The sequence below is a fragment of the Crinia signifera genome, chromosome 4, assembly GCF_055691185.1.
Source record: "Crinia signifera chromosome 4, ASM5569118v1, whole genome shotgun sequence".
Classification (NCBI taxonomy): Eukaryota; Metazoa; Chordata; class Amphibia; order Anura; family Myobatrachidae; genus Crinia; species Crinia signifera.
Genome location: NC_139220.1, coordinates 114,148,844 through 114,278,971, shown reverse-complemented (window position 1 = coordinate 114,278,971; position 130,128 = coordinate 114,148,844). Strand labels below are relative to the sequence as shown.

The 130,128-nt window shown below is 44.3% G+C and overlaps 2 protein-coding genes across 2 annotated transcripts in view; one reads left to right on the top strand and one right to left on the bottom strand.

The window, feature by feature from the left end:
- Positions 1 to 30,358: 30,358 nt before the first annotated feature.
- On the bottom strand, positions 30,359 to 95,265 carry TXNRD1 (thioredoxin reductase 1). The gene is made up of 17 exons (XM_083182282.1): positions 94,373 to 95,265; positions 88,425 to 88,597; positions 81,011 to 81,071; positions 64,429 to 64,538; positions 59,608 to 59,730; positions 58,442 to 58,514; positions 56,766 to 56,885; positions 55,773 to 55,915; positions 55,040 to 55,155; positions 54,624 to 54,849; positions 51,886 to 51,975; positions 51,411 to 51,487; positions 50,294 to 50,450; positions 49,691 to 49,798; positions 48,920 to 49,015; positions 38,129 to 38,263; positions 30,359 to 31,160 (listed from the first exon to the last, which is right to left on the bottom strand). Exons 1-17 carry the CDS (start codon positions 94,449 to 94,451, stop codon positions 31,098 to 31,100), a joined length of 1,950 nt encoding a protein of 649 aa, XP_083038408.1. The 5' UTR covers positions 94,452 to 95,265; the 3' UTR covers positions 30,359 to 31,097.
- Positions 95,266 to 124,930: 29,665 nt separating this feature from the next.
- The window catches only part of NFYB (nuclear transcription factor Y subunit beta), an 18,445-nt gene continuing 13,247 nt past the window's right edge, over positions 124,931 to 130,128 (top strand). Inside the window, exon 1 of the mRNA XM_083182281.1 lies at positions 124,931 to 125,192. The gene's annotated coding sequence lies outside the window, so the exon portion shown is untranslated. The remainder of the gene's footprint in view (positions 125,193 to 130,128) is intronic.

The following is a 130,128-nucleotide window of genomic DNA, read 5'->3' as shown; positions in this document are numbered from 1 at the left end:
TTTTAATCAGATCTTGTCCCCTGTTTCCCCCTCTAGGGTTAAGAGGGATCTTTTCCAAGATGGTGAAGGAAAAATTCTGTTTTGTAACAGTTGAATTATGCTTCTCTAGGTAATGTCTCGGCAGACTGTGAATTTTTACTTTGTTTTTAATGTTCCGCATATGCTCCTGGATCCGGATTTTTGCTTGTCTAATGGTCTTTCCGATATATCTTAGACCACAGTTGCAGGTGATCATATAAATAATATGATCGGAATTGCAGGTGACTGCATCTTTGATGGTGTAGATTCTGCCATCTTCAAAAGTATGGTTAAAAGGTGTCTTGTCCAGAAACTTACAGCAGATACATTTATTAAATGATGTTACTCCTGCTTTTTTGATTAAGAAATGGGGTTTATTTGTCTTTTCCTCGGTGGTGGGTTTTAGCCTACTGGGCGCCAAAATGGATTTTAAATTAGAGGCTCTTCGATAGACCACATTTGGTTTAGGGGGAAGATGTTGCCCCAAGACTGGGTCTCTCAATAGTATGTTCCAATGCTTTTCAAGAGTTCTTTTGATGGTTTTATTATCACAATTATATTGAGTTACAAAGGGTCTGGTGCTCATGGTTTTCTTTATTCTAGAATTAGGTTCAAGCAGGGTATTTCTTTCTTTTGCAGCTGCGCTGGCTCTGGCTACATCTACGAATTCTTTCTTATAACCTCTTTCTAGAAATCTTCCGTGTAGGAGTTCTGATTGGGACCAGTAATCCTCAATAGTGCTGCAATTGCGCCTGATGCGTAAAAACTGGGCATAAGGGATGCTGTTTTTCCAAGTGGGAAGGTGGCAGCTCTCCGCTGGAATGAAGCTGTTGGCGTCTACAGATTTAAAGTGTGTTCTTGTTACTACTTCTTTATCTGGAGTGCCCTCAAGTTCCAAGTCTAGGAATTCAATTGTGCTTAGGTGCATTTTATACGTAAATTTTAAATTGAAATCATTCACTTGGATGTATGAGGTGAAATTGATGACACTTTCCTCGTCCCCCCGCCAGATGAGCAGAAGATCGTCAATATATCTTCCGTAAAAAATGATGTTGTCATTGAAACTCGAATTGAACACATATTTTTCTTCCCAGGCCCTCATGTGCAAGTTGGCATAGGCTGGGGCAAACTTAGTGCCCATAGCCGTGCCCTGTTGTTGAAGGAAAAACTCCCCGTTAAACTCAAAAAAATTGTGACTGAGTATGAAGTTGATACTACTTATCTAAAAAGTGATATCAGCACCATTCATATTGGGGTCTGCTTTCAAGATGTTACCTATCGACTCCAGGCCTTTAGTGTGAGGAATTGAGGAATAGAGCCCCTGTACATCTATGGTCAGCCAGCAATACTCCGAGGACCAGATTTTTCCTTTGAGGAGTTGAAGTACTGAGGTGCTATCCTTCAGATGCGAACGGTTTTGTAAGACATATGGTTGGAGACGCAAATCCAAATAATGGGAGAGGTTGGCTGTCAGAGAATTAACACCTGCGATTATAGGTCGCCCGGGAGGGTGCTCCTGATTTTTATGCACCTTCGGAATATGGTAAAAGATGGGGACGGTTGGAAATTTAACCATCATGTATTCATATTCTTCTTGGCAGATCACCCCCTTTTGTAAACCCGTCCGAAGGTGAGTGTCAAGTTCCGCTTGAAAATCCATTGTAGGATTACTTGCCAGTCTCATGTATGCTGACTCGTCATTTCGAATTTTATTGGCCTCAGCAAGGTACTTTGTTCTGTCCTGTAACACGACTGCACCACCCTTGTCTGCACTCTTAATTATGATGGTTTCATCTTTTTTTAAGGTTTTTATAGCTTTGTTCTCTGATGGATTTAGATTTTTTAAAGAGAATTTTGTGGGTTTAATTTTTCGAAAATCCTCTCTCACAGCTTCTTAAAAAATGTCTAGATGACTCCCCCTTGATTCCACGGGGTAAAAATGGGATGGTGGTGCCACCAGGGGTTTGTCTTCTGACTCCTGTTTGGAGTTGGTCTGATTTTTCAGAAAGTGTCGTTGTACAGTTAGGTTCCTTATATATTTATTTAAATCTACAAACAGGTCAAAAGCGTTGCGATGGTTATCTGGTGCGAATTTCAACCCTCTGTTTAGTACCGCGATCTCGGTTGCAGATAGTTTTTTCTCAGAAATGTTGATGATGCCTGATCCATGGGTGGTTGAGGGAGTTTTATCTTTTTTGGGGATTTGTTTACCACCTCTTGTTCCTCTAGTTCGCCGTTGTATCTGCGTTTTTGTCCGTGAGGAGAATCTAGGCGGGTATGTAATTCCTCGCTTGTGGAGCGATGTGGAGGGTCTACATGTCGTTTCTCGTCTAAAAAATGATGCTGTTGTGCTCTATGTGGGGATGGGGAACGATAAGAATCATATCTGTTCCCACGATTGAAGTCTTGATATGATGGAATTCTGTTTCTCTGGGATCTCCAATCTTGGCGATGGTAACTGTCCTTGCGTCCTCTTTGTTCATATCTTCTGTTATTATCTCGATGCCAATGATGTTGTTCCATGCCGTAGTTGGGACGGCGATTATACGTCCGTGTGTTCTCATAGGGTCTTAAATTATCTTTATGATGAAAAGAGTCCATACGTGAAGAATTGTAGGGTGGAGCTCGATTTCTAGGTTCATTAGACCAGACATGTATTTGGCCGCTGACATAGTCTTTTTTGTCACGAAAGAATTTCTTCTGTTTTCTCTGTATAATGTCTTTCTCAAGAAGATCTATTTTAGACTGAAGGTCCGAAATGTCTTTTTTGAACTCTTCACTCCCATCGAATTTAGTGAGGGACGATTCTATTTTTCCCATCTCATTTTCCAGATGGATCAAATCTTTTTTCCTTTCATTGATGATTAAGCCCATTAGCTTATTAGAACACCCATCTAGGGTCGCGTTCCATGTTTTTAAGAAATTGGCATTATCATTTCCATATGTTGGAATTTTCTGAAGTCGAAGGCCTCGGGGGATTCTGCCCACCTCGAGGTATTTTTCGAGCGTGATTATATCATACCACCCTTTAAGTTCTTTGGTGGCTAGTTTCTCCAAGGAAATAAGATGTCCATAATAGTCATTCTCGTCATCCTCCATCTCAAACACTTGCTCTTCATCCGAGAAAATGTTCTTAGCATTTTGAGACCTTTTGGTCCGATCTTTAAATAAAGGCATAGGGACTCAGCAGCGGAAAGGGAAACTAACAGAAATAGATAGATACAGCAAAATGGGGGTACCCTTTCTGCGCTCGAGAGAGTGGGAGCAGCACCTCTGGGGGGTCCTCTGTTAGACAAGACCCAGAATAGAGATGAGGAAAAGAGGTAGATGTAGTGGCGTTTATTTAAATCCATCGGATCCAACATACATCAAACATTGAGATCTCTTGAGATTGTTCCCTTCCTCTCTTCCTCCCCTATGGTTCATCCCATAACTTCTCATCCTGTATAAACTAATATTTGTCCTGCTAGAGACAGAGACTTTTCTATATTTTTTATCCCTCTCTTTATGTCACACTAGGATTATTGCGGGTCTATGATATGTATATATTGATTTTGTATGCAGTAAGCATTTATGTAAATGCCAGTTCAATAGAATCAAGTTTATAACTTTTCTATATTTACGATTATTCACTTAGGCTAATAGTAATTACCCCACTTAATTAATGGTATATGAGATTTAATGGTCTCATATTGAGACCATTATTCATCTTCTGTCCTATTTACAGGTTTACACCCCCTTTCTTTTGGTAAATGGAATTATATTAATGTTCCCCTTTTATTTGACACTTATCAATAGCCCATTAGTGTCATTTTTTCCCCTCTCCCCTCCCCCCCCCCCCTATTTTTGATTAAGGGTCATATTTAATTAGCACCTTTCTAAATAATCATTATATAGAGACCGTCACCACCATCCCCCTTTTTTTCCCTATCAAAGGGTAATATAATCTGCCTTTCTATAGTATATTTGTGCCTCATTATATTTGTATTTAGATATCTAAATTAAATATCCATAGTAGCTCTTACATCTTAATGTATTAATAGGGTCTTTACACTGTTCGTAATTAGTTAAATATTCCCCACACTGTAACTAAGTTTCTATCACCTCCCTTTTATTAAAACGCGGCTTGCGTTTCACTGATAGGAAAGTTCACGGCATATTATCTGTAATATCCAAGATGGCCGCCAAATGGAACGCATAACGTTCCGTTTGCGTACCACCCATATTGTTCACGATAATACTGATTATATAAGACACGGTTATCTTCCCATTGCGGTAAACTTCATATTTCCGCAGTCACGCCACCTTCCTTTATCCCCATTCGGTTTATTACATATCTCTCATATCCAGCAAATCTAGTGACGTTACATCCGCCCTTTGGAACGCAGTATGCGTCCCACGGACGGGACGTCACTCTCAAGCCCAAATTATGAATTAAAGATGGCCGCCAAATGGAACGCATAGCGCTCCGTTTGCGTTCCATCCGTATGAGAATACCACTCATAGATCAGACTCTGATCCCGGAAAACTCACCACGCGCACTAAGCGCCTTTTAACCCCTTCCCGACATATGACGTACATTTACGCCATATGTCGGTTGGGGGTGAATCAAGCCAGCTCACGGAGTGAGCTGGCTTGATAGAGAGCAGGTAATGGCTGTATATTACAGCCATGTCCCTGCTCTCACGGCCACGAGCGGCGAGTTCGCCGATCGCGGCCGTTTAACCCTTTAAGCACCGCGGGCAAAGCGCCCGCAGTGCTTAAATAGCTGATCGGAGGGGGGGGCGCCCCCCTCCGGCGCCGATCGGGGCCCCCCGCAGCGCGATCGGAGGGTGCCGATCGGTTGCCATGGTAGCCAGGGGTCTAATGTAGACCCCTGTGCTGTCCGTGTATTCATACCTATTACATCCTGCCTCAGGCAGGATGTAATAGGAAGTGCAAAAAATCACTACGTTCAGCCATAGAGCTCTATGGCTGAACCTAGTACAGGCGATCGCGCCCCCTAGTGGTCAAGTACACTAGGGGGCCTTGTAGTAAAAGTAAAAAAAAAAAAAAAATAAAGTTTAAAAATAAAAAAAAAATAATAAAATATTAAAAGTTCAAATCACCCCCCTTTCCCCATTTCCCAAATAAAAATAAATAAATAATAAAAAAAATAAACATATTTGGTATCGCCGCGTTCCTAAAAGTCCGATCTATTAAAATATAACATTAGTTATCCCGCACGGTTAAAGGCGTAAACGGAAAATAATCCCCAACGCCAAAACTACGCTTTTTGGTCGCATCGCGTACCCAAAAAAAAATAACTAAAAGAGATCAGAAAGTCGCCCATATCCCATAATGGTATTAATTAAAAAGTACACTTCAGCCCGCAAAAAATGAGCCCTCACCCAGGTCCGTAGGTGGAAAAATAAAAAAGTTATAAGCCGCAGAACATGGCGACGCGACGCAAATTCGAAAAACCGTAACATTTTCTATTTTTTTTTTTAGTGGTAAAATGTAACGAAAACTATATAAGTTTGGTATTACCGGAATCGTAACGACCCATAGAATAAAGATAACCCATCATTTTAAACGAACTATGAACTCCAAAAAAACCGTAACCAGCGCAAAATTGTGGAATTGCGTTTTTTTTTTTACCCCACATTGAATTATTTCCTGATTCCCCAGAATATTATACGGTATAGTAAATGGTACCATTAGAAAGTACAACTTGTCCCGCAAAAAAAAAGCCCTCATGTGTCTATATAGCCGGAAAATTAAAAAAGTTACGCTTATTTGAACACAAGGAGGAAAAAAAAAAAAAAAATTACCTTAAAAGGCAATGTCGGGAAGGGGTTAACACCTTATAATACCTTTAATGCACTCTATTTGTGAATATATATTAAGTTATCAGTCCTTGTTGGATTGACCCACTCCCGGAAGTGATGTCATCACCAGGGAGCTATATATACACGCAGGCCACACAGGGCTGTCATTCACTTTGGTGATACCCTGCTGCAGGCTGCTTCTCTAGGATCCCAGTGTAAGTAAAACTTCCAGCATTTTGCTACTATGTTGTAGACTTGTAAATTGAATTGGCATATATCTCTGGAATGTAATAGGGTAATAATACCAAGCCTGTTTCATCATTAGATACTGATGAGACTATACATCAGGACTACCTGTTGTGATATCAATTCAAATTGCCTGCTGTGAATTTTATCTTTGAACTACCTGCTGTGATACTTAAGAGACACCTCTGTTTGATTCCGGTATGTTAGACTTTCTCTATTTAAAATCATCATTTCCCTTTTTTATGGGGTTGATTATTGAAGATTACATATATATATGTATTTCTAAATTGTTTCCTTGTAGAATATTGAAAAATCATCGGACTATACTATGAAATCTATGTCTTCAGATTCTGTTTGATATAGGACACGTATAGGTATGTGCCATATAACAAATTACCACGTGGTGTTTCCGGAGTGGCTACTACTAATCTTGCCCTTAGGGGGTCACACCCTCATGATATATATTCTTCCTCCATTTTTTGTCAGTCGCTTCCGCTTCCATTTTTTGTCATTTCTTCCTCCTCCATCTCTCTCATTTGTCATTGATCTTTTTCTTAAGTGACAAAAAGTTGTGTATTGTTCTAAATGATATATTTTTCTGCATTGTTATAACTTACAGTGTCTACTGGCTATGCTTTCTGCCCCTGATGAAGTCAGGAACTGACGAAACGCGTTGGGCTATTTCTCACTGAATCGAACAATATTCATGCGAACCTGTACAAGCATATGTGCCTTATTCTGTATTAAGCAGTTTTTATGTATATGTGTATATCTGATATATTTGTGATACCACAATAAGGTTTTTTTTACCACTTTTATATTAAATGGTATAAACCGATCTGCACCTGATTGTTATTGATTAGCGCCCTCTGGAAAACCCCCTCTTTTCCTCATCTCTATTCTGGGTCTTGTCTAACAGAGGACCCCCCAGAGGTGCTGCTCCCACTCTCTCGAGCGCAGAAAGGGTACCCCCATTTTGCTATATATATATATACACACACACACACACACACACACACACACACACACACACACACACACACACACACACACACACACACACACACACACACACACACACACACACACACACACACACACACATATATATATATATATATATATATATATATATATATATATATATATACACACACAGGCGAGGTCCGGCACTCGTACTTTAAAGAAATCTCACAGCATCACAATTGCAGTTTGCAACGTTTCGAGCCTTTTATTGGCCCGTCGTCAGGCAGTACAGTATCAAAGAATACAAGTTACAACACATACCTTTATACCCCAAGTGTTCTCAAACTTCGCGCTGTCCCGGGCTGTGGTTTCCGCCCATCAACCGGAAGTTCAGAGCGCATCACACTCCTGTCCCCCTCGGGAGCTTGGCGTGTCACCATAGTAACCCGGCGCGCTCAGTATGAGTGCATATGTACAATGTTACCTTCACCTATAATAGACAAAATACATTACAAACATATAACATATATTTACAAATTTACAAGCAATGTATAAAGAAATACTGGTGCATTACCTACACATCAACGAAATTTCTTTATACATTGCTTGTAAATTTGTAAATATATGTTATATGTTTGTAATGTATTTTGTCTATTATAGGTGAAGGTAACATTGTACATATGCACTCATACTGAGCGCGCCGGGTTACTATGGTGACACGCCAAGCTCCCGAGGGGGACAGGAGTGTGATGCGCTCTGAACTTCCGGTTGATGGGCGGAAACCACAGCCCGGGACAGCGCGAAGTTTGAGAACACTTGGGGTATAAAGGTATGTGTTGTAACTTGTATTCTTTGATACTGTACTGCCTGACGACGGGCCAATAAAAGGCTCGAAACGTTGCAAACTGCAATTGTGATGCTGTGAGATTTCTTTAAAGTACGAGTGCCGGACCTCGCCTGTATATACATTGTTTCTCTTTTCCGTGGCACCGACAGCAACTAATTGAAAGCAAGTGCCGACTGCTCGTAATATATATATATATATATATATATATATATATATATATATATATTATATTATATTATATTATATTATATTATATATAGAGCCCCCCCCACCGCCGCCCCGCCAAGCACCCCCAATCCCCCGCCGCCCATGCAAACACCCCCCCCATACACCCCAATCCCCTGCAGCCTTACCTATCGCGGCGGCTCCGTTCTTCTTCTGCTGAGGACCACCACAAAATGTCCGCCCCCATACAGCAGACAGTTTCAGAGAACTGTGTGCTATATGGGGGCAGCCATTTTGTGGTGGTCCTCAGCAGAAGAACGGAGCCGCCGGGACCAGCGAGATAGGTAAGTCTGCGGGGGATTGGGAGGGGGGGGGGTGTAACTATAGCACTGCAGCCCCCGGCGCTCCCACATGCACAGCGCCCCCCGCGGTGGCGGGGGCTGCGGTGCTATAGTTACGCCGCTGCCTGCAAGCCACACACAGCCCACAAACACATTGGAAGCATATCTTTCTACACTTCTCAACATGTAAAGGTTGGTTTAATTTTAGGTAATATTCATTCAAGACCTGGTTATATATGTCAAGGTAGTTATTTTATAACCATCAACACCCATTCAGAAAGTGTTTTTTTTATACTTTAAAAAGCAGGACACTCAATTCACAGAAGTCAACATGTGTCAACTTTTTCGCTAACACAAACATACCAGTTTTTTATTATGAAAAAGACACATAAACCACGTCTAAGAGCAACAATTTCTACTTGCAATGTGGTGTACGCTCAGATATACGGAAGGTGTTGGTGGGAAAACAGACGAGATCCGTCTGTGCACTTTGGCATATACGCGCTGATGTACGCCAGGTATCGGTGGCTAAGATGGAGATCTGTCCGTACACGGTGGCGTACGCTCAAGTGTACGCCACTCCCCATTGTCCGTGTTTGTGACCGTCCGTGTGCGGCTGTTCTGTGGGCAGACTTACGCTCACTGTGAGCATACGGAAAACGCACGGTGTGACGGACCATACGTATGTTTCACCGTACCAAACAGAATAACCCCCAGTATCCCTTGTATCCTCCACCCCTTTAATCAGGCTAGGTATTACACGTGATCTCTGAGCAATACCAAAAAATTATATTGTATGTAGTTCATTTTGAACTATTTCTTCTACTCTTCAATGATATTTATACCTTAATGCAAACTTGAATTACACTTGTTTCATACCTTTGTATTAAGACCTCTTACACACAGTAATATAATGCAGTCATTGGTGGATACATACTGTATATTTAGTTTCAGGTCATTCTAAAATAGACTGTACATACGCAGTTCATATATTGCAGTGAAAATGGGCAATTTTGCACCTTGGCTAAACCATTTAGTGCTCCAGGAGTTAGAGGTGTCAAATTTAGAATGGGCAGAAATATCAAGCAATGGTAGAGGGAACTGCTGTGGATTACAGTGCCTACATGGTATTTGTGTCCTACAGGCAAAAGGTGGCATTGTTTCCAAAGCATTTAAGAAATACAAAATAGCATGTGCACCCCTTTCATAAAAATGGTTTTTTTTCCAGGCCCACCCCTTCCAGCACAATATGGTTTGTCCAGGCCCACCCCTTCCAGCACAATATGGTTTGTCCAGGCGCACCCCTTCCAGCACAATATGGTTTGTCCAGGCGCACCCCTTCCAGCACAATATGGTTTGTCCAGGCGCACCCTTTCAGCACAATATGGTTTGTCCTGGCAACTAAATAACTAAATGTTTCTCCAATACTGCTTTCACATTGCAGAAATGGGTAATGATACGGTATTCTTAAATGGGACTTTAAAACGGGTCTGAGCCTTGAGACCTTTCACATTGCAGGTGAAAACCGTTTTAAAAATCATTTAATACCATTCAAACATTCAACCCGTTTAACCCCCAAGGGACACGTTTCAAGCCATTGAAATAGAGCTGTTCAAAAAAACGGCTTTAAAACGTGTAGGACTCTGCTTTTTAACCGTGTTGAAATACCGGTTAACTTTAACCGGTAAATCAACTCTGGCACTTTCACATTGCAGCCTTAAACGTTTTAAAATGGAAAAAAAACGGCAATATACTATTTTAAAAGTGCGATGTGAAAGGGGTATAAGTGTGGTTTAGTGTAGCAACATTTATAATGCAATGTCTGTTATTTACCAACTTTCATTATAATGTGATACTCCAATAAAAAAGACCAGTTATATATTAATATGTAGTAAAAGGTGTATCTAAAATACAAACTAAAATGAATTATACCATGTTGTTGGTCCCTACTGCAAATAGGGCATTTTATAGACCACGACTTACAAGGCCAATTCTTTCAAACCTGAGGCTCTCTTTAGATATTAGGGACTGATTTGAATTTGGCTACAAATTGATGTTTTGATACACAATATTTAAAGATATATTTAACACGGTTCTATTTTTTATTGTGAATTTAGCATCCTGAATGCTATTAAACTGAAAATCAATACGTCAGGGGTTAACGCAAACTGGATGTTTAATGGAATGAAAATATTGTAAAGGATTAGGGTTTTTGCCGATATAAGCCGAGCTTGGTAATTAGCTACTTTATCTTCAATAAGCATGCTCTATAAAATTATTTTGCACATAAATATATTTGAGGGGCCTGGAATTTATTCCCCGGATAAAAGTTAATGCTGCTGAAGAGACAACCAACATAATGTCTGCCTACCATGAAAACATTTTTATTGGCTTTTTTGCAAATTGCCCTGATAGCCTTCAGTCTGTTTTATAACTCAGAACACTCACAGAAAGAAAATGATGTTCTTTTTGTGTTTGTGCCAAGCTGATTTTAAGAATTAATTTGTTTTTAGAGTAATAATTTCATGTTGCTGGGTAAATGCTGTAAACCAAATATATTACAACATTGCTGCAAAAATTAAGCAAAATCTGCTACGTTTTGCATTAAAGCTGAAACCAGCCATTGGTGTGCGCAGTACATTCATTAGGCTGTGCAACATAGTAAATATACTGTATAGTGTTCATTCTAGCTCCCTGCACCTTTTAAAATCCTTGCAGTTCCTCTTTTCTCCCTGGGGTGTCGCTTTCTGCTGTGGTGTTTCTACCACAGGCTGGTTTGTAGCTGTGCTAAAATACATATCCATATATACACATATATATATATATATATATATATATATATATATATATATATATATATATCCCTGTTACACATCATTACCTGCTGCTGTTGCTGACATTTGTTGCCTCTGCCTTGATAATGGTCTTTAGGGACCGAAACGTCGGCAGACCTTGTGTGTGAATAAACCAGTGGGACTGTGACCCTGAGTATTATACTGCAAAAGTCTGGTGAGTGCTGTCCTCATTTGGGGAGTTTCTGTATGTTCATAGCACTGTTCTCTCATACTCTGCTATATACGGCACCCCAATGGTTACCTCTATGCGAGGGTGAGAGTGCAGGTCTTGTGTAATTATATATATATATATATATATATTCCATTGACAAAAAACCTCACGGTTTCACATGTCCCATTAAGGCTTCTTACACATGATCTGGCATTTCAGAAACCTGTTGTAACTCTTCCACTCAAACGCCAAAAAGCAATGAAATTACGATCATTAAGGCTGACGCCTTAATGGACGTGTTCCTTGCGCAATACAGATATGGTACGCCATCACAGCCTGTGGGTAAGTGCAGATTCAGCACTCTCACAGAGTGAGATTGCTGTCACTCACACAATGGTGGAGCTGCTAATTCACAGATTTGTGTGCTCATTGGAATACACACATGCAGTCTATGCAACTGAAGGTCTGAGCAGTAAACAGAGCCGAGAGGATGGGGTAAAAGTGGTGTTGATTGGGGTAGGAGGCAGTGTGGTGTGGATGGGGAATAGAAATGTGTAGATGGTGGGAAGGCTAAGCAGCACTGATGGGGGACTAACGAAGCAGATGAGTGGAAAACAGTGGCACAGATTGGGGAAGGTAAGACAGAGTGATGCGATTGGGTGGGAAACAGGAGCAGTTAGAGGAAAGACAGCACTGATGGGGGAGGGGGTTCGGAGCAAAGGGGATAAAGGGAAAACAGCAGTACAGATGGAGAGGGGAGACAGCAGTACAGATGGAAGGAAGCTGTGTCATGGATGAGGTGGGTAGAGCAGCATGGATGGAGGGGGAGACAGAGTATCACTAATAGAGGGGAAGCCAGTCGCACAGATAGAAGGAAACAGTGGCATCTGTGTGGAAAGACAGGGCAGTGCAGATAGGGAAAGACACATTGGTGCACATGAGGGAATACACACAGCAGTAGGTATCAGGGAAGACAGAGCAGCATGAAGGCGTATAGGAGAAGAAAGTGTAGATGCATAGTAGTTGGGAGTATTATAGTTTTTGCAATTATGAAAGATGTTTCTGGTAACTGTATGTGAATACTAAATGAAATGGATATAGGTAGTGAGTGTGAAATATGTTGGACCCTTAGTGGGATATTCTAGTATATAGTGTTCATTCTAGCACCTGCTATCTTTGAAAACCCATGCAGTTCCTCTACCCTGTCTGGGGTGTTACTGTGTGCTGTAGTGTTTCTAGCACAGGTCTGGTTTGCAGTGCTGATATACAGACCACACTGTGCTAGAAGCACTATAGCAGACAGGGACACCCCAGGCAGGGAAGAGGAACTGCATGGGTTTTCAAAGATGGCGGGTGCTAGAATGAACACTATAGTAATTCAGTGGGCTAGACAGTGTTAGATGATTGCAGGTACTTATTAGGATGAGTGCGCCTCATAACTGCTCAGACCTTCAGTTGCATAGACTGCATGTGTGTATTCCAATGAGCACACAAATCTGTGAATTAGCAGCTCCACCATTGTGTGAGTGACAGCAATCTCACTCTGTGAGAGTGCTGAATCTGCACTTACCCACAGGCTGTGATGGCGTACCATATCTGTATTGCGCAAGGAACACGTCCATTAAGGCGTCAGCCTTAATGATCGTAATTTCATTGCTTTTTGGCGTTTGAGTGGAAGAGTTACAACAGGTTTCTGAAATGCCAGATCGTGTGTAAGAAGCCTTAATGGGACATGTGAAACCGTGAGGTTTTTTGTCAATGGAATTTCATCGCTTTTTTAAAATTTATTTTTACTTTTTTTTCATTATCGACATGCGGGAGTGCGCACCGTTAACAGGGAGCGTACACACTAGGTAATATTGCCAACAATATCGATCAAGAATGCCCTATTATATTTTTCTGTGGGAATATGTAACCTTGTGTTACAGAAACCAGTTCCATTGTCTATGGTAATCAGAGTACATCAATAGTACAGTATGAGTTACTTGAAAGCAACAGTCAAATGTTTGTTAATTTAAATAGATTTTTATTCATATTTTTTTCAAAAGGAACATACATTTTTAAAGGGCGATATACAGAAAAGACAGGATTGTATGGGGGATAAATATTTAGACCAATAACAGAGGAAGTGTGTGTGTATATATATATATATATATATATATATATATATATATATAGTCTTGATGCAAAACAAGGTACGAATCAAATGATACAGATTTTCATTGAGGGCACAAGATTCCTTGGTTATAGTTTCAAGCTGGGTACAGGAGATATGCGTTTTATCATTACGGTGCTGATCAGAATGATATAACCTATTCATTGTGGCGTGAATATCCGCAATCCATTGTTTTAACCTAAGATTCATTAAATTATCATTAAATTGTTCCATCAGCAGTGCGCTGTAAATACTATATATTGTTACAGCAGTGCACTGTAAACAGTTGCTGGGACAAACAATGTTCTAGTGCAGGGGTGGCCAAACCGGTCCTTGAGATCTACCAATGATCCATGATTTCCAAATCACTTAGCTGATGCACTGCTGTAGTCATTACTAACTGTCACATTTTCAAACATGCTGCATTCATTCCTACTATAGATCCACAGGTTGCCTGATATACATGAACTGTTGGTAGATCTTGAGAAAAGGTTTGGCTACCCCTACTGTAGTGTGTACCGAGCTTAAGATAAACCTGCAGGAATCCTACCTGTTGCCAACTTCATTGCAAAGGACTTGTGTTGTATATGCATGATATTCAGCTAGTGGTGGTTTCATCAGACCCTCTTGCGCAAATGTCGCATGTTTTATCTAGCAGGAATATCTTGCACATAGAGGGACTATGAGCAGGAACTAGTGTGGTTCTCCTGTATGCACAGACACACAGCATTCATAATATACTATGTGTTATGTAGGCCAGGAATTGTTATTTGCCTTCACAGCATGAGAAAGTTTCAGAAATAATTGCACCTTTCATATAATGACTAGCAATACTCCCACACATTGTAATTTTTATAGCTCATATTATTATTGGGCTGGTCATGATTGCAGTCACAATGGAACAAGAAGTGTAGTCCCAAATGTGAACCGAAACTTCATGGGTTTACGGGGGGAAGATCATGTCAAACAAATCTTATTGACTTTTTTTGACTGGGTGACTCAAGTAATAGATCAAGGTGTGGCTGTAGATGTAGTTTATCTAGACTTTAGTAAGGCTATTGACACTATCCCCCATCGCAGACCATTAAATAATCTTGAAGTTTGGGATTAGATTCTAAAATGGTTGAATGGATATGATCTTGGTTGCAGGACAGAAAACAGAGAGTTGTAGTAAACGGAGTACAGTCAGTGTGGTAGACACACCAGGAGGGGTAAAACAAATGATTGATGATCTAGGTAGATTAGAGGAATGGTCAAGAGCATGGCAACTACAGTTTAATGCCAAAAAAATGCAAAATCATGCACTTGAGTCTCAAAAAATCGAAAGACTAAATATAGTATAAATGGCACTATAATGGTAACTACTGAGGAAGAGAGGGATCTAGGTGTCACTATTTCAGGGGACTTAAAGGCAGGTAGGCAATGTAACAAAGCAATGAAGAAGACAAGTCAGATGCTTGGTTGCATAGGGGGAGGTATCAGCAGTAGGAAGAAAGAAGTAATAATGCCACTGTATAGGTCATTGGTACGACCATATCTCCAGAAGGATATAAATACATTAAAGACTGTACAAAGAAGGGTAACTAAAATGGTGCATGGCCTATATCACAAAATATATCAGGACAGACTAAAAGATATGTATACTTTAGAGCAGAGAAGGAAAAGGGGGGACATGATAGAAACTTTCAAATATATCAAGGGTTTTACCAAGGTACAGGTGGGAGACATTCTTCACAGGAAGAGGAGCAACAGAACACGAGGACATGCACTGACCTAGAGGAGGCAGATTCAGGGGAAATTTGAGGAAAAATTACTTCACAGAAAGGGTAGTGGATAAGTGGAATAGCCTCCCATCAGAGGTGGTATAGGCAAATACAGTAGAACAATTTAAACATGCTTGGGATAGGCATATTGATATCCTTATAAAGAAATAAGGATCAAATATGGTTTGAGGTAACATGTTTAAAAAATGGGCAGACTAGATGGGCCAAGTGGTTCTTATCTGCCGTCACATTCTATGTTCCTATGTAACCATTTGTATGCTTTAAACTCCACATTGGTAAAGGTGACCATACACGCAGCGATAATTGTATCAGTTTTGGACTAGATCGCATTGCATGTAATTTGCATGCGATGCAATGCAGTCCAAAAATCACAGGCAACACATACTTTTTGAAAAAAGAGAGGAAAAAAGTAGTGCTATACCAATGAGGGGTTAAAGAATAAAAAAAAGTAACATTTACCAGTGCACATGCAATTGCAATAAAAATATATAGATGCCTTCCAAAGCTACTGATGATGATGATAGTTTGATTAGGATCCGCTCCTATATTTACCACCCAGATTATGTAGACATGGATGAAAAGGACCAGTTCAGACACAAGATTTGTGTGTTTTCCACAGAATTCATGCAAGTTTGAGGTAAGTATATTTACCGATGTGGTTCACCAGAAGAGTATTGTATCCAATTTGGATTGCATTTGCAGCATTGTCCTTCTTTTGGTGGCGAGGATGTAACTTGGTCCACTGAGAATCAAGATGGTATAGAAAGAGTCCTCCAAAAGCAAAATGGGGGGAAGGGTGGCTGGTTGCTTTTGGAGAACTATTTCTATACCATCTTATATATAGGCAGAGATGCGGCTGCATGTGATATGTGTATATGCAGAGGAGTGGGGTGCATATGATATGTATGTGTTATGTGTATATATAGGGTGATGGGGTACAGCATGTGTACAGTATATGCAGAAGTGCAACTGCATGTGATATATGTATATGCAAAGGAGTGAGATGCATGCGATATGTGTATATGCAAAGGAGTGAGATGCATGCGATATGTGTATATGCAAAGGAGTGGGGTGCATGCGATATGTGTATATGCAAAGGAGTGGGGTGCATGCGATATGTGTATATGCAAAGGAGTGAGGTGCATGTGATATGTGTATATGCAAAGGAGTGAGATGCATGTGATATGTGTATATGCAAAGGAGTGAGGTGCATGTGATATGTGTATATGCAGAGGAGTGAGATGCATGTGATATGTGTATATGCAAAGGAGTGAGATGCATATGATATGTGTATATGCAAAGGAGTGAGGTGCATGTGATATGTGTATATGCAAAGGAGTGAGGTGCATGTGATATGTGTATATGCAAAGGAGTGAGATGCATGTGATATGTGTATATGCAAAGGAGTGAGATGCATGTGATATGTGTATATGCAAAGGAGTGAGATGCATGTGATATGTGTATATGCAAAGGAGTGAGATGCATATGATATGTGTATATGCAAAGGAGTGAGATGCATATGATATGTGTATATGCAAAGGAGTGAGATGCATATGATATGTGTATATGCAAAGGAGTGAGATGCATATGATATGTGTATATGCAAAGGAGTGAGGTGCATGTGATATGTGTATATGCAAAGGAGTGAGGTGCATGTGATATATGTATATGCAAAGGAGTGAGATGCATGTGATATGTGTATATGCAAAGGAGTGAGGTGCATGTGATATGTGTATATGCAAAGGAGTGAGGTGCATGTAATATGTGTATATGCAAAGGAGTGAGGTGCATGTAATATGTGTATATGCAAAGGAGTGAGGTGCATGTGAACTGTATATACGGAGGAATTGGATGCATGTTATATGATATGTGTACATGCAGAGGAGTGGAGTGCATTTGATATGTGTACATGAAAAGGATTGGGGTGCAAGTGATATGTACATGTATGTAGAGGGCGGCACTGTACGCACCAGGGCAGTATGTTGATTGGGAAGGCTAAGTTGGGCTGGCTCCGTTCGCTCTGGCTGCTGATGCTGAGATTTCCCCCCCAGTCCCTGCGTTAAAAAGGTATTTTTCAGGCCACGGGTAGGAACCTGAGAGTGGCGGAAGGAGGAGCAGAGGCTGGAAGCGTGGCAAACATGGCAGCAGCATTATCCTGGGTGACGTGACCGCTGCTGCTGGGGGATGTGCGGTGGTGTAGTGTTCACTCTAGGATTTTTTTAAGGGCAGGGTGCTGACTGAGCAGGGTAACACACATCACCCCCCTCACCACAACCTTAATTACCAGAGCAGGGTACATTCTTCACACACCCCCCCCTCCCCGTAGCGTCTCCCTTCATGCCATCCAGCCGCCCACCCACTCCCCTATTCCAGCAGCATCTCTCTTCATACCAGCCTCCTATGCCCCTTATATGCCAGCCAGCCTCCCCACCCTCTCCCCTCCCTATTCTAGAAGGTTCTCCCGTCAGGCCAGCATCATATGCCCCTTAATATTCCAGCCAGCCAGCCTCCCCATTCACTCCCCTATTCCAGTAGCATCTCCCCTCATGCCAGCCTCCTATGCCCCTTATATGCCAGCCAGCCTCCTCACTATTCCAACTGAATTTCTCTCGTGCCAATGCCCCCTCTAATCAACCAGCCTCCTTACCCACTCTGGATCATGCCAGCCTGTGCCTGGTCACCTAGGCACAGAGCAGCGTGTCAGCTCTTACAGCTGCCCTTGCCACACTAACACGCCGCTCTCAGGAGAGGAGTTCAGCTGGGAGTTAGGGGCATCTGGAAGTGCTGACAGCCATGGATAATACAGTCCTCGGTGACATATCGGCGAGAAAGGGGGAAGCGGTGGGGCAGGGCGCATTTAGAAGCCTAAAAAACGGACGCGGGAATGCTAGTGGAGAATGTATTACCTCCCTGTGTGACCCCTGCGCTGGACAGGACAAGACAGTATATTCGCGCACACACAGAGCAGCTAGTGATGCCTATTAGCCGCTACATGGATGGGACTTACCTGGCGCTGGCAGCAGGACTGGGCTGAACGCGAATGAGGGTAGTGTGACTGGATGACTGTGCTATCATGTCAGGAGGTACTATTGGCCAAAAACAGAACACATGGGGGTGGGAGAGAGGAAATGCTTGTCTCTCTATATGTATACTGTACATGTGTATATATACACAAATATAAGGTCATGTGATGTGGGCAGCGCACGCACCTGGGGGAAGCTCACTCTGTGTACACTGTGGGTGTGGTACTGGGGAAGCTGCCAGGAACAACAACTGCAGGCATTAGGGTTTGAGGGGGAGGATTTACCACTGCCGGGGGATGGGTGGATGTCGGGGACCGGTGGTAGCTGCTGAGGGACAGGGAAAGCTGCCGGAGGATGGGTGTATGCCAGGGGGACGACACTTACCTGGTGCTATGCGGTGCAGCAGAGACGGTGCAGGCCCTCCTGGACGCAGTGGATGGATGGACCGGCTGCATCTGGATTGGTGGGGTGGTGAGTATTTGGAGGTGCAGGCTCATCTGGATCAGGCTGGAGGCTGCAGCGGTACCCTGGAAAATTTAGCAATTAAATGGCTGCTCACGAGCATCAGTCATTTCTCCCCCTCCTCTAATCCCTGCTCCTGTCTTGTCACAATGAACCCTGCGGCAGGTGATTAGGGTCGTGGTTGAGAGAGAGAGGTATGAGCAGCGATTATCGGAGCTGGGGCAGCAGATGAGTTTTCACTTCCAAAGGTTGGAAGCCTTGGAACCTTCCACCATTACACCACCAATGACAAAGAAAGATGTACAGCATCAGCATTTGGGATGGGGCAGGCTGTTTGACACAGTAAGAAGACATAAGAATGTGTCTCCACGTGCAGCTGAAAAACCCACACACGGGGGGCACTGGGGGGGGGGACAGCGCACACATGGGGGCACTGGGGGGGGGGACAGCGTACACACGGGGGCACTGGGGGGGCACAGCGCACACACGGGGGGCACAGCGGGGGGGATAGTGTGTACACATGGGGGCACTGGGGGGTTGACAGCGTACACACAGGGGCACTGGGGGGTGGACAGCGTACACACGGACACACGGACACACTGGGGGGTGGACAGCGCACACACAGGGCCACTGGGGGGGAACAGCGTACACACAGGGGCACTGGGGGGGGGGGAGGAACAGCATACACACGGGGGCACAGCGTACACACGGGGGGGAACAGCGTACACACGGGGACACTGGGGGGGGGGGACAGCGTACACACGGGGACACTGGGGGGGGGAACAGCGTACACACGGGGACAGCGTACACACGGGGGCACTGGTGGTGGTGGGGGGGGGGGGGGACAGCGTACACACGGGGACACCGGTGGGGGGGACAGCGTACACACGGGGACACTGGTGGGGGGGGGACAGCGTACACACGGGGACACTGGTGGGGGGGACAGCGTACACACGGGGACACTGGTGGGGGGGACAGCGTACACATGGGGACACTGGGGGGGACGGACAGCATACACACGGTGACACTGGGGGGAACAGCGTACACACAGGCACACTGGGGGGGGGGGCGGACAGCGTACACACAGAGACACTGGGGGGGAACAACGTACACACGGGGACACTGGGGGGGGAGGACAGGGTACACACAGGGGCAATGGGGGGGGGGGGACAGAACACACATGGGGTACTGGGGGGACAGCGCACACACACAGGGGCACGGGGGGGAACAGGGCACACATGGGGGCACTGGGGGGGGACAGCCCACACACGGGGGCACTGGGGGTGGGGGACAGCGCACACATGGGGGCACTGGGGGGGACAGCGTACACACTGGGGCACTGGGGGGGGGGAGGGACAGCGTACACACGGGGCACTGGGGGGGACAGCGTACACACGGGGGCACTGGGGGGGACAGCGTACACACGGGGGCACTGGGGGGACGACAGCGTACACACGGGGGCACTGGGGGGACGACAGCGTACACACGGGGGCACTGGGGGGGGCAGCAGCAGGGTACACACAGGGACAGTGGGGTGGGGGACAGGGTACACACAGGGACAGTGGGGTAGGGGACAGGGTACACATTAATATTAAAGGGCTCAGCGTACACCTGTGAGGTGCAGTGGAGGAATTTAATATTGTTAAAATTATTGGTGGGTGGGTGAGGGTGATGGGCAGTAGGGTACAGCAGCGTGAGGGTAGTGGGTGAGGGTGACGAGCGGTGGGGTACAGTAACGTGAGAGTGGTGGGTGAGGGTGGATAGGCAGTGGGGTACAGCAGCGTGAGGGTGGTGGGTGAGGGTGACGGGCAGTGGGTGACAGCAGCGTAAGGGTGGTGGGTGATGGGCAGTGGGGTACAGCAGCATGAGCGTGATGGGTGAGGGTGGCAGGCAGTGGGGTATAGCAGCATGAGGGTGGTAAGTGAGGGTGGCAGGCAGTGGGGTACAGTAGATTGAGGGTGGTAGGTGAGGGTGGCACATGGGGACAGTGAGGTGGGGACAGTGGACACCAGGGGGGCACTGAGAGGGGACGGCAGACACACGGGGGCACATCTTACACATGGGGCACAGCAGGGGACAGAGAGTACACATGGGGGCAGTGGGCCTGTCACCCTCAGCCACCACCCTCACGCTGCATTACCCAACTGCCCGTCACCCTCACCCACCACCCTCAAGCTACTGTACCCCACTGCCTGTCACCCTCACGCTGCTGTACCCCACTGCCTGTTACCCTGAGGAAACAGCAGCTTGAGGGTGGTGGCTGAGGGTGGCACACACAGTCTATTCTGCTGCCGCTGTGGAGGGCTCCATAGCAGGAGGGGAAATGGAGTTCCTCTGTGCTTACTGTCACTGGGGACAGATCACTAGCAGGGGGTGAGGGAGTACCTGGATGTCTGCTGCTGCTGGCTCCCTCCACTACCGATTCCCGGGAGGTCACCTTCTGGGTGGCCTGATGTCTCTGTCTCTGCTAGCGGTAACGTGACTCCATGTGCGCTGCTGTTTCCCAGTGCAGCTGTCACTTAAACTCCCCATCCTCCCCTTCATTTAGCGGCTGCTATCCGCTCCCCGTCCGGCTCCCTGTCTCTTTTGCGAGGCACACTGCTTCGCGCCCATGGGAAGATGGGATGCCGCAGGGGATTAGCCCCCCCAGCTGGATCACCCGCCCGCACTGCACAGCCATAGGAAGCCCCAAGCGGCCTCCTGTGCTGCAGTTCTGTCCTGCCGCTGGTTGATTCTGCCCTCTCTCCTAGGGGGTTGCGGTGCTGGTAGCCTGTACCACAGCTTTAAAGTTGAACGCATTGTGAACTAGCAACGGTTTGCAATGCGTTCATTAGCGCCTGGGCAGCATCAACCAGCGGCAGTACAGAGCTGCAGCACAGGAGGCCGCTTGGGGCTTCCTATGGCTGTACAGTGCGGGAGGGTGTGGGCTGGGAAAAGGGTGATCCAGGTGGGGGGGCTCTCCTGTAGGGAGAAGCTCTGCCTCCCACCAAGTGTTTATCTGGCTGCTGGTTGTATTCCGGCTGCTTGCAGGGGAAGGGACAGGGTGTCGCGGCTGTGTTAGTATAACAGCCGCTCCGCCACAGGTCCTAGCAGTGGGTGGGGATTAATGTAAAGTGTCTATTAAACAAATCGGGAGACCTGTAGTGAAGCCTCTGGCAGTGGCAAGTGACTCACTTGTCCTAAAGGCAGGCTGTAAAGGGCAGTGATGTAAACCAGCAGCAATACCAGTCAGCGGACCAAGCCGTGCAATTACATGGTGGCAGGTGCACGGATTGTCCGCCTCAGCCTGTAAAAACGGCCCTGACTGGCGATGCTTCAGGGGGACAGGACACAGCAGCAGGCAGGAGCAGAGGCAGTGACTGGAAGGAAAGTGAACAGCAGCGCCTCACAGAACTCCTATGCAGCGTTTACATACACATATAATGTGCTTCACAGTCGGCCATCTTGGTACATCCAAGTGAAGCCTCTCTATTTACTCCCCCTGCTGGCGGCTATGTACTGCGCATGCGCAACAAGTTGAGCTCTCCTATCTTTATAATGGGGGACGTTTCACTAAATTATAAAAAAACTGTACCTATCTGAAAATCCTCAACCCCAAAAGGCACTCCACTGGGACAATATCTACCTAATAAAACAAACCCCAAGTCTCAATTGTTCCTCTAACCCGAGTTATGCCTTCCCAAAAACCCCCTCATAGACTAACATGGGTGACAAAGTGTCATTTCGCGAATGTCAGAAAAAAACTGGCAGTTGGAAGTTTAGATCGCTCCCAATTGGTCATTTTTTTATATTTCGCCCTGAAATTTGGAACGCAGCACCGGTTGACGATTCTACGCGTACATGCCAAATTTCAGCTCAGTACGCCCAGTCACTTTTGAGGTGCAGTCCCTCAAACACCATGCCCCCATCCGAAAAGTTCCCTATGGGAAAAATCCGTTCGTTGGATTCAGCCTTAATATAAGGGCACTACCGTGCCCTTATAATATATATATATATATATATATATATATAACGGCCAGGGATCTAAAGAAAACCCGTTTATTGCTTCGTTATTTATGCTATGAGTGCCGCTCCTTCTGTTCTATATATATATATATATATATATATATATATATATATAGTCCAGGAATCCGCACACTCATCCAGGAGAGATAACAAATACGGGGTGCTCCCCTAGGGAAAGGAAATTTTCCAAAAATAGCAACAAGTCCGGTTTTTAGGCCAGAGAGGGCACTCACCACCACAGCAGGTAAAATAGTTTTTTTAATCAGAGATTGTAGACACGCATGGTTAACGTTTCAACCCCGGAGGGCAGTTTTCAAGACAGCTACAGAAATTCAGTGTGTCACCACAGCAGGTCAGGCATACACTGAGAATACCATGGAGGCTATTTATACCTTAGCCAATTGTGACTAATTGCCACTTATTGTAATTAATTAACAGGTGTGCAGAACCTCCTTACACACACACACCAAATAGCAGTTGGTCAAATCCAATACCAAACCCTATCTAGCCAATGGACACACAAGACAAACAAACACATAACATCAATCATATATACATATATACATATGGCCAGTATGCCATCCAAATTGGATATATACCGAGGAGCTGGTTACCGATACAGCTCATTCCAGTGCACGAGGCCAGCAGCACACGCCAGTGGCACCCATACCCGGAAGCTTGCGGTTCACCTGCTTTCCACCACACCACAGTACTCTCTATTGGTCAGCCGCCGTCAGCTGCTCACTGTCACATGAGGCTGCGGCAAGACCACTTCACTTATGTACTCAATACTTAGTAACAATGGGGGTATTCAAATGTTTACTTTTGGGAGTCATATTTATCACACCTTTCAAATTCACGCATCTGACGTCTTTTGAAGTAATGGTCGGGTTTGCTATTCAAATGTTTTTTCTTTAGATGTCTAATCTGCTGAAGTTGTCTTATTTATCACGCCCATTTATTCCCCTCTTTTAATCTCACGCCCATTTTATCCCTTTTTTTTTATATCACGGATTGCATATATTTTATTTGCGTGCCATTTTATTCTTTTTTTATTCCCTTTTTGTTCCACCTGTTTTTACCCTCTGCCCAGTCATACAAGTTTGTCTCCATTATAAGAGCGCCCCTCACCCCGTTAAGCAGACGCTATTTAATTCGCACTGCCCTCGCTCAACTACACCCTGATGTGTAGAAAGGGAATAGGTCACCAAAGTGGCCTGAAAGGGCGCCTGGGAGTAATTGTCCTGCTGGAGCTACGGTCTCTAAAATTGGGAAGTCTGGCCCAAAAAAAATTGTACAAGAGAAAAGGGGGGGTTGAAACCGCGCTCGCTAAGAACATGCAACAGGTGTAGGTATATACTTAAAGCATTTATCAAAACATGAATAAACCTAAAATAATCAGATAAAACATATCTGTTTAAAATTGGAGGTACTGTACCACAATGTATAAATGAGAGCAAGTCTGTCTCACACACACTTGGGAGACTTGTGTGTGAAGGAGTTGGGGGGGTTGCCTGTATACAGTCATTAGGTCGACACTATTAAGTTTGACATGCATTGGGTCAACCACTGAAGGTCAACAGGGCTTAGGTCAACATGGAAAAGGTCGACACAAGCATTATGTCGACATTGGGAAGGTCAATAGTTAACGTGTCGACATGGGGTTTTCACGGTTTTTCTGAGCCGACATGTGCTGACAGGCGGTATTTCATGCCCTACCATCCACTAGGACGTGGAGGGAGAATATATTACTGTGCTGAGTGCAGCGAGGCACCGAGCCCGAAGCATGGCGAGCACACGCAGGGCACTTTTTCAGTGTCCATGTCGACTAGTGTATGTCAACATTAGGGACAAAGAAAAGTCAAAAGGTCAACCTTCCCATTGTTGATCTAATGCATGTGTCGACCTTTGGACCCTGACAACCTTAACCATTGTTGACCTTTTCCAAGTGTCGACCTAAGCCCTGTTGAACTTCAGTGGTCGACCCAATGACCCATAAGCGTTTTGCCGGTGTGCTTACACTCTATGTGGCAGGTGTGCCTATACTCTATGGGGGGATGTGTGTCTATACTCTATTACACAGGTTCTCAAACTCGGTCCTCAGGACCCCACACAGTGCATGTCTTTCAGGTCTCCTCACAGAATCACAAGTAAGATAATTAGCTCCACCTGTGGATCTTTTAAAATGTGTCAATGAGTAATGAGTGCACCTGTGCACGTGCCAGGTGACCTGGAAAATGTGAGCTGTGTGGGGTCCTGGGGACCGAGTTTGAGAACCCCTGCTCTATTGCATTTTATTATTTTTAAAGTTTATCCTTAACCCCTTACAATAACAAGGAAATTTCATTAAATAACCCATTAATTTTTTTTTTTTTTATTAAAAATAAAAAAAATAACACTTTTATCACCACCCGACACCCAGGTGAATAAAATGACGAGAAATTGACCAATATTAAAAGGCGTGAAACTTATCACCAAACATTTGAATACGAAGCCCATTGAAAATGACTGTGAAGTAAAAGATGTTTAAAAAACTGTCAACTTTTAAAAGACGGGGAAGAATTGAATAGCAAACTAATATCACGACATATAAATGTTGTGAAAAAAAGGGAGAATAGGCGTGAAAAAAAGAACAGACCAACATTTGAATACCCCCCAATGTGTTAGAACATTCAAATACTAGGTGATTCATCGCGCCCTATGGGCGCTCTTCACACCGTCGGAAGGGGCTGCGCCCCCTTAATTTGTGGACGTTTGTATTGTGAAAAATATGGTTAGAATTGTATGAAAGTTGCCCTGTATTGAAACTTGAGTTATAGGTGAAATGTGTTAAATCGAGAGCATATGATTTGGAAGGGGGTGTGTATTGTCTTGTTTAATTAAAAAGCGGTTACAGAGCAAGATGTACATTGATAGTGTGGAGGGTACAGTGACATTTGTGGGTGTGTGTGTGGGGGTGTGTGTGTGCGTGCGTGTTGTTTAGGTGTGTGTGTGCAATAGTATAGTAGGGTGTTTTTGAGTCAGCGGCTTCCCACTGGCGGAGGTCACGACACAGGAAAACAGGAGGCTGGGTAGTGATAGGGGTGTGTGGGCATAAGGGGGACTAAAGAGTAGGGTGGGGGACACTGTGCAGCTTCTGCCAGTGGGTGAGGGTCCAGCGTGGCAGCACATGAGTGCAGGACGGTGGCCCTGAGTCAGTGTCTCCTCCTACTGGGTGGGGGTTAGGGTGCATGAGAGCAGGAGGCTGGGTGGTAAAGCATGATAGGGGAATGTGGGCAACACAGGGTGAGCGGCTTCCCACTGGCGGAAGTTACGGGGCAGGAGAACAGGATGCAGGGCAGTGATAGAGGTGTGTGGGCATGAGGGGTAGTAAAGGTTTTTGGCTGTTGCAGAGTAATGATGGGCATTGGTGCAGACGCCATCGATGGTTGGCATTGATGGCGATTTTGCACCATGCCATCAATAGTAGTAACATATTACTTGGATAACCATTGATTGTTGTAGCTATCGATGGTCATCCAATATATCTGACTGAATAGGCCGTGGGTCAATCAGAATTCGGTGGCAGGACTTCCGGGTGTATGGGGGCGGAGCTATGCTCCGTGTCCCGGCACCTTAAAAAAATTGAAACTTGATTGGTTCTCCTTTGCCATTGATGTAGGGAAACCGTCTGGTCCTCCCACATCGATGGCAAAAGTATTCAACATCGGCCATAAACCATCGAAGATTTGAAATCATTGATGGTCGATGGGAATCGCGGGAGGTCGTGGGGGGATGCGAATTGAGGGAGGGTGGATGCGGGGGGTGCCGTGAATCGTGGGAGGGGTGTGTGAATCGCGGGGGGTGTGTCACAGGGGTTTGCGAATCTTGGGAGGGGGCGCCGGAGGTGCTGTGGGGTTCCGTGAATTGCGGGAGGGGGTCCGCAAATCGCAGGAGGGGGGGGGGGGGTTGCCGTGAATCTCGGGAGGGGGCGGGGGTTTGCAAATTGCGGGAGGGGGGCGCAGCGAAGCACGGGAAGGGGCGCGGTGAATTGCGGGAGGGGGCGGGGTGGTGCCGTGAATCGCGGGGGTGCCACGAATCGCGGGAGGGGGGTCGCGTGGGCCCGCAAATCGCAGGAGGGGGTCCGTGGGAGTGCGTGAATCGCGGGAGGGGGGCGCCGTGAATAGCTGGAGGGGGGGTCACAGGGGTCCCGCGAATCGCGGGAGGGGGGGTCGCGGGGGTCCTGCGGGTCGCGGGAGGGGGGGTCGTGGGGGTCCCGCGAATTGGGGGAGGGCGGGAGGGGGGTGCGGGGGGGCCGTGATTCGTGGGAGGGGTGTGTAAATCGGAGGGGGGGTGTGTCTCACGGGGGGACGCAAATCGCGGGAGGGGGTGCCGGAGATGCTGTGGGGTTCCGTGAATCACGGGGGGGGTTCAAAAAAAGCAGGAGGGGTTGCGAGGGGTGCCGTGAATCGCGGGAGGGGGTCCGCAAATTCCGGGGGGGGGGGGCGCGAATAATGGGAGGGGGGGCGCGAATAACGGGAGGGGGGGCGCGGGGGGCTAGAATCACGGGGGCGCAAATCGCAGGAGGGGGGGTGCCGTGAATCGCAGAAGGGGGCGGGGGTTTGCAAATCGCGGGAGGGGGGCGCAGCGAATTGCGGGAGGGGGAGCGGTGGTGCCGTGAATCGCGGGGTTGCGACGAATCGCGGGAGGTGGGGTCATGTGGGGCCGCAAATCGCAGGAGGGGTCCGCGGGGGGTGCCATGAATAGCGGGAGGGAGGGGGTCTGTGAATCGCGGGAGGGGGCTTAAGTCTGCAAATCACGGGAGGGGGGGCGCCGTCAATCGCTGGAGGCAGGTGGGGGGGTCGCGGGGGTGCCGCGAATCGCGGGAGGGGGGTCGCGGGGGTCCTGCGAATAGCAGGAGGGGGGGTCGAGGGGGTCCCACGAATGGGGGGAGGGGGGTTCGCGGGGGTCCCGCGAATGGGGGGAGGGGGGGTCGCGGGGGTGCCGCGAATCGCGGGAGGGGGGGTCACGGGGGTCCCTCGAATTGCGGGAGGGGGGGTCGAGGGGGTCCCGCGGATGGGGGAGGGGGGTCGCGGGGGGTCCCACGAATGGGGGGAGGGGGGGTCACGGGGGTCCCGCGAATGGGGGGAGGGGGGGTTTTACAAAGTGAGATCTATATTGCAGTGTAAAAATAAAGCAGCCAGTGTTTACTCTGCACAGAAACAAAATAACTCACCCAAAGCTAAATCTCTCTGCACATGTTACATCTGCCCCCCTGCAGTGCACATGGTTTTGTCCACCTAAGAAGGATTTTGTCAGAAAGAGTGAACTAGAATAACCCCCATAGTTTTTAGTGTCTTCTACTGCAAAATGCCAGCTGAAATGCCTGTAAACGGCCAGTAAATTTAGCAGCCCATTAAACATTGTGTCTATCATGCTTCGAATGTAATGAAAACAACTATAGCTTGTCTTTCAGTTACATTTTATTCTGAACAATTCTCTAAACAAAAAAATACATATTTAACAAAATAATACTATATTTATAAAATATCACTTTTCTGAATAAATAATTACACATACTTAACGTACTAGACATAGCTTGTGCCATATACAAAACTGTCTGCCCTGTCCAACCATTCCAGAAGCGTCCCAGCAACCAATCACGTAGCTACATTTTATTGCAAATACTTATTTCTACATTACAGTTCCCTTTGCAATTCTTACAATACATTTTAAGGTGAAACTCATCCTATACAATAAAATGCTAATGCTGCTCCTCAACCCTACAGGGGGAATTAAAGTGCTTTGCACTCCGATGGTCACTAGATGATGCCTGATGGAACAATTTAAGCGTTGCTCTGTTCAGGCTCGCACAGTTGCCAGCGCTATTACTTTTATGTTATTCCATCATTTTGACGGTCTGTGATATAAGCACATTGGGGTTTATTTACTAAGATGTGAGTTCTATTGAAGATGGAATGTTGCCCATAGCAACCAATCAGAATCTACTTCTTATTTATTTTGCACCCTCTAGCACAGGGATGGGGAACCTTCGGCCCTCCAGCTGTTGTTGAACTACACATCCCAGCACATCCCAGCATGCCCTGCAACAGTTGTAGCATGGCCACATAGCAAAACTGTAACAAGACATGCTGGGATGTGTAGTTCCACAACAGCTGGAGGGCCAAAGGTTCCCCATCCCTGCTCTAGCAGATAGTATCTGATATATAGTATCTGATTGGTTGCCCAAAACATCATCCCATCTTCATTAGAACTCCAATCTTAGTGAATAAACCCCAATGCGATCTTACAGAGCAAACGATGAAAGGGTTGCTTCATTTGTTTCTTTTTTAAATGGAATTGCAAAGGAGGAAATAGAGCAATGATGAATTGCTTTGTTGCTCTGGGTTACAGTGCACTTGCTCTATTATTAATTAACCCTTTATTATTGTTAATTTAGAGAAGGCTTAGGATGTACACCTAAAATGTTCCCATCACTAAATATATACATTATAATAAATCCCGTGTAGGATTACACATTTACACTGATATGTTTGAAAACCCTTGTTCACAGTATGAAAGAGCTAAATTACAGTTCTGAGTGACACTGACATACAAGTCATCATTCACATACAAAACCGAATGCTTAAAGGAGAACTAACAATACAATTTAATGTATACTCATGAATAATGGTGTACTGAAGAATTGTGCTGTAACCCATGGTAACAACTCCCTTTTCTAGCACAGTTTATAAAAAAAACACCACACATAGGTTGATGTAGGTCACAGAATCCGTTTCACTATGACCAATGCATCAATTTTCATTTATGCCCCCTATGTGTTACAAAACTTATTGTAATGTACAATATGTGCAACCAATAGTGTTTAAGTGGGGAATCTGATCATGTCACCTGCTTTCCCCTGCCAGGCTGTCACAGCACAGAGGATGCCCTTCACCTTTCAAAAGTATGGCGCGCTAAACAGAGAGTGAGATCCGGATGATGGGTTGACAGTCAATAAGTCAAGAGCATGGGGTCGACATGGCAATGGTCTACAAATGAAAAAGCCGACATGCGTTTTACATTTTTGGGAATTATTTCTACTATACCATCCACTAGGACTCCGATTGGGAACGGTAATGCGCGTTGAGTGAGGCACCTGGCCAAAAACATCGCAAGCGCAGTGAGCCATGACAGCAGGTACAGTACACTAATTGGGGCGCTCAGGTGTCAACAGTGACACACAATTAAAAAAAAAAAAAACTTATGTAGACCTTTTCGTGTGTAGATCTTTTGCTTGTGTCGACTTTTTCCAGCGTTGACCTAGACACTGTCGATCTAATTACTGTTGACCCCATGATGTTCGACTGTACAAAGCTTCCCTATTATGATATTCAGAGGCCCTTGATTGTAAAGGTGGACATACACACGCAGATTTATCTTCAGATCTGGCTGGTTGGAACAAAAACATGGTTATGGATGAGAGCAAATGACAGTTGACCATTTGCATGTAAATGCTGGAAAACTGACAGACTGTCACTCATCCATAACCATGTTTTTGTTCCAACCAGTCAGATCTGAAGATAAATCTTACTAGTGTATGGGCACCTGTAATCTCAATTACCCTGTACTGTATATTACAGATAATATTGCTGCTGACATCAGAAGATAGTAAATGATTTTATGTAAGCCAGGCATGTCCAACCTGCGGCCCTCCAGCTGTTGTGAAACTACACATCCCAGCATGCCTTGCCATAGTATTGCTATTAGGGAATGCTAAAACGATGGCAAGGCATGCTGGGATGTGTAGTTTCACAACAGCTGGAGGGCCACAGATTGGACATGCCTGATGTAAACCATATTTTGTTGCATTTAAAATGCATCCATATGTTTATTTTAGATTAACACTAATTTATAATTTAATTTTTAGTTCTCCTTTAAGCAAAATAAAATGGTCAATATTGCAAAAAAATAATAAAAGTAATAATAATTTGGGGACATCTGCTCCCCTCAATGTCCATAAATTGAGCTAGCAGGTCTTCAGTCACAGCCCACCAAAGTCGGCTTTAGGTTGTGACGTCACAAAAGCACCAGGATGGTGCACTGCATCTGTTACCAGTTACTAAGCTGTATTGTTAGATGCCATGCTGAAAGCAAAGGAGATCCTTTTATCTTTAGCAGTATGGATTTCTCTGATGGTTCCGGCTTTGCTGTTGTATTCACGTTAAGTCCAATTCTCTCCTTTGCTTTATAAGATAATGGCAAGCACAACAAACAGCTGGGTTTAACCTCAGCAGCCAGCCTGGACAATGCTGCCTCCGGAGCGCTTTGTCACACTTAAAGTAGTGAATATCTGAAATCAAAGATGAAATTAACACTTAGATCATTTCTGTTATGTTTACAATATATTTAGTCTGTTTATGTATGTGAATTTCCAGTGTGTTCTTTTTAGTGTGTGGTGTAATAGTACACTAACCCTTTGATTGCCAATATCTCTGTGAGCGATGCACAAAATATTTGCTAAAAATGCCAGTGTCGCTCATATATAAATTAAAATTAAAAGATGCTGTGCAAAGATTTTTTTTCCCTTTATAAAAGGTAAACATTACAGGTCCTTATGATGAATGAAAAAGTTTGCTAGGCAAGTTTTACACCAATTTTGACAAATTCACTTTGCACTCAACATGTTGCTTCAAAAATATACACATACGTCTGCCAGTGACTGTATATACACCTAACACACACTGCACATCTGTCTGTGGCCAAGCACAGAAACAACATACTTGCCTACTTTTGAAAAGCAAAATGAGGGAGATTTTAGATGCTATATACATACATTGGTCGAAGTGTAAATGTAATGATTATGCGCGCACCTTAGGCATGCGCGCTCTGGGAAAAGGGATGTGGCTACTGGGAAAGGGGTGTGGTCGACTATAAAGGGGCGTGGTCACTTAAAAAGGGGCTTGTTCTTAAGTGTAGTGTACTTCACCATATATGCCTTATACACATTATCCACCACGGAATGAGACAAAATTCTAATTATGCCAATGGCCGCTCCTAGACATTATGCCAGGTAAAGCCACTTATACACATTATGCCAGATAGAGCCCCTTACACTCATTACGCCAGGTACAGCCCTTTGCACGCGGTACGACAGGTACAGCCCTTTGCACACAGTACACCAAGTACAGCTCCTTGCTCTACAGTGCCAGATACACATTATATGTCCCCGCATTGACAGATATACATAATATGCCCCAACATTGACAGACATACGTGCCCCCCACAGTACCAGATACACATGATTTGCCCCCAGCAGCTCCAGATACACATTATATGCCCTACAGCGGCAAATACACATTATATGCCCTACAGCGGCAAATACACATTATATGCCCGTCATTGTCAGATACACATTACGTGCCCTCAGCATTGCCAGATACACATGTCCCCACAGTGGCAGATACATATATGCATCCAGCGCCAGATACACATTGCCCGCACAGTGCCAGATACACATTGCCCCCCCAGTGCAAGGTACATGTGCCCCCCCAGTGCCAGATACATATGGGGCCACAGTGCCAGATATGCCTGCTCCCCAGTGCCAGATACATATGGGGCCACAGTGCCAGATATGCCTGCTCCCCAGTGCCAGATACATATGGGGCCACAGTGCCAGATATGCCTGCTCCCCAGTGCCAGATACATATGGGGCCCGCAGGGTGTTTGGTGGCTGCTGCTGGATGGGGAGCGTTGGATGAGTAGCCGGCTCCTCTGCCCCCTCCAGTTGGAGAAGGGTGATACCCCAAACAGCGCAGGAAGAAGTGTGCTCCATGCTGTAGCCAGAGGCCGTGTCTTGGCATGTCAGCAAGCTCCGGGTCGGCCCTTTTTTTCCGGAGATCCAGCGGCAGCGCAGAAATACATTATCCGGCAGCAAGGTGGCTGAGAGGCAGGCACCCCCCCCCCCCCCCATAATTAAAACAGGGAGAGCACTTCAGTACACTACATATATATATATATATATATATATATATATATATATATATATATATATATATATATAGATATATATATATATATATATATACACATATTTATATATATATATATATATATATATATGTATATATGTATATATATATATATATATATATATATATATATATACACACACAAATTGTCTTGGGTGCCAGTCAGGGACCAGTGGTGGGGGGAGGGAGGAAGGATCAATAAGAAGCAAGCCTTAGTGGGTGGGGGATAGAGGGACGCTGCTTACAGTCAAAGTATGCTTATACTTACTGCAGCTGCCTTTCCTTACACAGCTTCCACTCTGACTGCCACTTGTGCTTCCGGCCTCCCAGCTCCCGCTGCCCGTCTCACTGCCTCAGTCCCCTGCCGCTGCCGCTCCTGCACGCTCCTGCTTGTGCACCGCACGGGTTCAATTTCCAGCCCAGCGCTACAGTATCCACAAAGCCCTGCGGTGGCCGTCATAATGACGGCACGATGTTGCACATTTAGACCCCGCCCCAGCAATGACGCGCTCGCGCATGCGCAGTCACGTTTTTTTGGGCAAAGGGGATGAAAAACCGGGAGGAACCAAGGGATTTGCGGGGGGCCGGGAGAATGATTGACAAAGCGGGAGACTCCCGCTAAATGCGGGAGGGTAGGCAAGTATGAGAAACAAGTATGGAGGATGCGCCTTCTACTGAACCTAAATTACAGTTTCCTGACAGGATTTCTGAGGCAATTGAATCTTAAATTATTTCCTAGAGAGTGGCAAGTGACATATTTTAAATAGAGGCCACTACCTTTGAATTTAGAACAGCAATGAGTAGGAATTATTCTGCCCACCAGTAGCGGGCCTTTACTTGAAATACCCACAGAGCTGATCCTCAGCCACATGCATAGTGACCCCCGTACCCCGTTTCCCTCAATCTTTTAACCCCAGTTACAGGCGGGGCCTCCTGGGTCAAGGATTGGTGAGTAAGGGTGTGTTAATCTGGGAATCTGACTCTGGTAGCTGATTGCACACACACACACATGGACATTGGGGTTTATTTACTAAAATGGGAGTGCTATTGAAGACGGGATGTTGCTAGGGGCAACCAATAAGAACCTACTTATTTATTTAGCACTAGAAGATCATAGACAAAATCTGATTGGTTGCTATAAGCAACGTCCCATCTTCAATAGCACTCTCATCTTAGTATATAAACCCCATTGTGTCTTATATTCAAAGATTTCATCTGAGGCAAAAATACTTGTGTGTGGTATAAGATGACACCAGGGGTATATACTTCTAAACGGATGTTATAAAAATGTTCTTCTTTATTGTTGCAATTTTTATTTCAATTATAATACAACTATTTTTTATTGATTGGTTTAAACATATGAAATGTGACTAAAATCCTATTATAAAGAACAAATTTGTACACTTTGTACCGCTGTGTAAAAATTAAAGAGAAACTAAAATTGTAATAGAATAATTATAAGAAATTTAGTTGTTCAAAGGCCTTAATTAACGATATCAAAGACCTCTTTTGTGGGAGGATGAATGCACTGCTCCTACAGCTGAGTGTACAGCTTGCCCGCTACACGTTTGATGTCTCTTCATTTCAGCGCCCTCAGAGAGGAGCTTGTAGCTTTCTACAACCAAACAATGACATATGTATCCTATGTCAGATTGCTGACAGTTATCCATTCACTTTCCAGAACCCATTTTTTCTTAATGGAACAAAATATGTTTTTTGTACTAAATCACAATTCAATGTAAAATTCTGTACAAGTGTTCAGGGAAGATGACATGCTGACCTTTATGTTATACTGTAGGTACATCTATGCCAGGCATGTCCAAACTATGGCCCTCCAGCTGTTGTGAAACTACAAGTCCCATCATGCCTTGCCACAGTTTTGCTATTAGGGAATGCTAAAACTATGGCAAGGCATGCTGTGATGTGTAGTTTACCAACAGCTGGAGGGCCACAGTTTGGACATGCCTGATCTATGCCAATGCTGCACATTTAAAATGCAATATTATTATATTTAGTCATATGTTTCATGTTAAATGGACTAACAACTTGTGTGTGTGTGTATATGTGTTTGATTGTTTGTTTGTTTGTTTGTGTGTGTATGTGTATATCTACAACTATATATATATATATAAAATCATCTATACAACAACAATGGACGGCAGCACTCAGGACGTCAAATTATAAAAGATTAAATGGCAGACGTCTTAAAGTTCAAAGTTTCAACGATCCTGGCATTTTTCTCAAGAACATACTGTATGCTGTTCTTGATAAAAACGCCAGGAGCGTAATAGTGTGTACACACGGTCCGATTACCTTTCCGATGTTGACGATATAGTCAACATCGGATCGGCATCGGATCAGAATCGGATGCAGATCGCAAGGATTTTAAACGTTGCGATCCCGATCCGATATCGATGCGCGTTCACGTATCGCAAGCCAGAAAGTCTTGGCTGCCTTGACTACATAGTGCAGATCTGATTGTATGCAAATCGAATGTGCCTTGCGATCCGATCCCGATCCGATCTGATCGTGGATCGCATCTTAAGGCACATCGAACCGTGTGTACACACCATTAAAACTTTGAACCTCAAGATGTCTCCCATGTAATCTTTTATGATTTGAAGTCCTGAGTGCCGCCATCCATTGTTGTTGTATATTGCTGCTGCAACACCAGCCGGCCTCTCGGAAGGCACCAGGCAAGCTACCTCGTGATTTGGAGTGCCGGGGTTTACCCACTGTTATAATCATCTATATACGAGTATGTCTAGTGTCCGTGTGTTTCTGAAACACTACCATCCATTGGCAGTTTGTGAAACTTAATCTGTTTCTCTTTCATTCAACACAGAGGGAATCACAAGGTAGCAGACTAGCTTTCGATGCTTTTGCTTTGAGCGGGCTTACTAATATGTATATATGTACACACACACACTTTGAAATCATGAGCTGCCACTTGCATGGGAGAGGAATAAGAGAGCTCGGCTTCAGCACTTGATTAATAAGTTGAGGCCTTAGGCATTGCTTAGCACTCAGCACATTAGATGTCAGCTCTGACCTTGGGTAAGAGAGAAGTATTCCAAAAAAGCGACAAATTGATGTGATGAGTAATAATATTTCTGAAATTTCTGTTGCAGAAGGATTTTATAATTTATAAGTAATATTCTTTTTCTTACTGATGACGGGCACTGCTCAGACTTTTAATGAGGAAACTGCTATAATTCCTCAGACGTCTTGTGCCTATGCTGTGAAACGACAAACACAAGACGCTCTGAGTTGGACTTTGTAGTCTTGTCCTGTATAATTGCTGGTTAGTGTTGTGAACCGAGTTTGCTAGCAACATATATACATATCTTCCGTCTCATCATAATTATATGCAGCCATCTTAGATATTAAACACATTTTAGTCTACTATATAATAAACAAGTAGGTATACACAGTGGCGTAGCCGGTGTAAGGCAGCCCCCGCTGCTGCTTGGGGGAGCGAGGGCTGCGTGGGCGCCGGCACCCGTCCGGCGCACTGAATGACAAAGAAGAGTCACATTCCTATACATACATATGCGGCTGCTGGTGCGCCTTCTGCCGCTGCAGCACATCGAGCCGCCCTCTGCTCCCTCCCTGTCACTAAGCGCCCGCTGACTGCTGGACTACGGGCGCTGTGTCGGGGAAGCCTGGCCACGTGAGGAGATGAAGTAGAGAGACTCCCCCGGCCATCTTGCCTCCGGCTCCCGCCCGCTGCACAGCTCTGCCCTCACTGACAGCTATGCGGCAATAACTCCAGAGCTCCAGCCGGAGCTGCGGCTGTCTTCAGGGGCTGGTCTGTCCCTCCACATCCCGGGGTGCCTCTTCCAGGCTCCTCCTCCCTTCATATGCCTACAACTGGCGATTGTATATAGCACCATGGTACTTTATAGGGAGGAGAGGTCACCGCTGCCCCCAGCTCCCTTAACTCTTCCTGACCCCAAGGCAGCAAGACTTCTGTTCTGCATGGGAAGAACAGTGCTGCTTCCAATGTAATCCTGGATTAACCCCCAAACAACTGTAAGTTATGATAATGGATACTAATAATGGATGATAATGTGGTGGTGGGGGTGGGGGGGGGGGAGGGGTGATGTGGGTGTGTCTTTTTGGCATCCTGTAAATACTGTAAATGGGGAGAAATTTGGAAAGTGTGCTGATTATATGAAGTATATTAGGGGTACATATGAATTTATAATACAGCATATGTCTATGTCCCTTTACAATAGTACATATGTCTGTCCATCTATGCCCCCTCCCGCCCATCCATTTATGTCCACCCCTATACGTTCATCTATGCCTCTGCTGGAGCCCTCCCACCGGCTCCCAGTAATGCCGCTGCTGGAGCCCCTGTGCCAGGTGTGCAAGTAGGGTTCACCCAGTTCTCATCCTCGCCACCACTGGAGACCTGCCGGGCATCACCACTGGACCCCTGGTAGGTCTGCATCCCTGTGTCTCCGCGGTCCCAGTCCCTGCGACCCCCTGGTCCTGGTCCCTGCCTCCCCAAATTTTGGCTCAATCTTTGTGGCATGATGTGAATTTTGTCTCAATCTGGGTGGCATGATGTGAATTTTGGCTCAATATGTGTGGCATAATGTGAATTTTGGCTCAGTCCGGGTGGCATAATGTGAAGTTTTGGTTTTTCAGTGTGGCTTGATGTGAGTTTTGGCTCAGTCCGGGTGGCATGAAAAGCATGTGCTGCACGTACTTTTTGAACTAGATCACATCGCATCTAGTTCAAAATCCATGTATTGGCACCTAAATGTAAATGTTTGCTCCATCCAGGTGGTATAATATGATTTTCCATACCACCTCATGAGGCAATGGAGCCATTTGCTATCAGGTCTCCCCCTGCTGCCGGATCCTCGCCACATGTAGTGTGCCCGGCTTTCTCTCCCCTGCTGCTGCCAGATCAGCGGCATCACGCGGGGATGCGGCCTGCACTCAGGCGTCACCTCAGCAGGGTGACGCCAAATAGCCACACTCACACCTGCGTCTAACATCTGCACGTTCCTGCCGGCAAACAGCGGCTCTTCAGGACAAGTTGTGTGTCCTGAAGACGTACGCAGGCCCGAAACACCACTGAAAATAAACACTTGAATTTCATGTTTCTTTTCAAGACCCCGAGTGACGCCTTTCTATTGTTACACTGATGCCTGTTTTTTTTTTACCAAAAATGGGAGGGGGGTGGGGGGGCGCCATTTATTTTTTGGCAGGGGGGATCAAAATTTCTAGTTACGCCACTGGGTATACAGTATGTATCATGCTATGTACACACCTCTGCGCAGACTGGATGGATTCCTATAGTACAGTCCAACTGGTCTTTGGTGAGACCACATTTCATCGCTGCTGCAAATCCTTGAGTGATCTCTCCAGCATTCGGGGCAAGAACATGAAATCCCACAACTCTTTCCTATGACATGAAAATAGGAAAGATATGAATGAAATTCATACAATGAAGGAAAAAGATATTATTTAAATAACCAGAAGTAACATAAGGTCTAGAGAATACTTAGAAGTTTGAAATGTAGAAACAGTAAGGATCAGTGATGGCTCCAGAGGAAGTGCAGCAGCACAGTCCAAAATACAAATAGGGGAGCCCCACCAACTGCCCTTCCAAATTGACTCACTGGCAGTTGGTGTGGCTCCCTTATCTGTATTTTGGACTGTGCTGCAGCGCTTCCTATGGCAGTTCAATGACAAGAGGTAGATTTATTTAGCACTCCAAATTACTTAGTATACATACAGGGCCAGATTTATCAAGCTTCAGAAAGTGATAACGTCGAGAGTGATAAACAGCCAATCAGCACCTATTTTTATATTTCAAAACCAGCATGTAACTTGGCAGTTAGGAGCTGATGTGCTGGCTGTTTATCACTCTTCATTTTATCACTTTTTGAAGCTTGATACATCTGGCCCACTGACTGCAGGGTTGCCTACTTTCTGACTGCTCTCTCCAGGAGAGGGCAGCCAGTTCCTTGAGGCAGGGAGGTGGGGTCGCTGAAAGGATGGGAAAGGGGCAGGATGGGGGCAGAGCTATGGAACATTGGGATATTTTGGGGGCATGGCTAACATGATTGTTAACCCCTGCCCCCAAGTCAGTAACTCTAGTCCTGACTCCAGGAGCCTGGGATATAGTGTATGTATGCTGATGGTACACTGAATGAGTCAGCGACACACACTGAGTCTCCTCCCTCTCGCTGAGTGGCTACTGCTGGCAGCTGTGTTGACACATAGAACTGTGAGTGACTCAAATAATTTATTCTTCCTAATGATTCGACTCACTGTGTCGAGGTATTGAGTCAGTAGCCATCTCTATTTACTGCAGCAGCTTAGTCTACCTTCAGTGCACCCGGTGCCCTGCAGATCCTGTCGGCCCTGGCTCCCCCAAGTCACTGCGGGATCTGTGGCACCATAGTTATGCCACTGGTTTAAGGTACTAGTGTAAACCCCAGTGCAGGTGGTGAACTAAAGCTGTGTAACACTCTAATTATAGTTAGACTTTATATGAAAGTCTATACCAGAACACTTTTACTCTTTTAGTACTGTGTACTTAAACTTTATAGCTACCTCTAGAAACAGCAAAGATATCAATCTCTGTGTAACCCAAAAATCACTGAAAACGAAAAAACTGAGCCCATTCAGTATGAAACATTAGTTTGTAGCACTAAAAGCTTCAAAAACCAACAGCACTGCAGAAAACTTTGCTCAATAGTTATTACTTGAACAACTATATATATATATATATATATATATATATATATATATATATATATATATATATATGAAAGGCTAACTACTCCTAAGCTCTATGAGGTGAAGTACCACCAGTGACCACTAGAGGCCACTCTGCAGACCAAATTACTGCTTTGTGTGCAGTGATTTGCAAGTAAAAACAGAAAGTGAAATAAATTTTTTCAGAGACACTGATTTGTTTCAAACTTGCTGTGAAGACAGAGATTGGAGGTAGGAGCAGATAGGGGGGGGGGGGGGCAGTGGCTTCACTAGGGTTGGTATCACCCGGTGTAGGAACTCATGGTGTCACGCCCTCCCCCCCCCCCAGCTTTCTGGAAGACGGATACGGGTGTGGTCTATCAGAAGGGGGAAAAGCCTGTACCATAATTGTATTGTGTACCTGCAGTTTGCACATTTTAGCGAACTATGTAATACCCATTACACATGCCGTAATGGCAATTACACATTATACCACACAACATGATGCCAGTTGCACATTATGCCCCACACCGCGATGCTAATTACACAATACATCGCACACTGTGATACTAATTACACATTATGCTGCACACCTTGATGCCCATTACACCCCACACTGTGATGGCAATTACCCAATGCTCCCCACACCGTAATGCCCCTTACGCCCCGTACCATGATGCCCATTACACTGCACAATGTGATGTCCATTAAACGTAAACTGGTGACACCCGGTGCGGTCCACACCTGCCTAGTGACGCCACTGACTGGGGGTGGGTGGAGAGTTTGTGGCCTAAAAACTGTCACAGCTCAAAGTGAAAGTAAAAACTGTACTTTGAACTAGTATTGTAATAAAATTATTTTTTAAATCCTGAAATGGATGTACATGTGTTTTCCTTTAAAAACAAATAAAGTCAAGGGATGTCACATCTGTGGGTAATGACATTTTCTCCCCAAAACGACATTAGCTTGAATTGTGATAACATGGCTGCTGTGTGGTGGCGGTATTTGATCACTGAGAAATAGTCACTATAAGTGTCCAATCTCTAAGGCAATCACTATCCTGAACATGCTGCACATAAGTCAGTCTGTTTTATGAGGGTCAGCAGCCTTCACAAGTCAGGTTAGTAGAATTGATGCTGTTCTCCTGCTTCCCATTCATCATCTTTATGATTATGGCCTGTCACATTACCATAGCCAGCACAACACAGGTGAGTGGTGCAAGGTGACAGCCACTTTCCAAGGAGAATGGTAATTTGATTTCTTTCTTCCCTGATTTAGCTTTGCAATTCATATCATGGATATCTGATGCAAAATTAATCTATATGTTGGATGATGGATAGGTAATTGTATTGTATTTTTACACTTTTACAGACTGTATTACGAGAGTGCAGACATTATTAAGCCTTATCTACCCTTTTCGCAGGCTACATTTTGATGACAGCGGTAAAACTTATAAACCGCAGTCCTTTATTATGATAATCCATGCGCTGTTCCAAGACAGAAAGAAAACAGTAAGTGTTACTTATTATAAAGCATTAGCCCATGCGCTGATGAAATACTACGGTCAGTCCATACCAGCAGCTTTTATAGCTGCCAAATGTGCTGTATGCCTTTTTGTTCCTGAAAAAGTACTATAGTTCTTGCAGAAATGTTGGCATATATATGATTATTTATTTCTGTCCTTAATAGAAAGACAAGAGTTATGTACACACGGGGACATAAATAAAGTGGGAAGTGTACAATAAGAAAAATAAAGTACCCATGCAGCCTGTAAAAAACACATACTTTTTTCCCCTAAATGTAGGACTTATTCTGTATCTTCATATTTCATGTATCATCATATTTTTGGTTTTAGGCCCCATATACACTAGAGGATATTGTGAACAATATCGCTCAGACGGGGGCTTCTGAGCATTATCGTTTACAATATCGTCTAGTGTGTACACTCAATATCGTTAACGATGATTGACGTCTACTAACCATGTAGGTCAATTTGGCTATATAGCCAAACAACTTGTATGTTCAGCGGGTCCCGATGATGTCACTAAACGATATTGGTGGGCCAATATCATTCAGTGTGTACGCACAATCAGGGCTGTGGAGTAGGAGTTGGAGTCAGAGTCGAGGAGTCGGAGGCAATTTCGAGTACCTGGAGTTGGGGTCGGAGTCGGCAAAAAATGCACCAACTCTGAAAATTATAATTAATGACTTCTCTACTGTAAGAATAAAGACCAATGCATGCAGTGCCTCACGTAACCGCAAAACGAACACATTAAGTGACCGTGAAAAAGCATGCTTTTCATGTGCTTCACTATATGGCACGCAACGCACAATTCAGAGCACCAATACTTATAAATGTATTCTCCCTTGTAGTTTACAACTTATTTCCAACGTTCAATAAGGTTTTCAATACCTCGTTGGTAGAAATCACCTGGTGTAGACTCAAAAAATTCATTCAACCAAGCTCTTCCACCATACGCACAACATCTTTTTGCGCGGATGAAGATCTTGTTTCATGCGCGGGGTCGTTTGTTTACCTTGGCTAAGCCATTCCTTACGCTGGTTCATATTGATGTACAGGCACCATTTTTCGTCGCCAGTAACGATTCGGTAAAGAAATCGTTCCTTGTGTCCATGAATTGAACGGTGACGAGCAAGCAAACCAGCGGAGATTGTGGCTCGTTGATTTTTGTTGTCGTCACAAAGCATGCGGAACTCATGCTCCACACTTCTGAACCTTTCCTATTGTTTTTGTTCCCAAAACAACCAAATAATGTGGTTTTTATCTTTAAACTGGTAAAGTTCCTTTTCCTGATGTTTATGCCTACTGCTACTATCCAGCCATTTAATTAATTAATAAAAAAATTAATAAAACTTTATTTTCATTGTGTTTGTCCTTTGCTTAAACCAGGCATGTCCAACGTTGGCCCTCCAGATGTTGTGGAACTACACATCCCAGCATGCTTTGCCACAGTTTTGCTATTAGAGAATGCTAAAACTATTGCAAAGCATGAATTGAACGGTGACGAGCAAGCAAACCAGCGGAGATTGTGGCTCGTTGATTTTTGTTGTCGTCACAAAGCATGCGGAACTCATGCTCCACACTTCTGAACCTTTCCTATTGTTTTTGTTCCCAAAACAACCAAATAATGTGGTTTTTATCTTTGAACTGGTAAAGTTCCTGTTCCTGATGTTTATGCCTACTGCTACTATCCAGCCATTTAATTAATTAATAAAAAAATTAATAAAACTTTATTTTCATTGTGTTTGTCCTTTGCTTAAACTATTCAATACAGTAGACTGTTGGCTTCCCAGCCTCTAGTTTCTGTAGTAATAATATGTATGTTGCCTTTCTTTCCTTCAAGGAATGTATCAAATACATTCACATATTAATACAGAGGAGTCGGAGTCGAGGAGTCGGCATCAGAAGTACGAGGAGTCGGAGTCGGGGTCGGAACATTTATCTACCGACTCCACAGCCCTGCGCACAATATCATCCGCCCACGGCCCATATGGTTAACTATATCAGACGTGGCCTGGTCGGCTGTGGGTCAGCTAGTGTGTATGCGGCTTTACGTGTGCAAAGTGGGGACTGCAATTTATCGCTATTGTTATTAATATTTATTTATATAGCGCCATCAGATTCCACAGCACTTTATAGTATATATATATATATATATATATATATATATATATATATATATATATATATATACAGTGGCGAAATAAAGCGAACTGGGAGTCTGGTGCAATACTGTATTAAAGCATATAAAAAACACAGTGTCCGACGTTTCGGAGGACATCAGCCCCCTTTTTCAAGGTTTGTGAAAAAAAGTGTGTGAAAAAAAAAGGGGGCTGTTGTCCTCCGAAACATCGGACACTGGCCCTTATTCTGATCTCGGCGGTACGGCCCGCGTGCGGCCGTACCGCCGATGTTTTCACTCTGCACATGCGCAGAGGTCACTCTGCGCATGTGCAGGCGAAATCGCCGCACAAAAATTTTATACGCCGCAAAGGGGGCGTATAGGGGCGTGAGGGGCTTAATACCCTCATTTCCCTATGCATACACCCCGCGTTTCATGGGCGTTCCCATGCAAACGCGGGGCGTATGCATGGTAATGAGGCTATGACGCCAGTGATGGGGGCGGAAAGCTGACATCGCCGGATGTCAGCTCTCCGCCCCCATACAAGCTTTCACACGGACAATCGTCTAAGCTTGCGTGAGCTGGTGGAGCGTGCGGCCCTGCCTTCGATGGTCGTCGACCATCGAATGCAGGGGGCAGCTCCCACCATGGTGGAGGCGTACGCCCCACCATTTTCATGCGGATCGCCAGCCGTCCGCGTACGGACGGCCGTGGCGATCCGTCTTGTAGGCGGGGATTGGTTTGTGCGGCCGGAGCAACGTATGCGGCTCCGGCCGCACAGATCAGAATAAGGGCCACTGTGTTTTTGATATGCTTTAATACAGCATTGCACCAGACTCCCAGTGCCACTTTATTTCGCCACTGTATCTAATTCTTCAAGGAGGGCACGGGAGCAGCTGATTAGTAAGCAGGAGTGCCGGACCGTCTACCAGTATATATATATATATCCATATATCCGTCTACCAGTATATATATATATATATATATATATATAGTCTCAGGCATTGCCTGCATTCTCCAAAATATTGCTTCAGTCGAATTATCAGATTGCTGTAAGTGCACTGATCCTTTCATTTTTCCTGCTCTAATACCGTTATCTTTTCAGGAGCTGTCCAAATGCTGAAACTAGATGAGACTTTTTTTTTATTTAAAGTTTATTACAGGATTATTATTGTTAGTAAAATAATATTTTTCAAGATCAATCATTTTTAATTCTAATTATTTTGCACAAAAGAAGAAGTGCATCAATAAGTATCTTCCTCGCATATAACACACTGGTTTAGACTCAGTGGGACTCATAGACTGTTAGAAGTGTATTACACTTAACATAAGAAGCAAAAGCACATTTATTTATTTGTATATCATTAGTTGTTGTGCTAGGTTTATGTCAGAAGCAACAGCTAAATGCACAAGGGAGGTCAATCTGGTTGGCTCGCAAAGCAGCAGTATTTTGCAGCTTTGCGAGCCATGTAACCCCACCTGCCAGGCATGCAAGTGCCCGCCCACCTCTACACGCCGAATGTCCAGTCTCGTATTGCGACTGATTTTCTTTTGCATAAATATCCATTCGCAGGCTTGTGTGCAGGCCCGACATCATTCGATGGTTGCTGACCATCGAATGATTTCTGTAGTGCTCGCAAATATGTCAGTCTCTGCTGACTTAGATTAGTGGCGCCCTGCTCCGAGAACAAGGTGGGCAGCTGACATCTGGTGATGTGAGCCGAGCCAGGTGCCCACCCCCGTTTGCATGGGGATGCCCAGCTTTTTGAAGGGCACACTCAGCCCTTTCACATCTGAACACCCCCTGCCTGCCTCCTACACCCCCCCCCCTCCCTTTGACAGCAACTAGGAGACTATGCAAGTCTCCAAAGGCGCCCGCACAGAACACAGAAAGCCTGCACATGCGAATATGCACATGTGCCGGCCTTCACCATCGGTCCCCATTGCGAATTTGCAATTGACCAAATCAACTAGAATTAACATTGGTTTTTGTGATAAGTATATGTTTGAAACAATTATCTATATACTTCAGCAATACTATAGTTTACATAAAGTATACAGACAGCATTAAGAGTTATGTTGCAGGCTGACATTCCCTGTCACCAATAGGGTGGAAATAGTGGCCGACAGTATTCAATCTCAACTGGGATTCCCCGGCAAAAGGTTCGCCTCTCTACGGTGGCGAATCTGTATTATCGGAAATGGTTGCTGCATTGTAGAATCTGTGGCCGTTTCTGACTATAATCGCCAGTTTTCGCCAATGCTGGGACTTTGCCGAAGGAATGGAGCCCACATTGAATAGTTTGATTGACATTCGACCTAATAAAGGCCCTTATTCTGATCGGTGCGGCCGGAGACGATTATGCGTCCAGGACCGTGCGTGCGAAACCCCGCCTTCCATACGGATCGCCAACTCCGTCCGTATGCGGTAAGAAGCTGTCCGAACGGACCGCACGTGTATTTTTCACGGAATACGCCTCCTCCATCTAAGGGAACCTCCCCCATCATTCGATGGTCGCAGACTATCGAATGCAGGACCGAGTGCTCCACCAGCACCCGCAACCTCAGACCACACAGACATTTTTCCGTGCAAAAGCAGAGATCTGGGCGGGCAGCTTACATCCGGCGATGTCATATGTCCGCCCCCTACACGTGCGTCACGGCCGCATTACCATGCGTACGCCCAGCGTTTTCATGGGAACTCCCATGAAACGCGGGGCGTATGCATATGGTTATGAGCCCAAATAGCCCTTCACGCCCCTCTCCACCCCCTGTTCGGAGTGTTCACATATCATGCGGAATTTGGCCGTACGCCCCGCTCGCACATGCGCAGAGACGCCTCTGCACATGCGCAGACACAAAACATCGGCGGGCCGAACGCACGCGGATATATCCGCAACGATCAGAATAAGGGCCAAAGTCGGAAGGGGCCGTTATTTCCAACCGGAAAAAATGGCGTCCGGGATTGATTACCCCCTTTCAAACAAATGAACGGGAACAACATAAAAGTTATTTAATTTACTTTGAATGTTTTGGGTCAACCCTTTTATTGTGGATGGGTCATTGGAGAAAAATGCTCACACAATTTATAGTTATTGTAGTTTTAAACTTTAAAGTTCCCATTGGAAGGATGACATTAAAATGGTGAGAATTAAGAGCGAAGCTAGAAGAGCATTTGCCCTTTCCCCCTTGACTTAGGGCAGTATTCAATGTAAAATGTCTACATACCTGTTTAGGATTCGCTGCACAATCGCTGTGTTCCGGAGGGCTGGTTGACACTCGCTCTCCCAGTATTCAATGTCGGAGGGGCTCGTTGCCCCTCGCGGCGAATCTTAACCCCTGCAGCGGACGAGCGTCCGCTGCAGGGAGCCGTGGGGCGGTGGCAGGCAGGGAGATGGAAGTCTCCCTGCCTGCCCCAGAACATATGTGGGGGGGAGGTGGGCTCCCCGGGAGCCAGGCAGCACAGGCTGCCCCCCGGGAGAGCTAACAGGGGACCGGGTATTCACTGTACCCGATCGTGCATATGTAATGATCGGGTGCAGTAAATATATGAATATATAATGAGCGGCTCGGCTCCCGGCCCCCTGCTGGCTGCTCTGTGTAAAAAAAATATATATATTTTTTTTTTAATTAAATATATATTCATGTGCTATAAGCACATGAATAAAAATAGCATGCCCCTTCTCAGAATAAAATTCCTGATTTTTTGACACCAAAATTAAAACAAAAAAACTTTTATTTTAAAAGTTCACATTCCACTTCTCCATGAAAAGATGGAGAATTGCTACAAACTCGACATAAAACACGGCAAATTTTTCTCATTGAATACTGCCCATGGAATCCACACTGCCTCTGACCAGTATTTATCCTGTTGCTATATTAAATTCATGATGTTTAAGCTGTAGTTAAAGGTTTTAAATTTGAGATTAGAATTTTAAGGGAATAATCCATATAGAAATGGAAAATATGGGGGTCCCAAACTTTAGTGGAAAATGACATACATACTGTACCATTACAAAAATATACACCATACCTTGGAGGGGCACCAGGGCAGCTGTCACGGAGAGTGCCGGACCGCATCAACTATATATATATATAATTTTGGCATCCCTCCATTTTTTCTATATGTCCTATATCTTTTCATAGCCAGATTATGGAATATATTATATTATCTTATTATTGTAAAGCCTGAGCTGTAGGTGCATAGTATAACTATTGTATATAATGTCTGTGAGTTAGGGCTCTGTTAGGTTGTACAATCTGTAATTTGCAGGTTCCACATGTTTGTCTGTCTGGCACACAGCAGGTGTTTATCTTTATAATAAAATACAGAGCCAGCTGTAGCGCTGTGATAAAAGTGTAATAGATCAATATCACCTGAGGAACAGTCTGGAGATGAAATGCTTATTCCTACATGTCGGTATTAAAACATTTTCAGATAGGAAATAGTAATTTTAGAGTAATCCCCCCCAATGTGAGGCAATAACACAGAAATCAGAGAGCTAATTGCTATTCTCATGTTGGTAGTAACCCGGGGAAGTTAAGAGAGGAGAATGCCCATGCACAGACACTGTTCCGGTCCTCTCTTCACAGTGCAGCAGGCGGCTATGGCTTTGTGCTAGAATCCAAAGGCCATTCACCTCAGCCTAACTTCACTACCGCACATGCACAAATCGCCTGGAAAGTGTCCACCATGCCATTTTCCCTGTGATTTCTGCTGCCCTATTCTACCAGACCAACAGTTGGTGCGGGACTCCAGAGACTGTGGTGGGATATAACCGAACAGTCGATATATCGGCCTATGAGTACGCACCTTACAGTAACCTATAAAATTCATGCAACAAGCATGGTCGATATATTGTGGGTATGTTGGCGGGTGTGTACCAGCCATATGTCTGTTCACAGACATCATATTGGCCCGGCAGAACAGCCAATGGCCCCTATATCTGCTATATATCATTGCTTTGACCTGTGTGCATGGATGGCCATAAAATTGCTGCAGGGGCCACCGTCAAATCCAAATGGCCACCCAGCTGCATGACAGGGGTCAGCATATTGATCAACCAATTGGCAAGCCTTATAATAAGTCATCCATACATTACATGGTTACTTTACAAATGAAATACAGTACCAACTCAGATCATTATGTGTAATTGTTGCTACACAATGTACAATGTTGAGAATGACAATGAACGTAATAATTGGAAGATATTTATATAAAATATATAAATACCTCAAATGACTCACAAACAGGGCTATTTGTGTGCAGGCTCCAGCAGGAACTGTGGCCCTTATTCTAGCTCACTCTTTCTGACAAAATAGTGCACATGGTTTTGTCCATCTAAGAAATATTTTGTCAGAAAGAGTGAACTAGAATAAGGGCCACAGTTCCTGCTAGAGCCTGCACAAAAATAGCCCTGCTCACAAATATAATACAACTTTAGAGTCTATATGGCATACTTACTGAGTAGTGACAGCAGTTTTATATACAATAAGATCAAGATATACATATGAGTACTATTAAGTATCCCTAGAGTGAAGTGAAGTGAGGTGAATGTGCTGTAGGTTTCTCAGCCTGCTCGTATCCTATATCGTTTCTATTAAACATTAAACAAAGCTTACTATCTCTGCAGCACAGCAGGTGGTGACGGATGTACTCTGAGTCACTGAACACTGCTTTGCTGTAATTAGTGCTCTGCAGATTCACTTACATTGTCTTTCAAATGGCAGATGACTTTCGCATAGCACTTGTTATTGTCTCTTGAAGGAACCGTCCACTCCAGAGGCCAGAAATAATTGTGGTAGACCTAAAAAAAGACATGTTTTCAAATAAACCTTGTTTGCACATGCTTACACGGCTGCTTTTTTTTTTGCATATATTGACCCAAAAAGGTAAAAACAGCACTAAAGAGTCAAAATAACATGTGTATTATGCATTCAATTTCCTTCGACACCTTTCCCCCTAGACCACAATTGCTACTCCAGTGATTTCCAAACTGGGTGTCGTGACACCCTGGGGTGCTGTGAGGCACTTGCAGGGGTGCCTCAGGTTGGTGGCCCAGGACCAAATCAAATGATGTTCTCAATGTAATATGATTGGCAGACCCCATCACTGTGTTGAGTTTTATACTTATTATTATCAGTGTAGTTTTCTTCTTTATCTTATTAATAATATTAATAATAATAATAACAATAATAATAATATTACAATTACGTAATAAATATAATGCACAATATATAAGACTTACTTTGAGCATTACTACAATAGATTGTTGGTATTTTATATAACAATTACTGATCAGGGCCACAGGACATGCCCATGCCAGTTAGAATGCATTAACCAGCCAATCAAATTCAGCATTATATCTAGAGTAAGATGTCTTCCTGAGTCCGACTGATGAATTTGGATCAGACAGAAGCATACATTAGGCCACAATACAGTATATAAAGGGTTATATAAAGGGTGGGACATGTAATCTTACCTCTATATTTTCTTCCCCATATGTTAATATTGCATTTTCCTCAGATAAACCACAAGCGCCATATTCCAGTGGAGTAAACACTGTCGTTGGGACATTTATGTAGTCACACTATTAAAGAGATTACAAATATATGCAATTACACTCTGTCTTGTGTAGAACTATCTAATGCAGGCATGTCCAAACTGTGGTCCTCCAGCTATTGTGAAACTACACATCCCAGCATGCCTATTCAATAATAGCAAAACTGTGGCAATGCATGATGGTACTTGTAGTTTCACAACAGCTGTAGGGCCATAGTTTGGACATGCCAAAATCCTGTTATCTTCTCGCAGAGCCACCTGCCAATCAACTGAGGTCTAAAATCATCTTGCAATATAATAGCCTGGGAATTATGTACTAGGTGTGACATAATTGGGAACCATGCAAAAAGGGATATAAAAACTATCAGTATGCAGTCACAATGCCAGCATTTATGTCAACAGTAGGAATACATTGATGATGCTGATATGGTTATCTATAAGCTGTATCTATGTCATTGACATTGAAAGATTCTTGTATTTTTATCCCAATCATTACACACACATCACAGAGAAGAGAACTGACCCTCAATGTTGAGCCTCCATACAGTCTCCTGGCCAATAGACGTCCTGCCTGAATAGCTACTGGGGTAAGCTCTAGTTTTCCCTCTAGCACATCACCAATCGCATAGACATAAGGCACATTTGTCTGCTCTTCATCATTGACCGCAATTTTTCCTGTTCTGAAACAAAATATATATATATATATATTGAATACATTTTTCAATTTTAAAATTACACATTAAAAAGAACTAAGCATTTGCCTACATGAAACCAACCTACAGTATAAGCTATTAAAGATACTTTTCTGGTTGAAATATTCAACCCTATGGGCTGTAAGTCATTTATGATCTGCGATGGAACATGGTTCTGCATATGTCCCAGTGTCCTCCACTATAAAGGCCAATACTATTAATCAGAATAAATAAAACCTAGAGGAATAGCAGTGCTACATCTTCATGTGGTGGTAAGTGACCCACAATCAAATGGCACACATTATCTTGTATGTTATATTAACTAGTTCAAAGAACATATATCCAAAGGTGGCAGCAGAACTCACAGTCTGGAAGAGTGCAGTACCTGAACAACCATAATATTATTTATTACCAGTTATTTATATAGCACACACATATTCCGCAGCACTTCACAGAGAATATTTGAACATTCACATCAATCCCTGAGGTATCTGCAGATCCAGATTTATCCGGATTTATCTAAATCGGAAAAAGAGCCAAAACATGTGACAGCTGATAGCCAATAAGATCCCATTTTGAGATCTGGGTAAATTCAAATCTCCACATCTAGACCCTGCCCTAGTGGAGCTTACAATCTACATTCCCTACCAAATGTACACACACACACACACACACACACACACACACACACACATTCTTTCTATTCTAGGGTTCATTTTTATTGGAAACCAATTAACTTACCAGTATATTTTTGGATTATTGGTGGTGACCAGAGTACCCGGAAGAAACCCACACAAGCACAGGGATAATATACAAACTCCACACAGGGCCATGGTGGGAAAGGAACCCGTGACCTCAGTGCTAACCATTACACTCTCCGTTCTGTCCATCATGCATACTAATAGAATGGTATCATACACATACTATCGGTGTGTTTGTGACACATACTTTTCATTGATCTTTACTCCAGGTATCTCCAGACCAATATTTCTTGTGCACGCATCTCTTCCAATTGCTAGTAAAACCTACAGAGTACAAGCAATCTCTTATTATCATTCATTTTTAATTTATACATCCAAATAAATCAAATCCTAGTTATACAAAGTCTATTGTCTTGCAATTTATGTATTACTATATTTCCTTAAATTTGATTAATACATTTCTTACCGGCACATTCTTACATCTATGTTTAAAATTACAAGGCAGGAAGGATTTGCATTATTAAATCTTCCTTGCATACTGTAGCCTGTTTCAGCTTTTTCCTATGAGCATGTAAATCCTTGGTAAAGAGCCATCAAAATAATGGCCACATTAACCAAAATGCATTATTTAGTAGTAGCTATTGCTTCAGTAATAATGCTGGATAGTCTGGAAGAGTCTGTACTGCCCGTATTATACAGAGTGGGTGGTGCTCTTTACTCACAGTATTGTATTCTTCCGTCATCTTGGAACCATCCGCTGATTGAGATGTCACTTTTAACTTCCCCGGTGTTCCTGCCTCTATCTGCTCTATCTGCCGAAAAGACAACACTATATTCAGTGCAATAATATTTACAGGCATGATAATGGTACTGTAATCTGGAATGAATTAAAGAATAGGACACATTACACATTACAGGCAGTGATATCCGTACATTTATCTAGCCCATGTCATTGATAAGCAATCCTTTGCTGTATGGGAGCTATCCCCCTTGTTGTAATCCGGGAAAGATTGGCTTGGCTGTATGTGGTCCTGTGGTTTTTTCAGAAAGGTGAAAAAACACCCATCTAGACTGACAAAGACCTGTATCATTACCATCTGGCTACAGTTTTTTTTGTCTTAAGCTGGGTACACACTGGAGCAAACAGTGTTTCAATTTTAATGATGATTTCCCTTGAGCACAGAACAAGCGATATTGAGTGTACCCACACTGTAGTCTTGCTAAAGACCAAATGATATACTTTGCATTTTTTGGTCGCTAGCAATTTTTGGTTGCTGCTGTACATACTAGAACAACTTTCATGCCACTGTGTGGCAAGAAGGTGACGTCATATCAGTCGGACATATCGTTTGTCATTTGTTTCACTGTATGCATTTGTACACATTGCATGATAGGCACAAAATCGCTAATGATATCACTAAGTTTGATGTGTACCATGGACAACAAGTAACAGTCATCAGTGACCAGTGACAGCTCCAGATTTGGGGCTGCAGCGCAAAATTCAATTAGGTGAGCCACACCCACTGCCAGTGAGTCCCAGACGGTGATGGTTGGAAGTTAGGGGTGGCAGTTGGTGTGGCTCCCCTATCTGAATTTTGAAATGCGCTGCAGCCTCAGCTCTGGAGCGACCACTGTTGGTAATCCTGAGTATACACTGAGCGATGTAGGTGATATGTGGTTACGAAACAGCATATCGGCCCGACATCGCTCCAGTCTGTACCCAGCTTTAGTGACCAGGGAAAAATTAACAATTAACAATGGACACATGAAAACAATGGAGCCCTCCACATAGAAATAGGCCCATCATTTGATAGAATGATTACAAAACGGCTGGCCATAAATTGTGTGGCCAGCCATTTATGGAGTAAGTGGGGTTTATAGTGTAAGGGGTGTACACAGCCATATGGCCACTCCCACACAGCGCTAGTTACAGCTCCTCTGCTTTTCACAATAGGCCCTTGATCATTTTCAACCCCAGGCTGACATGTGGCCTCTAATCTGGCCCTGCTACCAGCTCCGAATAAAAGTAACAAATCATATCATTCTCCTTGTCACCTAGCATAGGGTGTAAATCATAGGGTACAAATCCGCCCGACCGAATGGCTGCCCGCCCCCACTGCCTGAATACCCACATTTGCATGTGAGGGGATGTGTACGCTTACACATCCCCTCGCATGCGGCCGCACAAATGAAAAATCATCTGATGGTTGACGTTGACTTTTATTCCTGATGGAAATAGGACGCCCATAAATCGCTGGGCGTTGCTAAAAATCTATTTACATGCGTGTGAACCAGAATAATGTCCTTAGAGAGAAAGAAAAACGAGTCATGCTATAAAGATTGCACTCATGTTCTTTCTCTGAAATAAAAGAAAAAAACATAAAAAAAAAAACTGGACGTTTTATTAGCTATGCGTTATAATTAAGGTGTCAGAACCTGTATTTTATCAATAATATGCTATTTATTGCTATTGTTCTTGATTGCAAGTGCAAACATAGTTCAGTATACTCTTGATAGGGCTAATAAAGCAACATTTTTAAAACAGAAAATAAATAATGTGATAAGGAAGAAATGAAAAATAAAGTGTTTCATTAAAAGAATGCTGAGCACTGTTTTTATTACAGTACATTTGAATGATTTTGCATGCGTGAGCTATTTCTAGCAACAAACAGCATAAAATATTTATGCACACGTAACAATTCGTCCATATTTCTTTACTAATGTAATGTAATATAGCAAGTAGATAGTAGTGATTAAATACTGCAACCCACTGATTTCAAGTATTTTAAATAATATTAAGAAACAAAGTTCAATAGTACATGAGTACTCTAAGGGGTTGTCCACTTTGGTGCAAGGTTTTGGCAGCAAAAGAACCTCACAGGGAGGTGGCTGCTGAGAGGGAAAGGGGCTGCTGGGAGATGTACACACACACACACACACACACACATGTGCACACACACAAACACACGCATTGGGGTCATACACATTCTCACAGATACTTGCACACACTGCTGCTGCAGATCGTCAGGATCCGGAGGAAGACACCACTTTGGTTGGTGAGTATTTAAGAAATTCCTAAGCTAAATTAAAATGTTTACTTGCTCAAATTGTCATTATGGGTTTGAGTGCCACAGGTGTTCCTGAGGAGGCCCACTGATTTCCCCTATAAATAACAATTTTAGGAAAAATCTGACTTGTACATATATAATCACTGCAGCTGAATGGGAAAAGCCCTTCACTTCAGTTTTTTTTTTACAAAAACTCCACTCACAATTGAATATGCCGCTTATTGTCACATATAGAAGTGGTCACATATTTGGTCCTTCAAAAAATATGTGGTCAATCAGGCAATATTTTTCTGCAAAACCATGGTCCATATTTCCTGATCCTTTGTCTTTCTTTCTAAGCTAATATCAATAACATATATTGTGGGTTTGTCAGCCAGGAAATGATACCATACCTTTGTTGGTACGAAGTGCTTGACAAACTTTACTCCATGTTCTTCCATGTGTTCACCAATCTTGTTGGCCATTTGCTGGTCAAAACCTCTCAGTAGAATTGAGCGCACCATAACTGTAACATCCAGGCCTAGCCCTGCCAGAAACCCTGCACACTCCAGTGCAACATAGGATGCACCAACCACTAGGGTCTTCCCAGGACAGTAGGGCAGCGAGAAGAGGTCATCACTGAAACACAAGAAGAATTCAATCCTTGATGTTAAATTTGGAATAGAAGTTAAATGTGATAAAGAACATTTTATGCAGCAGAGCTCAAACTCTTTATCAATATGGCAATACAGTATATTCATCCAGTAGCTTCTTCAGTGACACAAAACACAGGAAAAACAGTGTAATACACCAAATTGATGACGTTTACCTTGTAATGCAGTATTCCTTATCCCCGGGTATACCAAGGTACCGTGGTCTTTCTCCAGTAGCGATGAGGAAATTTGCTGCTGTAAAAAACTTCACTTTCCCTCTTGAATTTGTTGACTGTAGAATAAAAATATAATTTTATACAGTTTGGTTTGTTGAAATAAAAATATATATTTACATTTAAGAGTACATTGTAGGTGGCACTGGGGTTCAGTATACTGAATTGTTCCTTTAAAGGAGTGTACATACGGTGTGACTGCTTTGCAATTCGATCCCAATTCAATCGGAATCGGGATCAAATCGCATGGCAAGCAAAACGCATTCTATTTTTCAGTACAGATGTGTACTATATAGTCTTGCCTGCACAGTCTATTTTTCTGTGTGATTTTCCCTAAATGGGATCACACAGCGAACGCTGCTTAAAACCGTTCAATTTCGATTCAATTTCTATTTGATTATTTGATTTTGACTATATTTTAAAAATTGAATATAAAGTTATTCAGAATTGCACCATGTGTACGGGGCAGATTCAGGACTTACTCCTTTCCCACTACAGTGCCAATCCAGCAAATTCTCATTTCAAGGCTGTAGCAAATGAGTAGAATTTTTTTTTCTTTTACATTTTGACTTTTTAAAATCTAGAAAACCGCTCTGTTAAGTATGCCTAACTGTTTATTTGTCAACTTGTTGGTAAAGTCCCTAAGTCAAAAGATACATTTGTACATGTTTTTTACCTTAATCTGGTGTGGTCCCACAAACTCTCCATAGCCATTTTCATATTTCACCTTGTTTTCTACAAGTGACACCCTGTAATTCCAGTTCAGTGAACCAATGTAGTTCTGGATAGACTCATTCATAGCCTCCCAATTGTGTTGCACTGGCGAAAATAATACAAAAAATAGGTTAATTACTGAACTACTGTACTGTAGTTATACCACTATTCAAGAGAAGACCTATTGGGGTAAATATAATAGTGTACGAGAAGCCGGAGGTGATTTTGCCCGTAAATGATTGCTGCTTTAAAAATACATCCGTTCTCGGAAGAACTCCTCCGCATCTGGCTTTTCGCACTCTATTACTTTTACCCCATGATGGGACATAATGAATAGTTAAGTTATTCGAGCAAAAAGACTTGAACTTTATGGTAATACAGAATTCAGAGATCTTGGTTACATACAGTTGCAAAAAATATGGTTAAGCCTTCATGCCAACTCCAAGTCATATCTGAGACTGAAGGTCCCTATACAAAGTTTAAGTTCGAAAGTGGTCGAAGACTAGCCACCGTGGGGCAGCACACTAGCAAAAGGCTAAGGTGTTAGTGAGTGTTAATAAGAAAGAAGCAAAAGCTATGCATTAGAAGGTGATACACAAGTGAAAAGGTGTTCAATTAAATACTCAAAGTAGTATTAGTGGAAAAATTAGTGTTAAAAAGTGTTACAAAAGTGCTAAATAAAATGTTATAGTGTGCCACCACAAAGTAGTCCGTAAAATTGATAACAGTATCACACTAGGTCATATAATGTACAGTAAGTCCACATGATAATGGATCATGCTAAATATATCTAAATTGAGAGCTAGCTTACCTGGAGTCACTCCATGATCCTCCAAATGGCACTACAGGAACCAGCATGCTCTCAAAAGCTGGTCCTATCTGATCCTCTCTGAATGGCAACACAGCATTTTGTACTTTCAAACAATGGGAAAAAAATGCTTTATTAATGACTTACAATTATCTTCAACATTCCATCCATATTTTGAAGAATCTTTCAAAGCCTGTCTCAGTAGGGCTGCATGATGCATTAGCTTTTTGGGAATGCAGCCCACATTCACACATGTTCCTCCAAGACCTTGAAAAAAAGAACACATATATATATTTTAATATGCAAAAACAATTTACTTAGCAATTATATAGTCTGTAGAATTCTGCACTCTCATCCCAGGTGTTCAAACATGCTATTACCAGGCTCCTGTATTTATACCCAAACAAAATGGTGGCAGTTGCACTCCAGGATGAAATGCACATGCTACACATGCAGACTGTTTGATTTTTATTGTTTGTTTGTTCTTTTTTTTAGACAATCTATCATATTGTGGCTATTATGATGCATTGACTCTATCTTGACCAATATTATTCTGTATGCCTCCTGCACATCCTGTTTTATGTACAACACCAGCTGGTGCTCACTATGGCCCTTATTCTAATTGAGTCGGACGGTTGCGTATTTCGGACGAGCACTGAGTGTTCTTAACCCCGCTTATCGTACCGATTGCTCACCGTCCGAATGCAGTAGGACGCCAAGCGAATGGACCGCGACTGGATGTTTCATGTGAACACCCACTCGGACAGTTATCCAGGTGAAAGCAGGGATATGGGCGGCCAGCTGACATCCGGCTATGTCAGCTGTCCGCCCCCCCACATGTGCGTCACGGCCGCATTACCATATGCATAGCAAGTGTTTTCATGGGAACGCCCATGAAATGTGTGGCGTGTGCATATGGTAATGAGCCCAAACAGCCCTTCACGCCCCTCTCAACCCCCTGCTCGGATGGTTCTGTACGATCATTTTCTGGACAGAATTCACGCCGTGTTCGGACGTGCGAGGCGTTCGCACATGCGCAGAAGCACCTCTGCACATGCGCAAACACAAAACATAGGCCGCACACGCAGCGGTCCGACTCAATCAGAATAAGGGCCTATATGGCTGCCTCCAAAGGCTTTTTCTTCCTTCTGTCACCATTCTGGTTTAGGTTTCATTTGTATGCTATGTTTTTGAGTATATATGCTTTTGTCCTTTTGGGCACCCACTACCATGCATGCTGGTTTTGGCCACCATTTTGTTTGGGTACAAATACAGGGTGCTGTTTGTTCTCTGTTCTATTATGTTTATTGACAAAGGTTTCCCAGCAGACCAAAACATTGACTGACACAATATCAACATTGATATCTATAACTACTGTATATAAATTGATGAAATAAATAAGCTGAATTTATGTGATTGGCTGCATTTTTTTTTATACATAACTATACCATGTGTGTGTGTGTGTGTGTTTTGTGTGTGTGTGTGTGTGCATGTATGTATATATATATATATATATATATATATATAAATATATATATATATAATATTGTCAACTGTGATGATTGGTTGATTGCTCCAGGAGAGGCAGAAGAGACATCCAGTTGCAGTCACCAATCTGTTGCAGTTATACTGATCATAGTTCAGAGAATTACCAGGTTGAATACATGCTTAGCACTTGGTCTATTGGAATTCCCTATTTTTTTGTTTTGTTTTGCTATGTAAAGCTCATAGTTATTAACATAGCATGCTGTTTTTAATGGCTAGCATATAGGGAATAGGAAATCTTACCCTAGATTATGCCTAAACTGTCCTCTCAAACTTACCCCATGTGGTTCCTAGGGGGGATGGAGTAACATAATCCAGTACCAGCACTTTCTTGCCAAACTTTGCAGCCTCCTAGCAGGGAAATGTAACAACAGAACACATTAGCTTATACAGTATATGTTGTTCAGCCAGAGAGCAGCTTATGTTATCCCTGCATAGAGAGCATAGGTGCCGATTTATGTTTTTGCTGGTGGGTGCTCAAGCCGAAAATATAGAGGAGTGGCTTCATGGGGAAGGGGTGTGGCCACAAAATAATACCAATTTATATTACGGAGTACAGTTGTCTCCAATATTCAAATTACGGCAACAGAGTTCCACATACATAAATGCCCCCACAGTGCAGGTACTCCGCGGACAGAATACACTCTTCCCGGCATACTGTTTCCCCAGGGTTGCCGACCCTCCCGCATTTAGTGTGAGTATCCCGTTTTTTGTTCCTTCCTCCCGATCTCCCGGTAATGTGTGGGATCCTCCCGGTTTTTTAGCCTGTCTGTCAAAAAAAAAAGTGACTGTGCATGCCCAAGTCACAAAGTGCCGAGGCAGACGCCGTGGCTGTCCGGCCGGGGATCTGTCAGCAGTGGCTACAGGCCTACAGCGGCAGCGCAGCAGGGGGTAGCCATCGGAGCAGGAGCAGCAGAGTGAGCGGCACAAGCAGCAGAAGGCAGCACCGCAGATAAGATGGTTAGATAGCGGCTAACTGCTTCGTGCTTCCCTCCTGCTTCTCTCCCTCTGCTCCCCACTATTTTTTCTTTAATAGAGTTCCTTCCTTTAAAAAGTGCTACGGTACTATCTCAAAATGTAATTTAGATAGCTCCGCCCATGGCCACGCACCATTTTTGTGCCGTAAATGGGGCAGGGCCATGGGCGGAGCTATCCAAATTACATTTTAGAGCTCCCACGCCCCCTAATTAGCTGCCCTCTCCCTGGTCTCCCGAAAAGGGGAGATGAAAAGTCAGCAAGTATGTGTTTCCCAGGTGGCGGGTCCGGTAATGTGGGTGTTGCAGCTGCAAATTAGCAAACTAATATGGCGGCACAGCAGCGGGACTCGTGGGTGCTCATCAATTCCCGTGGGTGCTCGGGACCTTAAGCACCAACAGAATCGGCACCTATGATAGAGAGTGTCCCCTAAGTTTTGAAATCATAATTTATGGTAACTTGTTCATACCTTAGAAGCAGCTAGACCTCCAGATCCTCCCCCAATGACAATCAGGTCAAAGTCATAAGTATCCTCCTTGGGTTTATCCTCTTTATCTTCCAGAAGTTTTTGAAACAGACCATCCTTAGACAGCTAGAAACAGGGGGGAAAACCATCAATATGTAATTTTCCTGAACCAGTATTATAAGTAGAATCAATGGCAAATAGAACGGCTACATTTTATTCTGGCTAATGTATTGAACTTCAAAGAATTAGCTGGGTCTGATCGTATAATAAAACCATGCAGTAGGCTCATTAGGATGCATAAATGTACAAGGTTTGTCCTGCAGTGTAAGCAGCACATGGTATGGTCACTCGGTCGACACTAGGAAGGTTAATCTACATAAAGTCAACCACTAAAGGTCGACAGAGCTTAGGTCGACACATGAAATAGGTCAACATGGCTAAGGTTGAAAGGTAACACGCAACAGAGTCTCTCTGAGCAGTCATCAATGGAGAGCAGAAACGGGCACAGTCCTTCTCTATTTTTCCATGCAGTCTACAACTAATACAAGTCGAAGTGTCCAAGACAACACCTCCAGGGACCAGGCACCTATCCATTCTATTTTTTTCCTCTTATTTTCATTCACACAATAACAAGAGGGGCCAAGTAAGCAATAAGAAACTGATACATTAGGATGGGAAAGCAAATGATTATGTAGCACACAGTGGATACAAGAACTAGCCTATCCAAGGAACTGCTTTTAGTATTATCCAAGGGATTGCAACAATGTGTTTTATATCCTAACAACCTGACAGTGTGTGTGTGATCAGTAATATCTCAAGGTGTGTACACGCGCATCGATTTTACTTTCGATTCGATTTGCTTTTAATTTGCCCAATTCCACCCCCTTTCGCGATTTCGCCTTTGCTTTCCATTCGTTTTGCACGTTAGCATTCAATATCGATTTCGATATCGAATGCGATTTGCATTCAAGGTACATTGTACACATTTCATTTACTGGATCGAATTCGATATTTCCGTGCCTGCACAGTCTATTTTTCTTTTTGATATAGAGAAAAAGGGAGCGCATGCTTCTATAAGCAAAATCGATTCGAAAACCTGTCAACATCGAAGCGTGTGTACACCCCTTCAGACTTATGCCCCCTAGACACCTATTTCGATATTAATACATTTTATAACACTGCACTGTTTATTGAGAATAACCTGCTTGGAAAAATACCATATTAAGCTGGATGTACTGTAATGCCACCCGAGTTGGCCGGAGGTACGGGTTCCCAGTCAAACTTGGATGTTTTATTTAGATGGCAATAACGTACAAGGCAATGATTGCCGCTTTAAAAAAAGTCTGAGTTTGGTCGGGAATTCTCACCTTCAGCCAACTTGGGGGGCATTACATCAAATGCAGTAAGTGTTATTACAAGGTTACTAAAAGGTTGAACTTGATGGACTAATATCTTTTTTCGACCTCATCAACTATGTAAGCACATCTGGGTAAGCCAACAGAAATGTTACATTTCATTTTGAAAAAATCATATAATTTAAAATAAAAATCTAAATATTATCTGGGCGCCCGATTTTTTCATCGGGTCGGAAAAATCGTGTCGGATCGCATGGCATGCGACCAAATCGGCGACGCGATGGACCCGATTTTTCCATAGGAATCAATGTTAAATGTTCCCAAATGGTCCCTGAGACCCGATTTCCCATTAGGGGCAATGTTAAATGCCCCCCAGGCCCCCCCATTTTGGTGTATGCCCCCTCATTGTTAACGACACCCCACCATCAACGCCAACCCGAAGCGTGGTGTGCGCAGCGAGCTCGCGAGGGGCGGCGGTACGCGTCCTCCGGCTTATTTCATACCCCCACTATCCATGTCGGCGTGGAGTTGATTTCATGAAGTGTATAGGGGCATTTGGGCTAATACACATAATGGGGGGGGCCATGGGGGGCATTTAACATTGCCCCTAATGGTAAATCGGGTCTCAGGGACCATTTGAGAACATTTAACATTGATTCCTATGGAAACATCGGGTCCATCGCGTCGCATCACATCGCGGCCGATTTGGTCGCATGCGATGCGATTCGACTCGGTTTTGCCGCAAATCGCGTCGAATCGCATCTGATTGTATGCCTTAAGTGAAGGCATTCAATCTTGAAATCAGGCGCCCAGATAATACACAAGTACAAAAAATGTATATATATATATATTTATTTAAGAGATCCTACGCCCCTATTTGCTATTTGTGTGAGCTAAATAGAGCCCATTCCATTACAGATAGTCCTGGTTTTAAGTAATGTAATCGAAAACTGATCACTAGCAATAAAGTTGTGCAAATTTGTCATTGGTGATATAGGACCAGATGTACTATGCTTGAAAAATGCTAAAATGGAGAGTAATAAACACCCAGCAGTCAGTTGTTTGGGTTTGAAATATGACAAATAGGAGCTGATTGGCTGGTGATTTATCACTCGCCATTGTTTAACTTTTCAAGCTTAGTACATCTCGTTCATATTATAGAAGCCTTTTTGTCTTGAATTATATTTTCTTTGCTCATCTGTACACAGGCTGTACAGTATGTAGCAATTTATTATTGATTAATGCTGGTAAAGCTAACATTGGCTGATAGAACTGGAAAGGTAACACGAGTGTCCATAATGATTCATGAAATTTACATATTCATGTGCATGCGGGAAGATTACTTTATCTTAAATATAGATTACCAGAATTAATACCATGTGATGAGATACTGTACTAGGGTGTGTTGCTAGTGTGACTACACTTCCAGGTAGCAAGTCAGTTTACTTTACCTCACATGCCCTGCGTTACATTACTGAGCTTATTGTACATAGGCTGCCTAATTGAATGATAACACTTTCTACTAAAAACATGCAAATATTTTCTTATAAAGGATAAAAGTAGTAAATTAATATACTTGTTAATATTAGTAATGATATGTTTGCCTATTTTGTTGCCTGTTCAGATATCTGTTTGGTATGTAGTCATACTGTTGATGGACACTATGTACATAATGTCAACACCAGAATGTTGACATTAATTATGTGGACGTGACCATGATCACTGATAAAAAAATTGGCGCTAGAGTCTACAGTGGTGACCATGATCAGGGATGTTCGGGGTCTGCCGCTCTGCCCACCTCTGCTAACCACCACACCTCCGCACCTCTGCCACTGGCTAACAGAAAGAGAGGACGGCGGTGGGCAGGAGATTGCAAATGAATAGGGCGACACCCACCGCACACCAGACAAAAACCTGACCCCCTCTCCCCTTCTGCCACCAACCATACCCTGCTCCCTACTCACCGGATCCTGCTCCCCACCCACCGTACGGTATCAGATGCAATACATCACAGGTGCTTAGAACCCACAACGTGCCACAGATGGCTGCACATAACATTTATCATATGTGTAATCTGTCCGACCTCCGACTCCGATGGGCATGGGACCGCGCAGCGTATGTGATCGGATGTCATACACTTGGGTCGATGTCACCTGATTTCTTGGCCGGATCTGCTAGAATCGGGTGAAATCGTGTAGTGTATGGTGGCCTTAAGATGACAGTGGGTGCAGACAATGGCAGACCTATCTCTAACAGCAATGTATCATTTGGCAGCACAATTCTCAGTACACAATACAGCTGAGATGTATGGAAACAAAGGAGTTGTCCGTGTGCTACTATGGGCGAGTTGCCATTGGAAGAGATGAATGATTACGAGTGAGAAAACATGCGTGTATAGATGGTTGTTGAGTAGTAGGGTTGAAGTGCAAGAAAAGAGGGCTGTAAAAAGGGAAGGGAAAAGGGCCTTGCTCTATGGAGCTTACTACATCTATATTATTATTATATTTTTATTTATAAGGCGCCACAAGTGGTACGCAGTGCCGTATATATATATATATATATATATATATATATATATATCTGAAATGATTGCTGTTGGGACCTCTTTATGGGCCTTATTTAGGTTCATTCTTTCTGACAAAATCCTTCTTAGATGGGCAAAACCATGTGCACTGCAGGTGGGGCAGGTGTTACTTGTGCAGAGAGAATTAGATTTGGGTGGGGTTTTACTTCAAAGTGAGATCTATATTGCAGTGTAAAAATAAAGCAGTCAGTATTTACCCTGCACTGAAACAAAATTACTCACCCAAATCTAATTCTCTCTGCACATGTTACATCTGCCCCCCCCTGCAGTGCACATGGTTTTGTCCATCTAAGAAGGATTTTGTCAGAAAGAATGAACCAAAATAAGGCCCTATGTGAGATTAGTGCAGTTTATTAACCTTTTTAAATAATACAACCACCTTTAGAACCTCTGTAATTGGGACCAGTACAGGTTTTCACAAGTCTCTACTGTACTTCAGACCACGGATGTCAGAAGGGACACGGAAACCAAGCATGTACATAATGTACAGATTTTCATTTAGCTTATAGGAACGTGAGTGAGACAAGTGAGAAACTGGAAAATAAGATATTTCTTTAAGTGAGACTGAACGTGCCATCCCTTGAGATTCCACATAAGCATATTCTAATATATAATGATCAAATGGAATTGCTATGTTTAATTTAATTTTTGTTTTATTTCTTTTCAGCTTTCTTTGTACTTGACTTTGTTATGTAAAATGAGCCTGTTTAATCTATTTCTAATCAATTCTATAGCTTTTAAAAAATATAAAATGACATTCCACTTTCCTGTCTTGACAGAAATTAAGACATATTTTAAGAGGCATTCCCTGTACTGGAACGTTTTCAGATATTATAAATCAGTATTACAACAATTCACAAAAAGCAGCGATCAGCTAGACAGTACCTGAATAACTTTAGTGTGGTCACCAATAAGCTTTTCTTTCAAAAAAATGTTGGGTAAAGCCGTTTCCATAGTATATTCGTAAAGTTCTTCTTCAAGTTCCTGCCCGTTGTCTGTGAAGAGACTCACATGTCAGCTACATTTATAAAATGCTCTTAAGATGAGCCAAAAAAAAGGAGGGGCTGTTTTATAATCATACTGTTTATCACCCCCTCCCACCTCTGATTCCTCACTATAGGAATATATGTTGTATCGGAAGTGTGTGAGTAACCATGACTTGCAATCTTTACAAGGCACAGGAAATAAGTTGTGAATAATTAGGGTGACGTACATTAGGGAACAGAAAATCTCTGTTCTCTCGGATGTTATTCCTAAATACCAGCCACAATAACACTGCGGGGGAAATTTACTAAGATGTTTATTCTACTTCACATGTGATGTTGCTATGGGCAACCAATCAGATCCTGTCTACTATCTTCTGGAGGGTGCTAAATAAATAAGAAGTATATTGTGATTGGTTGCCCACACATAGCAACATCACCAAGTAGAATACACATCTTAGTAAATTTCCCCCTGTATATGTTAAATGTATTTTCTGTTATTTTAATATAAGTTGGTATTCACCAAGTGATACTTTTCACTGACTTTTATAGTAACTATGATTTCAAATTCTAAATGAAACAGTGACTGAAATATTATTTATGTCTTTTTCTTAGATTCAGTGGGGTTATGCTATAAAATTGGCCAAATTGGTGTGTGACATCATGTGTCATAGGTAATATGGTCTGAGTTTGACAGAGGTGCTGGATTCTAGCCGATTTTGGACATTTCTTTAAAGCGGCAAATCATTTGCGAGGGATTAATTTGCCTATTGTCCCGAGATCATCAGACGGCACACACCACCGAAAAACTCAGACCATTTTACATATGCCCCAATATGCTTACTTTAACAGCACATCATTTTCTAGAGAACATTTTAACATCAATTTTAAATTATTAAAAGGGAGAGCTGGAAATAATATGAGAAAATGGATAGTGAGAGGACTGCGCAAAAACCTGTCAGTGTTAATTCTGTATTGTGTTATAGAATTAGTATAATGTATATATACAGCATTTCAGAGATACGAATGAAGAATGAAGGCAGTAGAGGAAGGCGGGGTTACAACAAATCTAAATCCATACCCATGTTGTGCAGTGGCTCGTGCAACCAGGAACACATTTGAATATGTGAAAGTCAGTGCTCAGCGAAACTGCACTAATGCAAATGTGTTTATGTAGTAGATTCCTTGACAAACTCATTTTTCTTGTTCAAAATTAATATTTTTTTCCTTGGCTGTAATGTTAAAGGTATGGGTTTTACATTCACATTGTTAGAATCACAGACTGAATGGGTAAATGTAAGAAGTAATAGAATAATAGCGATGTGGAAAAAGGAGTGGCAGTAATATTATTGAGGGCATCCATAGAGATACTTATAATGAGTATGTATATATACACATACACATATACACACAATATCCTAATATCGCGCTGTATATATGTGGGTTAATGAATTAGACTGCCTTTTGTCCTACAGATTCCCTGTTGGTGGGAATCAAATTGAAACAGATGCACAACAATGAAGGACTGGCACCAACAAAGTGGTCACTATTTAGTGGCCAATATGGGTCTGTTCAGAAAAACAGCACAGGGCACAAGGCACAGGGCACGGAGCACAGAGCACGGAGCACAGGGCACAGAGCACCGAGCACGGAGCACAGAGCACGGAGCACAGATCCCAACCACCCTCTTCCCTCTCCTATAATGGAGTGAAGATGGCGGGGCGCGCGTGCGTCTTATATAGAATCCAGATCCCACGAGAATCCGACAGCGCGATGATGATGTTTTGCCTCGTTTTTGGTCCGGAATTCAGGCGGGAACTCCAAGCTGGCCCGGATCCTGACTCGGATCACCATATTTGGATCTGACGGATCCCGGAGATCAGGACCCGCTCATCTCTACTTGTTACACTTCAGTTTTTCAGAATGAAATTCTTCATATTCAGTAGAATAGTATTACAGTTGTACTATCACCCAACGCATTTCATCTCACAGAGAATTCATCATGGGTAAAACTGTAATTGTAACAATGTTATATAAAGTAATAAAACACTAAATCATATAAGAAGCCTTGGTGTGTTCCACATGGTAAATCAGTGATTCAGGAGTAGTCTCTCCTATAGGTGATTCTAATGCACAATAAAAAGTTAGAGCGCCCGCACACTCTAAATAGGGGTAACACAATTGTACCTTACAAAAATTCTGGAAAAAGGAACTCCTATGGGTTCACGTGATCATAATCATCTACAATAGATGCCTCCACAAGTAGTGTGCAGTAGGAAAGCCTCCACAATAATATATATATATATATATATATATATATATATATATATATATCGACACACAAGAAATAGGCGGCACTCCGAGGTCTTCTTAAAATAATTTTGTATTAAGTCAGGACACCAACGTTTCGAGGCTTACGCCTCTTTGTCAAGGTGATATAAAGCAGTGATATATATGTTATAGTAAAAGAGGGTTAAAGAAAAGCCGTCCAGTTAGAGCTAGTGCTTTGTAGCCAGGTAAGAGATCCTGGTTCAGTGCAAAGCTAGGATAGGGATTTGTGGTTGAGAGGAGAAGGGTGGTCCAGATTGTCGGTCCTTCACAGCCACAGCTGGGAATTGATTTAATTGCACTAGCAGGGTAAAAAAACCCTGCTCAATCTGCTGCTTAGCGTGCTGATGCAAACAGTGACCAGTTCGAAGGCCCTCCAAGTATTGTATCGCAAAGGACTTGGACTGTCAGTGCCCAGAGGCACTGAGACACCATGCATACGGAGAGGATTGGAAAATTTGTGTCTTCTGTTTGCTGTGAAGTTTGTTTGCTGCATGTGTGCCTTTAAATACTTGCACAAACACTGAATACTGCCTGCTGTGTCCTGACTTGATGACTACCCTGTTACAATATTATATATTTCATACAGCAGTAGTTGGAACTCATTGCTCACTCCAGGTATTATGCCCAGGTGTCCCCAATACATACACAGATACAGCGCCAAAAGCATCCTGTTCCACAGAATATGGCGCTGCAGTTTGACTGACAGGAAGTCAGCGTTTAGGAGTCATAGCCTTCCGTGTTCTGGGTGTGTGTCAGATAAAATGGTGGAATTCCCAGGCGTTTTTGACGTAATAACTACTCACATTTGCACAGATGGTAAATACTTGCAATTTAGAAAGGGGTGAAATCTCTTTAGGTCTGGATGACAGCTTTCCACTCACATTCCACTGTAAATTCTCACATTAGTGAGCATGATGAATTGGAATACGTCATTGGGTCGACACACAGAAGATCGACATACATTGGGTCCACCACTGAAGGTCAACATGGCTTAATCGACACCTGAAATAGGTCTACATGCTTAAGGTCCTCATGGTTGGAAGGTGGACACAAGAATTAGGTAGACCAGGGCTGGGCAACACCGGCCCCCCAGATGTTAATGAACTACACATCCCAGGATGCTTTGCATTAGTTTTGCTATGTGACCGTTCTGAAACTGATGCAAGGCATGCTGGGATGTGTATTTCATCAACATCTAGAGGGCCGGTGTTGCCCAGCCCTGAGGTAGACAGAGTCTAGGTTGAAAGTCATAAGGTCGACATAGGTGTTTTATGTTTTTTTTGGAGGCGACATGTGCCAACAGGCGGTATTTTATGCCCTACCATCCACTAGGGCATTGAGGAAGAATAGAATAGTGTGCTGAGGCACCGTGCCTAAAGCATGGCGACCGTCTCTAGGTCTCATACATTTGGGACCTAGAGACTGTCGACCTTCCATCCATGTTGACCTTAAGCATGTTGACCTATTTGAGGTGTCGACTTAAGCCATGTCAACCTTCTGTGGTCGATCTAAAGCATGTCGACCTTTGGTGGGTCAACCTAATGACCCATAATAGCTGAATTAGCCCATGCATAGGGACAGTAAATTGCTGTTTATTATTGCTCATTTGGTGCCTTTTTCCTGATTACCTGACCAGGCAAATACATGATATATTACTGCTTTGGACTGAATTTGGTCTAAGCTTATGTATACACACTATTGATCCAAAGACTGCTTCATTAACCGCTGCTTATACCTGACAGGAATCATTACTAATTAGCACTACCAAGAACAATTCCCATTTTTTCTGTTGCTGCTATCAGACTAATATATCTTCCAACTAAAAACATGGCTTGTATTTATTTTCAGATGTTCGGCAGGGTGGTATTCTATTATGTATTTCTTTTAGTATTAAATTATTGTTTTACATATGACCCTAATTGTTTATAATTGTATTAATAATAATTAATGTTTATTTTTATTTTCCATGGGCTTCATCTTTGCTTTCGATTTGTATTTTAGATTTTAGAGTTGAAGGCCACCATTAGGGGGGTATTCAATGTTAGGGTCACGGCAGTCGAGTTTGCTTGACCGCAGTGACCCAGTCCCGTTCTCGGTCAGCTCGACCGAGAACATGCAGGTGGGATTCAATGCAGGATTCAATGACTCTGCTCTGCAGTCCCCGCTCCCAGCCTGCCACCAGCCAACTACCCCTCCTGCATCTCCCCATGATCAGACCGGACCCTGCTTTCCGTTTCCCGCCACGGACCCGGACCCTGCCACTACTCTGCCTGCAGCTCCCCCCCAGACCCTGCTCTCCAGCAGCTCCCCGGGTTTACATTTGATAAATCGATCCGATTTATCACCTGTAAAAAATGACACATCAAGTGCCAAATCTTTTTAGGAGCTGCCTGGGGAGCTCAGGGGAAGTCGGGACCGTCATTAGGCCGACTTGCCCTTAGGACAAGTTGGCCTAATGTATGGGGGCCTTTAAAGGCAGGTAGGCAGTGTAACAAAGCAATGAAGAAGGCAAGTCAGATGCTTGGTTGCATAGGGAGAGGAATCAGCAGTAGAAATAAAGAAGTAGTAATGCCACTGTATAGGTCACTGGTACGACCTCATCTAGAGTATTGTGTTCAATTCCGGAGGCCATATCTCCAGAAGGATATAAATACATTAGTGACTGTACAAAAAATGGCATTTAAAATGGTGCATGGCCTACATCACAAAACGTACCCGGAAAGACTTCATATGTATAGTTTAGAGAAGGGAAAGGGGGGACATGATGGAAACTTTCAAATAGATTAAGGGTTTTTACAAGGTACAGGAAGGAGACAGGAAGAGGAGCAACAGAACACGAGGACATGCACTGACACTAGGAGGAAGATTCAGGGTAAATTTGATGAAAAATTACTTCACAGAAAGGGTAGAGGATAAGTGGAATAGCCTCCCATCAGAGGTGGTAGAGGAAAAAATAGTAGAACAATTTAAACATAGGGATAGGCATACTGATATCCTTACAAAGCAATAAGGATCAAATATGGGCCCTTATTCTGGTTCATTTGCAGCGGCCGCAAATTTGCATGATGTGTTGTGTATGCACATGCGCAGCAGCATTTCTGCGCATGTGTATACGCTGGGTGCGTGCGAACTCGATGAAAAGTCTGTTCACCGGGTGCCCGCGACCAGCCTTGTGAGCGGGGGTGTGGAGAGGGGCGTGGGGTGCCAGGCTGGGCCATTAGCATATGTGAATGCCCAACGTTTCATGGGTGTTCCCATGAAAACACTGGGCGTACATGTGCTGATGTGTCCGTGACGGACGTGCGGGGGGCGGACAGCTGATATAACCGAATGTCAGCTTCCCACCCAATTCCCTGCTAGTCTACATGCATATGTAAGGGTGGTATAGACTGTAACGTAACCAAATGAAGCATTTTGTATAGTACAGTTATTTAGCAGCAACCTGTGTACCTAATACAGGTACACAGCTGATAATCTGACACCCTTAGTTCCAGAAGTGTGCCGAATTCTCCATCTTGCCCAGGGGTGGGCAATAAGCGCCCCAGTAGCTGTTGGTGAACTACACACCCCAGCCCCTCCTGGTATTAATCGCCAGCCCCTGCAAAGATTAGCCGGGCTACATCTGTACCTGATGATACAAGAACCACCGAGACCCAAACTAATGCATATACGATTTTCTATGAAATTGTGGTAATTACTCACTGTGTTTCTTTTTATATATCACAATTACTGTTTGTTAACTATATGCTGTGAACTGATGCTTCAACAATAAAAGAAACAAGTCTCTCAAGTAGCTTGGAGAGGCATGGGAGCTGAAAGATATGACAGCAGTTAGAGAGACAGTTTGGATCAGAACTGTATTTTTTCAGAATGGGAGTAATAAGTGCATGCTTGAAAAGAGAAGGGAAGATACCAGTAGAGAGATAGAGAGGTTATATATTTTGGTTAAGTTTGGTATAAGCACAGGATACAGAGATTTACTGGATCAAGAGGAGAGGTAATTGAGTAGGAGGATGAGAAGAGTGCTGATACTTCATCGTTACTTGTAGGGTCAAATGAAGAGAAAATGGGATCAGGAAAGGAAGTGAGCATGTCACTGGCTGAGGAAGAGCATGCCATTTCATCTTGGATTTGATCAATCTTGTCCTTGAAGAAGGAAGCTAATTCTTGTGCACTGTTAGTAGCTGGTGGGGAGGGTGAGGGAGGGTAAAGAAGTGATTTAAATGTATTAAAAAGTCACTTGGGGTTGGTGGCATGAAAAGACATGAGGAATTGACAATATGTTTGTTTAGCAGCATTCAAGACTACCTACCACTCCTATTGTAATCCTCTGGACAAAGGATTACAATAGGAGTGGTAGGTAGTCTTGAATGTGAGGAAGTGACTTGGATTCCAAGATTTACGCCACTGACGTTTTACTCTACATCATAGTTTTTGTAGGTATCTTGTTAATTTAGAGCGCCACGTTTGGCATCTAAAGCTGTGTACACATGGGCAAAAATCGCTGGCAATATAGTCGCTGAGCGATTAGAGTGTGCACCGGCGATAAATCGCTGAGTGCGCAGGCCCATTTTCAGCCCCCTTAATGGTTGCTGGTTGGAGGAGCATGCTCCTCCGACCAGCGACTTCCCCTGCCTCTTCTCCCGGCAGTGTAACATTTTCATCAGTGACCATCTCTGGTCGCTGATGAAAACGGGACACTAGCGATCATATTGCTCCATATGTACACAGCTTAAGCCACTGTGGATTGTGAGAAGTAGCTGGAGCAACATTATCAAGGGCTGTTTGAAGAGTCTGGTTCAGGTGGGATACAGCTGCCTCAGGACAGGCAAGTGTAGAAATTGGTGAGAGCAGCTGTTGCAGAGAGGTAGAAAGTTGCTGAAAAGTAATATTGTTAGTATTTCTATGGGTTAGATTAGAAATGTAATTCTATGCAGCAAATCTATACATATAGAATACAGACTGTACAAAGAGAGGTAACTAAGATGGGGCATTGCCTACATCACACAAATTACCTGGAAATTGCCACAATCCTGATTGAGGGTCTAAGTCAGCATGGATCGGTAATCAGAGAATTTGCATATGGAGTGATTATTGAATGACTGCGTATGTGTGCCAGTGTACCAGTGTGCATTGCGCCTCTGCTAAGGGAAATAGCGACTGAAAATGTGTTTGGATTGTAAACGCAATTAAGCTTAATTTGACTGACAGGAAGCCGGAGTTTAGGGGCAGAAACCTGCCATTTTCTGGGCGTGTTTGAAACCCAGGGGTCAGGGGTGTAACTATAGCACTGCAGCCCCCGCCACCGCGGGGGGACGCTGTGCATGTGGGGGCGCCGGGGGCTGCGGTGCTATAGTTACCCCCCCAATCCCCCGCAGACTTACGTATCTAGTTGGTCCCGGCGGCTCCGTTCTTCTGATAAGGACCACCACAAAATGGCCGCCCCCATATAGCACACTGTTCTCTGAAACTGTCTGCTGTATGGGGGCGGCCATTTTGTGGTGGTCCTCAGCAGAAGAACGGAGCCGCCGGGACCAGCGCAGCGCGATAGGTAAGACTGCGGGGGAGGGTGTTAGCATAGGCGGCGGGGCGGCGGCGGGGGGTGGGTATGGACGCCCCCCCCTAACGGCGGGGGGGGCGCCCAAAACGTAGCTACGCCACTGCAAGGGGTCTATGACAAGCCGTATGTATGTGTAGTCTGCCAATTATCACGCCGCCTGTGAATTTGCAGCCATGCAATTAGGTCTGAATAACCCCTCAGTCACGGATCAGTGGAAGCAGCAGACCTACTCACATGTGCACAGGCGGCAAAGTCTCATCGATGTTTCTGGAATTGCCAATAGATTGCTGTTAGCGATCCATTCACAATTTTGCAGGTGGTATTTTTTCTTTCAGACTGGGCATTGACTTTCTCTTTACAGTCCGCTGTGAATTCTCTGATTAGCAATCCCTGCTGAAGTAGGTCCTAAATCTATGGGGGTTATTCAGACCCAATCGTTGGGCTGCAATTCACAACCCGGCTGATTATCGAATTTGCATGTATACAGATCATAACGTGCATGTGCAAGGTCACCTGCGATAAAATCCAGCGTCTTTTTTTTAATAATCGCAAGCCATTCACAAGTTAATTGACAGGAAGCCAGCGTTTGGGGGTGGTAAACGATTGTTTACTGAGAGTGTCAGGGGAAATGCAGGCGTGCCCAGGCCTTTTCAGGGAAGTCTTATGACATCAGCTCCTACCCCAATCAGCCTGTTTCTATCGCACTGGCTGTACTGCACCCAAAGGGTAAATAATTCAATGGTGAGTGAGTTGAGAATGAATTTACAGCTAATCGCCGATCTGCTACATTTTTGCAAGCCTTTTGTAGCCCTGCACAGGGTAGGATTTAATTCTGGCGGGGCGGCGGTTATCTGATTGAAGGGCTCTGCAAATTGATCAGGTCTGAATAACCCCTATATTATTTTTTGACTTATGGCAATCATAAATTAAAAGGGAATACCAGACATAAAGCATTCTGTCCCTTCTGGAGAGGGTCATGTTGGGACATATGCTGCATACCAAGATTCCCTCCAGAACTCCAGCATAGGTGCAGCCATGTTGGACTCTGTCACATGATTCCCCACTCCTACTCAATTTCTAATCAGCTGATCAAAATGGCCAAGCACACATTTAGACCTTAATCTGGCTCTGGGTAGTGGAATGACAATGTACTGGTAATTTGAGTCAGTCAGAAAATAGGATATACTGTATACGGTCTGTACTTAGATGGGTTAATAGACTGGTATATCGCGCATCCAGTGGCCAGTAGCCTAATATTCCAAAATAAGGTCCCTCTAAACCTTCACCAACACCACAAGAAAAATAGGAATCAGACTTATCCGGCGCTTGGAGTCTTGATTTCACCTGGATCTCTCCGGTGACAGTTTACATAGAAATGAGAAAAAAATATGTGCAATAGTGAAGTACGTTTTTTAAAGCACTCCTAATTTAATACATTTCTCATTAACACACAATTTTTTAAAAAACACATAAAATCTCAAATACACAAAGTATACAGCACTGCTTTAAAGTGCATAAGCGGAATCCAAAATGAGTGAGTACTGAGAATTACCGGGTTAGTGGGAACTGATAGATAAACAGTTCCACAACAGCTTAAGTGTACAGTCCTATGGAGTGTATCTGCTGGGCTCCAGGTCCTGTCATGATCTCCCGGGTTTCAGTCCGTCTCATCAGTCCATATGTATAAACATTAACGCGTTTCTTCCTCTTAGCGGAGGTGAAAAAGTCCTCCGCTAAGAGGAAGAAACGCGTTGATGTTTATACATATGGACTGATGAGACGGACTGAAACCCGGGAGATCGTGACAGGACCTGGAGCCCAGCAGATACACTCCATAGGACTGTACACTTAAGCTGTTGTGGAACTGTTTATCTATCAGTTCCCACATTCCCTAGTAATTCTCAGTACTCACTCATTTTGGATTCCGCTTATGCACTTTAAAGCAGTGCTGTATACTTTGTGTATTTGAGATTTTATGTGTTTTTTTAAAAATTGTGTGTTAATGAGAAATGTATTAAATTAGGAGTGCTTTAAAAAACGTACTTCACTATTGCACATATTTTTTTCTCATTTCTATGTAAACTGTCACCGGAGAGATCCAGGTGAAATCAAGACTCCAAGCGCCGGATAAGTCTGATTCCTATTTTTCTTGTGGTGTTGGTGAAGGTTTAGAGGGACCTTATTTTGGAATATTAGGCTACTGGCCACTGGATGCGCGATATACCAGTCTATTAACCCATCTAAGTACAGACCGTATACAGTATATCCTATTTTCTGACTGACTCAAATTACCAGTACATTGTCATTCCACTACCCAGAGCCAGATTAAGGTCTAAATGGGCCTGGAGCTGAAAATGATCAAGGGCCTATTACGCGCAATAATAGGGGTTGTGGCCAGCACCTAATAATGTGGGTGGCGTGACCAGTGTTCTGGTTGGGTGGTGATCTGCTCATGGGTGTGCCTGTATTTGTGTAAATACTTTCAACTAATTATATATGCCTGAAAAAGGCAGGGGGCTGGCATAGGAAAAATGCAGGGAGATATATTGGCGGGTGCCCTCCAAAGGTGCACCCGCAGGATGCCGATGTCCTAAGATACTTGCGGGGTGAGGCGGCACTCCAGTCATAAAATAATACTGAAAACCGAAACTTGGTAGACAGTATGTCAGCACCTTTTATGTGGTCACCTAAATTTACCACACCATATACACCTTATACAAATCATGCAACACAATAGTAACCCCTTATACTGTACTTGCTTCTTACATATTATGCCACATGGAATGAGACAAAATTCACACCGACTGAGCAAAAATTCACACTATGGCACACAGATTGAGTCAAAATTCACGTTATGCCACACAGTTTAAGGCAAAATTCACATTTTGCCACATGGATTAAGCCAAAATACACACTATACCAGGCATGTCCAAACAGTGGCCCTCCAGCTGTTGTGAAACTACACGTCCCAGCAAGCCTTGACATAGTTTTAGCATTCCCTAATTGCAAAACTGTGGCAATGCATGATGGGACTTGTAGTTTCACAGCTGGAGGGCCATAGTTTGGACATGCCGGCACTATACCAAACAGATTGACCAATAATGCACAATATGGCGCACATTAAAAATTTACACCATAATGCCCATTACATGTTAAGCCTCACACCATAATCTCCATTACGTATTATGCCAAACACCATAATGCCTATTAAAAATGATGCTTACCTACATGTTCATTGCCAGGGGTTCCATGTTCATTGCCAGGGGTTCCATGCTCATTGCCATGTGGGATTTCATGCTCATTGCCAAGGGGGAATACATGCTCGCGGTAATTGGTGGACAGTCGCCGCCGGGCAGAACTGACAGCCATTAACAGCCGGGCAGAGAGCAGGGGGCTGCCCGGCTGTATTCAGAGCACTGCATGTCCCGGCTATTTGAAATAATACCCCTTTCATACCAGAAAATGCAGGGAATATGGTCCCAAGATCATGCAGGGACATTCTCGGACTGGCCCCTTTTACACCAGCCTAGTCCCTGCATTTTCTGGTGTGAGGGAGAGAGAAAACCACCCCGCCCCCCTTTAAACAACCAGCTATATCTTCGGAACCAACTGACCCATTTACATGTAGCCTTCGAATAATTTTGGTCCCGTGAAACTGGGCCGTTTGGTTCTAGAGAAATCTGTCCTCAAACAACATGAACAGCCATGAAATTACATTTCAGAAATGAAAAAAAAAATAGTTTTACCTGCAATATCTCTAGAACCAATGAACCCATATGGGCCAGGTATCAGATTGAAGGCCCAGCGATTTGGGTTCGACTGAGATCAACCTCGAGTTTCTGTGATGCCGAAGGGGGAACTGGCAGCCGTTGGAACCGGGTGGAGGTCGGAATTAGCGGGTCCCATGTTATCCTATGGGGAAAAACGTTCCAGGTTTGCCTGGCGGTATCTCCGGTTCCCGGGGGGCTAGCGACGCAGGGCTGGTCTCGTTGGAAAGCCCTGACCCTCAGCTACAAAATGGGCCTATTTGGAGAGTGGGTCTGGAGCTATAGCTCCATCAGGCCCATTGTTAATCCGGCTCTGCCACTACCACTGTGTATTCTGCTATGTGATGAGCTCCTTATCATTTTATCCTCTGTTCTTGTTTGACTGCTATTCAATTGGTAGTTCCTAAATCCTAGTGGGCTAAAGGACTTTTCATGCCCAGGGTGAAGAGCAAGGCCAGTGGTCCTGTACTGTGACTATCCATGCCATTACCTATTGCCTTTAGTAATCAGGTGGAGAGCAGAGCAGAACAAGCCACCATGCCAGAAGCGTGGTACTTGGTTCAGACCACTAGGAAATAGACCTAATCTTATTCAAGTACTCTCCAGCTTCCAAGTCTGGTTATTGCTCTGATCCCAGTCCAGCTGCTTACTGCTTCAAGTCTTCACCACAGCTCCCAAGGTCGACTGTTCCTTCAAATCACAGCTTCCTAATCCAGTAAATATTTTAGGTTCCAGTTGGCTAATATTCATGTATACATAATAGCCTGCACGTCCGGTTATTACACTGCATCTGGTCCAGTTACTCCTTGATCTTCAGTTTTAAAGCTAGTTTACTGCATTATTCCAGATACTTTTTAAAAACCAGTTATTGCATTATTTCAGTTAATTTGCCTTCTGCCTCAATCATTCATTATATCAACTGTTAATAATAAAAACTAGAACTTTTACACCTACGGGCTTGTTAATATTCCAAAGGTTAATTCTTCTTCTCTAGTGTCTCATGTCCATGAGCTGGATTAAGGGGGTGATTCTTTGGCAACTTGCATATTGCCTATGCGTTCGCACAGTGGGGGCGGACAGGGGACATTCACATGTGGATGCACATCGTTTCCTGGGCATACCCACAAATACGCTGGGTTTGCCCAGGAAAATGCTCAGCAACCCCATGTGAAGGCAGACGGGCATTTCTCAGTAGATCAGTCAAGACTGACATATTTGTGGTCAGGGTAAAAAAATCATTCGATGATCGGCTGCCATCGAATGATTTCACCCCGTACGTTCGTTCGCACGGCGGTCAGTGTTAAATGGCTCGCTAAGCAGCATTTTATCGCTGCTTAGCGATTCAACCAGAATCAGGCCCCAAGTCCCCTCACTTCATTCATTCACCTGCTTCGATCCCCAATGCTAAACCAAACCAACACTGGCATGACAGAAAAACTTAAAGATTTTAACATTTGTAGTTTGGAGCAGAGCAGGGAAAGGGGAGACATGATAAAAACTTTCAAATATATTAAGAGTTTTAAAAAAGGACAGAAGGAAGACATTTTTTAAAGGAAGAGAAGAGTTAGAACATGAGGATATGCACAAAAACTGGAGGGAGGGCGATTCAGGGGAAACTTGAGGAACAAATAGGGTTTGAGATAACAATATGGATGGTCAAAAAAGGGGCAGCGTAGATGGGCCGAATAGTTCTTATCTGCAAATGCTGTTTCTCACCAGACCAAAACTTCTGTAAGATAATTTATGCGTATTTATTTAGATTTATTAGAATTTATTAGAAATTACCTTTAATATCCACTTGTGTAACATGAGCATAATTACATGCATGGGAGCTATAATTAACTCTCAGATTCATTTATTGATTCTAACTTCATCTGGGATATAAACTGAATGACAAAGCACATATGGAAATATGATAATCCCTTCCCAGATACTCTTATTAACAGGAAATTTATATCAGAATTCCGCAAACTTTCCATTTAGATTACAATAACAAGTACAGAAGATAATACATTGCTTCCCCATCCTGTGCGAGGGCAAGCCTGATCGGTTTATTGGGGGCATGTGGGCAGATTAGGGGCCTGGCCACATGATCATGTCATGATGGCTTCACCGCCTACCATACAGTGCTGCAGAAACAGTGTGTGTGTGTGTGTGTGTGTGTGTGTGTGTGTATCATCCGGTCACCCTACGTCTGCCCACTTGTATTTTGTAAGTGGATGGCTAGGGGGAGGGGGGAGGAGTGCAGAGGGATCAGGGGGTTTGTGGGGGATTTGCCCATCCTTCTGTCATACCCACTTGGGCTTGTGGTAAAGATTGGAAGAATCATTTTATTTATGTTCACTGACAGAAAACACTTATGGCGCAATTGAGTGTCCTCCAATGAACCCTCAACCCACCTGATAGCGCTATCATTGGTAATTGATGCATGTCTAATGTGAATGTGTTTGATAATGGTGTCCAATTTCACCTACTAGTGAGGTCCTAATCAACATCTGCAAGTGTATGAGGTGTGTCACCCACCAGGTTCACCTTCGAGGAAGTACAGGAAAAAAAACAGGTTGGATGGACCTGGTCTTGATGAAAGGAGTCAAACCCTGAAACGTTGGTTATCAGACTACTGTTGTGCTGTTGCTTTATTTAAAAATCTCTGAGTGACATCCACCTGGGGCATGTATATATATATATATATATATATATATATATATATATATATATATATATATAAAAATATATATAGCTGAGTAACTGTATATGTGTGTCTGCATATATATATATGCCTGTGTATATATGGGTGGGGCGCAAAGATCAGTTGCGGTAGGAGGGCTGGTGTTGGGTGCCCGGGAGCCGTGCCTCTGAAGGGCCAGCTCCGGAGTCTGAAGGGCCAGCTGAGGGGCATTTTATTTTATTATTTATTTAAATTGTGTCATCATACCCCCCCCCCCCCCCCCCCATAGAAATCCTACGTTTGCCCCTGAGTTGTTCTATTGGCTTACATAACCACTAGCGGCTCTAGTTTGAAGCAGCTGATGAGCATGGTGCTTTTTAGCTTTGAGCTGCAATCTTCATTTCAATTCAATGAAATTTTGGTTGATAAAGCCTGTCTTGGAAGTCCTCTGCCATTCTGTAGCGAAGGCACTTACTAAACTTTGCCTACGTGCCCATGTCCAATTGTCACCTAGGGCTTGATTCAGACCTACTCGCTAAGCAGCGTTCTTTTGCTGCTTAACAAGTGGGTAAATGCCACCCACCGGGGGAGCGAATGCCCGCCCCCCTCCGCCAACTGAATGTCCACACCAGCATGCGAATAGATGTGTACGCTGACACATCCATTCGCATGTGGGCATATGGGGCAAAAAATCAGTCAGTGGTCGAAAAGGGGGTGGGCGTTGAGTTGCAGCCCTGTGCAGGCTTCGCCATGCCTGTGTTCGCATGGAGATGCCCAGTATTTATTTGGGCACTGCCAGGAAACGGTGGGCATCTGTATGCGACAGCCCACTATCAGCCCCGCTGTCTGCGAATGCCTTAGTGACTGTGATAGTCGACAAAGGTGTTCGCACATTACAGACCCGAAACAGCAGTCCCGAATTCGCAGGGGACAGAGTAAACCTGAATCAGGCCCCTAGTTAGACTATTTTTACACAACCTGTGAAAGTTATTACCCAAAATGCCTGCACCAATCCTGCATTATGCTAACTGCGTGCTCAAGGTTTTAATTTTATGTCTATGTGGTATGTCTGTTGCTGTATTACTTATATATTCTGTATTATTTGCATTGTTTTTGATGTCTGTAAAGCACCTTGAATCCTGTTGGAGAAAGAGCACTATATAAATACAATTATTATTTTAGGTACTTGTGTATTATCAGGGTGTCCGGCTACACTACATTTTCAACATAGACTAAGCTACGTTGTCAGCGTAGCCGGCGCCTTGATAATACAGGAGGCAGCATGGTGGTGTGGTTTATACTTACCCTCCTCCGGCCCGGGCACCGCGTCGATCCCCGCTGACTCCCCGCGATCCACGGTGACTCCCCGGCAGTCGCATTCAGTCCCCCTGCTCCGGCACTCGCAGCGGATCCTGTACGTAATTCAGCATAGTGCCGCTGGTGGCGCATCACATAGTTTCCCTGCTCCCCTAGCCGCACTACGCTAATTGCGTACAGCTTCCGTGGCGAGTGCCGGAGCAGGGGGGCTGAATGTGACTGTCGGGGAGTCACCGTGGATCACGGGGAGTCAGCGAGGATCGACGCGGTGCCCGGGCCGGAGGAGGGTAAGTATAGACCAGCCAGCGGGGCTCGCTGCACTCGACACGCTTCAGACTTGGCACTTAATCAACTCTAAGCTGACGTGGATACTGCGGGTATGATGTGGATAGTGGGGATATTAAGCATTGTGTATTTTTAGGGCTCCAGAGCCACTTACGTAGTTTACGTAGCCAGCATAGTGCTGTATTGGTATTCTTCCTGATAATACACAAGTACCTTATTTTTACCATAGGGTAACCTCCTGTTTATGGTTGTATTTATGAACAGTGACTGTAGACAGAAGAAGCCTCTGTGCCACCTTTTAATGTTAGATTTCAGACCATTTTCTTACCACTCTATTACTGACTGAAACAAATGGTTTTATAGATTGAGATTCATGGATATACCCCTCACTTATCCGTGTCAGCGCAGTGCCATACTCAGTGGAGGACATGCTATAAAGACATTTGTTTGGGCTATACGGAGCGTATGCATACAGTTGCTGATGGTAGCCCTATCCTACCTTACAATGTGCCTGCAGGCTGTCTCATAGTTACAAACAAAAGTAAAACCATCTCACCGATTTTGTTTATCTCCACCGCCAAATATTGAATATTCAATTCATCAAAGAGGTCCTTAACCTAAGAAAGAAAATCACCCAATAATTCACGTCATCTGTCTCATCTGCCAATGTCAACCAGAGTGTGGTTGGATAAACAGTGGCTATTTACTTTTAACAATAGTTGCTCAGTATAACGGCTCCCTTAAAATGAACTTGATTTTATTCAGTAATAAGAGTTCATAAAACAAGCAATATATCGCTGTGCTTTATCATTGCATCAATTCTCTTTCGTTCTCTTACAGTAAGAGAATTATAGACTCATTGATTCCTATAGAAAAGGGAGGCATGTAGTAAGACAGTCAATAGGGTGACTCCATTTGGTCAACATACACTAGGTTGACAGGTACAATTTTACAAATGGTCTTTACAAAAAAGTGGCCAAAAAAAGGGTCAATCATTATGATGTCCACCATTGATATGTTGACCTTTTTACCCTAATTATCTAATACAGTACATGTTGATCATATTATGCCAACCTATTGACTGCCTATCACAGAGTTAATCTTATATACTACAACCACAAAATGCCATGCCATATCAGTAACATACTGTAGCATTTTAGCTTTTCAGCACTACTGATGCAGCACAGGGAATGTACTATTGTTTTTGAGGAGTAATTGCTTATTTGGTGCAACAAATATTTAGCTTTTCTTTTTGTAGCCTTTGCATAGTTAATAAACAGGAAAAGTGTATAAAAATGATAATGTATGCGTTTTTTCCCACAATTACTTTAACACAATTATAACAACCATAGGCCCCAAATGTAATTGATTTGTTCCTCCAAGTACAAGGGGGTTGGGATCGTTTGGTCGAATGCATTATGGTCGAATGTCATTACATTGAATCCATTAGGTCGAATTGCTAAAAGGTCGACATGATTCTAGGTCGACATGGGAAAAGGTCGAAATGATTCTAGGTCGAAAGGTCATTAGTTCGACAGGTCATTAGGTCGACAAGGTCATTAGTTCGACATTGTCTAGGTCGACATTCACAAAGTCGACATGGGGTTTTTCACTGTTTTTTTACCTGAATGTCAACACAGTCGACATGGACACAGTTTAAAGTGCACTGCATCCCCTCGCATCGCTCGCTGCGCTCGCAATGCGTCGGGCATGGTGCCTCGCTACGCTCGGCACACTATTTTATTCTCCCACCACGCCCTAGTGGATGGTAGGGCATGAAATACCGCCTGTCAGCACATGTCGGCTCAAAAAACAGTGAAAAACCCCATGTCGACTTTGTGAATGTCGACCTAGACAATGTCGAACTAATGACCTTGTCGACCTAATGACCTGTCGAACTAATGACCTTTCGACCTAGAATCATTTCGACCTTTTCCCATGTCGACCTAGAATCATGTCGACCTTTTAGCAATTCGACCTAATGGATTCGATGTAATGACATTCGACCATAATGCATTCGACCAAATGACCGCATCCCGTACAAGGATACCACTGTACCACATGTACTGTGTGCTATATTCATGTATGTATGTATGTATGTGCACATACTATAGGTGCAGAGCAACCACTTGCACTATGGCCCTAATACAGGTTGGCACAGTAATCTGTGAACATCACAGCTTACAGAGCGCCTGAGACAGCGCCTGCCCGAATACCTGCCCCACCCGCCGCCCCCGAATCCTCTCTGTACCATGCGAGGGTATATGTACGAGAACACATCCCCTCAAATGCCTCCGCTAGCAGGATAAATCATTCGATGTTCACTGACCATCAAATGATTTCTCATGCCTCCACGATTAAAAAAGGTCTCAACTGACTCTTATTTATGAGTGCTAGGACAAAGACGGGGTGGGCAACTGACGTCTTCCTACCCATGGGGTGTGGTCAACATGAGGGGCGTGGTCAATGGGAAGGGGCATGGTCCTACCAATGTAAAAAAACTAAAAAAAAACTATTTAGCAGGGGTGCAGGTTGTATATGGGCTGTCGCCCAGGGACAAAAACTACAGGCTGAGAGGGTACAGGCTGCTGCTTTCTCTCCTCTCTTCTCAGTACGCGACACTATTTAATTTTTTATGGATTTTGCCACTATTTATTCTGCATGAAGCACATTTTTACATGATTGTAGGTCAACAGTACAAAAATGTCTCTTAGGAATGATTGCAGTCTTATGGTGCTGTGGAGCCAGATGACAGAGAGGTTTCAAATTAATATTTTTATATGATTTTTGTTTATTTAAAGGTTTACTTATCACTTAAGTGACACATTGGGAGCACATCTAGGTCTTCCTGTCGAACTAATGCTTGTGTCGGCCTAATGACCCTGTCGACCTAAAGCCATGTCCACATTTTGAGTGTGTCAACCTTCAATGGTCGACCTAATACATGTCGACCTTATAATACTGTGCTTGTTCTGGAGCAGAGTACTCACATCTACATTATGTGCGATTCAGAGTCATACACATCTTAGACACAACTTCCCTTGGGGCTGGGGGGAAATAAGTTCACATGTAGGTGGTTGAATGTGGTATGTAGAGGGAATTGTGGGTTACATGGTTATCTAGATGTGTGCAACTCTCCATATATTGGTGAATATGCACATTTAGTTTTACACAAACACAAACACACACACACGAACTCTCACACACACACACACACACTGTGCAAGTGCTGCATCCAACCCCTAACTTGCTGGACAATGCTCAACTTGTTACTAATCAGATGAAACCACTCCTTGCCACACTACAGGAACCAAAGATGCCAGTTACAGCTCAGTTCCAGTTCTCATTTATTTGGGTCAATTCAGTTAAACGTAAATTCGTCCCAGCCACAAATAAGTGTAGCTTTGTTCTGCTTTTATGGGACACCTACATTCAGGGATTTTTGTATGCAGCCCCATAGGGCTGCATACAAATATTCACAAGTCAAATCTGGTACAATCTGCGGTACTTGTTTCCTAGCACGGCCACAATCGCGGGCATCGCGGGTAATTTTTAATGGTCTGCGATGCGACCGCCGCGATGCCCGCGATTTCCCATTGAAAAAGTCAAAATCGCGTCGGTCGCTTCGCATGCGGCCAAAAAAAGCATGCGATGGTACCGATGCAATGCCCGTGATTTCCCATAGGGAACAATGTAAAATGCCTCAATTTACCCAAATCAACATAGGGAACAATGTTAAATGGGCCAGAGACCCCCAAAAAAAACCCTGACCAGTGAAATGGCCCCCCAAAAATAGTTAACGCCACCCCACGATCAACGTCAACCCGAAGCGTGGCGAGCGCAGCGAGCCCGCAAGGGGCGGCGGTACGCGTCCTCCGACCTTTTCATACCCCCACTATCCACGTCGGCGTGGAGTTGAGAATAGATAGTGTGGCGAGCGCAGCGAGCCACCGAGCCCGAAGCGTGGCGAGCGGACGCGGATACCTGTGAAGCCTGCGAAGGGACGCGTTTACCTGTGAAGGTATCCGCGTCCGCTCGCCACGCTTCGGGCTCGGTGGCTCGCTGCGCTCGCCACACTATCTATTCTCAACTCCACACCGACGTGGATAGCTGCGCTCGCCACACTTCGGGTTCACGTTGATCGTGGGGTGGCGTTAACTATTTTTGGGGGGCCATTTCACTGGTCAGGGTTTTTTTTTGGGGTCTCTGGCCCATTTAACATTGTTCCCTATGTTGATTTGGGCAAATTGAGGCATTTTACATTCTTCCCTATGGGAAATCGCGGGCATCACGTCGGTCGCATCGCATGCGATTTTTTAGCCCGCATGCGATGCGACCGACGCAAATTTTTTTACCTGCAATGCCCCAGATCAACATCGTTGTGGCCGTGCTAGGAAACAAGTACCCAATCTGCAAGGTGGGCAAATTGCAGTTTTGTTGGGGACATTTCCACATCGTGTTAATCAGTGGTGATTTTTACCTATGGGCTGCATGGCTGCAGGGCTGCAGCCCCCCAGGTAAAATACACCACTGTTCCAGTAGCGTAGCTTTCATTTGGGGCGCCCCCCCGCCGTTAATGGGGGGGTACCTCCCCCCGCCGGCCTCCCCACCCCGGCCGCCGGTGACCCCCCCATCGCCGCAGGCTTACCTGTCTGCGCGTCCCGGCTCCCCTTCTGGCTTCAATTAATAATTCTATGCAGACGGACCATGATAAAATGGCCGCCCCCATACCGCAGACAGTTTCAGAGAACTGTCTGCTTTATGGGGTGGCCATTTTATCGTGGTCCCTCTCCATAGAATTGATTGAAGCCAGGAGGGGAGCCGGGACGCGCAGACAGGTAAGCCTGCAGGGGGATGGGGGGCGGGGGTATTACTATAGCACCGCAGCCCCCACATGCGGGGGCTGCGGTGCTATAGTTACGCCACTGCACTGTTCTCTGCCTAAGTGAAGCCAGATGCAGTCTGTGAGACTGCTCTGGCTTCAATGTGACTGGCACTGGCTTCTTACTGGAAGTCCGACCTGCTAGTCACTCAAGGCAGTCCCAGTTTATCTCTTCTCCAAGCTTAATAAATCTGCCCCTTATTTCTGTATGTTCAATTCATATATCTATAGTTGTGTTTTAAACTAGAGTTTCACATGTTCAACTGAATGGATGTTTACGCAAAACATCCATTCGCATGCCTGCGGGGGATTGCGGTGTGCAGAGGGGGGTGGCGTTACATCCACACACACACTGAGAAATTAGACCAGAATTAGGTCCGAATAGAATTAGGTCAGAATATGTATGTGTACATGGGATGCTGTGTTGCTGTGTTGCTGTGTTAGTTACTATGGAAGTGGGGGTTGTCACAGTATTTAGCATCATTTTTATGCCGCAAAATAACTTTTATCCACGGTCAATAAAGTAATTTAGCTCAGGAAAAACAGAACAGACCAAATGCATCCCTGCAGTTCTCCCTTTATATAATTATCCTTTCTTCATCATCTGCCATCTGTTACTTGAATTTTTTAACAATTTATACGATTTAGAATTTAAAATAGAGAACAAACTCTTCTGTTCAATATTAATTCAGTTTTCTGTTCTAGTAAAAAGCAAGTCTAAGCTGTTAATGCTGAATTTCTGTTAATTTTACACTATACTACTGTTTTCATCAAGTTTAAGAACAGTATTGATTGTAATAAAAAATGTAAGCAGAAATTGACTTGCTAATTAAATGCCAGGCATTGCTAAGGGCACGGGTTTTACGTAAGGTGAAAGCTCAGCACTATATAAGCATTGTATAGCGTGTACCAACTTGTGGTAGCAGTCTGTGAGTCATTTGTGAAAACACTTTTCATTATTATATGTTCACTGGCTTCTGTTTTCTCCCATTTCCTACACTGCCAAACTGGAGAACATTGGGCCACTTGAAATGTTGGCTAAGAATGATCAGGAAACTAACAGTTAATCATCATCAATGTTTTTTCTCCAATGGTAATTATATTTCTATTCCTTTCCATGGAGGTTTTCTGAAGTTTGGTGAAGTTACTCCTACTGCATATACCATAAGGAGGAACTCTGTAGCTGTAGTTGAGCTCCTTATGTGAAAATGATATCTGCCTGTAGCACATGCACATGATCATGTCATCCATGGTTCAAGCCAGCCAATGGTTAACAATCGAGGGTTACATTCCATTGATCATCAAGTACTGAAGGCAGCAAGCAGTAAATTCGATCTCGCCCTTAAAATGGCCATCCATAATGCAGGTCAAGCAACTGTATAACGATTGAGATTTATTGTGACTATGACGATGACTGTCATGGCTGCTTAGAGGTAGGGGTGTGTACAAAATACTCTGGGAGTCTGTAAATGCAGGGAAAGTGAAAATATTACCTCAAAATTATATGGCCATGCTCCATTAGTGCTTCTTCTGCATAGACCTATGGATTTTGGTTGGTAACCTGCGCACTGAATCTCCTTGTGTTTGGTTAGCAGCCGCACTAAACGGATGACTGTCTCCGTTTTAATTCGTATAGGTTCTAGATGGTTTGTGCTGCGCTCTACCTTAAAATTGGTGATCTCTATGTGTAATTTAAACAGAATATATGCAATGCATGTCTTAAGCAATTTCTAATTTATTCAAAACAATTTAAACAGAATATATGCAATAGACCTATCAAAATTGAATAGTCACACTCTCAAGGAACCCGCATAGATCTTGATGGCACAGATGACGATACATAAAGCCCTAAATTGACATTGAATAGTGTCTACTGTACAACCAGATTGTGGAGCATATAGTAATCTGTTTAATTATTAGAAAATCATTGATCATTGTCCTTAACGAGCAATGTTTAGGGCTGAGAAACAATGGCAATGTGTTAGCTGTAACAACCGTTAAAAAAGGGCGTGTTCTGTTCCATTGGGAACTATGGCCCTTATTCTGGTTCACTCGCAAAGACAAATTCCTTCTCAAATGGACAAAACCATGAGCACTGCAGGTGGGGCAGATGTAACATGTGCAGAGAGAATTAGATATGGGTGGGGTTTTACTTCAAATCCACTGGTGGATCAGTGGTGCCGCTGAAGAATGAATCATTGAAACAGCTATGGAGGCCTTAAGTATAATGCTGTTTACTGAACCTTGGGCTGATCACATTTAATTTAATTTCTTTAATGGAAGTTGTAGCTTGTGGCAAATTTCTGTAACACTGGAACAAGAAGTTGTATACAATGCATATGACTTATTTTCTGTATATTCAATTCATATAGCTATAGATGTGCTTTAAACTAGAGTTTCACACGTTCTGTACTGTCAGTTGTGTAACTATTGCTCACAAAACAAAGACACGTTTTCTAATGTAGTTTTTTTTTCTTGGGCTCTGTAATTTCTACCAAAGAAAACTGTGCACTGTGGTGTACTAGCCCATAGGGGTACGGGGAAGCCCATGGAGGCCCCACTGTCTGTCTAATAATCAATTTACCTAGTTACACTTGAAAATATATATCTCTTATATTATTTTTTTTGCACAGGACTATGGTGCAGTTTATACAGTGCATTGCTGTTATTAATATAGTATATGATTATGCTTGTATAAGTAGAAATTACTATATATTTATTGAGGGGCTTAGACTATGCACTCTCTAATGGTTAGCCAAGTCTCTGTGATGGCTGACCACACCCCCTATGGATGCTGGCCACACCTCTAAGCATGGTCCCCTACCACTGCATTCCCCAGATGGGCTCTTCATGCCCCAGTCTGACACTGACTGTACATATGAATTAATAAAATAAAGGGATACAAATGTAGCCTTTGTTTGTGAACAATAAAAACTACAATACAGTCCATAAAAAATGCAAAAGGGTTGAACAACATGTACTATATGTGACTTTTAAAGACAAAATGTAAATGTAGCACTTTGTAATGTAAGATCTACTTCCTCGCAAAGTTATAGCAGCACAGAATGGGAGTCTAAAGAAAACATACTTTGGAGCAGTTGCTACAAGTAGTCTTGCTGAAGATCACAACGTCGCTGCTGCTTATGTAGTCTTGGATTTGAATCTTCAGACCAGTTTTCCTCTTGTCCTTTCCCCATTCCCTCTCTTCTTTCCCATCCATTTTGTAGTATCTGGTCTCTGGAATCTTAATGCATTGCTCTTCTATACATAAGTGCAACAAGAGAAGAGGACAATCATATCTGGTCAATAAGCTTTGTTACTACTACCTGCTGACATTAATCTAATTGACAGGACACTAAATCTACATTTAGCACAAGAAAGTCCATCTAATATGTTTCATTTAATTTTAAATGAATATTATGCTTTGCCAGCTAAAAACAGTTTGCCCTATGTTTTATATCCGACCGTGTGGAACATTTCAGCAACCAGTAATGTAATATTATAGGAACATCACTCCTCCATGTATGCGGTTGAGTTTACTTAGTGATTTATGTTACAGATAATTGGAGGATGGAAATAGAAGCCTATATTGCAAATTGTGGTTTAAGGATTGGTTGCATTGTGTCAGTTGGACGTGTTAGTCATCATTAGATATATAGCAGATAGCAATAAGACAAATAGAAGTGGTGAAACAGATAACAGTAACAACAAAAAATAGTAATAGCAAGAAAGACAACAAACTTTTTTGTTTTGCCCGGCATACACGTACAGATAAATTGCCCTGTCAGATCGACAGACATATTATCATGGAGATGCAGACTTCCCCCAGAGACCAAGCAGTATGCATTGTCACCTCCTAAACTGTGACAGGAGCTGGGTGCTGCACTTAATGTTATAGTCACTGAGCAGGAGTCGCCCATTGGTGTCTGAGGGGTGACTCTGGTCTGGGGCTGGAATGAAACGGAAACAGGGTTCTTTGATTAACTTAAAAAGAGACCTTTAATATATGCAAGATGAGTAGGAGGCCTGAAACTCGTGACTGCGAGGAATTCAGGAGCTTGGAAGTGACCAATGGAGGACTGGAACCAGGAAGGAACAGGTAAGTGAGATGATGAATACATCTCTTGAGAAAGGAATTGGTCCTGACCGATGTTGACTGTCGATGGTGGAGGATACACCGAGGTGACACTGCAAGTAACTATATGGCTCAGGCAGATACCACTAACACAGACACAGAAGAGGTCCACTGATGATGACTGCAACCAATGTTATGCACCGATGGTCGTAATATCGATGCTGACACTCTGAGCAGGTGGGTGGTAATTAGGGTGGTACTGGTACACGAGCAGGTGCCAAAAGAAATGAGCAGTGAAGGCTAATGAGCAATGGTGTAATGATGTTATCACTATGGTAAACAGGAACCAATGGTAAACCGAGTGTATCAGGATAAGACAAAGGCAATTCCATGTCTGGACACTGGAGGAAGTCAGGCAGCAGGAAGCTGCTGTAGAAAGCAGGATTCACTCAGGAGCAACTGGAGACACTGTCACCTTAAGGACATCATTGCACTGTTTGCTTAGCCCAGCTTCACTATATTTATAGGAAGTGAGTGCAGTGGATTGGTTGTTGCAGGATGATGTCAGAATGACTGGTTCAGGATTGGCTGAGAAGCATCATGTGGGTCAAACCAATATAGCTGCACCTATGCTGGGAATTGGAGGGAGGTCTGGTGTGCATGTGGACTAGGCCTGAGGCCTGTAACTTGTCTGAGCAAAAAAATACTGGGGAGCTGTGTTAAAGAGGCCGCAGGCCGCACCAGCGTTACCTGCTGAGATGACACAGCGGGAGCCGTCAGTCGCAGGTTAGGGTGTGCCTGCGTGGGGTGGTGGAAGCATAGTTAGAGTTAGGCTGCGGGGGAGGGGGTGTAAAGTTAAGATTAGGCCATTGGGTGTATAGAGTTAGGTTGCGGGGGAGTGTATAGATAGAGTTAGGCTGCAGGGAAGGGATGTGTATAGGGTTGCCACCTCATGCATCATTGAATCCTGGAGGACCCCCCCCCCCCTGGACAACAAGCAAGTGGTGGAACCTAATTCAGTAAGAGGGTGGAGCTACGATTGCTACCCGCAATCAGAAAAAAAACATGGTGTGAGATTACCAACTCCCTCACTACAAAATCTGGCAAAACCACCATCCACAACAAAACAAACTAGAAACAGGAATAGTGTTTGGTGAGCGAGGGAGAAATGCTTGCACAGTAATGTAAAAAATGTACACTGTAATGCCTACCACATATTATGCCACACACTGTTATGCCTATTTCACATTATGCCCCACACCTAAATAACTACTACATATTATACCACACACTGTAATGCCCATTACATATTATACCACATGCCATATTGCCCATTACATTGTATACCAAAAACTGTAATGTCTATAACATATTATGCCAAGTTAGTACTGCTTACCTACAAGCTTGTTGTCAGGGGTTGCATAATTGTTGCCAAAAGTTTCTTACTCAATGCCAAGGGTTTCATGCTTGTTGCCAGGGGGAGTTTAAATACTCGTTGCCAAGGGGTTAAATGCTCATTGCCCAGGGGATTATATGCCCGCTGCTATGGGGGATTACATGCTTCCTCCCCTCTTTAGAGGCTGCAATTTGCAAGTGTCCAGGCATTTCCAGAGAATCCCGGAATGCGGGTGACTGGAAAAGCTGCCTGGAGGGTTGCGACCAAATCCAGGAGAATCCCAGGTCATCAACAGCCGTGTCGGCTTCCAGGCCATTAACTCCTGTGTTGACTCCCAGGTTGTCAATAAGCTCCTGTTGACTTCCAGGTCATCAATACCCTTCTGGATCCCAGGCCATCTACAGTCCAGGCCGACTCCCAGGTCATCAATACCCTTCCAGCTCTGAGGCCGTTTACAGTACCGCATTGACTCCCAGGTCGTCAACACTCCCTCCGGCTCCAAGGCCGTTAAAACTCTGTGACGGCTTCCAGACTGTCAACCCTCCAAGTTGGCTCCCAGACCGACTCCCAAGCCACTGTCATCTCAGACCAAAGTTCCAAGCTCTGAGGTCCAAGCTCACTGCTTCTAGTCACTGTACATCTCCTGTGACTAGCCAGTTAGGTGTGGGGAACTCAGGTCAGAGGGCCGTGACCTCGCCACTGAACACAGCAGAGTCCAAACCTGCTTGTGGGGGGGGGTCCCTGGTGAGAACCATCAGTAGTGTTAGACTCGCCTCTGACCAGAGTAGTATCAACTTCCCCCACCTAGCTGTGCCCACAGTGCCATTGTTACTCATAGGAACTGTTCATACCTAAAGCCTCCCGTGTTCCAGTTTCCAGAATCCACCACTGGCACACTGCTGCCACAGCCGGGAACATCAGAGACCCGAGCCCTGACAGTTTGTTCAAGGCCAGTAAAATGGGCCTGAGGCCTCAGCTATATCCCCCCTGCTGGCCGGTGATTGACTGCAAGGTGCAGCAGCAATTAAGTCCAGGAAGTACCTGTGCACACCTTTGGTCACATGGGTCAGTGCACAGGTCAGAGTATCAAGGTCACAGGGAAAGTATTGGACAACAGAGTCATGTGATTGCAGGTGTCATGGCAGCGCCCATGTTGCATGGGCCTGGCCGGGACCAGCATGGGATGCTGGCAAGAGTTCAGGGTAATGCCACTCAGATACTGCCATGGAGAGTACCTGGGGACAGCACAGGACAGGGGCCTGCGCCGCAAGACACACCAGCGAACGGGTAAGGAATGCGGATGCATGCACAGATGCAGTGGTGTAAGTTCATCCCAGTCGGTGCCCCCCCTTCCTCACAAACACATACCACCTTATATAAATATTTTTGCTTGTGTGTATGTTTGTATGTAATATGTATTATGTTTAAAATAAAGATAGTGTGACCTCTATGGTCCTGGTAGGAGGAGGAATCACACGGAGAAGCGGTATCAATGGATTTCAATTGAAATCTTCAAATATGTCAAGGGTTTTAACCCTAGTACAGGAGGGAAATTTTCTTCAAAGGAAATGAAGTAATAGAACACAAGGACATGCACTGAAACTGGAGGGAGGTAGGTTCAGGGGAAATGTTAGAAAGAATTACTTCACAGAAAGGGTAGTGGATAAGTGCAATAGCCTCCCATCAGAGGTGGTAGAGGCTAAGACAGTAGAACAATTTAAACATGCTTGGGATAGGCATATGAATATCCTTACAAAGAAATAAGGATTAAAAAGGGTTGAGATTACCTGAAGGGTAAAAAAAGAGGCAGACTAGATGGGCCAAATGGTTCTTATTTGCTGTCAAATTCTATGTTTCTATATAACTGATTTAAACTAGCAGACGAGGATAGGTGCCCCCTTGGGAGCAGGAGCCCGGCGGCAGATGACTCCATTGCCTCCCAGAGTTCTGCCTCTGCACAGATGCGAGCGCGCACCGAGGTTTCTGACACCTACCCAGGTTCAACATACCACTGTATACAACAAAATTTTGCCTCCACCTGACTTTTTGTGGAAACTGTTTATGGGAGTGTGATCTATATTGAGTTACCAATTAACTTTATCCAGCACCTTGAAGAAATTGGTACAGATTTATCCTACTGCTATAAAATTATCCACGGTGCTACTTATATGGACTCAAATACATAGGTATTAAACCTAAACAATACTAAGAAAAAGTATTTATCTGTACAACAGTGATAGTCTTTATTATTTACAACCTACTTGTTACTTTATATATATATATATATATATATATATATATATATATATATATATATATATATATATACAGTATATATGTTTGTGAGTTTATGAAATACCCCCTGGGAGGTTTAGTGTGTGCTCTATTATATTCACTTAATTTCTATTTAAGCTTTTTAGGCTGTAAAATAAATTTACATTATTAACTGAATCATTCGCTACTTGAAATCTTAAGTGCTAACTGAAAACCCATGTCTGTTTCCTTGTCATTTGGAGGTTGTCATTCCTCCATTCAGGTGGCAGCTGATTCACAATTATTCCTGACCCTTCCACACTTAAGCACTGTTGACAAACAACCTCGGTTTTCTACCAGGGCCAATCCGCCCCTGGACCATACTCTTATTGACACTGGATTTGCCATTAATCAATATACGAAAAATCCTAATCCCCTTGCAATACCTAGGATTATTACATATGTTCAAGTTGTATTATGGAAACCCTTGTTTTTAAATATTCTACTTGAACTATTTCCCATATGATTAAGTGGAGGTTGTGGTCTGAGTATTATTCAAATTTCTGATAGACAAAATGTAAAAACAAAATATAAAAATGACGTAACACAAAGGACCTGACTCTAATTATCACCAAAGATGATATATACAATGATTATCTTTTTCAAAGGACAGGACCATTTTTCCTCCTAATCTCTATATTTCACCATGCATCAGTGTTTTCCACACTCGGTCCTCATGGTTTACTTAAGTAGGTACACACTTAAAGATGTCTGTTGGTAACAAAAATCTGTAAATGTATGGGAGCATATGACCGACAGTCAGGCAACGCTGGAAAATGGACAAAAACAATTGTTTGGATAATTTTGATACAACAAACGGCTTTAACCAATTTTCTGAACGACTCTTGTCTGTTTTCCAGCATTTTGGAGCAATTGGTTGATTGTCTTTGCTCCCATACAATACCATATATGTGTTCACAGCAGATATATTGCACAGATAAATCCTGATGTATGCATTCAGCTTTAGTGCTCCTTAAGGTCCACGTAGAAGTATTTTGTCCCAACAGTGATCATTTAATAAATTCAGTAGATATTCTCCTTTCGGGTGTGCAGACATGCTCTAATATTTGCAATGCCCATGGAAATTTGGCACAGATACTTAGATATAGCAAACTTTAAATATGTCCTGTTCCAGGAAAGTCCATATTAGAAACTGCTCTGCAGAAATGAGTCAGTACAAGTGCTCCTGTGTGCTTTCCTATATTCATCTATTTAGATTAACATATAGTTGTTTAAAATTATGTTACCTTACCTGCCTTGTAGTGTCCCAAGCCCTTAACCTGGTTCTCATCTGCAATGACAACCTTTCCTTTCTTCACAGAATTGCCCATTCTGCAGCGGTGAAACCATATTCAGGCACACTTCCACAGTGAAGCCAGGATCAGCTGTCACATCTGTTATCAACACCTGTTTGGTGACCTTAGATACCACAGTGATGAAGCAAAAAAAAAAGACAAGCTTTCTCTTTCTTCTTCCTGCAAGTTACTAATCAAACCTGACATTAAAGCACATCCATTATCACTGCATTGTATTTTGGTAAAAAGCTGTTGCACAGATATGTAGTTTTCATTAGGTAAGTGATCAATTAGGGGTGAACATAGTATATCAATTGTCCTTTAAAGGGTTATTTTTATTGTTTACCTTTGCAGCATGTACAGTCGATGTATTACATGTTAATAGAAACTGTCAGTGTTGTGGATGATAGGCTTTTATCGTTTAACAAAATCTAGTTCTCTAGTTTGGAGAGACCTCTGCTGGCTTCTACAGGTCATTAACATTGAAATCAGCCATGGTAAATATATTCCACAAATGAAAAATAAGTTTGTGGTGGGTATGGGTAAAAACTGGACCCGGACCAGACCCCGGACCGGACATCAAAATGTGCAGTCCGGAGCTTGTAGTGTCCGGTCTGGGGGGAATCCTGTCTGGGGGCTTCACATGACAGCTGTCACCAGGGAGAGGAGGAGCAGGGCTGCCACCAGGAATTTTGGGGCCATGGGACTGGATGAGCTGCCAGTGCGGGAGGTAGACACCCCCTTCCCCCCCCGCCGGGCACCATGGATGAGCTGTCAGTGCGGGAGGAGGCCACCCCCCATGCAGGATGCCGGCGGCCAATTAAAATGCAGCACCGGCGTGTGAGCCAATCTGAGCTTGTGTACCGGCAGCCGCTCTGATTGATCTGATTAAGCCAATCAGAGCTTGGTACACGAGAGGCCGGAGCCCATGACAGCTGTACCCACAGCACCCCCCTGTCGTCGGCCCTGAGGAGGAGGGGGGAGAATAAAGCCTCCCTGTATGGTCCAGGCATGTAGCAAAAACTGGAATGGTCTGGACCACATGGGGAAGCTGTAATCTCCCCTTCCCCATATCTCTGGTGAAAGCTATCACAGGCATCCTCCTGGACCAGACGCCCCCAGGACAGGACACTCCCCAGACTGGACACTACAAGCTACTCTGCTGCTGCCGTCCAGCGGGGCCCATATGCCCGTCCCTTCCCCTGCTGCTGCTAGTGCTGTGTGCACAAAGCACCGTGCACCTCCGCACCCGCTGCTGTTTTCCCGGCTCAAGTAAATGTGCGGGGGGCACAGGGGGGTGAAGACGACGACACACCTGTGAACTTGGGATGCCGTCCTGGGATTGAGCATTTTTCAATCCCGGCATTAATAAAATTCCTCCAAGATTGGCATTCCTAATTCCCACTATGTCTTATGTCTCCTTATGTCTAGAAGACCGTGCGGGGTGGTACGCATGCGCAGAAGGAGTGCCTATTTGAAAATGGCCCTGAACTACCTATATTGATAAAGCATAAAAAATGTTAGAAGCAAGTCTCCTTGTGCAGGAAAGATGGAAATGCCCCTGTCCCCCTGGCGAGCGAAAAAAACGTAGACGTCCAGCCATTTATTCACACGCGGGCCTTTGGACTGGTATACAATAATTGAACCCATTTTATAAAGTTTGGTCCCAGTACAAACACTCTCAATACCTCCCACAGATAAAGCCAGGTGACATTATTGCTGGATGAGCCTCCAGAAGCTTCAAGTGCCCAAACAGCCTCAAATTTAAGGAGGTTGACTTTTCTGGCATAAAGCCAGACTAATATGAATAAACTATTGTCAATATGTACCTATTCAATCTTGCGGCCAGTATATTTGCCAATATGTTGGCCTCTGTGGAAGGTAGGGAGATAGACTCTATATGGATCTAATTCCATAGGGTCTTTCCTCTGTTTCAATAAGACGATTATTTTAGCCCCTGTCATTGAACTAGGGATAGTATTTTTCTCAAAACACACATTAACCCCTTCATGACAGAGCCAGTTTGTGCCTTCATGACAGAGCCCTTTTTTTCAAATCTGACATGTCTCACTTAAGTGGGGATAACTTTTTTTTGCTTTTACTTATCCCAGTGATTTTGAGATTGTTTTCTCGTGACACATTGTACTTCAAGTTAGTGGTAAATTTTGGTCGATACAGTCTGTGTTTTTTTGTGAAAAATACCAAAATATCGTGAAAAAATGGAAAATTTAGCAATATGCAAAATGTCACATTTTCTGCTTGTGAGACAAATAATCATACCACTCAAAATAGTTAATAACTAACAAAGACCATATGTCTACTTTATGTTGCAATCATTATTTCAACCTCCTTTTCATTTTTTTGGACACTAGGAGGCTTACAATATGACTAGCAAATTCTCAAATTTTCAAGAAAATTTCAAACACTGATTTTTTTAGGGACCAGTTCAGTTCTGATGTGACTTTGAGGGACTTGTATGTGAGACACCCCCATAAATGATGCCATTTCAAAAACTGCACCCCTCACAGTATTCAAAACAGCATTTTGGAAGTTTGTTAACCCTTTAGGTGTTTCACAGGAATTAAAACAAAGTGTAGGTGAAGTTTCAAAATTTCTTTTTTTTTGCAGAGTTTCAATTTTAATACATTTTTCTAACGAATACAGTAGATTTTACTAGAGAAATGTGACTAAAAATTGATTCCCCCAATTCTTTTGTTTTCAAAAATATCCTATATGTGGCCCTAGTGTGCACGTTGACCAAACCACAGGCTTCATAATAGAAGGAGCACCTACTTGATTTTGGAGCCTCCTTTTTATGAGATTTTTTTTTAGGCACCATGTAGGTTTCTAGGCACCATAAGTGCTAAAAGTTAGGAACCTCCCCCACAAGTCACCCCATTTTGCAATCTACACCCCTCAGGGAATTCATCTAGGGGTATAGTGTACATTTCAAACCCCCAGGGGTTTCACCAATTTTGGTACAACTGGGATGTGAAAATGGAAAATTACATTTTTTTACACAAACATGCAGTTCTGGCTCAAAATTTTTCATTTTTACAAGGAATGAAGGAGACAAAGCACCCCAAAATCTGTGCCCCAATTTCTCCCGAGTACGGCAATGCCTCACATGTGACCAAAAAATACCAGTTGGGCGCATGGCAGGACTCAGAAGGGAAGGAGTGATTTTTGGATTTGGCAGCACAGATTTTGGTGGAATGAATGGTGGGTGCCATGTTGCATTAGCAAGACTCCCAAAGCACCAATACAGTGGAACCCCCCCACAAGTCACCCCATTTTGCAAAGTACACCCCTCAGGGAATTCATCTAGGGGTATAGTGTACATTTCAAACCCCCAGGGGTTTCACCAATTTTGGTACAACTGGGCTGTGAAAATGAAAAATTACATTTTTTTACACAAAAATGTACTTCTGGCTCAAAAATTTTCATTTTCACAAGGAATGAAGGAGACAAAGCACCCCAAAATCTGTGCCCCCATTTCTCCAGAGTACGGCAATGCCTCACATGTGACCAAAAAATACCAGTTGGGTGCATGGCAGGACTCAGAAGGGAAGGAGTGATTTTTGGATTTTGCAGCACAGATTTTGGTGGAATGAATGGTGGGTGCTATGTTGCACCAATACAGTGGAACCCCCCCACAAGTCACCCCATTTTGCAAAGTACACCCCTCAGGGAATTCATCTAGGGGTATAGTGTACATTTCAAACCCCCAGGGGTTTCACCAATTTTGATACAACTGGGCAGTGAAAATGAAAAATTACATTTTTTTACACAAAAATGCAGTTCTGGCTCAAAATTTTTCATTTTCACAAGGAATGAAGGAGACAAAGCACCCCAAAATCTGTGCCCCAATTTCTCCCGAGTACGGCAATGCCTCACATGTGATCAAAAAATACCAGTTGGGTGCATGGCAGGACTCAGAAGGGAAGGAGTGATTTTTGGATTTGGCAGCACAGATTTTGGTGGAATGAATGGTGGGTGCCATGTTGCATTAGCAAGACTCCCAAAGCACCAATACAGTGGAACCCCCCACAAGTCACCCCATTTTGCAAAGTACACCCCTCAGGGAATTCATCTAGGGGTATAGTGTACATTTCAAACCCCCAGGGGTTTCACCAATTTTGATACAACTGGGCAGTGAAAATGAAAAATTACATTTTTTTACACAAAAATGGAGTTCTGGCTCAAAATTTTTCATTTTCACAAGGAATGAAGGAGACAAAGCACCCCAAAATATGTGCCCCAATTTCTCCCGAGTACGGCAATGCCTCACATGTGACCAAAAAATACCAGTTGGGTGCATGGCAGGACTCAGAAGGGAAGGAGTGATTTTTGGATTTTGCAGCTCAGATTCTGGTGGAATGTTGGTGGGTGCTATGTCGCATTAGCAAGACCCCCGAAGCACCAATACAGTGGAACCCCCCCACAAGTGACCCCATTTTGCAAACTACACCCCTCAGGGAATTCATCTATGGGTATAGTGAGTACTTTGACCCCACTGGTGTTTTGTCAAATTGTTAGGCATCGATACGTGAAAATGAAAAATGTCATTTTTTCCATTAATTTGTAGATTCACCCCATAATTTTATACTTCCACAAAGGGCAATAGTAGAAAAAGCACCCCAAAATTTGTTACACAATTTCTCCTGAGTATGGCAATACCCCATATATGGTTGTAAAACGCTATTTGGGCAGACAGCAGGCTTCAGAAGGGAAGGTGCACCATTTGGCGTTTTTGGCGCAGATTTTGCTGGAATGGTTTTCATGCGCCATGTTGCATTTGCAGAACCCCTGTTGTATCAGAGCAGTCAAAAACCCCAACAAGTGATACCATTTTGTAAACTACACCCCTCAAGGAACTCATCTATGGGTATAGTGAGTACTTTGACCCCACTGGTGTTTTGTCAAATTGTTAGGCATCGATACTTGAAAATGAAAAATGTCATTTTTTCCATTAATTTGTAGATTCACCCCATAATTTTATACTTCCACAAAGGGCAATAGTAGAAAAAACACCCCAAAATTTGTTACACAATTTCTCCTGAGTATGGCAATACCCCATATATGGTTGTAAAACGCTATTTGGGCAGACAGCAGGCTTCAGAAGGGAAGGAGTGCCATTTTATCACAGAGTTTGCTGGAATGGTTTTCGGGCGCCATCTTGCATTTGCAGAGCCCATATTGTACCTGTGCAGTGGAAATCCCAAGCAAGTGATACCTTTTTGTTACTAGCCCCCCTCATGGAACTCACTTACGGCCGTAGTGAGCATTTTGACCCCACTGGTGTTTTGTCAAATTGTTATGGGCTGTGAAAATAAAAAAAAAAACTAATTTTTTACATTAATATGTAACTTTAGATCAAAATGTGCCATTTTCACAAGGGTTAATAGGAGAAATTGTGTAACATATTATGGGGTGCTTTTTCTCCTGAGTATGGCAATAGCATATATGTGTTTGTAAATTTCTGTTTGGACACATGGCAAGACTCAGAAGGGAAGGTAATGGCATGCGGCTCTTTGTACAAGCTGTGTGGAGTACATTAAAATTCAAGGGAAGTGTGATATATCTTAAAACAATCTTTGATACACAAGCCTGGTTGTGTGGGGCAGGTTTCACAATGGTAAGTTGTGTCCTTTCTTATCCCCTTTTTGTAGCATACTCTACATCGTTTCTGGGACCTTCCTTTCTTTCCAGTGTGGGGGACTTCACTCGGAAAATGTTGCCCTGGTACAATTCGCGAGGCCTCGCTTCCAGAAGTACTAGGGCCCCCCTGTTCCTGGTTGCCAAAAATAAGGGCCTTTATTACTGCCTCTTGGTACTCCAGGAATGTCCCCCTTTGGCCTGCACATCGATGTAGTACAAATGCGTTGTACAGTGCCATTTGTACTATGTGTACAGCTAATTTTTTATATACCAGAACCTTGTTTTTCTCATAGCACTGTAAAGGTGGGTATACATGGATAGATGTGTCCAACGATTCAATCTCATTAACGATTTCCTCTGAACCTCCTGCACAAACGATTTGGTGACAAATGATGAACGATTGAGCAAACGATTACACATGAAAGATTGATCTTTAATGATGGTGGAGGGAGAGGGAGCCAGTCAATTAGCCTTACCAAATCGTTCATCGTGCATACACATGAAACGATTGGTACACATCGTTAACGATTGGTCGCTGATCTTTCTGCATGCAGGAAAGATCAGCGACCTCTACCAACGACCGTCGGGTACGCGCATCGTTCGATATATCGTTCATACACACGGAACGATTTGAACGATTGGTCTTTTCGATCGATCGGGAATGCCCAGATCTTTTGCCAAATCTATCCGTGTATACCCACCTTAAGGCTTCAGCACTTGATCTGACAGGTCGACCCCCCCCATGTACCTATTATAATCCAAAATGCAGTTGGGTTTTGTAGTTTCGGTACTTGTGCCCCGCACTGGGACAGGGGTGCTGCTATGGCCATGCACTGTTGTCAAGATAAGGACATCTCTCTTGTCCCTATACTTGACACACAGTACATTGTCACTGCATAATGCCCTGCTCTCGCCCCTTCTAAGTGTTTGCCCAAGCAGCGACCTAGGGAGGCTTCTATTATTTTTGCGTGCAGTGCCGCATGCCACAGTACTTCTGGAAGCGAGGCTTTTGAATAGTGGGACGCTGGTATAGAAATTATGGTACTCTTTACCTAGAACGGCGCCCATCGGGGTGATCGCGGGATCGCGGGCAGTACATAAACGGCCGCGACGCGATGCCCGCGATCACCGCGATTTTCCCATAGGGAACAATGTTAAAAAGTCAGATTGACCGCGATTTTGCATTCAATGCCTCAATGCCCGCGATTTTACCATAGGAATCAATGTTAAATGGGCTACAGAGCCCAAATAGGCTCAATTAACCCTTAAATGTCACCCCAATTTTTTGACGCCACCCCACGATCCACGCCAACCCGAAGCGTGGCGAGCGCAGCGAGCCCGCGAGGGGCGGCGGTACGCGTCCTCCGACCTTTTCATGCCCTACTATCCACGTCGGCGTGGAGTTGAGAATAGAATAGTGTGGCGAGCGCAGCGAGCCACCGAGCCCGAAGCGTGGCGAGCGCAGCGAGCCCCGCGAGGGGACGCGGATACCTTCACAGTTATACGCGTCCCCTCGCGGACTTCACAGGTGTCCGTGGCGACGCCGACACCTGTGAAGCCCGCGAAGGGACGCGTTTACCTGTGAAGGTATCCGCGTCCCCTCGCGGGGGTCGCTGCGCTCGCCACGCTTCGGGCTCGGTGGCTCGCTGCGCTCGCCACACTATTCTATTCTCAACTCCACGCCGACGTGGATAGTAGGGCATGAAAAGGTCGGAGGACGCGTACCGCCGCCCCTCGCGGGCTCGCTGCGCTCGCCACGCTTCGGGTTGGCGTGGATCGTGGGGTGGCGTAAAAAAATTGGGGTGACATTTAAGGGTTAATTGGGTCTATTTGGGCTCTGTAGCCCATTTCACATTGATTCCTATGGGAAAATCGCGGGCATTGAGGCATTTAACATTAAAATCGCGGTCAATTAGGCTTTTTAACATTGTTCCCTATGGGAAAATCGCGGTCATCGCGGGTACACGATTTTGATGTACCCGCGATTTACCCGCGATGCCCGCGATTTTTTACCCCCAACGCCCGCGATTCTGATCGCGGGCGCCGTTCTAGGTAAAGAGTACCGAAATTATCCAGGTACAGGTGGTATCCCTGGTCCAGCAGTGGGTGCACCAAATCCCACACTATCTTCCCACTAATTCCGAGTAAGGGGGGGCATTGTGGGGGGTCTATTTTTGTGTCTCTACCTTCATATATCCTAAATTTGTGTGTGTACCCTGATGTACTCTCACACAGCTTGTACATCTTCACGCCATACCTTGCCCTCTTACTTGGCAGGTACTGGCGGAATTGGAGCCTCCCTTTGAAATGTACCAGGGACTCATCTATTGAAATGTGCTTCTCGGGGATGTATGCCTGGGCAAACTTGGTACTAAAATGGTCTATTAGGGGTCTAAGTTTATATAACCGGTCATAATTGGGGTCATCCCGGGGTGGGCACTGTGCATTATCCCTATAATGGAGAAACCTAAGGATCGCTTTGAAGCGGGTCCTTGACATAGCCACACGGAACATTGGTGTATTGTATAAGATGTCTGTGCTCCAGTAGGACCTAATCGTGGGCTTCTTCACTAGCCCCATGCACAGTACAAGGCCCCAAAATATAACCATTTCATTTTTATGTACAGGGGTCCACTTGCGGGGCTGGGCATAATTAGAGGTGGGGTTTTGCTCAATAAATTGTTGGGCATAAACATTAGTCTGGGTGACCATTAGATCAACTAAATCATCACTAAAAAATTTTTTTAAAAAGTCCAGCTCTCTGAACCCTGCTGAATTAAATTGTATTCCTGGATTCCCTGTGAACTCAGGGACCTGGGGTACGTAGTTTTCAGGGGTTGTCCATGTGGGGTCAGAGGACTCGACTACTGCAGTGGGAGTCCTGCGTTGCCTCCTCGGGGGTTCATCAGAGTCACTAGATGATGAAGAGGATGACAAACGGAAATTTGTCTCATCCTCGCTAGCAGACTCAGTTTCAGAGGCCAGAAACGCGTATGCCTCCTCGGCAGTATATGTTCGTTGGGCCATAGTTTTATTGGTGTATGTATTTATGAGGTGCTTCAACACGTGTGGGGTTTTGTAGCACTGACAATGTGCAAATGCACTGCAAAAATTATGGTGTGCGAATGCACTGAAAAATTATGGGGTACAAATGCACTGAAAAATTATGGTGTACAAGTAACGCACAGAAAAAATTATGGGGTACAAATGCACCGAAAAATTATGGGGTACGAATAACGCACAGAAAAAATTATGGGGTACAAATGCACCGAAAAATTATGGGGTACGAGTAACGCACAGAAAAAATTATGGGGTACAAATGCACCGAAAAATTATGGGGTACGAATAACGCACAGAAAAAATTATGGGGTACAAATGCACAGAAAAATTATGGGGTACGAGTAACGCACATAAAAAATTATGGGGTACAAATGCACCGAAAAATTATGGGGTACGAATAACGCACAGAAAAATTATGGTGTACGGATAAGGTACAGAAAAATTATACGGATCACAACACACAAAATTAGGTGGTGACTACAGGGAGGGTGATCACAGCACAGATGACCACAGAGAGGGTGATCCCAGCACAGATGACCACAGGGAGGGTGATCACAGCACAGATGACCACAGGGAGGGTGATCCCTGCACAGATGACCACAGGGAGGGTGATATAGGCAGGGGTGACCACAGGGAGGGTGATCCCTGCACAGATGACCACAGGGAGGGAGATATAGGCAGGGGTGACCACAGGGAGGGTGATCCCTGCACAGATGACCACAGGGAGGGTGATATAGGCAGGGGTGACCACAGGGAGGGTGATCCCAGCACAGATGACCACAGGGAGGGTGATATAGGCAGGGGTGACCACAGGGAGGGTGATCCCTGCACAGATGACCACAGGGAGGGTGATATAGGCAGGGGTTACCACAGGGAGGGTGATCCCTGCACAGATGACCACAGGGAGGGTGATATAGGCAGGGGTTACCACAGGGAGGGTGATCCCTGCACAGATGACCACAGGGAGGGTGATATAGGCAGGGGTGACCACAGGGAGGGTGATCCCTGCACAGATGACCACAGGGAGGGTGATATAGGCAGGGGTATTGTGGTGATCAGCGCAATTTTACACAGCCTAAACACAGCCTAAACTCTGCCACAGCTCTGACACAGCTTCTCCTTCCAAGGCTCTAACACAGTGAGAGGGTTAGAGCCCGGGAAGAGAAGCAAAACACCCCTTTTACAATAGAAAGGCTGTGATTGGTGTAGTCAGGACTGACTGACCAATCACAGCGATCGGCGGGGCGGGACCACTCTGATTGGTCCGCGGGCGCACTGACACGATCGGCTGCTGTTGATGACAGCAGCCATCTATACTATGTCGCCTTGTCACTTGACAAGGCGACATGACACAGCGGGGACGTACCTGTACGGCAAGGTGCGCGAACTACCCCGCTGCCGTGACGTACAGGTACGTCCGCGGGCGGGAAGGGGTTAAGGGTGTCAAACAACATAGGGGCTAAAACTTCATCATTTTTTTTAAACACTTCTAATGAAATACCATCTAAACCTGACACTTTCCCCCCTGGCAAGTCTTTTATGTCCCACGTAATCTGCTCTATGCTCAGAGGTGCATCTAAACGCATACTTTCTTCCCTATTCAGGGATGGTAGCTCTATGTTGTTAATAAATTCCCTAATTTCTAACTGACTATGTTGGAGTCTAGTGGTGTATATTATATAGGGTAATCCCACACAACACACAATGCAGTGCATTGTGTGTTGTGTGGGATTACCCTATCATTATGAATATTGTGTCAAACTATTCTGCTACATAAATGTAATAGCCGCAATCCCACTATTATCTGGTTTAGTAATCTATACCTTGATATGCTCCGAAGGCAGATGTGACCAGCAATTAAACTTTATAGTGTCCACTCATGATCTGTCCTAAGGTGCAGTGTGAGCACACTACCTAGTTGTCACAATTAAAGCCCCGTACACACGGGGGAGATATATTGCTCAGCCATATATTGCTAGCAATATATGGCTGAGCAATATATTGCTCAGTTTCTCCTTTTCATCAGCGACCAGAGATGGTCGCTGATGAGAAGGAACCTCTGCTGGCGGAGCCGCAGAGGTAATCAGCTGGTCGCAGGAGCATGTTCCTGCAACCAGCGATCACAACAGGGGTAAAAACGGGAGCGTGCACCCGGCGATATATCGCCAGTGCACACTCCCATCATTGGCAATATGGTCGCTTAGCGACCATATTTCCCACGATATTGTACAAAATCGCCCCCGTGTGTACGCACCTTGGTATACTAATTTGTTCGTCGGGAGGCTTGCCACCTAGCCACAGCTGGTGGGTTAGGCTGGCAAGCCTCCCGACTGCGCAGGAAAGGTAAAGTGAAATTTTTTTCACTTACCTTTCCCCTGACCTAGGGAGCGGGTCCGGGCGCCCGGGCACGTGCTGGGCGCGCATGCTGGTCACGTGCACGTGCGCCCACGCTGGTCACGTGCTCGTGCGCGCTCCCCTGAGCCCAGGATCCTGCCTTTAGTTTATTCTTCAGCGCTGACAGGATGGAGGACTCAGTGTCTGTCTCTGCAACAGACATATTTTACAAGTCCCCATCTGTCAGCAAGTGGCCCAAAATGTCAAAGAAGAGGAGGCAACAGGTGTCTGAGGACAGTTCCTCCTCAGAAGACATTGGGCGGTATTCAATGAGCCTGATTCGCCATGTTTTTATGGCGAATTTGTGCTGTTTGGCGAATTTTTGACAAAAACGGTGAATCACCCTATTAAATGACCACATGGCGAATACATTTGAAGGTTTTTTTCGCCATGATTCACCGAGTAGCAATCGCTATCTTTTTATGGTGAAGTGGAATGTGAACTTTTAAAATAAAGTGTTTTGTTTTTACATTTGGTGTAAAAAAATCAGGAATTTTATTCTGAGGAGGGGCATGCTATTTTTATTCATGTGCTGTAAGCACATGAATATATATTTAATTTAAAAAAAAAATATTTTTTTATTTTTTTTACACAGCAGCCAGCAGGGGGCGCCGGAGCCGAGCCGCTCATTACATATTCATATATTCACTGCACCCGATCGTTACAATCGGGTATAGTGAATATAGGTCCCCTGCTGGCACCCCCGGGGGGCAGCCTGTACTGCCTGGCACCCGGGGAGCCCACCTAACCCCCACAAACATTCTGGGGCAGGCAGAGATACTTCCATCTCTCTGCCTGCCACCGTCCTCAGGCTCCCTGCGGCATTCGCCGCAGGAGCTCATATTCGCCAGTCAGGGGCAGCGAGCCCCTGACACGTTGAATACCGGAGCCCGCCGGCTCCGTAACGTGGCGAATGTGCAGCGAATCCTAAAAAGGATTCGCTGCACCTCGCAGGTATTCTCATTGAATACCGCCCATTGTTATTAAGAGAAAAAAGTGCACAGCCCCTGTCAGCTCTGAGGAGAGGGAATCGGTACATCTATCAGAATGAACTTAGGTCTACAGTCATTAGGTCGACCCCACTAGGTCGACTGGCAGGAAGGTCGACCTGACTTAAGGTCGACATGGGCCAAGGTCGACATGACTTAAGGTCGAATTTGCATAAAGGTCGACATGAGGAAGGTCGACTGGTCATAAGGTCGACATGGGTTTTTCACTGTTTTTTGATCCGAATGTCGACACAGTCGACATGGACACAGTTGGCAATGAGAATCGGACCCTCGCATCGCTCGCTACGCTCGCAATGCTTCGGGCACGGTGGCTTGCTTCGCTCGCCACAGCTTTAATAACCTCCTCAACGCCCTAGTGGATGGTAGGGCATGTCGGCTCAAAAAACAGTGAAAAACCCCATGTCGACCTTATGACCAGTCGACCTTCCTCATGTCGACCTTTATGCAAATTCAACCTTAAGTCATGTCGACTTTGGCCCATGTCGACCTTAAGTCAGGTCGACCTTCCTGCCAGTCGACCTAGTGGGGCCGACCTAATGACTGTAGACCTAAGTTCATTCTAATAGATGACCGCTTCCCGAGGAGAGCAGGGACAGCTCTCAGTCTGAGAGGGAGCCACCTGGTGGTCAGCAACAGTCTCCCTCAGTGTTTCCTCAGAAAAAGATGAGGAAACACAGCATGAAAAAGAAACATTCAGACAATGTTTCTCACAGAGACGCTCGTACAGGAGAACACGTCTCTTTCCCGGGTATTGCCCGTAGTTGGAATACCCAAATGGTGCGTGACATACCACCATCTTCTGCCCACGGCCGGCACAAACACACTGCCTCTGAACGGCAGCATTTGCTAACCCAGTCCCATAAGGGTTCTAGCAAGCAGCAGGCACTGCCTAAACCTCACGATTATAGTGAGACAGAAACCCCTCAGGTAGACTGGGAGTCAGAGCAGGTTACTAGAACGTCCGCATCCTCTAAAAGGGGCGAGTACAGCGACCTGCAGATGGCCAGGGTACAATTGGCGGGCAGAACACCACCTAATAAATTATACGCCTCTCATTGAACACTTAATGAACGCTCAGAGGTTTACAATTTTGCCCAGTTAGCATTCAGAACTGCTCTGGTGAAAGAGGATGAAATGGTTCTAAGAAGCCATACTGGCATACCCGATATACCAGCCCTATTTGCTCCCGAAATTGACCCAGCACTCAGCTCACTGATAGGGGAGAGAACCCAAAGTGACGCTAACGATAAACTTCTAAGGAAGATACAGCTGAAAGTATCAGACACAGCTGGTCCCCTCCTTTTTGTCCTAGATAAAGCGGAAAAAGAGGGAGAATGTGGGGGTTCTTTAGATTCCCTAATAGCATCTAAGAACGCCCTCCTTAAGGCCATTAGCAGAGCCACTTTAATGATTGGCAAAACTTTTGATTACATAATAAATACCCGCAGAGTACGCTGGCTCACAAGGGCGGGTTTAACTAACCTCGCACCTAAGCCCGTTGAGGTACCCGACCTGGTAGAGACATGTTAGGTCCAGACTTCATCAATGAGGTTAAGATACGATACAAGGCCCGTAGATCCTTCTTAGATCTCAAAGGACCCCAATCCTCCAGAAGACCCTTTCCCCAAGAGGGTCGAGCTGCGTCAGCCAGTGGTTCGGCCCGAGACTACAGTGGCGCCACCAGAGGATCAAGGGGAGGCTCCTACAGGACAAGACCCACGAGAGGTGGAATGTCCTACAACAGGAACCCCTCAAGGAGAGATGCAGGTTATGGTAAGTCCCGCACACATAACCCCCCACCTTGGCCTCTCTCAAGCTATAACAGTTTGAAAAACAATCTCCACAGACAAGTGGATTATAAAAATTATAGAGAAAGGGCTATCCCTACCTCTTATCCATTTTCCGTGCCAAGCATTTCCCTGTACAAGAAATTGCAGCCCGCTGCTAGACGAAGTGTTGTCCATAGCACTATCGCAGGGCAAGATAGAATTAGGGGACAAAACCAAAAAAGGTTGGATCAGCCACCTTTTCCCTATAAGGAAAACAGATGGCACTTACAGACCCGTCCTGAATGTCAAAAACCTAAATCGCTTCATAAAAAGACACTCATTCACGATGGAGGGCTTTCCAGAAGTCCCATTCCTACTTTCCCAAAATGACTATTGTATCAAGGTAGAGCTCAAAGAGGCTTTCCATTCAATACGGGTCTGCAAAAACCACAGAAGATTCCTAAGATTCTTCTGGAAGGACACACTATACCAATGGACGGTGATGGTCTTCGAGCTGTCGAACGCACCGTACACATTTACTCGCCCGATGAAGGCGGTAGTGTCTCACCTTCGTCAGAAGGGGATCTGTTGCCTAATATATCTGGACGATCTACTAGTAGTTCACCCAGACAGAGAGACTCTCCTCTCACAACGGAATCTAACTACAACCCTTCTCCTAGATTTGGGTTTCACCATAAACTACCCCAAATCGATTCTAGTCCCGTGCCAGTCAATAATATTTCTGGGATTCCTGATAGACTCCACCTCCTTCTCGATTGCAGTCCCACCAGAGAAATGGACAGAAGTACAAACAGTCATTTCTCGTACTCTCCATCGACAGCTGTCGATGAGAGACTTAGTCAAACTCATAGGGAAAATGAGAGCTCTGGGTCCCGGATTTCTGCAAGTCCCTCTCCTATGCAGATTTTCCCAGTTCCTCCTAGGGAACCTACTCAGGAAGGGTTTTTCCTGGAGAGAGAAAATCCAATTAACCCCTCCAGTTCGAACAGAAATAGAGAACTGGACAATTCTTCCCTTACCAATGCCAAGACCTCTATTAGACCCAATACCAATTATAATAATTTCCTCAGATGCTTCCCTGATGGGTTGGGGGGCATGCACACAGAACAAAGCAATAAGAGGCGTTTGGTCAACCCAGGAAACAGGTTCCACATAAATCTATTAGAGCTGAGGGCGGCCAAACTAGCACTACACTCCCTCACTCCTCCCCACACTCAGGGGATCTCTATACAGATCTGCTTAGACAACAGGACCGCAGTTTCGTACCTGAACAGGATGGGAGGCACCAAATCTCTCCATCTCTGTCTAGAAGCAGTAGAGATTTGGAATTGGGCAGGCCAGAGGAACATTCTCCTCACAGCCGTTTAAATACCGGGGGAATGAAACGAACTGGCAGACTCTTTATCCCGGGACCATCTCTCTTTAGATAGAGTAACCCTCAGACCAGGTTTTCTAGAACATTATCAAAACATTCGGAATTCCGGGGATAGACCTTTTTGCGACCCCATCCAATGCACAAATTCCTACCTTTATCTCCAGGGTATGGATGAAGGGAGCATCATACATGGATGCCATGTCCTTCCCATGGACAGATCTTTCCCTTCCATATGCATTTCCCCCTCCAGCCTTACTGCTAAAGGTCCTCCACAAGATCAGGATAGACAAAGTACCCCACATAATCCTGGTCTACCCGGTGTGGCCCTCAAGGATTTGGTTTCCCCTAGTCAATCAGTTGTGCAAGGGGCCCAAGATCCCTCTAGGCCTCTCCAGAGACTGTTTCCAAGGGACCCCAGACCTCCTCCAGAAACTGCCACAATCCATGTGGATAGCGATATTACTCGGCTATTAGCAAACACCAACCTATCTTCGGCATCAGTAACACTAATCAATGCCTCTCTGAGACCCAGAACAAAGGCCAGATACCGAGCTATCATTAACGAATACAGTAAAAGGATAGCTACTCGGTCTGCTTTATTTTTACACTGCAATATAGATCTCACTTTGAAGTAAAACCCCACCCAAATCTAATTCTCTTTTCACAAGTAACATCTGCCCCCCTGCAGTGCACATGGTTTTGTCCATCTAAGAAGGATTTTGTCAGAAAGAGTGAACTAGAATAAGGCCCTATGTTGGGATTATGTTCCCTCCAGGGATCAACCCATCCCAAATCATGTACAAAATTAGCAAACCTCTGGTTGCCCCTTGCGGCATTTCCTTGCACTCTCCTCCATCTATCTATCTGGGTGTCCAAAACATTATTAAATATACCCCATACAGACCATGTAGGATTTGGGTGAGAAAGCTGCAAATTCAAGACTTTAATCAATATATCAAACGAAAATGGTGGGGGAATGGAGACAGCTAATAGCAATATTTGCATTGCATTGATAGTGCAGTCCAAAAATATGAAGCGACCTATGGAATCTATCTTAACCTTATGACAATGGATCATTAACGATTTTCGGTACTTGTGTAGTTTCATGGCGCCGTGCGTCTGAGTCCCCTTGCGGGGCTCGCTACGCTCGCCACGCTATTTAAAATCAACTCCATGCCAACATGGATAGTGGAGGTATGAACTATCCATGTTGGCATGGAGTTCAGTTACTTTTTTGGACATATTTCGTGGCGAGCGTACACCCGGAAGTAGCACGGCGCCATGCTGGCGCAGTGAAACTACACAAGTACCCTATTTTCTCACAAGAATTGTCACACCTCTAGATGTGAATGGCTTTTTTAAGGGTTAGAAGTTTCTCAATTGTAAATGGGTTTCGACCAGACAATGTTGGCATTATACTGTGTGAGTTGTTTAAAAACTAGGGAACATTTTACTTTATTCATTTATTTATTATTATTTATTAAGTTTCTTATATAACGCACATATATTACGCAGCGCTTTACAGAGAATATTTGAACATTCACATCAGTCCCTGCCCCAGTGGCGCTTACAATCTATATTCCCTACCACATGTACACACACACACATTTATTCTAGGGTGTAATTTGTTGGCAGTCAATTAACCTACCAGTATATTTTTTGGATTGTGGGAGGAAACCGGAGGAAATCATACATGCACAGGGAGAATATACAAACTCTATACAAATATATACAAATATACACGCCTGACAGTGAGGTGTCATTAATACCCCTAACATTCCATTCCGGCAATCCCCGCAGTTTAACCCGCTCGCCGGCCGCATTGAATACGGCCCATTATAGCTAGACTGAATATGTGCTTGTTTCCTGGTTTAAAGCTCATTGAATAGTGTTGATAAAATTAAGCTGAATGATTTTAAACCATCCAATGATTTCTGGGTTTTGACAATGGTTACAAATGGTTTATAAGATGTTTTTTTTATTTATTTTTTATTTATCCATCAAAGATGTTAACTTAAAAAAGGCATTTCATGTTTCACTTTTAGCAGCTTTTTAAAAGCTGAAAGAAAGCTTTTCAATCCACATGTGTTGGATCATGAGGTGGATGCTTCAGAGACAGCTGTAAATGCAATCATGTCTCAACGTCTAGGGTCAAAACGTTTGCCTTCTTTCAGCTTTCTCTACCAGATTACATTACTCATTTGGTGAGTGTGAATTGCTATCAATAGTTATAGCATGACCCGTAACAGCCTTCAGAAATAGCAAACAATTCAATCACCATTTATTCTAATTGCAATTTTCAGTAAATTGTATTTATTATTTATTTATTAGCAGTTATTTGTATAGCGCTGCGCGCACATATTCTCAGTGCTTTAAAGAGAATATTTAAACATTCACATCAGTCCCTGCCCACGTGGAGCTTACAATCTATATTCCCTACCATAGGCAAATCTAGGGGTTGGTCTGGGGGTGCACATTTTGTAGCTGATGGATGGGGCTTTCCAACGAGCCCAGCCCCGTGTCTCTAGCCCCCTGGGAACCGGAGATACTGTCAGGCAAAGCTGGAACATTTTCCCTATAGGATAACATGGGACCCGCTAATTCCGACCCCCACCCAGTTCAACGGCTGCCAGTTCCCCCTTCGGCATCACTGAAGCTTGAGGTTGATCTCAGTCAAACCCAAATCGCTGGGCCTTTAATCTGATACCAGGCTGGATCCATATGGGTTATTTGGTTCCAGGGATATTGAGGTTAAACGTTTTTTTTTTATTTTTTCATTTCTTAAATGTAATTTCATGGCTGTTTATGTTCTTTGAGGGCAGATTTCTCTGGAACCAAACAGCCCAGTTTCACAGGACCAAAATCATTTGATGCCAACTCAAAAGTTCTTCAATATGATACTGGTCTCATGTAAATGGGTTAGTTGGTCCTGAAGATATAGCTGGTTGGTTAAAGGGGGGTAGGGAGAGGGGAGTGGTTGTCTCTCCCTCTCACACCAGATCCTGGGACCATATTCCCGGGTAAATCCCTGCATTTTCTTTTGTGAACGGGGTAATATTTCAAACAGCCGTGACCTGCAGTGCTCTGAATACAGCCGGGCAGCCCCCTGCTCTCTGCCCAGCTGTCAATGACTGTCATCCCTGCAGCTTCCGCTTCAATACTTCTCCCCGCTTTCACCTCAGCCCGCCCCCCCCCTTTAATCATGTGGTGCCGGTGCTCGGCGTGCTCCCCCGACGTCACGCACAACAACAGCGCGAACAATATTTCAAATGTCCTCTCACCTAGAGGGGACACCAGGAGGGGAGTGGGAGCGTGCTCTGCATTGTATGCACCCATCAGGGTGCTTGTACAATTAAAAAGCGCATGCAATTGCATCGCATGCCATTTGCTAGCATGCAATGCAATATTTAATTGTACATTTTTCCGGTTTGACGGGAAAATCGCATGCCATCGCATACCTTATTTAGTGGTATGCGATGCGATGGTCGCTGTGATAATACACAAGTACCAAAAATTCAGATGTTTCTTTATATCTTTTGCCGTTCTCAATTGCGATTATATGCTAATATGGGCAGAAGCTAATTTGAGCATAGGAACAACCACTGCTGTCACATCATCTCCATCGGAAGGTGTACAATTGAAGATTACACCAGTACTATTATCACAAATCGGGGCATGTCACAGAGGCTGGGTGCCTCTGAAGATGTGCCGGCTCTCCTCAGATGCAGGGAGAACCCCAGTAGAAAGTAAGATCACAAGCATAGGCGAATCTAGGGGGTGGTCCGGGGGTGCACAGGACCACCCATTAGCCCATGTTGTAGCTGAGGACCAGGGCTTTCCAACGAGCCCAGCCCCGTGTCTCTAGCCCCCTGGGAACTGGAGATATGGCCAGGCAAATGTGATATGATGGAGATATGGCCTGGAACGTTTTCCCTATAGGATAACATGGGACACGCTAATTCCGACCCCCACCCAGTTCAACGGCTACCTGTCCCCCCTTCGGCATCACTGAAGCTCGAGGTTGATCTCAGTCGAACCCAAATCGCTGGGCCTTCAATCTGATACCAGGCTAGATTCATATGGATTAATTGGTTCCAGGGATATTGAGGTTAAACCGTTTTTTTTTTTTTTTCATTTCTTAAATGTAATTTCATGGCTGTTTATGTTCTTTGAGGTCAGATTTCTCTGGAACCAAACAGCCCAGTTTCACGGGACCAAAATCATTCGAAGCCAACTCAAAAGTTCTTCAATATGATACTGGTCTCATGTAAATGGGTCAGTTGGTTCCGAAGATGTAGCTGGTTGGTTAAAGGGGAGTAGGGAGAGGGGAGTGGTTGTCTCTCCCCCTCGCACCAGAAAATGCAGGGACTAGGCTGGTGTATAAGGGGTCAGCGTGGGAATGTCCCTGCATAATCCTGGGACCATATTCCCGGGTAAATCCCTGCATTTTCTGTTGTGAAAGGGGTATTATTTCAAACAGCCGTGACCTGCAGTGCTCTGAATACAGCCGGGTAGCCCCCTGCTCTCTGCCCAACTGTCAATGACAGTCACCCCTGCAGCTTTACGCACAACAACAGCGCGCACAATATTTAAAATGTCCTCTCGGCTAGAGGGGACACCAGGAGGGGAGTGGGAGCGTGCTCTGCGCTGCACTCTGCTTCTCTCCCCATAGAAGCAGCTGCACCGCTCTCCATCTCTCCCTGCAGCAGCAGTGAAGGCTCATATAAAAATTTACAGTAAGTGGCACTTTTGGGGGCATTGCTTAAGGGACGCTACAAGTGGCATTATGTGGGGGCATTACGAATAATATGTGGCTTAATGTGTAAGGGGCATTACGGTGTGCAGCATCATGTGTAAGCGGCATTATGTGTGCAGCATCATGTGTAAGGGACATTATGTGTGCAGCATCATGCGTAATGGGTACTAGTGTGCGTGGCATCATGTGTAATGGGTACTATGGTGTGCGTCATCATGTATAATGGGTACTATGGTGTGCGGCATCATGTGTAATGGGTACTATGGTGTGCGGCATCATGTGTAATGGGTACTATAGTGCCATCAAGCAAGAACCCCCTAGCAATGAGCACGTAGGTAAGCAGCACTTATGTGGCAAATATGTAATGGGCATTACGGTTTGTTATATAGTATGTAATGGGCATCATGATGTGTGGCACAATCTGTAATGGGCATTATGGTGTGTGGCCTTATGTGTAATTGGCATTACGGCATGTGGCTTTATGTGTAATGGGTATTACGGAGTTTGCTAAAATGTGTAATGGGCATTACGGTGTATGGTCTAAAGTGTAATACCACACCCCTTTTTGTGATGCCACGCCTCCTTCCCATGAGGCCACGCCCCATTTTTTGCTCGCGGCTACGCCGCGCAAAGGTCCCCCTACTGTTATATCTAGATCTGGGACCACCCATTACCATAATTCTAGATTCGCCTATGATCACAAGTGCTAATTTTTGCATGTCTAGAAAATGGCACTTCAACGGCCATGCCACACCTGTGCTTAGCTGACTACTCCGTTACAATCCCAAACACTGTCTTCCTGTTACTCACTTTGCAACTAAATCTTTGTTGCGAAAGCCATCGCAATTCACTCACTCATATGAACCAATATGTGTACTATAGCGGTTTTTAAAACAGATCTGAATTGGGCCCAATGTTTTATGACTTAGATGCATATACCGTAGGTAATCAATAGCTAAGTGGGAGTGCTAGTGCTTTTAGTGCAATTTTATAGGATCCCAGGGTACCTTCTGCTAAGATTTCAAGTACAATTAGAGGTACTTGTGAGTTATCCGGGCTGCCGATTTTTTCATCGCGCCCCGAAATCGTGGGCATCGCGTCGGTCGTGGCTGTTATAAGGGGCCGCGACGCGATGCCCACGATTTCCCATAGACAGTAATGCTAAAAGACACGATGGACCCGATTTCCGACCCGATTTCCCATAGACAGTAATGTTAAAAGACGCGATGGACCCGATTTCCCATAGACAACAATGTTAAAATAAAATGACAATGTGAAATTGGCCAATATGGGCATTTCACATTGGATATGTTTAAAAAAAAAATGTTTCATGGCCCCCCACCACCGTTAACGCCACCCCGCTATTGACGCCAACCCGAAGCGTGGTGAGCGCAGCGAGCCCGCGAGGGGCGGCGGTACGCGTCCTCCGACCTTTTCATACCCCTACTATCCACTAGGGCGTGGAGTGAGAATAGAATAGTGTGGCGAGCGAAGCGAGCCACCGAGCCCGAAGCGTGGCGAGGGGACGCGGACACCTGTGAAGCCCGCAAGGGCACGCGGATACCTGTGAAGGTATCCGCGTCCCCTCGCGGGGCTCGCTGCGCTCGCCACGCTTCGGGCTTGGTGGCTCGCTGCGCTCGCCACACTATTCTATTCTCACTCCACGCCCTAGTGGATAGTAGGGGTATGAAAAGGTCGGAGGACGCGTGCCGCCGCCCCTCGCGGGCTCGCTGCGCTCGCCACGCTTCGGGTTGGCGTCAATAGCGGGGTGGCGTTAACGGTGATGGGGGGCCATGAAACATTTTTTTTAAAAACATATCCAATGTGAAATGCCCATATTGGCCAATTTCACATTGTCATTTTATTTTAACATTATTGTCTATGGGAAATCGGGTCCATCGCGTCTTTTAACATTACTGTCTATGGGAAATCGGGTCGGAAATCGGGTCCATCGTGTCTTTTAACATTACTGTCTATGGGAAATCGCGGGCATCGCGTCGCGGCCCCTTATAACGGCCACGACCGACGCGATGCCCCCGATTTGGGGCTAAATCGCGGGCATCGCGTCGGTCGGGTGTCCTTAAGTTAACTAAACTTAAGGACAAAATCGGCAGCCCGGATAACTCACAAGTACCCAATTAGAATATCATATTTTTTACTTGATAACAATCAAGTAATGAGAGATACTTTCTGTATATTGATTAGCTCTAATTCTATGTATATTTGGAGGCCAAGTGCTTTAACTTAATACTGCCATGGTGAAAGTGATTCCTTAACACACACAAACTTTTTAGTTTGCTCTCAACATGTACTTTCACATCCACATCTCTGTGGATTTTACTAACAGCCCAATCCCTCTCTCTGATCACAATCTCATTACCCTCTCGCTCTTATCCATTTCCCCAAGCTCACTGACACTAAAATCATGAAAGCCTACTCTAGCCCACTGAAATACTACTGCTATTAATTTCCACAACTTTCCACCTTTCTGCAGCAACAGCTCTCACCAATCTCTACATTTACCTCTCCAGACTCTGCTGTTTCCCACCTGTACCAGACACTAGAAACAGCCCTTGACGAAGTGACTCCAGCTTCCCATTACAAGTGGCACTCCAAATTAAGAAGAAATCTACATAATCAGTCACATAAAGTAGAACGTCAGTGGCGTAAATCTTGGAGTTTGGGTGACTTCACTCACGTATAAGACTGCCTACCACTCCTACCACGATGTTTTGGACACTGCCAAACAAACATACAGTACTTCCAATATCTTTTCACACCTCCAACCCCAATACATTTAAATCACTTATATGTCCTCCCTCACCCCCTCCACCAGCTACCATTATTGCACAAGAACTTGCCTACTACTTTAAGGACAAGATTTATTTCAACCGATATGAGATGTATGCTCTTCCACAGCCAGTGACCTACTCCATTCCCTACCTGAGCCCTTTTTCTTCATTTGAGCTCACAAATGAAGAAGAAATATTAAAACTCTCTATCTAACTACTGTCCTATCTCTCAGCTCCCATGCCTCTCCAAGCTACTTGAGAGACTTGCCTAAACTCACCTCACACACTTTCTTAAAACCTACAACTTACTGGACCCGCTTCAGTCAGTCTTTCATTCCCAACACTCCACAGAGACAGGGCTAACTAAAGTAGTGAATGATCTGGTCACTGCTAGATTTAAAGGCCATTACTCATTCTTCTAGATCTCTCTGCTGCTTTTGAAACTGTTGATCACACTCTTCCTCTACAAACACTACACTCCCTAGGTCTTAATAATACAGCCCTTTCCTGGTTTTCATCTTACTTATCTGTACGCTCTTTCAGTGTTCGTTTCTCTAACTCTACTTCCTCTTCACTACCTCTGTTAGTCGGAGTTCCGCAAGGCTCAGTCTTAGGTCCTCTGCTTTTCTCCATCTATACTTCTTTGCTTGGCAAACTAATCAGCTCTTTTGGATTTCAGTATCACTTATATGCAGATGATGCTCAAATCTATCTATCAACCCCAGAGTTGTCACAAGTGGTTTTGGGCTGAGTCTCTGAATGTCTCTCTGCCATCTCATTTTGGATGTCTTCTCGCCAACTCAAATGCAATATTTCCAAAACAGAATTACTTATATTCCCGCCAACTAAGAACAGTTACCATCCTGATATCTCCATCACTGTTGACAACTCGACAATCTACCCTACCCCAAAAGCTTGTTGCTTAGGGGTCATCCTCGACTCTGACCTGTCCTTTCTTCCCCACATTCAATCTGTCTCCAAATCATGTTATATGCAACTAAAAAACATATCCAAAATACGACCGTATCTCACACAAGACACTACAATAGTCTCCTAACTGGTTTTCCCAAGAACAGACTACACCACTACAATCCATTTTAAATGCTGCAGCTAGGCTGATCTTCCTTGCAAGACGCTCATCGTCAGCTGAACCACTCTGCCAGTCCCTCCATTGGTTACCTGTATCTTACCGTATTCAATATAAAACACTTCTACTAGCATATAAAGCTATTAACCATACTGCACCAGCATATATCTCTCTACTTATCACAAAATATCTGCAATCTTGACCGCTCCGCTCTGCGTCTCTCTTCTACAAGGGTCACTAGCTCCCATTCACTATTACAGGACTTCCATCGGGCTGCTCCCACCCTATGGAATACCCTTCCACGCACAATAAGTCTATCCACTAGCCTCCAAACTTTCAAGCGTTCCCTGAAAACTCACCTCTTCAGGCAAGTCTATCATATTTAATTTCTACACGCATAATCCTCTGAGGCACTTATGTATTATATAGCTTCCCTTCTGGACTTGTAACTTGGTGGGACTGTTATACTATTACTAATGCCTGTGCTTGTGTTTCCCTCCTATATCCCTATAGATTGTAAGCTTGCAGCAGGGCTCTTCTACCTCCAAGTCTGTCTGTTGTTACCCAGTTTGTTTTATCACTGTCTACTATTGTAAAGCGCAACGGAATCTGCTGCACTATATAAGAAACTGTAAATAAATAAATAAATAATTGGAGGGTCCAGTTCAAATTAGTTTCAATGTGATCATGGCATTGAAAGCAATATATTTGTTCCTCTTGGCTTCCAAATGTTGGTGTTGCAACAGCAACATGACAGGGTATGCCAGCTTCAGGAAAACAATTAATTTGACCCTCTGGTATTCTGGTGGCCAACTATAAGGAAATATTGTATCACCTTTATCCAAGCCTGTACTTCCTGTACACATTTCTGATGCCCCAGCACATTCCACAAAGGCCAATGAATCCTGTCTACATGGCATCCATTATAGCCTTTCACTGCACTCAGAGAAACACCAGTATTGCATATCTAAACAAGTTCATTTCAGCCTTTAAGAAAACTGACAGCAGTATAAAAAGTGTTTCAGATTTTCACAAAAGAGGACATCATGCACTTCGTATTTTGCCATTTAAAAGAATTCTTCTTTTCAATGTTGAGCTTAAATAAGCTGGGAAGCAACATCTGTTTACTTGTCCCTCACTATACCAATATCTGCATCTAATTCAATTTGGCTGCATTTCTTATGATTCGATCTTCTCTAATCCATCAACCTTCTTTACTAGCCTTGTCCCTCACACAACCTTGTCCCTCTAAGCCAGTGGTTCCCAAACTGTGTGCCGTGGCACCCTGGGGTGCCTCTGGACACTCTCAGGGGTGGCTCGGGTTGGTGGCGCAGGACCAATTCAAATTATTTATGGTCAATGTAATTGGCAAAACCAAAGCTGGCGGCTGGTGGCTTCCAATCATAAAATATGTGGACAAACAGAAGCAAATCCTTCCCTTATCAAAAAACTGAACCCAAGAATGACCTATAAGTACAATTTACTTTATTTAAAAACATGTTTTTTCATTTCTCAATAAGAAACTTTTGGTCTAGGGGTGCCGTAAAAAACATTCTGATACTCCAGGATCCGGTGATTTGAAATAGTTTGGGAATCACTGCTCTAAGCACTAAGTGGCTTGGCCCAAGTGCTATGTCTCTGATTGTATTCATTGCCAAGTAGATTCTCTTCTGAGAGCAAATAGGAATGCGACACTGAAATGCATAAGAGTAATCTGTATTAGGCAAGACTTTTACATGTTTGAAGCACTTAATTTCAATAGTTAAAGAGTGTCTTTAAATGTATATTCATGTGTAAGTGCAACAGCATAGGTGCAAAATGCAATCTATAAGAATAGGGACTACGTGGCTTAGATCTTAAAAACCATCCTAATCCGACATATTGTTTAACCACTTAACTGGCTAATATTTTTTTTTTTTTCAAAAACTGCTCCGAAATGGTTGGGTTTTCTTTATGATTGAGTTAGGTTAAGAACATATATTTAAAAAGTATCCAATTCAATAATATTTTTATATTAACAAAAAAACAAACACTAAGGGGGAAATTTACCAATATGAAAAACCTAGTTTTTCGTATTGGTATTTCCCCTACGACTGCATACGACTGTTTCAGTCGTATGCAAAGTCGTGTTCCGGAGGGGAATGTACAAAGCAGTCATATACGACTGCTTTGTAACCCTCCGATGTCGTAGGAATTCGTATTAGCTGGCCATATATACGGCCGCTAATACGAATTCGTACAGGCAGTCTGCACGGATCAGTCAGATCCGTGCAGGCTGCAGTGTGTGAAAAAAATAGAAAAATTGAATTTAAAAAAAAAAACAGCATGGGGTCCCCCCCACAGCTGTAACCAGCACCAGGCTGAAGGAGCCGGGGCCGGTAATTAAAAATCAGGGAACCCGACAAATAGGGGTTCCCCGATTTTTAACAACCAGCCCCAGGCTCCAGGTCCGGGGCTGGTTCCCAAAATACGGGGGACAAAATGACTAGGGGTCCCCCGTATTTTAAGAACCAGCCCCAGGCCAAACCAGCCAGCAGGGTAATGTCACAGCCGGGGGACACTTATGATATAAGGTCCCGCGGCCAAAACATTAACCCTACTGACCAGTCGGCCTGGCCAGGGGCCCTGGGGGAATGGGGACCCCCCCAATGAAGGGGTCCCCCCCCTCCAGGACTTACCTGACCAGGCTGAAGCCTGGTGCTGTCCCCGGTGACCCTGGGCTGTGGTCACTGGGCTGATAGTGGTGTAAAAAAAATAATAATAATCTATTGTCTAATACTGGGGCACTATGAGTCCCAGCAAGCCTCCCCCGCAAGCTGGGACTTGGAGAACCACAAGTCCCAGCCTGCGGGGCATTAAAGGGCCCGCTGGGTCTTGTAGTTCCACAGTATTAAAAATAGTAAAATAAACACACACTGACACACATTTAAAATAAAACTTTAATACATCCAAAGCCCTTACATACTAATACTTACCTATCTTCTTCCCGTAGGTAGCCCTGGTCCTGATGTCCTGTGTCATCTTCTGGATCCATATCGACGTCGCTGTCCATGTCGGCGATGGCGTCGGCGTCCGGAGTCTGACGAAATCCATGGAGGAAGCTGTGTAAGGAAACCATACTCACCTGTCCCAGGGCGACGTAGTCCAGGTAAGGGTCTTTGCAAAAAAAAAAAAACAACACGCGAAACCAGACTGGACAGATGAGCCGCACGGTGTTTGTGTACATGGTGCGGCTCCGCCTCCCGAATGCCGCTATTGGCCACCTTCCACAGCTTCCTCCATGGATTTCGTCGGACTCCGGACGCCGACGCCATCATGGACAGCGACGTCGACATGGATCCAGAAGACGACACAGGACATCAGGACCAGGGCTACCTACAAGATAGGTAAGTATTAGTACGGCTGCTTAGTAAATCAGGAACCACCATTCTTTTGAATGGTGATTTCTGTCGTATTCTATCGATGGTGTAGACATTCGTATTTGTAAATACAAATACGTATGTTCCATCTTTAGGAATACGAATTGTTGTATTTTGGGGATTGAAAATCCCGAAAATACAAATGTGTAAAAAATAGGTGTATTTCTGCCTACGAATACACCTATTTTTTACGAATCCATTTTGGTAAATTTCCCCCTAAATGTTTTTAAATAAACATGGACACAAAAAAGATGGTCAATATACTGATCAACCAATGATAGGGCTACTCTGACTAGTTTTCCAGAAACTACACATTTCTTTAGCTTCAGGTGGCCACAAAGAAGATGGGGAACTGATTTCTAACATTTCCATAATGGCTTCTAATCTCTGCAGCTTGGGGAGGGGGGTGCAGTCCTGCCAGGCTGACCATTCAACAGTGATTGGCAGCACGGCAGGCACTAGGGGAGGGAAACATGATGCAACTCCACTGTGTTGCAACTCCATCAGGCAAGCGGTTAAATATTATGGCTTGCAAAATTACATTATGGACCTGACAATTTGTCCCCAAATGACAGGAGCATTAAAAAACAAAAACAAAAAAAAACACATTGTATTCAAAGCAGCAACTATGTTAGGAAATAGATGCTGTCATCTGTCCATTCGTAAACCACAGACCACATGCAGTTCACTGGTACTGAGGATGGTCATCATCCATTATTTGCTCTTGCCTCTCACCAGTATGTATCTGTTCACAACTGTGCAAACACTCCTCTCCTGTACTCAACCTACATTAGAACACTTCTCATTCTGTCTAATCTTTCACAAGCTGCTGTAAGTGTTCACACAAAGCTGCATGAGCTCATGTACATGCAGCAAATATTCAAAGTATAAATAGACTTCATGCAGGATATGCTACGCCAAGTACAGCATAACTCATTCAGCATCAAACCTTATATATCTAAATTTCAATCAGTGGCAGATTTTACGTATGGACTGTAAAATTCGCCACATCAACTCATGTCAGTGAGCCAGATGAAGTATGCGAAACTGCACTGGCTCAATGTTACTGCCAGTGGCTTCCTATTGGAAGTCCTACCTGCCAGTCACCTGCATGCCAGGCAGTCCCATGGAAGGTGTTTCCTCCCTTCAGGCATGCCAGTCCATGCTGTAATAACTAGAGAGATGGTTTCCTGTAGAAAGGCACTCCCTGCCTGATCATCCTAGCCGGCTTCTATAAGCTGCAGCTAATGCAGCCCATAGAAGCCGAGGGTTTGCACATATGCAGTATTGTCGTTGCTATAGTGCATGTGCCGCTCCCAGCGCCTTTCAGTTACATTGTGTAGGTACCAGAAGCCATCTGGCGGTAGGAACCAGGCAGTAGGGGCAAAATGCCAGGGACCAGGCAGCACGGCTAGCTATTGCGGGCATCATAAAAGACCAGATCAATACTGTCAGAGGTCAATGTCCTCACACAGCCTCAAAAACAGAAAGAAGGCTGGAGCTGAAGAGGCAGAAGGGGGGCTGTAAATAGAAAGATATAATAAGGAGGGGGCACTTTTAGTCATATATAAGTGGATGAAGGGACATTTATAAATGTGGATAAAAAAAATGGACTGAAATCTGACTAATAAAATGGTTATAACCCAACTGCAGCTGTGGCCGTGGACCCTTAGGATTTACAAATGAAAAGTTATTAGCCCCACACACATCTAGTAAGCAAACATGGTCAAAATGTTAAATTAATTGTATAGAAAAAATGTCTGCCAATGCTGTAGAGGCCATGCATATGGCCAACACAGCATTTTGCATATAGTGTCTGCTAAGAAAGGATAGAAAACAATGGATTACAATCGGTTTCACAATGTACTGACACACGGGGCGATATTAGCGTTGCAGGCTAAATGGTTGCTGAGCAACCATATAGTCCAGGTTTTTGTTGTGGACAGGGTGATAAATTGCTAGGTGCGCACTCTTGCAGCCAGCCCTTAATGGTCACTGGTCTCCTGCGGTTTTGACTTTTCAGTGCTGACTTGTCAGTCAAAACTGGAAAAAAACGTTACTCTGCGATAAGCCAAAATTGCTCAGCGAACATATTGCACCATGTGTACACACCATGAGAGAGGAGGAGGTTTGGGTGCAGCCTGCTCATCCAGGCCCCCTCCTCTCTGTCAGGAGCAGTAGGGTCTGAGCGCTCTAGTGCTCAGAGCCTACTGCGCATGGGCAAACCTCTGCTGCATTGTAGTCTGAGCATTAGAGTGCTGCAGATATCGCCAGAAAAATGGTGCGGCGCTCATTTTTCCGCCGATGTCTGCAACGCTACTGCCGCTGCACTCTGGAATGTAAGTTTTGTTGGCAGTCAATTAACCTACCAGTATATTTTTGTATTGTGGGAGGGGTCCACGTTGTTAGGTCGACATGCATTGAAAATAAAACAGTGTGCCTTAAGCATGGCAATCGCAGTGGTACGGTTTTTGTAGTGTCCATGTAGTGTCCATATTCGGGATAAAAAAAAAGTGAAAGATCCAACGTCAACCTTTTGACTGTCAATGGTTGGGCTTGTGTCAACCTAAGCCCATGCCAACCTTCCCTCATTTTAACCCAATGACCCATACCAGTGGGAAGAAACCACAATACCTGGAAAAACCCACAGAAGCACAGGGAGAATATACAAACTCCGCACAGTTAGGGTCATTGTGGGAATCAAACCCTTAACCTCAGAGCTGAGAGGCAGTAATGCTAACCATTACACTATCCGTGCTGCCCCATGAGTGTGTGTACACACAGACACACCACACACACGCTCACAGTGTGTACCTATAATATACAGAGTGTCTCTGCTAGATATAGAAATGACAGAAGTACAGTACATACAGACACCCTCTTTGGGTCTAGCTTGATTGCAGGGAGTGGTACTAGTTAGTAGGAACAGCCTCTCGAGCCCTGCAGCGCTGAGCAGATAACAGCCGTCACACTACTGTAGCTGCTGCTCTGGCATAGGGACGGGAGTGCAGCTCAGTGTAGTGTATGTACCACACGCAGCAGTAAGGAGTCAGAGGGAGGTGCGCGCTTTACTTAGAAGAGCGCGCTTAGGGGGGAGGGTGCTGGCTGGAACGCGCTCTTTCATAGCTCAGTCAGCACACTGAGGGGAAACGCTATCTCCGGAACAGCCCGAACCGTGGGAGGAATACACAGCTGTTGGAAGAGCGGAGGCTGGGGATTGGTTAGTGGGTGGAAAAGCTTGGTGTCTGCGCAGTGAGAGCAGTGGAGGGGGTGTCGCCCTCCCCTTGGAACAGCAGCCCTGGAGAGTGATCGGAGGGAGGGCAGCCCGAGTCCCGGAAGCGCCGCTCCGCGCTGGGACTGGCTCCTTCGCAGCCATTTTCTGTCCAACCAAACAGCCGATTCGTGCAGGGAGCCAACCAGGGCCGCACTGGAGGTTTGTGCCTGGCTTCGGCCAATGATCGCTAACCGATTCCTCCCCGCAGCTCAATGAAATGTCCGGAGCCGCCAGTGCGTGTGCCGCCCGCCTCATTTCCGTGCCTGAGCCAGTACGGAGGCACCGGGCGTCCCCGGCACGTCACCCATTGTCAGCTGCCCGGCTACCCGCGCCGCGCTCTCTTCCCCGAAGCCTCCGGCCGCCTCGGCGAATGCGCCCAGGAGACTCCGGGGATACGGTGCAGCAAGGCCCGGCGTCTTGGCTCCGGTCCCCGTGCCGGTGTACACCGTGTGCGGCAGGCGGGGGTTCCCGGAATCGGTGCGGGGCGGGGTGCGATATACTGCATATCCCCGGGCTGTATGCGTGGGTCCGGGAAATATACCCACGGGTGCCCGGTACCTGCCGGTTGTGGGGGTAGCCGGGCACGGCGGGGAAGGGGTGGGGAGGGAGCAGTGCGGTGGCGGGAGAGGGAGCAGCTGCCCTGTACTCGCTGCAGCCTCCCCTCTATTGTCTCCGTGCGGCTGTGTGGGGGCTGCTCGCCGTGTCGCCTCTGCCTCATACCCCTGGTGCCTGATTCCTGGCTGCCTCATCCTCCCCCATCCCCGGGAGCAGTGCCCGCGCTGTGGGCTGGCCGCACTCATGCCCTGATCTATGCTGTCGGGTTTCCTATGACTGTGTGTATGGCATAGCGCTGGGAAGACGGCATGTGTGTGCAGTGCATGTAATCAGTATGTCTCCCATCTGCTGCCTGTACATGAGATAGGACTGTATGCTGGGATGTGGCGGCAACGCTCCTGCTGTGCACAGCTCATTTCTTTACACCTATTTAATATCAGCTTGTCTTTCATGGTTGCAATGCTGTTGCCTCTGCGTGCTGTGGTGGTAGAGATGCGTGTACCATTGGGGTGTCCGCATTCTCTGTATACACGTCTCAGCGGTAGTATCACAGGCGTTCTGTGTGTCCCGGGAAATTCTCAATATTGTAGAGCTGGCTATGCATCGCCTGTGCTATATGGCTGATTTCATGTATATCAATAGCGGATGGGTTCTGCAGATCCTGTCCCACCACCCTCACTCTCCTCCATGGATGGCATTGGTACAGAGCAGCCTGAGCTGCCCGGTGTACGCTGTGTAGCAGGCACTGCAGATGGGAATCATATCGAAAGAAAAAGAAAGTGCTGACCCTCACCGAGTGGTACATAAACACAGACTATCTCGGTGCTTTGTCATATTCCACTCACACAGAATGTGCCAAGGGCATATTCCTGTCTTGACATGTCTACATAATAATATGCCAGTTTAGACAAATCCTAGAAACCAATTACTGTGGCATGTCACTGAATGGTGGTTTATTGTTTGCTGTTGGGATGGCTATACTACCGGAGTGCTTATAAATAATAATTTTCAGGCTCCTGAATTGTATATTTGTGCTATCACTTTGTTTTGTTCAAATTATTTACAAACAGTGTGGTTGCTTTTTTTTTTTTTTTTTTTTTTTTTTGTTGTGTAAAACAAAATGTTCATCATTGATACTTTTTCACTATGTTAAGCAGTACTATTGCAAGCACATTACTCTTGAAACCAGGCATCTGAATTACTAGAAACCAAGATAAAAGTGTTGTATTCTACCATCATTGGACTCCCATCTCCCAAGTTTGTATTGCACAGGATTGAAGGAAGGGAACTGAGATTGCCATTTTATCTCCCATTCTGTGACCTACGATTTTTCATTTTAGTGAAGGTGAAAACTTGGTCCCCTTGTGCTGGCACTCATGATCTCCTGCTACTGATTCCTGAAGGAGGGGCAATATTTTTCGGATTCTGTGTGAAAAATGGTGTACCTGTAGTGTTGATCATGGCATATACCTTACATGCCTTACAAACATTTTAAATGCTAGAAAAACAAATGTAATTAACACCAGTAGGTTTAAGACATATGTTTATGTGCGATGTACAGTACTTGGTAATTCGTACTTGTGTAGTTTCATGGCGCCGTGCTACTTCTGGGTTCTACTCTCTGCACAATCTATCCAAAATAAAGTAACTTAACTCCATGCCAACATGGATAGTTCATATCCCCACTATCCATGTTGGCATGGAGTTGATTTTAGATAGCGTAGCAAGCCATTGAGCCCGCAGCGTGGGCGAGCAAAGTGATCCCCGCAAGGGGACTCGGACGCACGGCACCATGAAACTACACAAGTACCGGTAATTCTTTATCCGTTTGAGTTAAAAAAATAAATAAATTCTGGTTTAGCTGGCCTGTTAAATAGTCAGGTGCATGCCTTTTCTGCTTTCTTTAGGTATTCCTCCATTCATACCAAAATCCCAAGTCCAACCTGGTTACTGAACATGTTTTTAAGCCATGTCACAGCTGCTGAAACCACATTTACATCACAGGCTGCTGGACCCTGGATATTGCCGGGTAGATACTTTATGCACCAGTTTAGTCTCTTATCTGCTGGTGATGTGACTTTCTGGGCCAGATTTAATTTGTTGTGCAGTTGGCAACCACTAGGGGGCGTCCAACAGAGTTATTTAAATGTCTTGCGACGAAAAGTCGCCCATTTGAGCCGGGTTGCTATTTGTGGCTAAAGCTGACCTTAATAGTTGTGATCAGCGCACAGAAATACATCAATTGCATATTGTCCAGTGATCTCCAGTTGTTTTAATGTGCCCACATATTGAACAATTCTCGCATGTGATTTGAATTTTTTAGTTCAAATGGCACTGTTTATTTTGCCATGTGATGCATGCTACTGTGTAGTCCATATGGCAAGGCAAAATAGTATGTGCAGGTATTTTTGTACTACATCAAGTTCAAACGCACCCTGTATTGGGAATTGCCTACTTTACATATTTAAATTACATATTGTTGTCTAGTACAAATCTTATGTAGTTTAAATGGCATAACATGGCAGTTAGGAGCTGATTGGCTAGCTGTTTATCACTCTCTTCACTTTTTGAAGCTTGCTACATCTGGCCCACTGTCACACCAAGTCAGGAACCAGGTTGCCCTGCAATATCAGAAGCTTGGTGTTAAATGGGGTATTAGTGTGACTGCAGCTTAGAATGCTGTCAAAATAGTTAATAGATCTTGTAAACATGGCCATGTTAATACAGGCTCTGTAATCAGCGTGTATGGACAGCGATGATCGGTATCACAGTGATGTATCGTGCATACACACTGAGGAGCTTCCCCCCTACCCGGTGCTATCAGCGGGGAGAGGACTGCTTTGCATAGCGCAGCGCTATGCAAAGCCGTCTTCAAAGCCGCTCATCTGCTGGTAATACTTTGTACTTTTTTAGTTGTATTGGTATTATCTTGAACAAATGTTCTTATGTGCGTTTAAGGTACATGGGGGGGGGGGGGGGGATGTATCAAACCTAGAGTTCAGAAGTTACCATAGCAACCAATCTTCCTTGCTATGTAGTTCCCAGGTTAAGGCAATTGATTAATAAATATTTTTTGTTCTAAAATATACAAAGCCGTTACATCCTGCGCATTTTTATTGTGTGTGTGTGTGTGTGGCGGGGGGGGGGGGGGGGGGTGGGATATTAGCCAAGTGATTGTAAAACCTTTAGTCATGGTGCCCTGCCTAGAGTATAAGTGGTACTTGTTTCCTAGCACGGCGCCCGTCGGGGTTGATCGCATGCCTTAAGTTAAGGCATGCGATGGACGCGATTTTCTGTCAATTACCAGCTTTAATTGCCGGTAAAGAGAAAATTGTGTTGATCGCATCCATCGCGGGCCATTATAATGGCCTGTGATGCGACCAACGCAATTTTCCCATAGAGAACAGTGTTAAATGAGTTCTAAAGTTAAAATTGCGTTGATCGCATGCCATTATAATGGCATGCGATGGATGCAATTTGACATAGGGAACAATGGGAAAAGGGACAATTTCTCATTGTATATGCCCCCTCATGGGTATTAAGTATGGTTAATACCCCCCCCCCCCCATTGTTAATGACACCCCACTATTGACGCCATCCCGAAACGTGGTGAGCGCAGCGGTACACGTCCTCTGACCTTTTCATACCCCCACTATCCACGTCAAGTTGATTTGATAAAGTGTGGCGAGCCACCGCGTATACCTGTGAAGTTATGCGCGTCCCCTCGCCACACTTTGTAAAATCAACTCCACGCCGATGTGGGTAGTGGGGGTAGTGAAAAGGTCGGAGGACGCGTACCGCCGCCGCTCGCCACGCTTCGGGTTGGCGTCAATAGTGGGGTGGCGTTAACAATGGAGAGCCATTTCACCCATCGGGGGGGGGGGGTTGCTATGAAAAGGGGGGGTTTTGGGGCTTTTTACATTGATTCCAATGTAAAAATCGTGTACATCGCATGCGATTTGGTTGGCATGCGATCGACGCGATTTTTGCGGCCGAGATCAATACAATTAAAATCGGTGGCACCGTGCTAGGAAACAAGTACCGTATATGTTATTTCCGGACACTTCTAGGACAATTTTTTTTTTTTTTTTTTTTTTTTTTTTTACAAAACATATAAAATTCAGTAGACTGTTTTATATGTTATTGTTAGGTTTAGTAATGCGATTAAGGACTGGATTCACTTCTGTTTGTACACATATTTTGTTCAAATTTACTATATTATATGTAACATAAGAATTCATTTTAATAATCTAGAAATAAAGAATATATATTTTAATAAAAATTTAAAACTACACTTTTTTTCTGTGGAGAGAGGAGTGCATCCCCTTCAAATTGGTTTCCCTTTCCCTCCTATTTATTGATCAGAACATACATATACAAAATATTTCTCTCCTGGTTAATACAATATAAAAAATGATCCTGGTGCGGGAACTTTGTAAAATATAAAGTCTAATTTACTGGCGTTCATAAATATATCCTTGTTATGTTCTTTCTCTCAATAAAGATATCTAAATTAATGAGTTTAAACTGTTGTAAATTA

Excerpts from the sequence above, each read along its gene's own strand:
- TXNRD1 (XM_083182282.1), bottom strand. The coding sequence starts at position 94,451 with ATGGGCAATTCTGTGAAGAAAGGAAAGGTTGTCATTGCAGATGAGAAC. Across the intron at positions 64,539-81,010 it reads GGTGGAGATAAACAAAATCG|ACAACGGGCAGGAACTTGAA; the intron begins GTGAGATGGTTT and ends GTCTCTTCACAG. Across the intron at positions 50,451-51,410 it reads GGAGTAAAGATCAATGAAAA|AACAGGAAAAATTGCGGTCA; the intron begins GTATGTGTCACA and ends ATTTTGTTTCAG.